Source organism: Cygnus olor, chromosome 4, assembly GCF_009769625.2.
Source record: "Cygnus olor isolate bCygOlo1 chromosome 4, bCygOlo1.pri.v2, whole genome shotgun sequence".
Taxonomy (NCBI): Eukaryota; Metazoa; Chordata; class Aves; order Anseriformes; family Anatidae; genus Cygnus; species Cygnus olor.
Window position 1 is genome coordinate 3,091,125 of NC_049172.1, and position 144,179 is coordinate 3,235,303.

At 41.8% G+C, this 144,179-nt stretch overlaps 4 protein-coding genes across 12 annotated transcripts; 1 reads left to right on the forward strand and 3 right to left on the reverse strand.

Moving 5' to 3' along the window:
* Positions 1–435: 435 nt before the first annotated feature.
* Positions 436–41,913, reverse strand: ALPK1 (alpha kinase 1). 5 transcript variants are annotated; one of them, XM_040557086.1, is made up of 16 exons: positions 41,827–41,913; positions 41,354–41,462; positions 37,355–37,586; positions 28,169–28,379; positions 24,314–24,468; positions 14,723–14,921; positions 13,501–13,560; positions 11,750–11,836; positions 10,984–11,060; positions 9,660–9,755; positions 9,019–9,123; positions 6,735–8,586; positions 5,784–5,937; positions 4,105–4,267; positions 2,058–2,244; positions 436–1,447 (listed from the first exon to the last, which is right to left on the reverse strand). In XM_040557086.1, the coding sequence occupies exons 4-16, from the start codon at positions 28,287–28,289 to the stop codon at positions 1,251–1,253; spliced, it is 3,453 nt and encodes a 1,150-aa protein (XP_040413020.1). In that variant the 5' UTR covers positions 28,290–28,379; positions 37,355–37,586; positions 41,354–41,462; positions 41,827–41,913; the 3' UTR covers positions 436–1,250. The 5 variants fall into 5 exon arrangements, with proteins under 5 accessions (XP_040413020.1, XP_040413021.1, XP_040413023.1 ...); XM_040557087.1 differs by having other exon boundaries at positions 37,043–37,586; XM_040557089.1 differs by lacking the exon at positions 37,355–37,586 and having other exon boundaries at positions 28,169–28,365.
* A 1,190-nt stretch (positions 41,914–43,103) lies between these two features.
* On the forward strand, positions 43,104–47,101 carry TIFA (TRAF interacting protein with forkhead associated domain). Its single transcript, XM_040557094.1, has 2 exons — positions 43,104–43,187; positions 45,830–47,101. The coding sequence occupies exon 2, from the start codon at positions 45,850–45,852 to the stop codon at positions 46,411–46,413; it is 564 nt and encodes a 187-aa protein (XP_040413028.1). The 5' UTR covers positions 43,104–43,187; positions 45,830–45,849; the 3' UTR covers positions 46,414–47,101.
* Positions 47,102–51,561: 4,460 nt separating this feature from the next.
* AP1AR (adaptor related protein complex 1 associated regulatory protein) lies at positions 51,562–69,666 on the reverse strand. Of its 2 annotated transcripts, XM_040557092.1 has the most exons (10): positions 69,280–69,666; positions 64,961–65,009; positions 63,281–63,307; positions 62,427–62,452; positions 61,526–61,622; positions 60,689–60,787; positions 57,436–57,497; positions 56,260–56,333; positions 55,336–55,464; positions 51,562–53,945 (listed from the first exon to the last, which is right to left on the reverse strand). In XM_040557092.1, exons 1-10 carry the CDS (start codon positions 69,354–69,356, stop codon positions 53,680–53,682), a joined length of 906 nt encoding a protein of 301 aa, XP_040413026.1. In that variant the 5' UTR covers positions 69,357–69,666; the 3' UTR covers positions 51,562–53,679. The 2 variants fall into 2 exon arrangements, with proteins under 2 accessions (XP_040413026.1, XP_040413027.1); XM_040557093.1 differs by lacking the exon at positions 60,689–60,787 and having other exon boundaries at positions 69,280–69,648.
* A 16,895-nt stretch (positions 69,667–86,561) lies between these two features.
* On the reverse strand, positions 86,562–120,125 carry FAM241A (family with sequence similarity 241 member A). 4 transcript variants are annotated; one of them, XM_040557095.1, is made up of 3 exons: positions 93,226–93,245; positions 92,546–92,627; positions 86,562–90,366 (listed from the first exon to the last, which is right to left on the reverse strand). In XM_040557095.1, exons 1-3 carry the CDS (start codon positions 93,228–93,230, stop codon positions 90,121–90,123), a joined length of 333 nt encoding a protein of 110 aa, XP_040413029.1. In that variant the 5' UTR covers positions 93,231–93,245; the 3' UTR covers positions 86,562–90,120. The 4 variants fall into 4 exon arrangements, 1 of the variants encoding a protein (XP_040413029.1); XR_005819955.1 differs by lacking the exons at positions 92,546–92,627; positions 93,226–93,245 and adding exons at positions 105,932–106,089; positions 120,013–120,125 and having other exon boundaries at positions 90,241–90,366; XR_005819954.1 differs by lacking the exons at positions 86,562–90,366; positions 93,226–93,245 and adding an exon at positions 92,714–93,216 and having other exon boundaries at positions 92,545–92,627.
* Positions 120,126–144,179: the final 24,054 nt, after the last annotated feature.

Consider the following 144,179-nt stretch of genomic DNA (forward strand, 5'->3'; position numbering starts at 1 on the left):
AGCAACCCCTTAAAGCCCTAGCACCTGCTCTGAATAGCTGATGTGAGCTGTACCTGTGAGTGCCTAGCTCACACAGCAAACAAGCTCACGTAGTCATACAACCAGGGCTGTGCACTGCCCTTGGATGCATTGAACCACAATCTGATGGACCAGCCATGCCAAAACAGGTTTGCAAGCAATAAGCCCTGGATGGAGCTCCTGTGGGTGATGACAACTGGATTTTGTGCTGGAGGATCCTGTAGTTACTGGGAGTCTTTCTGCAGCTTGTACTGCGCTAAGGGTGTACTGAGTAAGCGTGTACAGCTCAGAATGAGGAGGTGCTCTGCCTCTCTAGCAGGAACCCAAACAGGCACTGAGGCTGCTCACCCTGTGCCCGTGCCAGTGCTGATTCGATACTGGCCTCCCCCTGGAAGCACTCCTTTGTACCAGTGTCTGCATTCGTGCCTGGGGAGATTGTTTGTTGGAATTAGTTACAGAATCATTCGCAAAACTTATGGTGTTCACAGTTTCGTTACAGTCAGAAGAGATGTGTTGTTCTTAAGTGAGGACTATTCCACTCTCTCCTGAGAGTTTCTTAAATGTAGCAGGCCTAAATTATTCATGTACAGTTTTTCCTGGCTTGAGACCAGTATTTTTTTCCTTGAAGAACAGCAGATTTTTTTGGCCGTTGCAGTTAAAACCATATTTCCTTCTATTTAAATATTGTGTGGTCACACCTATACGTACATACCCCTCTGAAAGAAATTGTGTTTTTATTTTTTAACAACCCAAAACATCACCATTTGTTCCCTGAAGCATTTATACAACTTTCTGTGAATTTTACAGATGGTTGAAACACAAGTCTCTGCTTCTGTCTCGCTCTGTTTCCTACTCCATTTCCGAAGAGCAGATGGTGCCTGTTGCCCTCACTGGGTCTGCTGATGCACTGGATGTTTATACAGTCTTGTAACACACCTCTAGCTGAATTTTGGAGGCTGCTTTCTTCTTCCTCTTGTGGTCTTCTGCTAAGTCTGACAGATGGCTATACGAACAAGCATTTCAGATGGTACACAAGATGGTAACATGGCAATACCAGCTGGGGTGCACAGACCAGAACTTTCCCAAAATGGTGCAGGTAATGGCTGACCAGACTCACGTGAGTGTCATCTGAGGGCCTCTGTTCTCATGAAGACAACATGCTCCTAGAAGTGTGTAGGATAAAATACTGCCCATCTTATGGGTCATCTTCTGCTTGGGTCTCTTGTGTGAGTCTACATTGGTGGCTCTACTGAGGGTCTCGTTAAAGAAAGGCAACGACAGATTTCATTGCACTCCACGTGTTGGTTATTGAAGAAGTAATAAATTCCTCTCTTCCCAAAGTTAGAGCGTGAAACATCTTTGCTATTAACAGAATGAATCTGTGGGTCTGTGAGGTAGATGAGGCCTTTCCCATTCCCTGTCACCCAGCCTGCGGAAGAAAGGATACATCTTTTTTTATCAAGCACCATGGCCCTTGCGCTATCCCACCCAGTACTTTCTGCTTGGCACAGCCCACACTCTGCTCATGTCAGTTCAGTGATTCCCAGTTTACACCTGTGTCAGCAAAAGCAGAATGAAACCCTAGGAGGTACTGAATGAATATTTCTTGAACATCCCAGAGATACCCCTGTGATGAAGGTTGATTCTGAAAGGTTGTACCCTTGGCTTTTAACCAAAGAGCTCAGTTCTCCATTAACTAAATAGGGAATTATTTTAGGCTTGCCAATTTTGGGAAGGAGGAAGTGTGACAAAACCCGCTGTCTTTTTTAGTGGTTCTCCTTCAGGTGTTTCCACAGGACACATCCTCGCAGCCTGGCTTTAGCCTAATTGGGTGCAGACTGCTCCTGTGGCACTCTGGGGAGCGTGCGGCTTATCTGCTCTTGCTGTGACACAGCACAGAAAAAAAGTACTGCTCACAGCAGAAACACACCTGCACATACCTCCCTCACCTTATGTCGTTTAGAGGGGCTATGTCCTCGTACAGCATATTCTGCTACTTGAGGGGATATGCAATAAATGGAGTTCACCGCAATACAAACCTTGCAGGTCAACAACAACGTCTGTTCCATTGGAGTACTCGTAGGAGAAATGGCCATAGGCCAGACCATACTCTGTGGCTTTGTACTCGTTCTTTACCACCTTTGTGTTATTGGACAGCTTCACAAACTCCCCCAGGATGTAGGGCTCCACGCTCACACATCCTTTTATTTTTCTGTTTTCCAGTATCTGAAAAGAGAGTTTCAGTGACAGTCGTCCGTGCAGAGATGTGAAAGCAAGAATGCTAAAGCTCCTCTAAGGGAATGTTTGTATTTTCCTCTTAGAACTTTCTGTCATAAGATGGATGGAAATATCCTCCATATTAACCCACTGCTGATTCAAAACACAGGCTGCTCAGAGCTCACATTTAACTAGAGCAATGATGGCACCAACACAAAGCCAGCCTGGCAGGCCAAACTGAGCAACAAATTCGACAAATATCTAGTTTGTTCAGCAAATGAGAAACTTCTTTCAGGAGATTCTATCTAAAGAACAAGCTAGAAAAATGAAAAGATTTGAATAAACTTGCACCTGGTCCTTCTTCAATGTGCAAATAACCACTGGGTGATTTTTATTGTTTTTATTGTTGTAGTTTTTTTGTCGTTGTTGCTGTGGTTTTTTTTTTTTTTTTTTTTTAGTAATTTCTGTCTTCAGAGACTAGTAAGTGCTGGTGCCAGGCTCTCATTAGGCCTTATTAGCAAGTGGCATAGAGCCAGATCTACTGCCAGAATGGCTTGCAGAACCAGTAATATACATATCATGCTATCATACTAATATTGTGAATTCATATACATGCTAATAACAGTGAACTCAGCTCTGTAGTAGGCAGGGAGAGACAGTCTACTTAGCTCTCCACATCTGAAACACAAGTCAAACTGAAAGTTAAGCATAAGAACTTGGAAAAGACCTGTAAATTTCCCCTGGAGGGCTGGATGTCTGGTTTAACCTCCGTGCCAGATCACACAGATGTGGCTCCCACCTCTAGCACTCAGATTGGGTGCTGGCACAGCAGGGCCACCTGTTCCGTGGCTTTGCTGCCCTTGAAGACATCTTGCAGAGCAAAGAGGGTAGTAAGAGCAGCAACAGCTGTCCTGGCTACACTTCTGAAACACAGAAGGCCAGTATGATCTGCGAGGTGTGCCCTAAGAGTGTGTTGAACGCAGCCTCCTCAAACTCTGTGTGTTTGAAACCAAGTGGACAAATAGCCATCTTCCCTTATCTAATGTGGCTGTTACTTCAGTTGAGTTGTGGGTATTTTAGTTGCTGTTTGTTGCTGTTTAAAGACTAACCCCAAACTGCTTTTTCTTCAAAACTTCTTGCTTCAGGCTTCTTGTTTTTTCAACCCACTCCAGACACAATAAATTCTCATGACTTTGCTGTGCCTCCCTCCTAGGCTTGCTCAGATAACTCTTCACATCCCAGCCAGCTCTCAGCCACTTGGTTCTTGCCTCTGCCAGCAGGCAATGTCTGAGGCTGAACTGTTGGAATGTAGGGGCAGAATGGTCCTCAGTGAGAGGTGCCTGATGGACCTGTGGTCTTGCTGAAGCTCAAAGCCCTGCCGTTTCCACTAGTCTTCCCTCACCATCAGTGTGAGCTCACCTTCAGGGAGTACATGGGCATTTCCTTCTCCTTACAGAGCACAGACCACACAGAGATGTGGCGGAGCTGGTTCTTTGCTAGGGACAATTGGAAAAGGAGCAGACGGTGTCTCGGAGAGAGGGAGAGCGCTTCTGCTCAGGCAGACCCCAACCCTCTCTCCTCTGAGGTGGGCTGCTTCTTTATATAGTGACCTATTCCTCTCCTAATAAGAACTAATAACTAATAAGAATTGCTATGATAAGGGGTTGTTATTGAGGAAAACAGCTTTTCTGTGATAGCCATTTGAAGGATGTCTTCTGTCCTGAACAATCAAGTACACCTACCAGGTAAGATCACATGAATTACAGCATGTCATCTACAGGTGGCCTAACTACTAGTAATTTAAAGTCAAACTGACTTATGACCCACTTCCCATCAATTCCTTGGTATTGCTTTGAAGACAGCTCTTACCAGAAGTACTGCAGATGGGATATAAAAGATTTGGGTAGGGACCTTTTGCTCATAGAGCCTTTTGTTGAATTCCGTCACGTAGTACTGAGCAGTCATTTGTCGTTCCACGTCACTGAAATGATGAAGAAGCCCCTTTTCTTCTTTATATTCTTTCCCAACATACCTAAACAAGAAAAAACAAAACAAAACAAAACAAACAAAACAAAGCAAAGCAAAACAAAAACAACCTTTGGTGTAGCCAGGTTTGCAGCAGACTGTACTCAGGAAGCCCTACTTGTGGTACACAAACATCATTACCATACACAAACATCAAACCATAAAGTTGTGTGTTTTGTTTTTTTTTCTCCTAAAGCTCTTACTGGAATAAAATGCTGTAAAAATCAACCAAATCCTAGGATGAAGGTTTCATAGCAATGGAATGTTTAAAGTCAACTCTTCTTGACTCTGAAGGGAGACCTGACTCAGAGGTACTTAAAATACTGTTCTTAACCCATAAGAAATCATAAGATACTTCTAATAACAATCCAAAATCTGTGATTAGCAGCCAGCAGAGCTTTCCTGATGTGAAACATACATGTGTTTTTAACTTTGCTTTCAGATCAAAAGGATCCATTGTGTAAACCCATTGTCAAAAGTGACTGAAGAACTTCTCTGCCTATAGGCATTGTTGCTCCTTCACTCTGTGTTAAGAACGAGCTTGTTGCAAAGTGATTCTAGGCTGGAATCTGGGTACTTGGAAGTGTAGCATCGTGCTAGCTAGGGTAGCCTCTCAGGCCCAGCATCACATTAACCTAGCGTTCCTTCTTTCAGACTGCAGCAGCTGTAAGCCTGTCTGTCTTGGCTTATAAACAGAACAATTGCTGGTGTCTCCACAGGAAAATGAAATCAAGCAAAAAGTTTGGTCTGCCTCTGAGGTACTAATACCACTCTGTGCTTCTACCCTCTTCAGCAACATGAAGCGCTGCTCTGCCTACCCATAAGTAGGATTAGATGGGCTTGTTTAATGAAAGGGCCTACTCTGGAATCTCTGTCAGGTTTATTACTGCTCATGTGGGGAAAAACTGTCTTAAAAAAAAAAAAAAGTTAATTTTGAATTACAGATGTTTTGTTTGAGTGTTACGGAAGATCAGAAACAGGAATTCTCTAATGCAAAGCTAGAGGTCATATAAAAAGGAAGTGTCACTTAATCTCCCATCAGATTATCCCAGAACAGATGGAGGTGAGTTCGGGCCTACGGCCTGTCATGAGCAGATAGACACTAACATGGCTGCTGTAAGACAACAGTAAAGTAGCTTTTTCTTCCCAAAAATTCAAAATCAGAGAGCTAAATGGGTGATAAGATTTACCCTACTAAAGATTGACAAAATGCACAAGAGATTTAGAAAAGCAATAAAACAGCCTTGCTACAGAAAACCAGCCAAAATCTAACTAAACATAAACTAGGTTGAAACAGAATAAAGGAACAATCTTCTGCCATTGTGACTGCTGTTTCTGTAGTTGCCCAAATAAAAACTTGTATTACCTTCTGAAAATACCTGATAAAAGCTACTGTCCGATAAGGCACTGGACTAGCTGAATCACAGGTATAAGATTAATCGTACCAGGCAGTTTTCATTCATATTTACACAGAAGTAGAATTGATATACATTTTTTTTTTCAAAAATTGGTTTGGTCAATACCTTCCCAGGCTTTCTTCTTGGTGCAGGAAGTGTATCCAAAATGCATTTCTCTGTTTGCCTTCCTTTGCCACGTTCAGGTAGTCCCCAATGAATACAGCTGTTTCCTGGCCTGTCCAGAGGCCTGATTTCTTTGAGTATTTCAAAAGAAGAGCTGCTACAAAAAGAAGACACAACAGGTAGTCTGGACAATTCCACAGGATTGCTCTAAGCCTGAGCTGAGGGGTGATATACCATCACCTAGGAGCTAAGATATCCAGGCTCCTCTGAAAGCAAAGTACTGTGCAATAAGATATGTGCTAAGTGGCACTGAGGTGCAGAGATGGATGTTTTACATCAAGGACAAAAATATCTAAACAGGCTTGAAACAAGCAAGATGGGATGATCCCCCAGTAGATTGCACTTAATGAGCTCAATGAGGCATCCTATGGAGGTGTTGCTCCTAACTTCTGTATTTCCTAGTATATTGAACAAAGTTCTGCAAATTAAGATTCAGAAAATAAATTGAACTGTTATTTACAATTAACTTTATAATCATTATCTCAAATACATAGTTCAAAGGGATGAAATATTGAACTTAAATGGGCTCAAGTAAAAGGGGTAAAATAGACTTGACAAACCAGCACAGGAACCAAGTAGCCTGAGTTACCTATTGCATGAATGGATAAAGCAGGAGGGACTGAGTGGGCATGGAGATGGAGCCCATCTCCATGAAGCTGTGACTGATGTGCAAATGGGTAGGTAGGAATACAAGAAAATGTTTCAAGGGAGTGTTCTTCTGTTGCTTTTTTTTTTTCTTTCTTTTTTTTTTTGTACAAAAATTCATAAAAGAACAACAAAAAAATCCTAGTAAGTGATGACTAAAACATGATGTTAAAAAGCCTGAGTCAAGGCTGTTTTCTGTGGGAGTAGCTATCACTGCATGAAAACGCTTGTTGCTGTGTGGAAACTTACAGTATGCTTTATGAAGCTGTTTAGGCTTAAAAATTCCAGTAGGCCTCAGTCTCTGGACAAGCCAGTTATGCTCTACTCCTGCCAGAAGCTGCACATAGTCATCATCCCTCAGAATTCGAGCATCAAGGATTTCTTCCTTTGTTCTCCCAGGTGTAAAGGCAAGACCATTTCCCCTTGGATTCAGAAATGGACCTTCAGGGGAACACTTGGGCTTCTGAGTTGAGTTGTGCCATGGACTTAGAGATGAACTGGATGGCCTCTGGCTGCTCACCCTGTCCTGAGGCTTTTCTTCTTCTTCTTCAGTAGTAGCACAGTCAAAGTAGTTGACTTTGGACATCTTTCCCCCTGAGGGTAAAGCTGTTGGTGCACCCGGAGCTGGCTGATGCTCTGGACCAGTCGCTGTGGGATAATTGTTTACCAAGTCTCCAATACTGATGAAATCAAATTCAGTGTCATCTATCGTTTCTGCCTGGGGGTCAACATCAACCATTTTGTGAGACCTGTTCCCGGCCACGGCTGGAGATTTCCCCAACCAGTTACCCACAGGGGCCTCGCTGGCCATTTCTGGCTCAGTGCCTGTAGACTCTGCATCAACCACCCCATTTGTGGCGGGGCTGTGGTCAGACGAGGGACCCTCACTTCTGCCCCTGGTTCCTCCCGCCGGCTGCACCCAGGCCAAGTGGGATTTGGGTGCCTGCCTTGGTATGAGCCTGCTGTCCATGGTACTGCAGCCACCCTGCCTGGGCTTTCTGGCCGGGGGAGCGTGAGGAGACCCCACTGAGCCACGCGGGAGCTCTCGAGGAGAAGGCTGATGGGCTCTTGGAGGCAGTGAGTGCAGGTGAGCTACTTGGTCGTATTCGGCAGATTCTGTTGTGCAACACTGCTCCTCTGCTGAGCCCTTCTGCTGCTGCTGCTGCCCTTCCCTGGGAGGCTCCTGGCTGCTATTACAGCTCAGTTCCTCCCAGCTGGAGGAGTAACTTGACAGCAACAGCTTGCACCATGAGTTCTCTGAAGTGGTGGTTTGACTCCTGTTTTGCCATCTGCCAAAAGCACTGTTTCCATCATTTATTACTATTTCAAATGGTTCAGTCTCTTCTTCAAAGGAAATATTGATCACATCAGAAGTGATGTGTTTGTTTCTTGTTTGGCCACTGAGTCTCTCTGAGCTACTTTCTGCTTTTTGTGTATTGGCCATTTTGCCAGCACCTTTCCTCTGGTACGCTGCTTCTTCAGTGGTGCACACAGTGTCTATGTTTTTGGTTTCTGTTTTTAAGGTTGTGACACAAGCTCCCGTGTGCGTTTCTCCTGGTGTGGTTTTATGAATCCTGCAAGTATTTTTAAACACTTCACACACTGACAGATGATGCTGAGAATGCTTGGCAAGGATCTTCTCAAAGTTGGCCTCCCCTTGCAGGATAGGTTTTTGCACTGCGCTTTTGTAACTGTCTGGAATGTAAGACCTGGCATCAGAATTAGGAAAGCTTTCCACTTGCAAGTGCTTCTTAACGGACGTGATCAGAGACATGATCTCCTTGGCAAGCACTCCTTTCTCTTCCTCTTCTGCAAGCGAAGTGCTGTACGCGTGCAGTTTTCCCATGGCTTCCCTACAGAGCTGACCCACCTCATGGAGCTTCTCACTGTCCCCATAGAGCCATCGATGCACAGTTGTGAGGCAGAAAGCAGCTTTAATAAAGCTATGGAGCTCCTGCTTGCTGGTGACAGGACTGTTTTCGTTCTTGGTGAGGAGGCCGATCTCGAAGGTTTCTTTGGCTTCGGACAAGTAGAACTTTCTCCTTTTGGGCGGACAGTCCTTGGAGTGACTATAGGACAGCAAACATACCCCACGGATGTTCTGGGAGAGGACAAAAGAGGAATCAAGGAATTAAAAAACAGCACCTCTGTCTCAACTAAATGAAAGGAGGAAAAAATGTGTTTCTTTCCCTTTTACAATTGGAAGAAAATGCTGGCTCTAACTGCCTGCTGCTGTATTTCTGTTAGGAAACAATCTTGCTCTTTCTCCTTTGAAATACATCTTTATTTACAGGAAAAGCAACACTCTCAGGTGGGCTCGAAAGCCCATCCTCGCTCTGCAGACAGATACTGCTTTCTTCCCATCTGCTTAGCTTCAGACTGGAGTCCAGAGTAACATGTATCATTATATCCACAACACAGATAGGAGCATATTGTACAGTACGATGCTTGGAAGCTAGATTACAGCCAAATTTAATAGCCTGGACTCTTCTCTTATACACACAGCACTTCCAGAATGAGGACTAATACTTACCACTGCTGTGAGCACAAACAGTGGGGTATACTGGCTGTAGGCTGCCGCCAGTTTGCAGGCTTCAGCAGCTGATAGTAAGCGATGGCTGAACTCCCGGAGAAGGCTCTGATGAAACAAAAAAAAAGCACAAGGGGAAACCTCATTTTAAAGGCTCTCTTTTCAAAGAGAAGTGTCTACCTGGCAGGCAACCCTGTTAGACTGGAGGTAGGCAGCTTGGGATTTGGTCATCAGAGTCCATTGAGATTTGTAGGTTCCATGAGGTTTCTGATGCCTTTGAATCTTGACAGAGTAGGACATCAAATCTTACACAACAACAGCCGACTGTATTTCTGAAAGAGCCTTTTTGCTCAGGTTTACCATAGATATGTCAGTTTGGGGCTCTGTAAATCATCTGTGTATTATACATACACACACATATACCCACACTAAATAAATATTTTTACTGTTTCTTTTTTTCCTGGAGCAAAGCATTTTTCCATTTAGGTGCCAATGAACTTTATCAATGGGAGCAATGGAATATTCTACAGCCCTCTCAGCTTAGGAGAGGAACTGGAGGGCAGACAAAATGTGAGTGAATGTGGGACAATGACATACAATTTTTCTGAAGAATCTGCACACACAAGTACTAAACCAAGTCTTACCAGGTCAATCTCAGCATTGGTTTTAAAACGTATATAATCCTTCTCACTCATGGAAGAAAAGATATCAGCTATAATACCCAAGGAGGTAGCAATTCCCTGAAAAAGAAATGGAAGGTTTTTTCCCACGTGTTTTGATTTTTTTTTCTCACATTTACTTAGTTTCTGTATATGTCAAACCAGAAAACAAACAAACAAACAAACAAACAACACAACCCACACCGAAAATCCAACAAAATGAACCAAAAAGGATCCAAAGAGAAGTACTGCTGAGAAACTCAGGTCATCTTGGTAGGGTTTTATTAACTTGCAGAAAATGCTGCCTTGGTGGACCCTTATGAGTTTCTGTGAGTGGCAGCTATTCTGATAACCGCTAGCTCTTGCCTTCAACAGTAACTTCAATAGCACTGCATTTTCCTTAGATATTTTTCCAGGGTGCTATTTGTGACAATGAAAGCGAAGTCTCTTTCCTGAACTTTTGATTTACACCTGATGGCTAAGGGCCTGCCCAGCTAAATAGTTGAGAAAGCCAGGAAGTATCTGTACACTTTCTGCAAAATTCACTACACATCTTTGGTCTCATAGGGATGTTCTGAGATTAAAGTCAAGCTTTTAAGTACGGGAGAGGAGAGGTGATGAGGTCTGGTTTTTTGGTATGTCCTATTCTGGAATACAATTACAAAAATTATTAAAGAATCACCCCAGGACTTGCAAGACTTAGGTTCACATTCCTGTTTGGCTACGGACACATGGTATGACTGTTGCTTCATTGGCAGAGGGAAAATTAGTGCGACCATACCTCACAAAAGTATTAAAGACAGGTATATTAGCTGCTGCAAGGTGTTCAGATGCTGCAGGGCCAGGGGACATACACCACTCACAACAGATAGTGTAGGGCAGCTTGAGAACATTTCAGCAAACAGAAATGCTAAAAAAACAAACAAGAAAACCAAACCAAGAAACCCAAATCTATGGTTGTGTTCTGGGATTAGTCTGTCCTTGTCAGAGACACCTGTGACATCGTAGGTGATGGCTCACTTCAGACAACTCTGCTTAATGAAAACTATCACTTTGAAATCACTTTATCACTAATGAAAACTATCACTCTGTTTCCCTGCAGGAAAAAGGTGTCTGTAAGTCTGTGCATGCATGCGGAAACAAACAATGTGATACACAGACCAACTGGAATATTTGTTCTTAATGTTAGCCGTGTCTGAGATGCATAATTGAAACTTTATTTCTAAAAGACATGACTGAAATCAACAAAAGCTAATCTGGAATGATTATTAGATTGGCAAGGCTATCCAGAGTGAAAAGGACATCCTACCTTTTTATCTGGTAGAGGAAGTTTGAAATATCCTACAACTGAAGCCCAAATCAACTCTGCTGCCTCATACCACATCCCTGAAATAAACCAGAGAAATAGTCACTAAGCAGATTACTGCTACAGATAGCTTTAAATAGGCTGAGTTTATTTTACATCTTCTTGAGTTGGCAGCCCTGGAAACAGTATAAAACCATATCATGGCATATTTTGCTTTGGTGACAGTGAACATTAGTTTCCTTTAGCTTTTGGCTGTGTATAAACACACATTTTATGCTCATAAAAGACCTCATCTCAACAGTCGCTGAAGATGAAAGGTTATGGCAGAAGCGTAAAACTAAGGCTGCTGGCCCCAAGTACCAAGCCTGGAATACAGCCTACTGAATGCTAGGGATCGTCTTATATTGACAGAAGAAACTGCTGTGATGTACCCATGTTAAGCTACTGCATGCTTTTGGGAACAGTGAATTTGGGAAAAGTGTTAGCAGAAGAATGAAACAATATTGCAGGATGCTCCTTGGCTTCTGGTTAGATTAATAATAAGATGTTAATTCTTAAAATGTGCTTGCTTGGTACATGGCTCTAGGTCCTTGCTTCTTCAAACAGATGTGTGTATAACTCATCTTCTGTGGCTGTGTTATGGATGTCAGGCAGACGTTTCACACAAGCTAAAATTCTGACATATGACAATTGCATCATTACAAATCCTGACTATAAAGGAAAAAATTGGGAGAAACCTTGAATAGATATTTACAGAAAAAAGCCATACCAAGCTTTTGCAGAATCTGTCCTCTGATTTGTAAGCAGACCGACTGAACAAGGATCCTATCACTTTCATTAGCATATTGCCAAGTACCTGAAAAAAGAGTTGAAAATTTCAGTAGAGAATGAAAAAATGCTGCCATCATTTTAAGCCTCTGAGGAGAACCTAAATCCTGTCAAATTGCCTGAAATCTCTCCATTGAGTTCAGCTGGTTTGAGTCAGGCCTTGCAGCCAGAGAGATGATAAGGTGACAGTGCAGCAAGGAATATAAGCAGACAGCTATACGAGCATGTAGCTTGAATGACAGCTATACAAAGCATAAAAACAACATAAAAAGCAAAAGGTTCTTGTCTTCTGTGAAGCAACAAAAAGTCACTGTGTATAAACATTATACAGAGTTGCACTAAAAAGCATTCAAAAGGATTAACATGGTTATCTGCATTATCACTAGTACACGCAGCAGAACAAAATACTTTGAATCATTGGCAAAATATGTTTTCAGATATCAGTGTATCATGAAGATTAAAACAAAAATTTTTCACATTAAAACAGCATGATTATACAAAGTTATACAAAGCGTTTCATTATCAAATCTATATTGACTATCTCATCATAAATAAATATAAATATATAAAATAATAAAAAATGAAACCACTAAGCTTTCCTAATATGACCATTTCACTGCAACTCTTAGCACAAAGTACCTGTTCAACAACACATCTTCAACGTTAACTAAGTATTATCATTGAATATTATGAAAATAATCTGAAAATAATAGCACAATCTCATCAGAGATGAAATGCAGAGCCAGTGCTACTTTAACAGTGATATCTGGTATTTTGTTTAAAGCCCTCTTGAGTGAGGACCCTTCTTGTATAAGAATCTCAGTTTCACATAAAAACAGAACAATAAAAACCAGAACAGACTTCGTATTTTTTTTTTTTTTTTACTTTTTATGGTTGTAGACAAAACATGAATGAGTTGACTATATAAACTCTGAAGGCTAAGCAAATAGTTAACAGGTTTGAAAACCTAAAATATATTTGTGTCAAAACCGTAATTAAATACTAATTTTGAATGTCTGACAAAATTCGTGAATTCTTACCATTTCTACACATCCCTCCAGATCTGAAGCAAGTCACATGGCCAGCGGTATAGTCATTTGACAGGAAGGAAAAAGAAGTAATTTCTAATAGTATCATTGCCCATTAAGGAACGTTCCCATTTTACAGTTTTGCTTGTCTATCCAGTAATTGAAGAAAGTGCTTTAAGATGAAGAATTTGCTCTCTTTTTTTCTCAACTCCAAAATATAGTAAATAAGTGCACTATAATCTGCTGCAGGGCGAGGTTAAAGTTTTAATTTCGTTCACAAGATCAGTGTGAATGTGGAGGATAAGCATTACTCAACCAATTTGGTTTTCTTGGCAACTGGGGGGTTGTCTTTATCTTGTATCACCAATCAGTCAATTGCTTGAAATTGGGCTACGTTTTAAAATTCTCCAGGCAGAGAAATTAGTAGAAAGGCTGTCAGTCCAGAATATTTTTCCTCCCAAGTGAACAGACAAAGATGAATTGTAGAAGTTTCAAAACAAGGTTTCAGCTTCCACATTTTAGCAGAGAATGGTGATGAAGAGAGAAGCATGATGTAAGGAGTCGTTACTGATGTCAGACTGGCTGTATTTGAAATTTGTGTGACTGTTAAAATTAGTACCAAAAAAATAGTAATTCTGAAATTGGAAAATAAATATATATGTACCTGTTGCTCCATTGTCATTAATAAGGCTGCTTAGGATATATTCAGCTTTTAAGAGTTTACCTGATAAAACAAAACAAAGATAGAAAATGAATACAAAAATGTACCTTGTGGTATGAAGTGAACAAAAATATTCAACAGTGAAAGCCCTGGCAAATTTTACTCCTCTTCCCAGTGTTCTTATTGTGTTTGCAATTAGCCTAAACTTCCCAGTTAAGCATGCACTGCTAGATGCTACCTCGTGTGCAGGAATCTCTGTGATACAAGCTATTTTATAGATACAAAAAGTATTGCAAAAAATGCCAATGGGACAAATATTTCTAGCTAGACACCTGCTTCAGAAAGCCATGGTTACCTCTCCTTTAGGAGGGAGGTTAAGGCCGTGCATTGGTTTTAGAGTCAACCCAGCTGCTAACACAAGCTCAGCAGTGTTGGCACATGACTCCAGACACTCTGTTCTCACTCTGCTCATTCCCACTTCTTGGGCTGCTGCGGGACTCAGGGCAGGAGCAGAGGCAATGAGACTGGGGCAGGCACTGAGCTGCTGGCCACTCCATAGGTTGGGAATCCCGGACTATGTTCTGTACTTAAGATATTCCTCAATTGTCTTTTTCAAAGCAGGTTTGTTTGGCTTTGTCTTCTTCTCCCCAGAACAAGTGGGAATACATCCTCCCAGTCGGAAGATGATATATTAAAAATTCTTCGGGTGTTGCCCACATTATAGGAAGGATGGACATTTAAAAAAATAAATATATCAATTTATCCTAGAGGGGTTTGTAAGCTGCATCATCTGCATAGTCAAGTGGTCCCATTGAAAAAAAAAAAAAAAAAAAAGCAGCTGGGACAGTGCAGAGAAAATGCCAGGACTCTCATTTACTTCTTAAAGGCCCTTGGTCAGAAGTATAGCAATTCAGATATCCCTGTTTGAAACCAGCAGGGAAGATTTGTTAAGGAACAAAAGCTCCAATTAGTATTTTCCACACTCTTTCACAATTTTCTCTACTGCTTTTGGCTCTGACACCCTTTATACCAGCCCCTTTGTGCTACTGAGAAGAGCTGGGAGGGCTCAAGGGGGCTGGGAGTGGGCTGCACGTTTGAAAAGATGGCACCAGGGCCGTAAGCATGTCATCCCCAGAAAGGGACACAGTATCTTCTTCAAAGTCAAGTAGCTCCTAATAGGGCCTGAGCTGAGAAAATGGAGCAGTGGCTCCCTGGTAGCCAGCACCTGCATTGACGGCAAGGCGAGCCTGGCGGATGACCACCTGAGGACCGATCGGCGTGGTGGGCTGCAGCTTGTGCAGGCCCTTGGCGATCTTCAGGAGCTTGCTTGAGGCATCAATCCAGTACAGGAACCGGTCGATCAGGAACACAACAGCAGCCGCAGTCACACAGTCCTTGGCCATGATGGAGGCCTTCAAATAAACCTGAAAAGAACACCAGTGCCACCACTTCAAGAAATACAAGTAGTCAACACTTTAAATAAAATACTCAGCTTTAGTAATTCCCTGCCTAACAGGGCTGCCTATATACCATTTGAAAATGAATTGAATTTCCTCAGTCATGTGCTGTAAGGCAACTGCACAGTTTCATAGCAAGTGAAGTTACTAAACGTTACAAGAAGCAAATACTTGCTAGCCAAGTTCTGTCTCAAAGTTTTTACTTGTAACCTCTATCATCCTAGCCATGTATATAAAAGGCTAAGCCCTTATGGCACTGATTGGACTAGACTTATATCCTATAATTTGACTAATTTTGTTTATATTTTCATTCTAACATTGGAAGGTTCCAGCTCTTTGTTCTGTTTGATCTGCAGATATCATTCCTGTTTTTTTTTGTTTGTTTGTTTTTTTGTCTTTCTAATTGGTGTTTAGTATTTGGAACCACATAATTTGGTGGTCTGTTAATGAATTTAAATTATACCCAGCAGATTAACAGCAGTAATAACAATTAGTTCAAAAAGGACACTAGTCTGGAAAGAGATTGGAAATGGTCACTTCAGCAGTTGTCCCAGATGGAGCTCAAGCCGTACATAAGAGATAGGGCTTGAGCACTCTGTCTTGCGTATTAAGCAAACCGAGATGCACACAGCTCAGAAAGCACCTTTTCAAACCATTTCTGGAAAAAGTCAGGCCTCCTTGAATATGCATGAACATGCAAATGTCCACGGGGCCTGATTATTACGGTTGATTAGCTGGTACTCCTGCTACCTTCAGTATGAGTACTACATTTCAGTCCCATCTTTCCTTTTCCTCTTCTTCCTTAGAAGTCCCCCAGGAAATGGGGGATTCCCAGGGGACCTGCGTCTCTCTGTGGGACCAGGCCCCAACTACAAACAACCAGCATCAATGCAGCTTTAAGCCTGGAGGATCAAACGCTCCTTTGTACACCACAAACAAACAAACAGGGCAGGAGTCCAATGCTTTTCCCTTGCAGGTCGTCTTTAATAATTTCTAAGCCTGCATGAACTCTCTTTGTATCCCCGCAGCTGCTGAGCCGTCACACCGACACAAGGAATCACCCAGAGCTCCTCAGGCAGCATGCTGTTAGGTGGACAGGAGGCCAGTGAGACAGCCATGTGGAGGCAACTTGGCCTCACCATGGACATTGAAGTCCACTAGGACCTGGGAACATCTGCCAGGACAGCACCAAACACGCCTTTCCTTGGTGGATAGGGATTGGCACTCCTGTCAGTAAGGAGCAAGTAGGCGCTCCACACCTTGACACCTGGATGATCAATTTTCTACAGGTTTGTCATGCAGGATGGGGAGGATGTTGTTTGATCATTGTTTCACTAGAACAGCTGCCTGATGCAAACATTTTTTTCTGGGCACAAGGAATGACTAGTAACACTGCCTCAAGTCCTTTGTAACCTGTGTGAAAAACTTTCTGTAGGCCAGAAGACAGGATGAACGTGAAGAGTACAAAATGATGCCTCTTAATGAGATTCTTACAAACTCCCTGCAAACTACGAAGTAAACAGGGTGTGGAGGGAAGAAGCATACCACATCTGAAATACGGAAACCAGCTTTAAGGAAGGACTCATCTCTTCAGCTGTGGAGTCTCACTTCAGGTCAGCAGCCCACAGAGCCAGGCCTTCTGGTGCCCAGCTTCACTCCAACACCTGGGAGCTGGCAATGCTCTAGTACTGCCTAGTGGTATGGTAAAATAGGCGAGATAATAAAACAGGAAACACCTTCAACCTTACGAATACTCCTCATAAAAGGATGCATTTCTCATCTCGTTCTTATGAGTCAGTACTTGTGCTGATGGCAGCAAAAGCAACGCAGGAGCAGGAGGTTCAGGCCCCACAGCACCATCAGAGAATGAGACTGTCAAGAAAACTCGGTTCAATTCCCCACTAAAATATCGAGTTAGGCAGCTATCTCCCATTTATGTCTGCAGCAGCAGTTTCCTTGCCTTGCCTTCCTTGTGTAAAGGCCCAGGCCTGAGAGCACCAAGACAGAGACACCAGTGTCCGCTGACCGCTGCAAACACCCTCCAGGCTTCTTGGGCACCCTCCTTGGCTTCTTCCCAGCCTAAATTCTTCACAGCAGCCTGACCAAGAAACATTCACTTGTTTCTAAAGTATGTAGCCCTCCGAGGTGTGGGGCAAAGCCCATTTCAAACCGTTTGGAGGAGAGCCCGCGACCTGCGGCACGAACGCTGGGCTGCAGCACTGGCCTGCTGCAAGCACTTGCTAGCTTGTTTGCAGTTCAGTGAGGCGGGTTTGTGCAAATTTCCTTTTTTTTTTTTTTTTTTTTTTTTTTTTAACCAGAGTTGGATTTTCTAAGAGGATGGCACTTGAAAAGGATTCCTGGAGCTCCCTGCGAGCAGCACCGCTTGTGCTGGTCAACAATGGAGGAATCCCTCTCTCTAAGCACCTGTAAACTGACACTGCAAACTATCCATTGGAAATGCTCATGAACAGGCCATATATTTAAGCACAGAGCATCGCCTAATCTATTTTTTTTTCCTCCTCTTCTTCCTTTAATAGATTGGAGCACAAAAGCCTGAGAGAGGGTGACCTACCAAACAAAAGGGCCTTTGAGTCCCTAGGAAAAGTAGACTTGGAGGAGGATGGAAGGAATCCAAGTGGCCCTATTATTTCCACTTGCACTAATTAGACATTTTTCTGTCAGCTATTGAGCACTGCTGAGAGGCCAAACTCACTGAATTCATTTCTAAAGTGTTTACAGAAGTTTGCATCTGTTTGTGTCTCTTCAGGAGGAAAATAAGCACTTCAATAGCATTGTGGAAAATCTAAACGAAGCATCCTATTCTGAAGGGCTTGGCAGTCTTGCAGCTGCATAATTTAACTCTCCACTCAATGCCGAAACCTCTTGTGTCCCTCTCCAAAACCAAATGGACGTAAAATGTAGAAAAGTCAAGCCAGGGGAAGAAACTCGGCTACTTTTTTGTTGTTGTTGTTGAAAGGCAGGGCTGCATGCTGTGTGGCACACAGGAACACGGTTCGGTGTCAAGCTTTGCAATTACATTCCCGCCTTGCCGGCAGCACACCAAGAAATTCATACCCTCACCTTCCACCCACCGCTCCAAAATTCTTCAGCGACTCCCGAATATGTCCTGCTGGCACATGGTGCGCTCCCCTCACCATGCCAGATGAGATGCCTGAGAGGCAGCAGCCTGGCAGAGCACCACCAGCAGCCCACTGGGCTCATCGCTTTTTGGAGCAAGCCGGGGTAAGGCTAGCAGGTCCACTTGCCTTATTTCTGGCCTCATGTGCATCTGTGTGGACAGGGAGAAAGAGAAAAGACAGAGCGAGGTACGTGCGCACTTTGTTTTCACATCTGTGTCCGCGATGCCCCATGCATATGTCTAATTGAGTTTGGGACACAAAGGGAACCTCACGCCTGGGAAGTGGAATCAGGTGGTGTCCAAATTAAATCTGCACGAGATTTCTATACACGGACGGTGGGGGAAAATGCAAAACAGCCATCAGCGAAGGGCTTGTGCTTAATGGCGCTGAGTGGGAGGGTGTGCTGTGCGCATGGTTCCCTGCATTAGCGGGGTAGCTCCTTCTCGCACCGGGGCTGAAGTTTGGGTCCCAGCACCGGGTTCAAAGCCTTGATGCCTCCTTCGCCTTGACAATGGGGCCCGCTCCCGAGAGAGGGAGCAGCTCAGAGCGGGGGCCATCTGGCACCGGAGCTGGCAGGATCGCGTCAAAGGGAAATTATTGGTGCATAGTAAATGAGGGCGGGGAGGAGGGGTAGGGAGTTGCAGAGATCTTTATGCGGCAGCTGATGTAAGAGGAATTACAAGCCCAAATAAATGAAATATTGATTTAATCCACTCTCTCTGCCCTCTTTATAAACCGAGGGTCCCACACGCAGCCTGCAGGCTCAGGAAGGTCCCCTTTGCAGAAACCTCTGCAAGCAGCGAGGTTCGAGACCATTCTCAGAGTACGGCCACAGTTTTGCCGGCACTCCTGATTCCTGTGTGTTCTTATAGCCATTCGCCTCAGCCTATTTTAGTCTTCATTTGTAATTGAGTCGGAAGTTTCAAATCTTAAAAAAATCAACAACACAAGAGCAGTCAAGAAAGAAACTCAAGCTCTGTGCACGGGGCAGGGTTTCAATGCCATGTATTTACAGGTGCTTTAGTCCTCCCTCAAGATCTACTCCTAGTTAGCACTTCACTGAACCCTAACAAATTGCCCAGCTCTTTCTCCTGCTGCATTCGTCCCCTGTCAGATTAAACACACAGTCAAAACACCAATGGATTTGGCTGAAGTCTCGCCCTTTTACCCCACGCACTGTTAGCAAAGCCTGTATTTCCAAGAGACCAAAGCTGCTGTCACTGCACGGGACTTCTCTATCAATCTCAGCCTTTCAGCTGGCAATCAGAGCACACTCTGCAAATAACAATGAATTAAGCCTCCTACCACCTCTGTGATGGGCAGGAGAAAGCATGTCCGTGATGTGCAGATAGATAAGCCCGAACACAGGACGGGTGAGCCACACAGTAAATAGCTGCGGAGCGAAGAATGAGAGGTTCCTGGACACTTTCCTCTCTGCCCTGAGCAGCAGAGGACCCAATTTAATGGCTTGAGCGTCTGAAGCTGTTAATTAGCTCAAGTTATTCATCCTGAAGGTGATGGAGAGTTGGGTGTTTATTCAATGAGTGCAGCATTAGGTCCATTATTAGCAGCTCAAAACACCACAGAATGGGTCAGTTTTTACAAGCAGCCACATCTTCCTTCATAAAGTGAGAAGCTGCTAGGGCAATAATAACCCCTGCTTTTACCAACAGCCCCCCTTTTTGGCAATTTAACTGGCCAGTGATTTAATTTTACCACCAAGGGCTTGTTCCCCATGCTGTTCCCACTCTCGACTCCTGCACTGCCACTTGCTCCAGCAGAGCGGTGCCAGGAGAGCCTGCTGGCTGCCCCAACTCCAACTGTGTATCCTAAACCCCTGGCAGGAGGGAGAGGACCCCCCATGCCTCATGGGGACGTGGAAGGGGAAGGCATCACCCCTGCCCTAGCTTGCAGGTTGTGCTTTGTGTGCTGCTTGTGTGTAGAGGTGGTGAAGGAGGGCACCAGCCTGTGGGGCCAGTGGGCAAGCCACCAACAGCATGATGAACTTGCATGTTCTCAGGAGGAGCATTTTGGGGGAAAACCCTTTAAAGCACCGAGGAGACTTGTCGAGGGGGGAGCTCCTGTGAGCCTCCTATATCTGACAGGACAGCAGGGATTTGGGGGACCACAGGAGTGCCCCGTTTTTGCTAGCTGCCAAGGATGGGTGCAACAGGAATTTTGTGGCACTGATGTATCCTGCTGTGCTCAATCTTTATTTAAATAAACTATTGTGATGATTCCTTGTGGATCATTAAAACACTGTGTTAAATGGGATATTTTAATATTTAAAAATATCTAAATGCCAGTGGCAGATCCCTCCTGACAGGGCAGCATTAAGTCCATTATAATCAGTTAGAAACCCAAGAGTCTTTCCTAAATCTGTGTCCTCAAAATATAAGTCCATTTGAGAAGCGGCTGGAAGGAAATACAGCTGCCCCCACACCCCAGAGCTGAAGCTGTCCTGCTGAAGCTGCTGCCTTGGCTGGGCATCACGAGTGACACGCGAGATAGCAGCCACCCTCCTGTGCGTGCAGGACCTGATCTCTGATACCTCTCACTCAAAAAGCCCCGAAGTGCCAGAGATGACACTGTGTAAGGGGGGGGGTCAGGATGACACCAAGCCCCTCTTGTGCTGAATTCAGCCTGCAGCCACAGCTCTGGGCTCAGCCGCTCCCTGTTCCACCAGGATCACCCAAGAAGAGCTCTTATGAGGTAGGTAGCAAAAGGTCAGCCTGAACAACCAAGATCCTCGGGGCTTTAATTCTCCTGTTACCACACCAGCAGGTACAGGGAGGAGAAAACTAAATCCTCAGCCCCCTCTTTAGTTCTTTTTCAAAGGCTCCAGCTCTCAAGTGCCACACACCCCCCTAAGGGTAGTGGGGCACTTCCCTCAGAACAGTTCCCCTAATGATAATCCAGCAACACATAATTAGCCAGGGCCCAGGCAAGGGTGGCAGGGACTTATTTTCCATTCTTTTCCACAGTCCCAATAAGACTGTATAAGCAGGGCCAGGATCCACTCTCCCCATCCAGGGCAGGCAGCACAGGATCAGCCTGCGCAGCTCCCTGCAGGCCTTCCCAGAGGGGACCTGCTTTTGGGGAGCCTTGGGAGCACATGCAGCCAGGGGAGACCTGAGGGACACCTTCACTACAAAGGTGATTTAAGGTCATCTCTACAGTGAATTTAAACATTAACTGCAAATGAGTTTCCTTGGTGTCTTTGCACTAGCAAGGCCTTAGGTGGTGAAATCTCTGAAGCTGGGGCTTTGCTTTTTCACTCACACTGTACCTATTGTAGCAGATCCTGGTCTGTGGCTGAATGCCAGAGCCTGGATACAGGAATTACTCACATGTATAATAAAAACAAAGTGGTGCTCCATATCATTGCAAAGTATTTGAGCACGGGATGTGATCTCACAAAAAAAATAAAATAAAAAAATAATTGCCTGAGTAATCCTACAGGAGAACTACGCGTGTGCAGAGATGTCCTTCAGCGAAGCTCACAGTAGGGTTTGTGGGATCAAAGACTACGTGCACATGGGCATGTTGCCCTCTATTGGCTGGTCACTGAGCATAAGGATATTTCCATCACTACAGATACTGGCGATCTGCAAGAAGGGCAACCCCTGCAAGCCTCCCTTTTGGAACTGCAGCCCCAGTCCTAACCCCAGAGCATGTGCATTTTTTAGCTAGAAAAAGTAACCCCTGTGTGCCTGCATTTGTCAGTGAGACTCCCTTTACAATTCTGATTTTGCTTTGGTTTGTTAAAATCAGGAATCCCAGTGCTTCCCAGATTTTTTCACTGGCTACCAGTGTTGGCCATCGCCCTCCCATCTGCAGGGAGCTCTGGCAGGGCTTGCTGGCTGACGGCAGCTGGCAGTGAGGCTCTCTCAAATCCTGCTAGCAGGATGTGGCAAGCGGTACGCTGAGCTTGCTGACGTGGGGTGGCCTTTGTATTGAATGGTGAATCCCCAGCAGGGAAAGAAAAACCGACAACACACACACACACAAACCCTTCTGAGAGATGCAAAGGTTTTGTAAAAACAGCAGTGCTGGTTTGCCTAAAATATTGCGGTAAATCTGTTGCCTTCAAGTCCCTGGGGTGGTTCAGCAATTTCACACAGTGGAGAGAGAAGGAAAGTAGAAAACCAAGCCTGCTTATATTGCCAAAATCTGCAGCAAGCCTAGCTCTAGCAGCTGCACGGCTCCTGTTGCAGTGAGGCTGCAGCCAGAGCACGCCAGGGAGACTGCGGCTTGCTCGCTTCCCCTGCCCCCCAAGCTGTTTCTGCCTTCCTAGGGCTGTGGCCAGCATGCAGAAGTAATGATCCCACAGCAAAGGCGAAGAAGAGCACTTTAAAAGGATGCAGGTGCAGGTGGCTTTGCCTTCTTGATGTGTCAAGCTAGCACACAGCCGCCAGCATCGGGTATCCCACTTTTTAAAGTGTAGCACTAAGGCAAACCCTTGAAGCCAAAGCCCTAATCCGCTTACTCCCTGTGCTGGTTTCAGCCGACTCACCGAGTAAAACATTGTGGTCGGGAGCGCGGGCAGGCAGATCTGCCCCCTGGTAACAACGCCAGTGTGTTATGGTAATGAAGCGCCTTTCATTCATGATCTCAAAGCGCTTTTTAAATGTAATGAATTACGGTTTATGAGCTTATTCTGAGCATGGCAAATTAAAATAAACAGAGATGAAAATTTTTAAAGGTTTTCCTGAACAATAAATTGACAAAGACTTTTTTTTTTTTATCCTTTGGGGTATGACATTGTCCTTCTGTCCCTCATGCCAAAAAAGAGAAGAAAAAAGTAGCTCAGACTTTTATCTTTCCTCATTGCACTGTAATCACCTCTCTTCAGCCTCATTTTTTCCCCCAGCTTTTTATTCAAAGAACTGAAGCAGCCTTTGCTCTGCCTTGAAATTTTATTTAAAAAAAAAGGGCTGGGGGGGGAGGTAGATGAAGGGGGAAAAAAAATCCCTTTTCCTGACTAATACTAATAATACAGGTCAAAATGTCAGTCTATCTACAATTAAATGCAAAACAAAAAAGGTTTTCCCTTTTTCCCATGGTACAATAGCACTGGAATATAAATTACCAATGAAGATGAAATAATACTTCAAAGCACACAGGGAAAGGCAGCACAATGTTTACAAAGTATTTCCAACCACACGACGAACCATTGAAGCCGAGGGTAACCAATGGACTTCAGGGGGTGTCGGTGAATAGCCTAAAACTAGCATGCGGTAGGATTTCAGGTCCCTATGGTCTATGACCCCACGATATGCTTTGTTTAACAAGGGCAGCTGCAGTTATCAACAGATGTTTCAGCAATAAATAATTGGTATCATCTCAGAAAAGATCCATCTACCTGGGGAGAGGGCATAATGCTGGAAACACTGCCCCTCTATTACAGCCGCATTAATCTCCCATCTATCCAGGTCTCTCCGGGAGCTTACTGCAGGTGTTTGTCCGGGGAGAGCGCAGACAAATACTGCGAAGCTGGAGCGCTGCACGGGGATTATAAAGGAGGTCAACCTCTGCCATAAATTTCTGTCCGAGGCCACACACACCAAAGAGAAGAAGAAAATAAATACCCAAGGAGCAGCAACCCCCTCCTACCACCACAAATTCGGGATCCCCGAGGCGTGTGGTGCTGCTGAGGCTGACACCCTGGCTGGCAGCAGCACAGCCCTGCGCTGGGCTTCTTGCGGCTCCTCGTCGCTGTTCAGCGCCATCGTCCTCCTCAAACAAAGCTTGCTGGCCTCGTGTAGAAGTCCCATTACCCTCTTGCCTTTTCTGCTTGGGTTTTGGCCAGCTGAGGCCCCCCAAGGGATCCAGTCAAGGGATTTTTGGAAAACTGGCAGGTGACAAGTTGGGCAAGCCCTACCGCAGCGAGCAGTCCTCCCTGCCTCCCAGCAGTGCACATAATGCTTCCCAAACTCATGTTTTGTGGGACTTCAGGCTAACATTTGGCATTTTAGCATTATTACAACTCCAGATCTTCAGGGAAAAGGCAAACATCCATCTTGCTGGAAACAGAAGTGCACTGTGAACCAGATGAGCGGGCAAAGCGAGTGTGCACACTAAGGTGGGCTTAGCACCAAGCAGCTCTTCACCTGCTGCAGCTACAGGGCAGGGAGAAAACCCTCTGAAATCACAAGTAAGACGGCCTCAAGCACCACAGCAGCACATTGCCCACAACAAGAGTGTTGAACTTCATACCAGCAGATCGGGGAGCCTGGCGCTGATCATATCCTGCAGGTTTGTTTTGTCCTCTGGGCCCACATCTCGTTTATACTGCCACTTCTCCGGCACAAAGGGCCACTTCATTTCCTTCGCCTCCTCCAGAAGGGTCCTCAAGTCATCGGGAAGCAATGCTGAAAAGGTCAAAGCGCAGGTAAGGATACGGCAGGCACAACTGCCACGATGGAGCAGCCGCCCCGTGGACAGCATCCCGCACCCTCACACCTCGCCGGGACCTCCACAAGCACCATCCCAGGCAGGGAGAGCTCGCCAGCCAACCCTCACCGTCATCTGCTCTGCCCTCCAGGTAAATGGGAACCATTGGCCGTTAAAGGAGTTTTTAGCAGGAAGCAACACGGCTGGGTGGCTGGCTGAGCGTGAGGTGCTGCTTTGGGGCAGGCTGGAGGAAACCTGAACCTCTCTGCGAGGCAAGGACTCAGGTGAGCACAGCCAGCCCGGCCTGTGCCCCTTGTCACAGCACAGGTTTTGCTCGTGGCAGTAACAAAAACCAGCCTGAAAAGCCACAGCCAGCCTGGGAGACGAGTCTGGGCCGTAGATAGCAATCACACAAAGATCTAAGGGGATGCAGTGAAAAACAAGTTGTATGTTCTTGAGAATAATTATTTAATAGATCATTTGGGAAAAATAGTTGGTCTGGTGCAGCTAAGTCATTCAGGCGGGCTGAGGACCTGGCCTTTTAGGCTTGCAGGGGTGGAGGATGCCAGCTCCCTTCCTTTCAGCTGCAGCCCACGTTTAATTTTCCCTGAAAGAGCGGCAAATCTGCAGCCCCCATGTGCTGTGCTAACCCTAGGCCAGGCAGGCTCTCTGGCCAATAAAAGTGGATTAACAAGGATTATTGACCAGATGGGGTTAATGGTGATCATCAGCTGCAGATCTAGCCCCTTCTAGCCATTAATCCCCAGAAAAAATGCTGCTTAGAGACCATCATTGCTCTAACGAGGTAATGCAATAAATGTATTACTACATATTTTTTAATCAACCTTCTATGGATGATTTTAGAAAACACACAATATAAGAATTCTGTTTTGTGCCCATATTGCAGTGCATTCACCAGGATGTTTTTCCAGAAAGAGTGGTGAGTCTGATACTCAGGGCCAGCTTTCTACAAAGTCACCTTTACAAACACACCACTTTTTCCAACCTAAGTTTTCTCACTTGTTGCTGCAGCTCTGGATATGTTTCCCGTCACACCATACAGCACAACCATGCTGTCCCGCTGGTCTCAAGTCGCACCCGGAGAGGCTCGGCCTTCCCTGGCATGGAAAGGTGGCGGAGGGGCAAGGCCAGAGGGAGAGGAGGCCGTGCCTCCAGCTCCCATCCTCACAGGTCTCATAGCTCCCTGTATCCCTGTCATGACAGCACCACAAAACCAGTACAGGAGCAACAACACCAAAATGGGAGAAGGCGACAGAGTCAGCAAGTACAAAAACAACCAGTGGGATGATGTGGATGTTGGTATTCTCTCTGAAGCATATAGATGTTGCTGCTACCCTGTTCTCCACGCCATCCTCAGTTAAACCTTAATCCGACTCCTACTAGATGCACCAAAGAACATCTTTAATACTGAACTTTTACTCTTAGAGGCCTCCTAAGCAGCCACTACTGCTGAGCTGGTTAGAGGAGGAAGCCAGAGCGAGGTTTTTGGCAGGATTTGGTGATCTAGGCCCCTTCAGCCATCTTTGGGGCTGGGCATCCGTATAAGCCTAGCTTTGAGCCTCACTCTGACATCTGGTTGTCACCACATGGAAATGAATGCAATTAGTGTGCTAATGATAATTACGTGGTGCTGTAAGGCAGAAACACTGTGAGTAAACAGTATAGTCGGTGAGCTGGCATGAACAATCTTTTAGCTATCAGCTGAAATCCAGTTCCCAGAGCAAGAGTTTACTCCTGCAGCGGATAGCTGTTGTCACTGCAACTCATTAATTACGGGAGGTGGAAAAGGAGATGAACCTGTGCAGGAGTCGATTTTTAATCTGAAATCAAACAGAAATGCTTCACATGTCCCATCACATGAAGTGAGAGCAGGATCTGCTCCCCACCTCACCCCAGTTTATCCACACTTGTCTTTCAGCCCTTCCTGGCTCTGAACAAGCCCCGGCTAACTAACAGAGGCAGCACCTCGGGAGGGAGCAGAAGCAGCGCCTGTGCCAGGAGCATCCTCAGGCTGCTGAGAGCCGTGGTGAGCTCCGGCTGGTGCAAGCAGGTCCCCAGAGGACAGAGCCTCCCTGCAGGCTCTGATCGCCCGTTTCCTCCAGCAGCTCACCTGAAAGGCTGTGGCTAATCGAGCGGTTATGGGGGCGCTGATTTACCTTATCTGGAACTAAACTGATTATTTCTCATATGCTGCGGTATTTAATGGGAGAAAAGAGCTGAGGAGGGTGAAGGGGAAAAGCGCTACTTGATTAGGAGTTCAAGAGCCTATTCTGAAGAGAGATAATAAAGCCTAAAAGAATTTATGATGAGAAAACAAAGTACCCTTTGTCAAGAACAACCAAAAAAAAAAAAAAAAGAAGAGAAAAATCTTCCAGCATCCTTCGCAGAAACCTATACACCACCCTCCAGCACAGACAGGCTTAGGTGCTTCAGAAGAAGGTGGTTGACCTCCCAGCGAGAACAAGGGCGTGTGTAAAAACATATTTGAAGCAGCCCTGCACTCCCAAGCAAACAAAAGGTTTTAAAGATCAAATTGACATTATGGTCAAGCCACTCATGCAAAGCAGCACCAAACATTATTGACACCACACTGGAAAATGGATGGTACTGAAAAAGTGTAATGCAAAGTAGAACCTGCACTTAAATTGAAATTTTGCAGATTTTTGCTGATGCCTTTATTTTTTTCCCCCAGGAATGTCACTTGTATCCTTTACTTTAATTTTCTGTACTTACTGAAGTTATTTTTCTGTGTGGCAGAAAGTAGTACATAACCTCCCTACCCTGTACAAAAAGGTGTAATTCACACAAGCTCAGCAATTCAAACATGGCTTTTATTTGGTGAATAAAAAAAGCTGTGGCAATTAAGTTGTGTAGCCCTCTGAAAGTCTGACTCTGGACAAAACTGAACCAAGTATATTACATCCTTTCATGATCAGTGTGAGCTGGATTTCCACTGGAATTAATAATATTTTTTTTTTAAAACCACTCTCAAGGTATCAGGACAACGCCGAAATAAATGCTGGTTTCTAGTAAGATTGCTAGTGTTGAAACAAATGAAGAGCTCTTCCATTACAGCCCTCACTAAATCCTGCTTCCTTTCCTGGTTATTTATTCCAGCCATTAGCCAGCATGGATTTTCCTTTCAAGAGGGATACTGCACGTTTTTTTTCTTTGGACACCACTTATAGAGGTCACACACATTTTACAAGATAAAGATTCAGGCAATGAGCTCTTTAATATATTAGGAGAAGCTGACAAACAGAAAGGGCCCTCCTCCAGCCCCTATGAAAGGAGAGGAAATATGTGCCCTTATTCAGAAGTTGCATCCTTTTTCTTTTTCTTTTCTTTTCTCTTTTTTTTTTTTTTTTTTTTTTTAATAACTGAAATTTATGTGCATCAGCAAACTTTCGGGCATTGTTCTTCCCCAACCAAACTGTTCCTTACAGCCTCATGTTTACTGAAGCCTAAAATTAGAACTGACAGCAATTCACCGCAACAAAGTGGGCTGCTTTCCCCTGCCTGCCCGCAGCCCACGTCCCATTCATGGCCCCGAAATCCAGTCATCTCTTGACTCTCATCTGCCAGGAGAATTAAAATAGGGTTGGGCCAAGGAGCAACCGCCTGCCCTGGCCCTGCTGCTGCCCTCAGGGACCTCACCTTGGCACTGTTGGTATTGCTGCTCCTCTTCCTTGTGGGCATCAGCCTTGGCCGACAGCAGGGTGTCCAGGGCACGCTTGCAGTCCTGCAGCAGTGCGGCTACCACGCCGTGGTTGTTCATGGTGCTTGGTCCTGCTCTGCTGCCAAATTGGTGTCCCCGGGTGTGTGGTGAGTGGTTGCTGAAGAGAAGATCCCTTCTAGGTTGGGGTACCTGGTGAGAAAAAAAGAGGGGGGAAAATGATTAACAAAAGCATTATCAATTATCTGAACGAGTCAAGCAGGGGGAAATAAGAAGGGGAGTACATGAAAATACACAATGAACTCCAAGCACTGTATTTGGGGAGGGTGCGACAAGCTCTGTGAGGCAAACACCTCTGAGGTGATGGAGAGGAGGACGGAATTTTCAAGGGCACTGCCAAACTGTGGGCAGGCAGGCAACCAGCCTTCTGTGTGCAGCTCATGCCACAGTGCTTCCACAAACACCTTCCACTACGGGGTGAAGCCCCTAGGAGCAGGGGTCTGCTTCTGTCCGAGGTTGGCTTTCCAAACATTCATCTAGATACCTGGCTCACCATGAATTTTTCACTGCAAGCCCTTCGTTTATGACATTGCCAATGGTGGTGCAGGAAAAAAATAAAAAACTTTCCACCCCAGGCATCTGGCTCACTGTCTGCCAGAGCCATTTGGAACAGCTCTCAGAAATGAAATGTGGAGGAAATGCTTTTTTTTTTTTTTTTTTCATAGCAAAACAAATTTGGTGATGGTTTTCCTTCATGAACTACTCCCATGGTTTGAAGCAATGTGGTCAGAAACAGCCACTGAAAACATTCCTAAAATCAGTGAAGCTGTAAGCTTCTGAAGTGGGAAGGGGAGGGCAAATTTACACACAGTGACACGGTTGGCTCTGCTGATCTGCTGATGAAAAAAAAACCACTTGCGTTTCAGCAGCTGAATTTCTGGACAGTGTTTTCCCTTCCGCTGCAGCTCCGGGGCAGCTGGGTCGTGGGGCTGGTGGCAGACAGCCCGTGCCGTCAGTGACACTGAGAAGAGCGAGCCGACAGCCTGAAAAGCAGAGGGCAGAGGAGATGCACTCATGCAAAAGCAGAGCGAAAGCAGGTGGAGCAGGGTGAGGGATAGCATTCATCAGCACGGAGCCCGGAGGCAGGAGCCGGTCAGCAGGGCTGCGGCTGGCACTGCAGATGGAGGTCAGAGAAAGAAGAAATGAGGCGAAGATGGTACAGGGGAGATGGAGGGCAGGAGCACAGGCACGCAGGAGTAACAAGGTCAGGCAGGTGCAGAGCCCTGGGCACAAACCCAGCTCTCATGTCTGCTGTTGGGGTGCTGTCGAGGCACATCGGCTGCACCCCACTTCTCTACGTGGACAGCTAGAAACCTCGGGTGTGGGGAAGGCAGATTTGTTGGTGTTTGTGGGATGCCCGCCCTGTGAGCACATCCACAGCCCAGAGAAAAAGCACTCAGTGGAAGAGCGCTGGTTTCATTGCTGTGTTTGTGGCCCTCAGCTGGCCAGCTCTCTGCTCAGAAAGCTGTTAAAAAGCAACCCACCAGGAAAAATAATCAAATAAAACTTACAGCTCAGGTTAGAGCACTTAGGTTGAAGTCTGCACTCAGGTGCAGTTCCAGCAAAACACTGGGGTGGGATTTTGGCTGTTTGCCCTCCCCTTCAGTGCTCTCCACAAGTTTACATTTCCACCTTGCTTTCCTCCGATCACTTCTGTATTACACATGCCCTCTTGAGAGGGGTTTTCAGAAAACGGGTGCACCTGCAGGCACTGAGGCAGCGCACGAACACGACTCCTAAGCATGGAGTCCCTCCTAGAAGTCCTAGGCCCCCAGAAGTCCTAGGCACAGAAACCGAGCTGGCACTGAGCAATGAAGCAGCCAGAGGCAGGGCTGGAGACACAGCTGCAGCGTGGGTCCTCCAGGAGACTGGCAGCCCTGCAACGTGCAGACATCTACGCATGGCTACAATGCCCCCAGATCATACTTTTGGGACAAGCCAAGCCCTCTCCTCCCAAGCTGCTAGGTCTGGAAAAGCTGGACCGGCTGCTGGTTATCCATCAGGGAAAAGCAAAGCGTCCCCCTCTGCCACAGCCGCAGTCACACACCTATGGTAGCGTTGCTTGCTCTGCTAACCGCAGTGACATCTGCTAATTGATTTATCTGATTACACAGCCCTGCGCGGAGCAGCGCGAGGCCGTCCCACGAGTACCTCCCAGGTTGGGATGGAGCATCCCCGCCATCTGGCCCTGACTCCGCTCCTTTGTGTAATTGATTTCTCAAAAGTCCCCTTTCCTTGGGAGCCCTCTCCAGTAGCTGCCATGCAGGCGTACCTCAGACCCACTGCTTTCTCGCAGTCCTCACAGATACACACTCATAATCAAATTTTCTACAACCATGCGCTAAAGCAAACAAGTGCTGGGCCACTTGCCTTTACCAAAACCCACCACAGCACTAAGAGCATCCAAGGCAGCTCGCAGACGTGCTTCAGCTTATCCACGTTGCAGCCCAAGCCCTAAAGTAGCCTTAAAGCTGGCTTGTGGAAGGCTGCGGGGCCGCAGCCTGGGAGATCACATTGGGGCTCTACTGCAAGCCAGAGCCCCGTGGCTTTGTGAGCCGCACGGCGCGCGAGTCGCACAAAGGGCGGACGGGGCTTAGCAGGGAAGCTTAAATTAGTGTAGAAGTACAGCACGTGGCTTGCCAGGATTGCAGGGATTTAACTCACCGGGAAACCGCCGGATCTGTAACAGGGATATATACAAGTCAGTGAGTGAGATGTTGTTCTTTGAGTACATTTTTTTCCAAAGAACTAAATAAACAGCATGCATGCTCAGCGCAATACATAATGATTTACAGCAGCAGGGACAACAATGTGGTGGAACCACATAGGGCAGCGCAATAAACTGCACGCTAGTGCTCGGAAAGGAGACAGCCTTTTGAGTCCTCTTCACTAGGGGCAATGACTTGCATCATAAAATCAGCTTAAAACGCACTGGAGAACCTTAAATGATAGCAGCATCCTTTACACAGATGCCACTTTGTAAGCTGTGCTTTGTAACAGCTGTAGCGCTGAGTCGCAGCTGGGGGACAAAAACAAGCGGGCAGCTTGCGGGCCAGTGGCAAATCAGGGCCTGAGACCACAGCCAGCAGCAGAACCAGCACAGACTTCTGGGGGCCCTTGGGACCCTGCAATGGTCACTGGTTAGCTTTGTGACAGCACCGATAAATCCCAACACGCAGCACTTTAAGAGGATGTAGTTCTGAGATGATAAAAATTAAAAGCAGGTCCAAAAATTACTTAATATGCTAGAAAGCTGTCTAGACAAAAATGATTTCTAAGGACATGCCAACAAATGCTTTAGCTGGCACTTTCAAAACACATAATAAAAACAATTTTACATCAGACTGAGGACTTGAGCATGTTCTGGTGACAGAAAAGCTCCTTTACACCAGCTTTGTGCACAGATTTTTTTTTTTTTATTTTTAATTTTTTTTTAATGGTTGATGCAGCTGTTATACACTTTAAAACAGAAATGATGAAAAAACACCTGTGCCATTTCTGGTGGAGCCTGGATTAAAGTAACTTCTTGCATCGAATACGATGAATAAAAGCACAAAAGTCTCAGGGAAAGGGAAAGTGTGTTTCTGCAGTGCCTTCTAATCGGAGCTGGGATTCAGAACAAGAGGGAGGGAGAGAGGGAGGAGGGAGGGAGGAATTGGGTGGGCTACAGAGAAATGATCTCTTTAATAAGAAATGGGCCATACTGTGACATTTCAGAGCCCTTGGGCTAGAAGACCAAAAGATCTGTCAAGAGAAAGGAATTTTAAGTTACACTGTGGATAGGAGGGAGCCTGGGAGTCAATCGGGCCAGTTTAAGACTACAATTAGCTTCAGAGGCTTGAGGAAAAAGATGTAATTGATGCATTAAATACAGCAAGCATAACAAGCATTTGTTTCTTAGACAACATCATTTGGGAAATTTTCCATGGCATTATGGTCCTGAAACACAAATTAGAGATCGCCAGACCTTTTCTTGCTGAAAATATATTATCCTAATTTTCATCTTATTCAGGCTACCCTCCAATTCCAGGGAGACTAATGAAGAGGAAGCAAAGACCTGATGAGTTCCATGTGGAGGCTACGTTTATGGATTAATCCCAACAGGGAGCAAATAAACCTTATTCCCAGAGCTCTCAGCTGGGACTCGACACAATCAATTGAGGAACGGGTAGTTATTTATGACTGAGGCTGTTTTGACTTTCAAATAAACATTTTAATTATTTTAAGTGCTATGCTGGAACTTAGAGTTTGAGCGCTGTTTTAATTTTGATGCCAGCTATGCCCTGCTCTCCTCCCTCCTAATCCCAAACCACTCTGGTCATTATACCATGCATGTGATCTCGATTTTCATGCCAGTAACACTTGAAAGCATTGACCAAAGCAAAATGCACCAGCCAGACTGGGGAAGAAGGAAGGCTACGTTCTGCATGTCTGCAGTGAGGAGGTCTGCCTGAGCTTCTTCGTGCTTGTGCTTGCTTTATCAGGGGCACCCCTCAGCGTGGAGCTAGTATATATGAAAAGAGCATCCTCACAGAGATGCCAGCTCTGAAACTCATTTGCACTCCCTGATCCACCTTTGGTGCAATATTTTTCTGTGCTTGCCTTCCCAAGCAACTTTCAATGGCTGTCACTAAAAGAGCAAGAGAACATTTATTTTTCCTTCAGCAGGTAGCAGGGAACACACACATCCAGGGCACCCTTAACTGTTCCCCATCCTGTGGATTTGTGTGGGAGCTCTCTGCAACCCTCCACATTACCTGTGTCCAAAATAATAGGCTCAGCTTCATTGTCAGATTAGGCAATTTGAGGGAAAGGAAAAAAAAAAAGAACGAAAACTTGCTTGAGATGATTTAGTATCACAAGCAAAGGTTTCAGCAATTGAGTTAATATCATCTTCCAGAGAGAGGAAATTCAGTTTCCTATTTCAGTACAACATGCTTGTGCTTTCCTAGAGCATTTACCTTGCTTGCCAGTACATGGAGGCTTTGCAACGTGAGAGAGACAAGACTGTTAAAAACAACAAAATCCATTTGCTAGGGGATCTATCTATTTATTTATTTATTTAACTCCTCCAGCTTAAAGATTAGATGTTTTATTTCGGTAAAGCTGGATATACCAACTGGCATTGGCTGTATTAAAATAAGGAAGAACCTCAATCAAAAAGCCTCTCCTAAGGCAAGCTTTCTTGTTAATATGCACCAACATGAAAGGCTTTCTTTTCATCCTATACAACTACAGTGTGTGTAAATTGCAGGGGGCTCATTGGCATAAATCTTGGCTGTGACCTCTGAGGTAAACTGGATTTACATTACTTTCTGACAAGAATTAAATGAAGGCCTTGTGGATATATGAACAGCCTTCTAGACTGCAACAGATGGGCACGAATGTGCTCCCTAGGCAAACTATCAGTGACATCTGTGTCCTCCAAATTCTGGTGGTCTCAGCCAATTAGCAGGCAAAAGGGGGGAAAAAAAAGGCAGCCTCTTCACAGCTACCCCAGCCAGAGCTGAGCAGAAGTGCTTCTGTTTAGAAATGGGATCAAGAACAGCCTCCAGCAGCACGGGGATGGTTATCTGCCTGGGCACAACACGACAGAAAGCGCTGAGGTAATTAGAACAGATATTAATATGGATACAGAACAAATCCCAGCTTCGGCTAAGCCTGCGTAAGACTAGGGTAATGGGCTACCGTGATGGATTTACCCTGATATAATGACAGGCAGAGCTTTATCCACGCTAAACGCAGAGACGGGTCCAAAGCCCGCCCAGTGCTTACTGCAGCCAAGCTGAGCATTGCAGGAGCCCAGCTTCAGCCTCACAGACCTCCAGCCCCACAGACCTCAATCCCCATAGGCCTCCAGCCCCACAGACCTCCAGCCCCGTCCCCCTGCAGCACTGATGGCTGACCCCAGCCATGAAGCTGGTGCCTGGTGCCCACCAAAAGCACCTGTTGTTTTGCCCCAGCAATGGCTTCCCAGAGAGGCCAGAACGTTTGGGCTCCTTCCCCTCATTGCTGCTATCTCATGCACTGTTAGGGGATGCCAAAAAAAGGGAATAACTGAGGGGAAGATCAATAAATTAAAAAGTTCTAAAAAAAAAAAAAAGACATAATGAATTTGGTACAGCACATATTTTTAGATCAAAGATGCCTTTGAAGTGACAAACCCCTAATCCATAAACCACTGAAGCACTTCCTTTCTCTCCCAAACTACTTGTTGTCAAATAAAATGGAAGTTAAGGAAATTATCTTTATCTGAAAATGGCCAAAAGAAGCCATCACCTAATGACAGCCTTGTCAAAATGACAATTGGGGAAATTGTTAGGCAGGCGAGGCCTAACGACTGGAGGACTAAGCTTGCTGTTTGCTCTAATCTGGTCAGGCAGGCCCCACACAATTCCAGCCAGCTTGCTGTGTGAAACAGCCAAGTCTTTGTCAGCGTGAACAGGGGCTGAGAAGACTTCTCTTTCATGAATATGTATCACCACCCCTCCACGTCTACAGAGAAAAAAGCCTTCAAAATTAAAATATATATTTATATATATTTATGTATATAAAAAATAAAATAGACAACAAGACACTACCACCAAAAAAATCTCCAAACAAGAAAATCCTAAGCTATGGCACTGTGCAGGGTGGAAAACTACTTACTAATAAAAGCTGACATTATGAAAGCGGAGCCAGAAAGATCTTCTTCGCAAAGGCTTTCCTCAGACTCTGATTCCCCAGAACGAGGGGAGGAGGCACTTCAAGACACCACAAAAGCAAAATGTCCTATTGGGGTTTATGAGGCCTACTACTGCGCTCTGCATGGAGAGCATGCCCGAATATGCTGTGTGGGTGTCAAAGCCCAGGCCACGAGCCTGCTGATGCTGCAGGGCCCCATGTGCACTCTGCTGGCTTGTGCCAGGGGACATTGCGCCTAGCAGTCCAAGATCTTCCACTGGCAAAGGCTGCAAGGCCGGGCACTGAGGCAGCGTCATATTGGGGTACCATACGGCCTACATGACATTAAATTACACGGCATACACAACATTAAAAATAAAGATGACTCCTGGTGTAATAAGCACCATAATAAATCACTATGGTGAATTAATGCTATGAGAGTGGTCTCCTCTACGTGCAACAACACAGCTGAGGCTTTTACAGGTGGTCAAGTGCTCACAGGAGGGCAGTTTTCTGAGGGGTGTTCATGACACTCTGCAAACACAATCCTTTACAACATCTCAAGCCATGTAGTTTGTCATCTCAAGACATCTCCCCTTGAAGTCTGGGGCTTTTTAAACATATGTACCATATTAATCTTCAAAAATTCAAAAGACTGACATAAAACTGAAGGAGGAGAGCCACATTGAGCCTGCTGGACTGCCAGTTGAAACTAACAGACAGAAAATGAAAAAAAAAAAAAAAAAAAGACAAAATGGCTCAGAAACACAAGTCAGAAATATTGTATCTCTGCAGGATTCATGCTGAAACTCATATAAGCCCAAACATGCTATTTAGAGCAACAGAATGGCAGGCAGGGTGAGAATGCAGGATTGAACCAAGATCACACTTGTTACAGAAAACCCCAATTAAGATATTTTAAGATGTGGTGAGTTCTGTCTCTGCTGGAGAGATATAACATTATTAAAGTATTCACCAGCATTGGAAAAGTTACTTTTAAGTGTTGTTATCTTCTAAACTTTTCATGTAAGACTTCAAACCAGACCTTAATTTATTATAGCTTGTGGTGATACTACAAACTTCACTTTTTCTTCAAGTAACAAACAGAATATAAAAGTTTGACTTCCAGCAGAGATATCAAGACACAATGCTCAATTTTGAGGGTTTACAATATTATGCAATGTTTGCTGTAGACATTACCATTTCATTAGCATATTCTACTTTACATGAAATCCAGCAATGAATGCTGTCCCTGATCTAAGGCTAATCCTCTTTAAAGAGCTACAGGCTATATTACATGTGGCCACAGCCACAGTTGTGCCATGGCTGAATCACTTTGAAGCCTATTGAACAGTGTTCCCTTGTGAGACTATACACAAACCCGTAAACCAATGCTGCCTGTGCTATGAAATCCTACTGTTTTTCATCACCGAGATTTTTTTTGTAAGGGGCAAAACTACCCTAGTCCCAAGTGAGGGAAGAGATTCAAGGCTGCCTTCGCCACCTCTAAACGACAAGTTACATCTGAAGCATATATGCCTGAGGTAATGCAAATACCTCGCTCCTAAACACCAATAAATGGCTCACAGGGATGCTCTGTCTCACAGACAGGCTTCTGAAATACGGCAGGTTACCATGGCTCACTCTTTGAGGCTGACAGCCAATATAACCTGGAGTGGAAAGGAGATGGAAGCTGTTGAAGTGAGAATATTTACTGAAACGTGGCTCCCTCCTGTCTTCTCTTTCTGCATTTATTCCACCTCAGACCCCTTTCTGTGGAAAGGCTCAGGTTTATTTCAGCAGGCTTTGGTTCAGGTCTATTTTTTGGTCACTTAGTTTTAGGATGCCAGCTAGAAAGCAAGAGTGATATCACAATGACTGACCAGAAACTACAATTAAAGCCTACATCTGAGGAAAACTATATGCCATATATAAATAAAAGTTTATTTTAGGGCTTATTTTAACTCTTCAAAATAACTTTCATTTCACTGGAGTCTAGAACAATTGTCACAGTGTTTATATGCCAATGGATCTGCTTCAGAACACAAGAAAAGAGATTTTTCAATACAGAAAATATACCTTATCATTGTTAGAATCTTATCAATTCCCAATACAGTATTTAAAATACTCACCACTAGACAAACTATGTGTCGTGATGCCTTTGATTAGAGCTGATATGTGGCCACCTTGAGAAACCACAGCTTTGGACAGTTTCCACAGTTCAGGTCTTTACAACAGGAAACAGCAAAGAGCAGAGAACATCAAGCTGAAGTGCAAGGGTTATCATCGAGGGAGAACATACTTTCCTCAGCTGTAGTCACTGCAGGAAACCTGAACCATTGTTTTAGTTCTTGCAAGGAGCACTCTCAGGTCTCTTAACGGCCAGAGCTGGTCAGTAGGATTATAAAGGTTAATAATTCCATCATGTAATAGTTGTAACTCACCAAGTCTTCTAATGTTTAGATCGTCAGTGTGAGATTTGATATAAAAGATGGGCTTCCACATGCATTCCACAGAGCTAAGCCGGGGTGTCACACTGCATGCTGTGCTAACTACAGCAACACAGACTTCTCTTCAGCAAGCCTGTTTAAGGTCCAACCACATGTAGCTTGTGAATCTGATAAGGTCAACAACTGAGATATCAGGGAGACTCTCCAGGTGAGGTTCAGAGGTTATCTGCAGGCAGAAAAATGTCAGAACAATACATGGATTGCATACTTCTTGTAAGCAATTACAGAAGGAAAATCTTTATCCGTATGCCAAGTATTTTCTCTTTCTGGTTTGAGTGAAGTTCCAGAAAATAACAAACGCGAGATGTCTATGCCAGCTGTAAGTGTAGTGGCCTACAACCAGGGATCAGAACTTCAACCAGTAAATCACCTCTAGGTAACAAAAGAAGGGAGATGACCACCAAATAACTGAAAGCTGCACTCCCAATTATTGGTAAACAAAGAGAACTCCAGTCAGCTCACTAACAAAAACCCCACAGCTTTCTAAATATTTTTAGAAAACACAGGGGACTCTTTTATTCAACAGCTAGGAGGAATGAGCACAGCTACAATCAGCAGCTGTGCACAGAACACTCATCCCCAACATGTTCCTAAGTTACACAAAAGATTTTTCGTTTCCAGCTCTACTGAAATTCATTAAGACACTCCTCTCTGAGAAACGTGATGCTCCATCATGCCTAAGTCTGCAGTCTTTGTTCTAACTTAAAAAATAACAATAACAACAAAACAACAACAAAAACAAGCAAACAAACAAACAAAAACCAACAGGGAAGGGCTGACAGTTTTTCTTTTGTATTAGGGCTAAAAGATGATTTGCTTTTAATTTTGAGCAAGAAGCAAGCACCTGCTCTATGGCATCAAACCTCCCTTACTTTCCTTTTTCCACTCTTTATCCCATGAAAGCTGGAGTTACAGGAGCTCTTTCCCACAGAGCTGCATGAACCGTCCTCCAAAGCCACAGCTGTCAATAAGAAGGGACTCCAAGGCACACGGAACATCTCCACCTCTTTTCACAGCATCCCCACTATATTTTATCTCTCTAGCCCTCAGTTACTTCTGCCAGTTATTCGTAAAGAGGGCAGCCATCCCTTAGCCAGAGTAAGGAGGGAAATGCTGAGGCCCTACTACTGGGTCAGTTCTCAAGGGTCTTGCAGTGTGACGCCAACAGAGAGAAGTCTGTTCCACTTCCCAGCTTCTTCCTGGTATCTACCATACTTCCTTGCTGCCCTGTGACTGCGTGATTCCATTTCACAGGTGTCTGGGCTTGAGCAGCAAGGGCAGACTGGAGAAGAAGTAGAAATAAAGACAGCAGGGAACAGGAAAGCACCCAGACAGAGGGAGAAAAGCCCCACTGACAAAACAAAGGGTGGAGGGAACAACAGAGTAGTAAGAAAAAATATCAGGAGGATGGTGAGACAGAAGGACCACAGACAGCAAGAGAGGAAGGAGATGGAGAAGAAATTGGGGTAGCAGAGAGGCACAATAGAAATGAAGGGGAGAAGCTAGAGGGGGGAAAACCAGGACATGCTTGGAAGAAGGACAAAGGGCAGACGATGTGGAAAGAAAGAACACGAGAACTGGGACAGTGGTGTAAGTAAAGTCCACCTTGTAAGAAAGAGTGCTGTTTGCTAGTCAGAATGAACTCCCTCAAACTGACTTTGTTCAGGTTGGATGAGAGGGAAATGGAAAAGTTCTTTTGTCCTGAGTAAAGAAGGCACAAAGAAGTAAATAAAACAAGGGGGGAACTGCACTCCTTTTTCCTCTGGAATTTCTCTTCACTGCTTTGTGGTTCCTGCAAGTGCAACGTGAAATTTCAGTGAAAGCAACGCCTTCTTGTGCTTATCTCCTCCTCTCACACTGAGATCCAGCTGAATATCCTGTTTTATACTCGGACTGCGTGTCTTTGAGGAGGGACTGTTTCTTTTCCCATTGAACAGGAGGCACTTGGCTGCTCTAAGGTCACAACAACTAATTGCAGAACCTAGCTATAGGTTGCTGCTTGCTCTGTTACGCTTTTCCCAAATGAACTCTTGGAAGTTACCACTGAAATGACTACCATTAACTTGAAGTGTCAGAAGAGCTCTTGCAATACAAAATGCCATTTCCCGCTGCCTGATCAAACATTGCCACCTACCGGTCCCCCCATGCAAGTCTGTGCTGGACACTACGGGGATATTATTATTTCCCAGCACCGCGGATGTGCAAACAAATGCATCCACCCGACAGCATTTCGTAGCCCAGGGCTGTGACTGTTCCTCCTGCTGCCTGGCCCTGCACATCCCCAAAGGGCTAAGGATGACCCAGGTCACCCCTGTGCTGCACAGGGGGACCAGTGCAGTGCAGTGGCTGTGTGCACCCCAACACAGAGCTTGTCAGGGCCCATGAGGCACATGTCCAACACCTCAAGGTGAGGTGCTCAGTGCTGGGGAGCAAGCAGACCGTGAGGGTGTTCAGAGACGTGCTGGGGGATGAGCAAATGGGGAGACCTGGGGAGACATGGGGTGGTAACTCAGCTATTGCACTCTTCATGGGCTGCCTGCTAAGCTTGCCATGCAAGGATGCATTTCGGATATGGTGTTTGAAGCAGGAGCACGCTGCTCATGTCACCTCTTGGCGAGAGTTCAACCCTACAGAACGATGGCATCTCTGCCTATTTGCCTTAAAAGCAAAAAGTCATGTGTTCACATCCACTGCAAGCGTTTTCTAAGGCAAAGTTTGACATAGAAGGTCTCACTTCAGCATTCACACAACACCACTAAGAAAGTTACAGTACAAGGGAGTGAGAAATCCAGCTGCCAAAAGAGGGTCATCAGCAAAGCACAGAAATTGTACTCAGCATTTACAAGCTAGTTACCCGTCACACCTAAATCTCTCCTGTTGCATGGTGGCAAACCCAGTCTGAAGCTGTGACACCCACACCTTTAAGTCCAGCTATGGCAGGGCTGGGCAGAGCTGCAGTAAAATCTCAGCACCACTGAAATCAGGCCAGACCTGCTGTTGATCCAACAGGATAAGGACGCTTCCATGACGTTAAGGTAAATAGCAGAGAAAAATAGCAGGTGTCAGACTGGTCCAGGCTGTTTCTAGTCTCAGGTCTTGCCCTGCACATGGGTCCACAGAACAGCTGTTAGGCAGCAAAAGAAACACAACGATGAAGAGTGGGATTTCTAAATATCCACACACCATTATCAATGAGTTCCCAGCTTTTGAATAGGCTAGGCAGATCACTAACCACTGTGCCACTTGCTCAATGGGCCAGAGCAACCAAAAAAGACCAACAACCAATCCCGAAAGACCAAAACCTCACATTGGGATGCTTTACTGAATGTTCCTAAAACTTGTTAAAGCACTGGGAGGAAGTTTGGAGAACAGGTTTTCATGTTTAGTCACTTAGAAAGAATTAGCTGGAACACAGATATCCAAAGGGAGTGCTTTCACTCACCAACCCGGAATACACTTTCTATGATTCTTATGACCTAACATGAACTGCCCCAAAACAGGAAGAAACCGACTTCCCTTCAGTGACTCTCAGCTTCTCAAAAAGTGATCCTGACTGAAAGCAACTTAAGAGTTCCTAGTATTTTTCCATTTTCCAGATTTGCCTGTTTGGGATCTAGACTTACCTGAAACCTTAGAAATCAGACCAAAGCTGTTAGAAAAACAGCACAACAACCAATCCTAACCACCTCAGTCTTTCAGCCTACCATAGTTACTCATTACAAATACATAATTAGCCCAAGCAGATAGCCTTGCTAACATGCCACTGATAAACACGCAGACACACTGGATGCAGGAAACCATTAATTTAAAGTTACAAGCAGGCCTTTTTCAGGAACTTCCCTCTCCCTTATTACTGGCAAGGCAATGAACATGGGTGTCTGACACACAGCCAGACAGAAGGCACCCCGAGAGGAAAGCACGGCTCCAACCCACTTCTATTTCCATGTCCAGCACTGTTGTTGCAATCCAGTCCCAGTGCCTCGCCCACTACACCACGCTGGCCAGCTCCGCAGGCTTTGCACATATATTTGCAGTTTCACTTCTAAAGGAAATTCAATAATTAAAAAAAAAAAAGAAGTTAATGCAACATAGGAATGGACTCTAGTACACCAAGTAACTATTTTTGTAGGAAGTGATTGCGGCTACACCCAAAAAGCCCCAGAAGGACCGAGTGCTGGGGATTTTCTGTTTCAGGGGGAAGGCTGGGGTCATTTTGCTGAAGCTGGCAGCATTTCAGCCAGTGTGAGACTTAGGGACGGAAGGAGCAATAAATCCAGTCCCAGACATCTCCTGCATGAAGTCATACAGCGCTGTATCAAATTAAGAAACTAATAGTAAAGACGTAGTTGGTGCGAGGCTAGCTAATGCCGGAAAAAGTGAAATAAACAGGAAGAGCACTGACATACCTTGGCAGCTACAATTGAAATAACCTCACCGGGAAAGCTCACTCCCAGCACCGAGGCCTTGTAAATCGGCTGTATCCGGAAACAAAGGTCTGACAGGAATTACAACAGGCAGCACATGCTGCGCATTGCACAACGCTGTGCTTTCCAGAAGGCGGCCGAGCCCTGGTGCACCAGCACACGCGCCCAGCCCGCCTGCTGCAGCCCCGGCGTGCTGGTAAGTGAGCGAGCGGCTTCAGGGAATCGCTTCTCCTGCTCTGCTTCTCAGCAGGCTCCCTGCAAAACCGGGTCTGAGCCCTTCTGGTGGGCACAGAGGGAGCCAGGCATATGTAGCAGATCTATCGGGACTGATAAAAGCTATTACAGGAGTACGGTAATGAAAGAACTTCGCAAACTATAGGTGATTTACCTGTTTATTGAACAAGTAAAAGGAGCCTGTAAATGAAATACAGCTCATATGAACTAGCACAGGTATTTAACTGCATAGGCTCCATCTTACAGTACTTATCAAGGCACACCACCTTTCAGTCACAGCACTACATGTACACAGTGTAGTGAAGGACTGAGACCGAGACAAATCCTTTTTCTCTGTGCTCTGCCTTTCGTTCCGTGTGTGGGAGTAATCTTGCTTAATAAGTAAAATGGAGCAGCTGAAGGGGAGGGAATGGCTCATTTTTCCTACTGGGTGGCAGGGTTGCATCAGGATTTCTAGTGCAATGAATTTTCAGCTCAGCTTGGTTTAGCAGCAAGGGGAGGAGGCAGTGCAATGAAGCTGAACCACCGCTGCTTAGAGCACAGGAAAATAACTGAACACTTCTTAATATCTTTAAAACATTATCAGTGAACTATTACTTTGAAAGCATGCCTTGTAATTACTACATCTTGTTTGTGTTCAAAGTGTTAATTTGGGAGGTGGGGAGTGAAACTGAAACTACTTGAATTCTTCTGAAAGCTTAACCTGCCACCTCTGTGGCATATACTTCTTGCCAGCAGTGTTACTACTGATTTGAGAAAAGTCCTTGATGAATGTGAGATTTTCAGATGTCCACACAAGACCCCAGATGAAGCTGTGCAGAGCAGAGCCTGGCTGTTCTCAAGGCGTGAACCACCTGCGGCCACTGCCACCCCTGGGACCGGAGCTCCCCACCACATCCCGGCCCTCGGATCCCCAGCTCCTTCCAGCTGCTCCCTCACGGCCCTGTGCCGCCATTTCAGTCCTACAGGGCCCACAGCCGCAGGTGAGGAGGGGTCCGGGCCCCTGTGGCGGCCTCGGGTGGTGGGGGAAAGTGAAAGGGCCTCTGTGGGCTGACAAAGGCCGGCATGGTTCCTGCTGCCACACAGCTTTGTGGATTGTTTGAACACAGGTGAGCAGTTCGGCTTGAGTGGCAGCTGGTTGGGTTGTCTTCTTCAGTATCTTCTGGCTTAGGTGGCTGTGCTGGCATCTGAACTTTCCTTGCAATAGCTGCGGTCAGTGTCGTGAGCAGATGGCTGCATTTCATGGGTGAAAGGCTGCAGGGTGGCACGGGTCCCCGCTCAGACACCCCGCTTTGTGCCTGTGGAACCGCGAGCGAGCTGCAGTTTGAGCACACTCTCTTGTAACTACAGCACAGGTTGTTTTAACATGACTAAGGCTGCAGGCACTGAGCACTCCAAAGTTAGGAGCTGTCAGGACATTTGCCTAGGGAACGTTTGCTTTCTGTGTACACTTGTGTGGTGTACATTGGTGAGGTGGTGCAGGAGGATCGTCTGCATTAGACACCCAACACTCAGAACAAACCTGGCTGTAGACAAACAGGTTGTAAAGTAAGCTGCTGGCTGTCAGCCTCCCATGCTCTCCCTTGCCAGTGGTGGAAGATAGGCTGGCAGCCTGGTGTTTCTGGAGTATGGGAAGGAGAGCTGTGCGTAGGCAGCCTTCTTGAAAACCTCATTCTGTACCACCCCTGCCCTAGGGTTCGTGGTCACTTAAAATAAAAGATAAATAACAAAATGGATGTTACTCTTTTTCTTGGTATGCATGCTGAAGCCTTATGTTCTACTCTGCAGAAGCAGATTGGTCTGAACTCTGACCTGAAGGTAGAGAGCTAGGGCTCTTGCCTGTGTTGCTAAACACCCACCTCGGCGCCCCATAGTTCTCAAGTTAGGTAACTGTGTTTGCAATTCTCAGTGTCGCTCCTCTGCGTCTAAAAATAGGGATACTTATGCACACTGAAAGAAATGATGTTGAGAGAAGGGAAAACGGTAAAATCATGACTGTTTGACCCAAGTGAAAGTACAGACAACCACACCACAGTGGGCTACCTTACAGTTGCAGGAGAAATCTTGATTTTCAGTATGGAAAGTTTCCTTCTCCAGAGAGTATTCTCCAAAACCTTTTTGCTGCTCCATACAACCTAGCAATGAAAAACTCTTTCAGTACTAATTTGGCATCAAACTCAGCCCAAGACTTGAGACAGAAAACTGTTTCTACAGACTGATTTGTGAACTAAATGAAATGATGTGGTTTTTCCCGTTAGCCAAAGCTAACCTCATGTAGCATCTTGCAACCTCTTACTGGAGCGAAACAGTCAAGAGCAGAAGGAAGCGCAGGAGAAGACAGCCCATCCTCCTGCTCACATAGCTCACCCAGCTACCTGGGGCTGGGCCATACGCCTGGAATGAGGGATGGACACTGATGCCACTGAAGCATGCCTTTTACATATGACAAAGGAGTAACCTGCCACCGGGGTGTCTGTTTATACCTCTGTCAAATGTATGGATTATATGTTCTACTTGGTTTTAAAGTGAACTCTGAGATCTACTTGAAATTTTATATTCCTCTAATTATCTGAGCTTGGTAGAAGCACTGTGGTAGTCCCCTTCAGTATGCAAGCTGTGGTAGCTACACTTCTGTATGAGACCTGCTGCTGTTATTGCGCCAAAGGTCTACGAAGACGTTTCTGGGTTTCCCATAGAGAGCAGCACGCTGATACACAATGCATTGTGCTTGGGGCTTATTTACAGTGGTATAACTAAGCCTTGAAAAGAAGAAGTCAGAATTCTTTGCTGCACTGATGTCTCAGATACCCATAAAACAACAGGTTAAATTGTAAGCTTTATTCAGCATGATTCAATGAATAGAGCTGGTAAAGATAGCTCAGAACTGGTGTGACATGTTGGGAACTTAGTGAGGTAAGAGAAACATTGCAAACATATTCACTATTTGATTCCAATAGCTGCTCACAAATAATGCATTTTAATAATGCACTTCTCTGACCAGCAACTGAGAACTCATTCTCAGGTTACATAGCCTTTTCTTTCTTCAGACTAAGTTTATGTGCAGGAAAATACAAGCCTTCCACGTACAGAGGACTAGATTACAATGTTTCCTGAGGTGTGTAGTAGATTTATATTTGGATGCACTGTGGTAACTCAGACATCGGAACAGAATTTAGTTCCTAAGCAAGTAGCTCTGTGCTGCATTTCAAAAGGTACCCCCCCCCCCAAAACAAACAAACAAAAAAAAACCCTTATTTGTTAGTTCTAATGCCTAATTAGGTACTTTTGCACTAGAGAGCTGGGATTTTCCAGTAGGCAACAGGGAAATTCCTAGAACTGGAGACAATTCTTCTTTTGTGTCTCTGATCTTCTAGCTTTTGCAAGAATTTTACATACTGCCACATCAGTCATTTCTACATATTCCATTTAGTTTCATACATGAAGTAAACCGACTAAAGAGCCAAAATGCCACTTTTTACCCATTTGAAATATTACTGACTATACTCATTTTGCATTTGTTAAAGTTATTTGTCCCCTACTGAGTCTTTGGCAGAGGGGTAGGAAATGATGGTTTTCATGGACTGGGTGTGCTCAACTCCCACTTCTTTGTTCCAGTGTTTACTGCTAGACAATTTGCTATGATGTACATAGGATCACTATGCAATAGCATATTAAGTACTTTAGTACCAAAAAAATAGTCTTGTATGGCATTGCAGTGACTTCATGCTGTGATTTTACTTTTTTCTCGTAGCTTTGAGAATTCATTTCATCATGACCTCTTATGAAGAAGCTGAAACTGAGGAAACAGCAGCATGCCTCCACATGACTTTTTATCATCCTTGCCAAGACGACAAGATGATGTTTCGCTGCCTGAATTTCTGTAAGCGAGAACAGGTCAGGGCAGATGAAACGGCCAAGTTTGGCCGCGACTCTAACATCTGCCATTATAACTTGGTGGATACTCGTGTTTCTCGGATTCAGTTTTCACTGCAGTTCTACAGAAAGCCTAACAGCTCAGAATTGTGTTTTGAGATAAAGAACATGAGCAAGAAAACAAAGCTGTTCGTGGACCACACAGAACTGGGTTACTTAAACAAAATCGACCTGCCATGGAAGTGCATTGTTTGTTTTGGGGACTACCAGATTTTAATGGAGATTCAAGAAGGGGAGTCCTTGGATTATTTTGAGACTCACTTACACTTGGCAAAAGCACCAATTTTACAAGAAAAATGCATTCCATTGCTACAACCCATACCCGAGAACAGCTTTATCCCATCATTGTTTCCTTCCCAAGGCAAAAGCCCTATAGAGATTGATGAAAATGAGTCATGCTAGCAGAGAGAAGGAGGCTGGATGAGATTTTGAACCTGTGAAACCTGCATGATTTAGGAGCAGAAGGCCATTATCTCAGCCTACCTCTTCATGGTTCTCACTGCTGTACATCAGTCCTCTTACTGTTTTCAATACCACGACATACTTTGTTGAACAGAAACAAATTCCTGCCACTGTCTTTACCAGGGCATACATTCTCTCTCATCTCCACTGTTTTCCACATAAACATATGAGAGACACTTAGAGCCACTCCAGTCCATGGTAGCAGATTCAGTTCAAGAACTGCGACCACATGCCTCGAAGATGTATTTAACAGCTTTTAATGTAGAGCATTCGGAACAATATTTTAGCCACGATGTTGGTTAGCTAAGGAGGGATGTAATGTCTTGCTGCATTTCTTACACTTTTTTTTTTTTTTTTTTTTACTTTGACATTAAGCTCTGAACAGTATTTTCAAGCCTAGGTTGTAACTTCCCAGATTTTGCAGCTTAGAAGTACTTTGTCAGCATAGCATTTTTAAGTTAATGCTTATACTAACTTTGCACAGAAATCTTCTTTCTATTTGGGATTAAAATATATGTTCTTTGCCAGTAAAGTGTTTTTGCTTGTGAATGTAAATAAACATGCAATATTTGTGATCGTGTTATGTAAAGACCCAGCTAAATTTTGTAGTAAAGCATTTGGTTGTCCAGTAAGGATTTGTCTTTTTGTACAAGTATGGTCTAAAAACACTTGTGTGATTAAAGTCACTTCTGGGACAGTCCAGAGAAGGAACTTTCACTGCCAGTATTCTGGGCTTGCCGAAAGTAGTGCTGCTCCAAGACAAGAGTCGACTAAAAGCTTTCAGCAAGCCTTCTCCCTATTCTGCCCCCTCACTTCCCACCCACCTTGCACTCTTACAGTTTTATTTTCAGGTAGGTTTTTCTCACTTTTTTTTAAATTTATTTTTTATTTTTTTTAAGGGGCTCAGCATTTCATTAGCACTTCCTTTTTGTCAGGTGATTTGGATTGTTTGAAAGACACTGGAAAGGCATAGAATAGGCACACATTTTAGCCTCTAGCATTAGCATCTGCTCCATAACCTATCCTAAACATTCAGTAGATCAATCTCCTGCCCTATACACATCCATCCTTACCACTATACAGCACTGAAGAACTTAGTGTACCTTTGCATCATACTGCTATTGACTCCAAACCCATCTGTCTGAGGAATTCTGGGATAAGGTTTACATTTAAGGTGTTTCCTTTTAACTTCTAAACATTGAGAATGCCTTTCAACTTTATTCATTACAATACAAGAAAACCAGGATTATAATGGAGGGTAGAATCGTTGAATTACGCAACATACTCTAAGATTAAGAGAAACAAGCGAGAGAAAGGAGAGAGTCTCATCCTTGCCAAAAATACCTTGTTCCCATGTTTTCTACCCTTTGAAGTAGCCTCTGATACCTGCTGCAGTCTTTGGGATAGACGTGCAATGCAAGACTCAGCTGCCACCTCAGCACCAATGCCTCTACCACACGCCCAGCACCTCAGCCTAACCAAAGCAGCCGAACGAGAATCACAACACTACCAGCCACCGCGCTACCGGCTGCAGGCTTCTAAAGCCATTGGCTGGTTGGCTTCTTATGTTTTTGATCTGAGTCTTCCTACTCTATAGTTAGACAGTGGCAAATAGCCTGCAAGTGCAAGCTGTCTGGAAAAAGAGCATGATGAAAACAGTCTGAAAGAAGCGCTTACATATAAAAGCTTTTATGTGAAGTCAACCTCTTATCTAAAATGCATGGGATTTCTTAAGTTCACAAATTTGGCTTATGTCTGAGGGAAGAGGGAGTGTTTTACATTTCCAGTAAACAGCACTCTTCCTATTACTGCTCTTAAATGATTTCAGATGACATGCAAGTTCTTGTTTCATATCGCTTGGACTTCAAAAACCAGCACTGTTACCACCACTAGGCAGTATTGTTACACAACTTCTATTCACTGGCCCTGTCACACAGGACATTTGCATGTGTCTCCGATCATATTCATTGCTTACATTTTCTGTGCTGTTATCTACAGGGAAAAAATAACCTGTCACAACTTTTCAAGTGCAGTATATAAACAGAAACATCTGCAACCTACTTACCATCTTCTGGCTGTTCTGCAGAGGTCACAGTACTGCATCTCAGTACGTTTTGTACACGCTGTAGGGAGAGAGGGGCTCCATGGCTAGCCATAGATCCAGAGCGGTGCATTCTGTAGGCACGTCTCCAGGAGCCAGGAGAAAATACTGACCCGAGGAATGGGAAACAAACAGAGGTTTCCAAACCTCACGTCATTTCTACAACTATGTTTACCTGGGGTAAGAATCAACCCCAAAATATGCATTAAAAATGAATTTTTCTTGAGCTATGCTATCAAAAACTAGCACAGCCTCTCACGGCACTGAAGATCACAGAAAAAATAACAAAACGGCTTAGTTCTGATTCCCTTCCAAAGCTGGAATATTGTCACCTTCCTTAAAAACATATACACAACCCCCAAACAGTACTGTAGAAAGAAATTAAAAATAATCAATTCTATAATAATGTCAACCAACAAGATATTGAAAGGGATGTATTGTGTTCCAGACATGCACACATCTGATGAATGTCTCTACTGTACACTAGTTATTAACATGTGTCTGGTAACAGAAGAAAGTATCAGTGGCATGTCCTCAATAAATCTGCACAGATTGCAAGAATTTTCAAGACCTTAGGAGCACTGTTCCATAAAGCCATTATTAAATGTAATTTCACATCTAAAATAAAAATGACTTACATCAAAAAACAAAACAAAAAGAAAGCCAGGCAGGCATAATGAGAATGGATTTTGACAGAATGATTTTTTTTTCATCTTAGATAGATGTTTCTATCACAATTTCCACTCTCAATATTATACAGCAAAATAGTTTTGTGCTGTTTCAATGAACTTTCAAGCCTCAACGTCATTAAACATAGTCAAACTCTTTCAGATAAAATACTCAGTGAAGGAGAATCAGCTGCACAGATTACAAAATATCTGGATTACTTTCAATGATTGTATATGATGTAGAAGTAAATTTAATCGTCATTTTAAAATCAAGGATTATTGCACATGCTTTAGTAACATGCCAAAGTCAACATCTTCAAGTCTATTAAAGTGATTGCAAAAAACCATAGAGCATTTTGCATGAATCATACTCTTGGAACAGAGAATAGCAACACACATGATGAAAAAACGTTAACTAGGAAACAATCAGCCACTCTTTGATAAATTAGCAGTAGTTTCCATAGAGGTGCCAGTATTAAAAAAAGTAGTAATCTAGAAACGTCATAGGAAAACAACTCATTAGCAAACCAAAAAGCACTGTATAAAAAATAAACATTTTGAAAATGAGCACGTTTGGAAAATGATACACAGCCAGACGACTCTTATTGAGAAGCTAGTTGACCAAGATTTTTTGAATTAATGGATGAAAATAAAAAATATTTAAGATCCATTTTCATAATATGCAGGCTCTATAGCATCATCTATAAGATCATCTATAACAGCTTTCATTGTAATGTAGCCAAGGGTCTATTTCATTTTAGAAGTTGGTGTAAAGTAAAACAACAATAATATAAAAACCCATTTTCATTTAGGAAAGGCAGCTAGAAAACTTGTTCTTTAGTAAATACTCTCTCCAGAGTCTGATCCTTCAATTCATGATGATTCTTCCAACATTCTTTACAAACAATTTATTTGGGCATCACTTAATCCTCACATTTTGGGCAAAAAGACCTGACCTAGCCTTCCATTAAATTGACTGCACAAGTGCCAGTTTTATCCTATTGACTTGAATCAAAGTTATAGTTGACATGCTGTCAATTAATAAGACAACCTCTAGATAAAACATCTCAGACATACCTTGATTACGAATAAAATTTACTTACAGTTCAGATTAAGTGGATTCCAAGTAGAAGACCTCATATTCTGAATATTAATAGAGTTACTCAGCTGTTTACAAAAATATGAAGGGGGTGGGGAACATATCTGGCAAGGGTTTTTTAATTAAAAAACACAGTATGATGTTTAGTTTTACTACTACTACTACTTTTAGGTTATATGCTCAAGTCTCTTGTTCCAGTTTGGTCCAGAAGGAAAAAGAAGTTATGCACCTACAATAGGATGCCAACATCAAAGTGTCTAGGAGGCTACATAAAGCTGCCAACTGAAGTCACACAGCAACAATATAACTTCCCCTTTACAGAATTCAGCTGATACCCTGAAGACACTTATTTTGTCTTCCAGATGATCAGTGTGAATTCTCCTGTCTACCTCCTTGATTGCCACACACACACCCCCCTGCCTAGAAGTTGCCATTGGTCATATATTGCTAACTTAACTGGAAGAATTACATGCACTTAGGCAGCTAGCATTTTTTTGTAGTTTTCTGTAATTTTTCACTTGGATCAGCTATCCCAGCATTCACAATTGTAGAATACTAGAAGACCGCTCTGAAACACTAACTTTATGCTTAATCAAGCAACTCTGAACAGACTGCCCAGATAATCATGTCAAATGATTTCACATTTGGTAATGGCACATTAGCATAGAAACATGCATAAGCAGGTGAACAACTTAATAAAAAAACCTCTTCCATGGCAGTAAATATTATAATTAAAAACAAACAAAAAACCAAACCAACAACACTATTACCCATATACAGACACAACCAGCAAAGACAATTAAAATGGTGTACTAAATAAGACAGAAACGAGAACAGGGAAGCTGCTTGCATTACTACACAAGCACGTTTATCTTTCTTTCCTTTGAAGCATCATGGTGCAGCTACTTCTTTCTCATAGCAGGGTTCCACACTCCAGGTTTCTCAAGTCCTCTATTACTGCAACTTGTCAGAGTTTCCTTTCCAAAGCAGCAGGTCTCAATAAAGGGCTGTTAAGGAATTCAGTGGTTAAAGACACAGCTAATTATTTGTTAAACCTTCTGTTGTTACCTGACACATAGATAATTTTAAACGTGAAACAGGATCCTTCCTGGTGCAGAAATAATTTTGGGTAACACTTAGCAATTCACATTCATATACTGCTCTTACTGTGTATGACGCAGTGGTCACAAAAACAGCAGAGGAAACATTGCAAAATATAAGACTGACTGAAAATTTTAATTAGTTTTAAGTTTGTACAGAGATATGTATTTTACAGTACTGTTGTGTTGTTTCACATAAGCTGTTTACATCATTTTCAATTTCTTAAATTTCCACAAATATTGACCATAATTTCTTAAATCACTCAGTGGAATTCACTTAACTCTGAAAAGCAGAATGCTATTAACCATGGCTACAGAACATGCACAGAACAGACCTTCGGTTGGAATTACAGCTTTTTCCCCTCCCCCCCAAATGCTTGCTCATTCTACAAGCAAGACAGTCAGCTATAGTATACTTCCGTGAAGCATGGTCAGGACAGGTCAATCTGTTGTTCATTGATCAGGAAAATCAGTGATCACTGCAGGATAAGGTACAGTTTCAGTAGGATAAAAAATGTGTTATTTACACATCAAGAGAGTTGCCTTCATTTCAGTAGGAATATAATATATGAGTAAACATCAGAAGTTACACAGTAGTAGCATATGCCAAACCAAAAATATACATTTGATGTGTACAAATTTTTAAAACATATTACAGGCATTGCAAATGTAGATAATTACATTAAAATATTTTCAATGACATAGCTACAGTTTAAATTAAGAATGGAATGTTATTAACAAAAGATTTATCTGTTCGTTAGTGTTGATATATACATATTTAACCCAAGTGTGTAATATTTTAATTAATTGTCAAGAAGAGGACCACGTTGTAGCAATTCTAACATTATATATGATCTCATCAGATAATCTAAAACCATTACACAACTCCTACCAACAAATCCAGTTCTTCTAACGATGCAGCTGTTACTACTTAACACAGTATTCTGCTTTTATTCCACAACAGTGAAATAACACCCCCATCCCCGTTTTTTCAGGGAAAAAAACAAGATAGCTAGACAAAATAACACTAGTAGAGTATGGCTATACTGAAACCTTGGGGAAAGCTTGAGATTTACAACTGTTTTGCACATTCTCTTCAGTGAGCTTTTTTTTTTTTTTAAAGTATAACTTACATAAAAACAAGGGGGAGACCACACAATACATTACACCAGATCTGCAGTAACTGAACACCTGCTTAAATTTCAGCCTCACGTTATCAGTATTAACCATCCAGTTTTGAGGCACAGGAGAGCTAGAGCACTTAAATATACTACTTTGTAACTTGAAGGAAGATGTATTTTTTTAAATGCAGTATAGAAGTTCAGACTCCCAGTTTGGTCTGAGAACGTTACTTTTCAACAGTTGTTCTTATCAAGTTGAATTACAAGTTGTCTACAACGTAAAGAATTTTTAAAAACATGTAGTAACATTCTAATCTGCTGGGGAGAGGGGTGGGTGGGAAATCAAAGCTTTGGTCCTCACAGTTCTCCACTAGATAATGGTTAAAGTTTCTGATTTAAAACACAGGATTTTGATGTTTTTTTTTTCCTCTAGGCGCACACTGACTATGCCTGGCATATTATACAAGACAATAGCTTACCTAACCTAAGGATTTATACTATGTTTGTTGAGGTTCATTGTGCTTAGCATGAAATAATAATAAAAATATAAAAGAAATGGAAAGACAACACAAGGCTAGAGAGAATAAGACAGAAAACTGCAATCTACCATGTGAGAAATTTGTTTTTACATCTGGCTAATTACACCCTCTAAATAGCTGAAGAACAAGTCAAAGAGCACATATTGGAAAAAAGGTATTTTAAAAATTATCTCTATATTCAAGTATTAGATAAATTATATAAGACTATTTCACAGATAAATGTTAGGCCAATGATGAATTTTAAAAACAAATCAGTACAAACATCATCCAGGAAAAAAAGGCTAGTTAAAATATAGATATGTCAAGCTATGAAACTTAAATTAGTGCAGATAATTTTATATTAAATCCAGATATCCTGAAATATGCACAATGGAATCATCCCAGTTTTCACAAAAGTTTAGAAGGTAGATGATAAAATTGCACTTAATTCTGAATTAATTCAGATAGCAAGTCATTCCCATTCCTTGCTGATCCATTTATAAGAAAGAGAAGGGAACAGTTTTATAAAAGAGCAATATGTTTTTGTACATTCTATTTCACTTTTAAACATTTGGTCATAAATGAGAGCCACAGTTTCACTATCTGTCCTGCTGATCGGAATCAGATACCCTTATATCTGATGCAGACAAATCTAATACAGGATTTACAAATCCAGCATATTCTGAATTGCCATTATCATCCATTTCAGCACTAACAAAGTCATTCTCCCACTCCAATCCATTCGAATCATCAGAGGCTGAAGCTGGATTACTTCCTGTCTTCTTGCTATTAAATTTTAGTGCTGCCCGGAGTATATCTTCTTCTGTTTTTGAGCGTTCTCTCACTGGAATCATTCTATTCATGCCTGCAATTTAAGACATGTTTATGAGAAGGTCATAATTGAGGAGCATATCTTAAAGTTTGTGTTAACACATCATAGGAAACATTTAGAGATCCAGACTCAGTTAATTTCATTCCTGAGTATCACCTTTTTTCTTCATTCCTAAGTATCATATTCTTTTTTCTCCCCTGCTGTTATTCACATTAAGTCAATAGTTTGCAATCAGCTTTGGCCCAAATAAATACAACAGCTACTGACACTGCTTTACAGAGTTGTGAGGAAGCCAGAAAACACTGTGAAACTACTTGATAGCAGTATTTACTTCTCCTATATATGAAGCAGCCTGCTGCCCTCCATTATGTGCGCATGAATACTACTATGAATACTACTACTATTACTACTATTTATACTAGTATTACTACTATTACTACTATTACATATTACTACTGTGCTCAAACAACTTCAATCCACAATCCTATTACAGTACTACCATTAGAAGTGTAAAATGATTATACACTACCACTAGCAGTATGTAATCATGCCTAGTTCAGGATCCAGGCATTTCCTGTTAAGAACCCTCTTATTTGGGCAACAAGAGCTAATAGCTCTTGCCCACACTAGATGAAAAAAGCCAGGTATTCCTAGGAAAATTTGTGAAAGTTAAATCATTCTAGTTCAGAAGCCTGTTTTGACATTTTAGTGCTCTTGACAGTGCCAAATATTTGAATCATACACAAACTGTCAGAAAAACACAGCATATTAAAGCCAAAAAAAAGTTACGTGTTGGTTAAAAGAAAGCCTAGCTTATTTTTGGTGAGCTTTTCTAAGTCAGTGTCCCAGAATTTGGATAACTTTGTTTCAAAGACAGGGGCTTTCACAGATTTACTAAAAAGAACAGGAAAGATCTACAACAATCAGCTGCAAGGATATTTGGGATACTCACCTAGAGTGCAGACTTAAGAAAGTTTCCAGTAGAAGTTACAATAAAAGTAAGTTCTCTTAAACAAGCAAACGAAAAACCCAACCAACCAAAAAACACCGCAGGAAACATCTGTAATGTTTTCTGAAATACTTCAAAGATGAGTGACCAAGTTCTGTACTTTGAAACAATGAAGAATGAACTGTTCCTGTTGCTACTAGCTCACAAGAGGGCAGCATTTCTTTACAGTTAGTTTTGTTGTGGGCTTACTCTACAAGCCAGTTGAATTTAATGGAAGAGAAAAAAGTTCACTGAAGGACCCAAAGAAAATAATTATTAGACAGATAACCACATTTATCAAAATAAGCAGTTTTCTAGCTAAAAATCATTTAAATTTTAAACCACCTTCCCTTTGTAAAATGGCAAATTTACAATCAAAATATTGGCAACTGTCAGCATTTCTGACTTGTAAATTGAGAATGACAGAACATATACCTTCTTCATCTTCCCACTCTAAATCTAATGAAGTGCTGTCATCATTTCCACTCATCGATTTTGTTTTGGTCATTAAGTCACAACTGCTCTCTGTGTTTGGCGTCAGCACGGTAGCATCAGATGAAAGTCCTATATGGAGGAAAAAAAGTTCATAAACATATTTGAATTTGAGATTTAACATGCAACACTAAACTTCCAAAGGAAGTTTTCATTGTACTTTATCTCCTTTAAACTTCATTTGAAAAAAGACTTCATTCATCACTTCAAGGAGCACACAGCAGCTTTTTAATAGTCATGAAGATATTACATGAAGACATTTAGTCACATTGCCTAATTAGAACCATAGAGGAATTCCATATGCAGTATGCCTGACTTGCGTAAAGACTTACAGACCATCAAACTTACAAATACAACAGTTAACAAAATTATTTTCCTATTAACTGCTAGTGGAACTTTCAAATCTAGGCAGCTAAACCTTCTGTCACACTTCATTAGAAAAAAGTTAACCATTAGTTTGATTCTAATTATTTTGCTAAGAAACAGTTAAAGAAAGCCACACACATACATTTGCATCTTTCAAAAACACTTGGGCTTTTACAAGAAAAGTTCACTGCATGGATGTTGCCTCCACAGAGAGAGTTGGAAAGCCTTAGTAACACAAAATCCATGCATGGAACTTGTTCGCTTGCAGAATTTGCCTTTGAGAACTGGAATGGTTGTAGTCGTATTTGCTGTGTGTTTTGAGCCCTTGACACACGTGGGATTAAAGAGGAAAATAAGTTGCTGATTTTTTTTTTAATGTGTGTGTGTGTGTATATATATATAATACATATAAAAACAATGTTTATCGGGGGGGGGGGGAATGATGGTGTTCCTCCTAGTCACTTAATATTTAAAGACATACACAAGAAAGGGAAGACTTACTGCTACTTCGAAAAGCTTCATACTGGAATTTTGAATTTCTTAAGAAAGAATCAAAATCTTCCTCTGCCACAGAGCTGTAAGAACAGTGCAAGTTTTGCTTTTAGATTTATAAATCTCTAAAAACACCATAAAAGAGATATTAATCCACATGTCCTGTTTGCACACCTTTAAAGAAACTTTTCATAGCCCAGTCCCTTCTATGCTACAAAGTGCACACGCCTTTTTTTTTTTTTTTTTTTAAACAAAATGATCCACAGGATGGCTTTCCATTTTTACCGATCACGTGCACCTGAGTTTGAACTTCTCCTCAATTTTCGGTAGTAATTTCAGCTAAAAATGAATTATCTTGATATCTGTCATAAAACAACTCTTCCCTTCTCATTCTGTCATTAGGAATAATGCCTCATTAACTTTCCTATATTTTTTTTAAAAATCTCTGTATTCATTTCTAAAATCCAGCTAGTTCCCACCCATTCATAAACCATTTTGACAGCTCCTTTCCTTACTGTACTTCCCTCCTCTAACTAAAAATCCCTTTTATTCCCCTTTCTCTTCCATTAAAAAGCAACTGTTTGACTACAGCTTCTTCTAAACTCAAACACCGTATCACAGTAAACATTTTTGTACTTTGTAAAGAGAACTAAAAGAATAATATTCATGAAGAAACAGGCAGAATACATAAGTCATTCCATTCCTGATTTGGTTAGTGTATACATATACTGAGCATTTCAAACAGGGTTCTGAACAATAAAAATATTTTGAAATTAACTGAGATCTTACATTTAAATATATTTTTAATATAAATACTAGATTTTATGTATGCACATATATATCCACATGTGTATATACACACATATCCCTGTGATTCTGAGAGATATGATGTATAAATAGACGTGTGTTACTAGCTGGGAATAGGTTTGATTTTGTATGAATCAGCTGAATAACTACAGCGAAAGCCAGGGTGAATGCAATCAAACGTAAATATTTGCAGATTAATGGTAACCAACTTGCATTCAGTAATTACTTGGTGTGAACAAAACTGCAACAAATCAAAACAATTCTGACTTAGAAATGTTGTGTATGTAAGTTCTGAAAAACTTTTTTGTGAATGGGAGGTGAGAAACAGGAATAAAAACAGTCACAGGTCACAGTTATTATTAACATTCTATATCTTACCTTTGATAGTCTCCATTATTAACAGCATGTGCTCTCTGTGTTATCCTTTGCTGTCTACGTTGCTATTGAAAAAAGTAAATTGTTGAAAATGCTGAATGCAGTCACTCATGTGAATACACTCAGTAGCCATTCTCTTAACTGCAGCATTAGAAAGAGCATTGTCCTGGTCTTTGGAGAAGTCCAAGTATAACTAAAGACTGACTTTTATTCAAATAAAGATCATATTTTAAGATACTGAAGAGACTGTTATATGCAAGCAGTATTGCTTTTAATCTCTGAAATCTCTGCATTTAAAAGAAGGTAGTTTTGTGCATAAAACTATTTTGTTTTGTGCACAAATGATCAATAAGCATCAATTTGTCTAGAAACACATGAATACTGCTTCATTCACAATTGAATCTGTCCTCTTCTGTACCTTCTTCTCAAGCCACGTGTATTTTCAACACCCAACTAACACCTGGGTTATGTTTGATTTGTTTTGCTCTGTGTAGAAGAACGACAGCCTACCATTTTAAAGAGATCTTCCTAGAGGTCCTTTTATCCCTACATGAAGCAATACTGCCATCTCCTCTGGGTGTCTGTACCAGCTTCATTTATATTACTTAAAACTTTATTGCCTTGCTGGGCCAAAAGTATTAATTCCTCTACACTCTTAGTGCTTTCATGGTATCACTAGGGAGAAACAGTTAGAAAAATGCAAGATGCAAGCCAAAAAATGCATTCATTTTGTAGTCATAAGAGGAAGAATAGATGTCATGGAAGTAGGGTTCTACTGCTTCTCAAGTCTTTGGGTTTTAACAACTTAAGTTTCTTTTCCCTGCCTTGAAAAAAAATAAGAGTGTAGAAACCGGGTACATCAACTATGAGGAAAGGTAAATCAGTTATGAAGTGGTACTTGCTCACCCTGACTACTGCAAAGACTAGGATAAAAATCAACAAGCTAGTTTTATAGAAAAACCTGACATAACTAGCTACCATGTTTTATGAAAAATCTGTTCTCAGCCTTAATGGATCTGTCCCTGCAAAAGAAAGACGGGGTGTAAGTAAACCAGATTTTTTAGTGTCAGCTTTAAACTTCAACCAACAGTTGCTCTTAGCTGGGTAAACAGTCTTTTGAGATATTTGATCAGCTACTATTCTAAATTCCAGGACAACGATGGCTTTTTTTATTGGCACTTTCCCTCGCAGGTATTAAAAAAAAAGTATCAGAATAAGCAGATTGAAACCAGTAAGGAAATGGGAAGCATAGAAGGATCAGAAATATCATGTAGCATTGGTGGTTACAGGTAGGAATACTTAGACAAGCAGGGAGAAAGGGCCAGGAATTTGGCACCAACATAATTAGCAAGTCTGGAAATAAATCAATTACTGATATATGCCTTCTAAAATTCGTACACCCATATATCTTCCCACAAATTATCTACCCATTTTGCTGGATCACATACAAATACCTAGTGCTGTAATTTCCAGGACACATTATATATATATATATATATATATATATATATATATATATAAAAAATTGCTGCTGTTACATTACTTGACAGTTAGTATGGCAACATCAGCAAGCCAAAATAGTTTTTACAGGGATGCCATATTTCCAATGAAAAACCCATTTTTTCATTTAATAGATTTTTGCCCACAAATAGAGAAGACACCAGTTATATATTCAAAATGGATTCTTGCTGATCTAGAAAGGGGTTAAGTGTTTATATATACACATATCTATATACCTATATAAAAGCTTCCTTAGAAATCCTTATAACCCTTATGGGGTTTTGCAGGGGATTATCTGTGAAGGGGGTAAGTGGTATTAATTTTACAAGAGATGAAAATTAAAGTCTCCATAAACACTTTCTGTTGTAGGTTCTGCCTAAAAGAGGTGCATATTAAAAAATACCAAGACAAGGAAAATAACATTTCTCACGCAGAATTTCTGCAGAGAAATTAAAGCCACAAGCATAAATCAAGCTACTTCTCCTGACTTTATATACACCAAAAGTGTTAGAAAAAGATAGAAACATGGGAAAGAGTCAGAAAGAATTAACCTCCCCACCCCAAATGGCAAGAGGATAGAAAGAGAAATCTAAAGTGAGACCTGAGCCATACTTAGTAATATCAATATTAGATGAAAACTGAGTCATCACTACCAGTCTGCAAATAGCAACTTTCAATTCATTCACTTCTGAATAGAGACAAAACACTCGAGTGAAAGATCTTGCCTGTATCTACTATAGATTTCAGTTTTTTTTTCCATAAGTTTAATTCTGAAAATTTAAAAGATTACTTTTAATTGAACAAAAATCCCATGTCTAGCAGACAGTTACCTTGAACATGCTACATTTTCAACCATACATGTTAAAACATGAACAGATAGTGAAGCTTTGAAAATGTTCTTTTTAACGTACACAGATTTCAGGTTGCCAGAAATGTGTGAGAACACATTTAATAGCTTATTAAGATGCTGAAATATTAAATGTACTGTTATGTAATTCTTTGAACTGCAACATGAAAACACTGTAATAAGTGCTGTAAGGAAACAGAACAATAACTGTTTTCAGAAAATAGAATGTCAAAATATGGCTTTTGTTTTGCTTGACTAAGCTCCAAAAGCATAGATACCAGACATCTAAAGGTAGGCACAGTTATATACTCAATAAAGACTACTTATGACTGGACTTTGGCTACTACACATACAATCACAAACTGATAGAACAATTTAAGGGTGGAAGGGACCTCAGGAGGTCATCTAAGTCCAACCTCCTGCTGAAAGCAGGGCTAACAGTGAATTCAGATGACAAATGCTTATATTCACGTTAGCACAAACCACAGAGACAGGGAACAATTAAGTGTAAATAAATATGTGCGTTCATTTTATAAACCTAAATGATGTCATGATGTGTGCTTAATTTCAGGATTTTTTGTTAGGAATCACCACAGATCTCTTTACATTAAAGATAAGTAATTTTTATATAATGTTAAGGAATCTGTTAAGCTAATTCTAGATTAAAAATCACAGATTTCATTCAAAAATTTATATTCGTTGTCATAAGCTGTTTCAAACAATTCTAATGATTTTCAGCTATCCCAATCAGATGTACTTTCAAATAACGTATTTCTTTCCTTACTGGAACTTACAAGCCACAGCAATTTCCTCATTACATTTCCTGAGATGTAAAGGATATTAGGAAAGTCTGCATACATAAAAACAGAAGAGAAGCTCTGATATATATTGGGGTCTTTTTCCCCTCACCTCCAAGAGCTTTTTCTGCTTTGCTGCCCTGGCTGCTTCACGTTGTGCAGCATATAAAGCCTCTTCTTCTATTCTTAACTTCTCCTCTTGTAAGGCTAACTGTATATAAACAAAATAGTAATGGTTAACAAAAGCAGAACCTATCTATCTTCCTATGAACAAAATTGTAAGTTTGATAAATCAAAAAGAAGAACTACTAGAAAAGAAAAATAAAATAAAATTGATTCTAGTTAAAACATTTTTCTTTATTAACTGAATCTAACAGCTTCCCCCCACCAAACAACCCAAGAAATTTAGATAAAACATTATCCTATTGAATAATCATTACTAGTGAATTGCTGTAAATGCATGATTGCCTCTTATTATGAACTGCCCAGTGAAAGACTTCAAACTTCAGCTGCATATTTCATTGCTATTTTATTCAAAATATTCTCATTTTCTGTTGCATTCCCCATCATATTCCATTAATTACAAGAAATTGTGTCTTTTCCTTAAGAAAAGCTCTGAAAAAATCTGAGCGCAAGAAAAGCTGAATGAAATATACTTCGCATTTTGCCTTTCATACAAAGAAAAGATGGTTCAAATTTAACAGATCTCAATAAGAGAGCCAGACTATTCATTTCATTCTTTAGCTGTGAAGTTATTAAAAAGAAGCAAAACTGTGATGCAAACTTGGTTGCACAGCAATCTCTCTGGGTATCTTGTTGACTAAAAAATGCCAAATGATAAACAAAAACCACATTATTCATGTGAATGAAATCTTGTGCTCATGGTTGATCTTAATTACTTAAAAAAAGAAAAACTACCCACACCATACTAGCTACCATAGCTGCTTACCTCTGACTGAAGTTTCATATCAACAGCTCTTTGTTTTTCAGCAATGGAGTCATAATGCCTCTCTTTCAAGTCAGCAATTTCTTCATCAGTCAACGGTCTAAAAAGCATGACAGAAAAACAAAAAGACTAACCATTATTTACACATGACAACCATAAGTTGCAAAAGTAATTTAAACGTATCGAGTCTTTCTTGACTTGCCCTTTAAAGCAAAGTCAACAAGCTGTGCATTTGGCCTGCTACTCCTGAGCACAGAGTTCCAAAGTTCCAGTTTATTTAAGATAATGCTGTCCTGCCTTCCCCTTATAAGGCTTTTTTTTTTTTTTTTGCATTTTATAAACAAAATACCCTCAAAACATCTTTTGCTAACAGAACTACCAGAATAGAATGGTTAAACTGTCATGGCTGTGTAAATCTCACTTTTTCCTTATTTGTTCAGGTCCCCTAATTGTAATTTGTTCCCCTTTATCTTGTTGCCTAATTTTATGTATGTAACAAACAACATTAGAAGAGCATTATAGTAATATTATAATGTTTGCTATATTATTTTTCTGTGACAGCTGACAGGGAACAACATTTTGAGAATCAAAATTAAGTAATACAAAACATCTGGAATTAGGCAACCAAAGTATATAATTCAGTGCTTTCATACATTTCCTATACAGCAGGCCTCTAAGTTTCTACTGCTTACATAAATATTACCATGATCACAAAAAAATAAATAAAAAAATCACTGAAGTTGCAGCCCAAATGCCTGTGTAATTTTAAAGGCAGCCCCAGGGAACAAGAATAAAGACTCTTTACAATGCACTCAAGAATGGATTTTGACAGGAAGTCTCAACAAATTTAATAATTTATTAGGAGAGCAGAGGGAAAGAGAGACCCTGAATCTCAATGTCTTACCTGTGACTGCTTCCTGGACTTTCCCCCTGTATATTTAAAAAAAGAAAAAACAAAACACTGAACTTTTGAGAATCTCATTAGTCAATCAATTTTAAGAGAGGAAAAAGTGCACAATATGAAATGAGTTTCTCCCATATACTGGTTTTTAAAACTGGGGAGAAAAAATCCCTCCCTTACACACTGTTTTAATTTGGAATTTCAAAAGATCTTTATCATGCAATCAACCAAAGTGGCTGACTAAGTAAAACAAGTAAGTGCTTCCAACTGAAAATAAATATTCCAGTTGTGTATTTCAGGAATCATACTACTAGCCTTCATGTTCTTAAATACAGAGCAGGGTATTGAAAATATGTTTCCCCCTACCATTATCAATCTATATTCAATTCATAGTGAAGTTTTAAGGCCAACTGGTATTATTCTGAAGCAATCTTCAGCCAGTTTACCCATAACTGTCAAGACAGTACTACTAAAACATTCCTTAGCAAAGCAACTCATGCCCATTTACATACTCAGAAAGCAATTGCTGAGTCATTTACAAGAGCTATACCAGAAGAAAATTCTCCTTCAAGGTTTTTTTTTTTTGCTTATCTTTCTCTCTTGCTAATACCTTTAGTGCTCTCTTCCAAAAAGTGTTACCTCCTATTCTCCCCCCAGACAGATTTCTCTCAGCTTTTCATCTCTCCCAAAGCATTGAATATTCATTCCTAGAGCAAGCAAAACCCAAAGTAAAAAACTCCAGCAACTTAAATCTAAACAAGTGTACACAGCATGAAGTAGGAGGAAGATACGGATCTTGCAACCACAAGCCGACTATACTGTACTAGCAGGTTTCACCTTACGATCCACGTACCTACCTCATCACTTTCCACAAGGTTCTCAAACTGCAGAAAAGAAAGTAAACAATCTTTACAATCCAATATAATTAGTCACGAAACACCAGAGGTAAATATCATCCTTGACGTGATCGCAAAAATACTACTCCAAGGGTAATACAGGGACTGTAATGCTATTTGAAACCTCCTCCTTTCTGAGGAACTACTACTACATTTAGAGTAGGCCTTATCTTCTTATGAATATTTCTTTTCTCAAACTTTACATTCTCCTAAAACGAAGAGTCAAAAATTCACTACAATTTATGTGAGGGCCCTGATCAGAATGAAATTTGTTTGGCTTATACGATTGTTAATAATTCCACGTATCTGAAGCATTATAATACCAGCAGTGAAAGGAATGGTATGAGTATTAAATATACCACAGTACACATTCAATTTAAAAAGTACACTATGTGAAAGGTATGATGCAAGTAACTTCCCCCTTGCATGGCAACCGTGATGATCAGAAAGTATTTGAAGAAGTTTTTAATTTACAGAAAACATAAGGTTACCTTCTACACAGAATTCTAAAAACAAACAAAACACACACCCCAGCTTTGTTTTATTGACCTTTAGTATCTTATGTGCAATGTAATGTTTTATGGTAGGAAGACAAAAAAAACCAAACAGGTCTAGAACACCTTGCAGCATTCAAGCTGCATGAACTCATACAGCAGAAGTTGAACTATCACGTAACACAAAACAAAGCAAGTGAAAGTTCTCCATACTGTTTTTATGATAGTAATCATAAACACAGTCAATATATCAAACACGGACAGTACCTACAGCAAGACTCCTTACTGACCTCTGTATTGACTAACTGCTGTAAGCAGAGTATGAGGAAGAACTTGAGGGGAAGACAGAACCTTCTTTTCCCTATCATATCACTGCTGCAGGAACACTCTCACAACTGGAAGCTGTGTGCTAAAAGCAGATTTCCCCCACTCTGTATTTGTCCCCTTTCTTGAAAACCAAAGCAGCAATTAATTACTGTTATTCTCAGTAACAGGGACATCTGAAAGGTCTGGGACTTTCAGACTGTAAGAAACACTAATGAAAGTAAACCAGGTTATTCTGAGAATCTCACATTATACAAATTAACCTTACATTACCCTTGGCAAAAAGGGGTGATATTCAGTAGCCAAGAAAGGAGCTATGTAGCGAACAAGATGGACTAGAGTGTATCTAATTATACAGTAACCTCAGCAGATTCTAGCTTTTTGTAGAATCAGAATCATGATCTCACAGTCAAGAACTAAATACCCTGCAGTTACCAGCATAAAAGGAAAATTACTCCTAGCACAGCAGGGATGAAGGACACAATTGACAGACTTTGGAATGCTCTGGCCGTGAGTATCAGGTGGGTACAGATTCTTTATGTCAGATCACAACAGACGGCTTTTCTTTACAAATGATAGATTTAAGCGAGATGATGTATTAACGTTCTGAGGTACCACAAGAACTACAAACTTGCCACCTAGTACAGCATCAATTCAATCTGGAATAACCTAGAATGTTTCAGTGTACCTAAACTGCAAATAAGCATTAAAGGCATTGCTAGAATTCAACTTCCACTTTTTCTTCCCCTAAAACAAACAAAAAACCCACCCAATCTCCTCCCCCCCCCCAAAAAAAAAGAGGGATGGAAGTGTAAGTACTCACCTCTATAGTGAAGTGTTCTCCTGTTGCACATGTTCTGAAATACTTTGATCTGTAAAAAAGAAGCCTAGAGTTACTCTACAAAATAGTCGTCATTTCAATTCACAACAGAAGAAAAACAAATTTGATACTTAATTTTAAATAGCTTGTGCAATACTTTAAATATAAAAAGAATATAGAATCTTCACTTACTAAACATGTTTAGTTGTCAACCTGTGCTCTACATTGCTATGAGAGCACAGGGGCAAAACATTTAAACTTCTTGTACAGAACTGGAGAAAACACAGACTCAAATGAGAGAAATCACTTATCAGCATGATGGACTTGACATTGACAGGCACTGAGGATGTCTGCAATACCTTTAATAACACTTGTCTTGAAAAAAATTATTACGGACAAATTTTGAAAGCCCTTCTGTCCATCATGGCACTTAAAAGTCTTCACGAGCATAGCATCTTGTACAATGTCAATGTTAAACAACGCATCCTATTTTGACAGCCTGATGCAGCTGGAAGGTTGACCTTCTACTTCCCCCATATCCATAGAAGCATGATCAACCATCTAAAGAACAACCAACAATCTCTGAGAAACGTGTCTACAAGGAGGTAAAGACAATACTTCCCAGCTAGAAAACCAGTTATTGAGAGTCTAGAATTTTATACAGGGAATCAGTCTCCTTCTTAATCCTTAATCTATCTCAATGTTATCCTTTGTAAAAATAAATAAAGGCCAATCCAGTATTGAGTTACCCGAATCTATTTTACCCAGTGAAAGAGGTTTGGCTGTCATCCAACAGTAAATTCAAAGTGGTACTTCAGTAAAACATCCATTTCATCTAACTTTTGTAAAACCAGAGTTACCTGGTGCAATTCCTCACCGACACAAGGAATAAATCCAGGGCCTCAGGCATTTCTATACTTGTAGAATAGGTTGTTCTGCACTTGCAATCAACACCTACTGCCACTTTACTGAAAGCAACACACTGGCCAAAGCCCGAACTACTTTAATCACATCATATTTCATCCCCATCCCATTTTCCTTTGGAGGTCAGTCAGAACATGCCTCTCCTAGCAAACTGCAACCTGCTTCAGCGTGGACTCCCGGTCAACCTTTCCTTATATATAGGCCTGTACCTTGCAATGCAGACTTGGCCCTAAAGAACCACTTCCAGTTGATGCATTGCTATGAAACCTGCACTGAATGGCCACTTTAATTCATGCACTACATCTTCATTGTAACTGGGACAGGTGGCATGAACACTTGAAATAATTTCACTTTTATTTCTATGTGTAACATTTTGGTGTGCAGGAGCCAGTACCATTAGGAATCTAATTTAGTAAGACTGTTACACAAAATTGTTTTAGGATCATGTATCTTCCAACAAAACTACACCTCCAGTTTACAGCATCAGGGCTAATGAAAACATGCTTGCTTATTTCAGACAGATGAGCTGCAGTCAGATTAGTTGCAAGAATTGCACAGTAAACTGATGGAAAACTAAGACAATGCAGCGTGAGCTTACTAAACACAGCTACAAATATACCAACAGTGGTGACACTTCAGGGAAGACCTAGGGTTCCTGCTACCTGCTGAACAGGGACTCAGTAACAGACATAATTCTACACAAGAGTTGGAGCCCTGAAATCCCAGAGTGACTGAGGACAGAAGTGGAGACATCAACTTTATCCCTACACACTCCAACTTCAACTGGAATAAAATATTAAAATGCTTACAGCTTTTGTTAGTCTCATTTAAGCTCCACTGTCTCTTTATTTTCTAGAACAGACTTTAGAAACACACAGGTTTTAAAAGGCACTAGGGAAAGCAATTCAGCTGGTAGGCCATGGGACCTACAGAGACTATCAGGTCAACCTTCAAGTTTTAAAGCAACTAGACACTGACTCTAAACCACTCCGTTTATATGCGCCTTATTCTCCTTTTATGCATAAAAACGTCACCAAAAAATAGCATTTCATGCATTAAAATCATGACATAAGCTAAAATTGTTTTTTTTTCACACTAGTGGTGAAAGGGGTTGTTTTGATTTTGCTACATTTTGCTTTGTGATAACCCCCCCCCCCCCCCCCCCCCCAATCTAAGCAAACAAATATACATGGTGTCTATATTATTTATTCTTTTATTTACTTATTTTAGCTGTCTATTTGTAAGAATCCTTACGGTCGAACATTGGGACAAAGCGGCAATGACCTACTTTCTAATTATGGCTGCAGCTTGTAGTATTTTAAGCAAAACTATTTCAGCAGAAGCATAAGGACAGTCCCTAAAAATAAGAAAAAGCTACCAACAGAAAGTTTGTTTTTACAGAAAGGTGAACTTGAAAGTTGTCTTCGGTATAGTTTATGTTTTATTTCTCTCTACATGTGCTCAACATGAACTCTAAAATCACTGCAACAACTAATACACAAATCCCCAAGTATTTGAACACAATTTAGAATCTTGCAGGTCTTGGAAACACTTGTTAAAACTATATTGTTAATTACTTAACTCAGAATTTACTTCTTATAGTTAAATCTTTGAGCATCGAAGAACAATGAATTTCCAGTTTCAGAGAAAAAGTAAATCCGAGTGACTAAAATAATCGCAATTAACTTGACAAGCTACATTATGCTGTTCAAGACGTAGCCAGATCTGCAGAATTTGGTAGCAGTCTAGCTTTTAAACTTAGGAAACTTACTATAACAAACATGTCACAGTATTGTTTTTAATGCAATTCCCCGTCTCTCCCTCCACGCCCTTAAGGAGAACACCTGAATTGCTCAACACTCCAACACCATTCCATAAACTACCAGCCCAGGCAGAAAACAATGGTCTATTGAGACATACTCTGCTTGACTGCAAGAGATAGCACTGATGATCTTTTTCTCATAAGCTGATTACAAGCGTATGATATTCCAGTTTCAGAGTTTAAAAGAAAATCCAAACAGGAGGCCCTCCATTAGAAAAGTCTGTTTTCTGCACTACCGTTTCATTTTGCTGACACTTCTTAAAACCCTTCACTACAGGCAACACCTGAAGGAACATACGTAGTAGTTTAACATTATAGCAGCAGACAATAGTTTATTTCACTGCTAAGGAGAGTCTGATGTTGAACTAACAGAAGGAATATATGCAGACCTGAGTAGCTAAGCCATCATGGCAAACCACCTTTTCTGTTGAGGGAATGCTCTTATGAATCCCCTGTGAATCCTTATGAATCCTTCATGAATCCCCCACAGCTTAAGACAATGTCATTTCTCTTAATTCTGTGCATCCGCATTCATATTTGTCACCGAGAAAGCCAAGCGGGCAGTAACCTGGTAGCCACGTGAAAGGCACCAAAACACACAGTCTGGTGAGAAAGTTGGCAACCTCAGTAAGAGTTTGTTGAAAACCAGCTGGAGAATACAAGGAAGTTGAGCGTGGCAGGAAGCTAACCAGTGATACTTCATGAATCAGATATGCACCCAAGCCAAACGCTAGAGATGCTGCTGCAAGAAATGATGAACATACAAGAACAGCAAGCCAACAAGAAAATATCCCACCCCAAACTAATAGTATCATAAACATACAGAAAAAAATAAGGAAAAAAAGTATAGGCAATAATCACTTTAGAGCAGAGTGTAAGATACAAGATTGCAGCATATCTAGAAATTGCTGTTAAGCAAAGCCAATCCTGTGCCTTTGTGGACACTGTCTCCTACCCAGTGCCTGGAAGTCAGCTGAAGGTAGCAGGGCAGGAAAACCAAACAGAACAAACAGAAAACAAATACAAACCCACCAAACCTCACAAACAAACCCATCAATTCCAAGGGTAAGCATGCTTTGCAATCACTACCCCTGAACGCTAGAGAAAGACTATTAGCCTATAACCATAGGATCACCAAAAAACCACGTGCAAAGCAAGAACCTATCAAGCACTATCTTTTCCTCAGGTTACAGGGCAAGAAACGGGTGGCTAAGCGACAATGCACAGGCACTTGAAACACCCTCGGTTATACCCAAGCAGGCATCCCCTCCACACACGCACCCGTCCAGGAACAGCCCTGGCTTTGCCCCCTTCCCCTGAGGGGCGACCCCAGGGGTTCCTGCAACAAAATGGGCGCCGGACTCGCGGGAGCTGCTCGGCAATAGCCGGCCTCCCGCTCGCCCCTCACCTCTCCCGGCCCCCCCGGCTGTGCCCCAGGCCAGAGCGCGGCTGCGGGAACCGCAGCTGCCGGGGGAGGAAGAGGAGGAGGAGGAGGAAGAGGAGGAGGAGGAGCAGGGCGGAGCCGGCGCATCCCCGCCCCGGGGAGGGGAGAGGGGGAGCGGCGCTGCCCGCTTACCCTCCGCCTCGCTGGAGCCGGCCCGCTTCCCTCCGCAGGAGCGGCCCGCAGCACCACCGCGCCCAGCAGTTCCCCATCGCATCCTGGGATCTTCCTCTTTCTCCTCCTCCTCCTTTTCCTCCTCCTCCTCCTCCTCCTCCCTGCGGGCCACCGGCGCCCCGCGCCGATTCAAACGGCCCCAGCGGCCGCGCTGGCAGGGCGGCGGGGAAGAAACAAAGGGGCGGGCTGGGGACGGCGAGGAGGAGGAGGTGGAGGAAGAGGAGGAGGAGGAGGAGGAAGGGGAGGAAGAAGAAGAAGAGGAGGAGGAGGAGGAGGAGGAGGCGGGCGGAAGCGCCGCGCGGGCTGCGCAGAGGCCTACACCGCCCGCCCCACGTTGGCACCGCCCTCGGCGGCACCGTCCCGCCCCTCGGCGGGCCCCGAAAAGTGCTTGTTTTGCACCAAAAAGGGAGGGGGTGAGGCGCTGTTACCTGTGGAAGCAGGCGGCTCGTCCCCAAAAGGTGTTCCCCTGCCTCGGAGGGGAGGAGGTAACGCCTCACGACCAGCTGCACCGTCACACACCACAAGTGCGACCCTTCTTTTTCCTTTCCTCCTATTTTCATTTTGTCGTGAAGAGAAATATAACAAGCTGTGAAATCCTGCACCTTGGCACATGGTCACTACAGTGTGTACATAGTATGTCAATAAAAACTCCTGCATTAAAAACAAAAATGCAACCAAACAACAGCAAAAACTAACACCCCCCCCCCCCCCCCCCCAAAAAAAAAACACAAAACACCCACCCACTTCTGTAATTTCAATCTTGGAAAGATCACCAACCTGCCTCATCCCTAACTTCTCCCAGTTGGGTATGTCATTACGAAAAAAAATGTTAATTGACCATGTAAAAACCAGTATCTAACACAGGCTACCTTTATTTGTCTCACTGAGGTTTAGCTACAAGAACTGTGATGGATGTCTCTGGCAGAGACCACGGTGCCTGAACATTTCTGGCAAATGTAGAAAAAATCAGAACTGACACTGCATCAACATGCTCTAGGTGAACGTTTCTGAGAACTACAGTGAGACAAACAACATGTGGAGGGCACACTGCACATCCACGCGTTACTTGGTATAACAAGGTAAACGATATGTAAAAGAAATGCTATTGCCCCACACTGAAAGGGTCCAAAATCAACACTGACAGAAATCATATCAGTTGCACTCTGCTGCAAATACCATAAATGTCTACCTTACACAGTAGATATTTGAAAAATGAAACCTATCCAGTTATTTATTGGTTTAGATACAGGACTGTGCTCACTGTAAGATTGCCAGTTTAATTTCCAGGAAAAGCTCTTCTAGCCAGTGACTTTAAAACTCTTCTACACTTTTCTTATTAACCCAGTGGATGTCGTTTCCTGTGGTCATGGAAGACCAGAAGAGCTGATGGCAGTATGGATTTAAAAGAAAAATATTACAGATCTCCAAAGGTTGGTATGAAAATGCATTGCCAGCAATCACACTTCTGAGGAGAGGAATTCATCTCAAGGCTCCTGTTGGCTATGGGCATCACAATACAAAAGAGAAAAAGGTTTCCCTCGAATTACTAAGAGTGAACTCAGTAAATGTCATTCAGATACCAACTGAGTGGCTGTCAAACATATCTGAAGCACTGGTACCATCCGATTTAGCAAGATACCTCACTTTCTCTTCACCACCTTCAGTTTGTCTGGCTCCACATTGTAGCACCACAGCAAAACACATCATGATAAGTGAACGCTGAAGTTATATATACAAAAATTATGATCACCCAAAACAAACAAACAAAACCCAACAAAAAAAAGTGACCTGTAACCACAAGAAATTGTTGCCCTCTTTTAAGTTAGTTGCTGATGAGAAAAGGCAAACTACTGCGTACACTCCCACAGCAGTGAGGAGGTTGGAATCGATGATTACTAAAGATCCCATTGACACTGGACATTGTCCATAAGTGAGAAGAGCTGGATTCCCGTCTCGTCTGGTCCACCAGCCCAGCCCACCGGCATCTGTCCCAGCTCAGACCAGATGGGCTCTTGCTCGGTCAGCTGGGTAAGACAAACGTGCCAACGTACCAGGGACGCATAGTGCCAAACCCTGCATCATCTCATTGATCTTCCATAAACTTATTAAACCCAAGGGGTGCCAGACTGATACCCAGAGCACTGCATTCTTGAAAAGCCTTTGGTTTCTTCTTCTCAATTTAAACCTCAAGACAGCAAATACAGCCAGGGACCTCTCTTCTGCTTCTTCCTTGGTCTCTAAGGTAGGCTGTTCAAGTGCCATTCAGTTACCTTTCTCATAAGTTGCTGTACTCCTCTTACTACTGATGAAGATACAACCAAAAAGAGAGTTTCTGCCTGCAATATTGCCCTGCAACACCTACCTTCCCTGTAACAGGCAAAGGGGTATTTAATGTATAGTCAATACAAGCTAACCTTGCCTATGTGATCACTGCAGCTCTTCATGAGGGAAGGCATACACTGTAAAAAGGTACCATATGGATACTACCAAAGGAGGCAAATCCTTTTCGAGTAAACACTTTCTGTACAGAAGCTGTCCGGGTGAACTTACAGCTAAGGATGAAGGTAGATGGGTCCAGCAGAGAAATAGCACTCTGCTATTGTTTGCTGTGATTTGAAAAACATAATTAAGGGGCCATCTGTGCTGACAAAGGGAGTTTTTGAGGTCTGTCTTGTGCCTCCGGTTGTGGTTTGTACCTTTAATTTAATGAAGCCACAAGTGGTATATTAGCAGTGAAAGAGTTAATTAGTTGCCAAGTTAGCTATCTATCAGCAATGCTGAACAGATGCTGGGACCAAGAGGAGGCAATTGCTACAACAGCAATGAGCAGTGGAAGGTGGGAGGAATATAATAAATTAATGCCAACCGAGCTCTGATTTTTTTTTCCTGGAAATGTGAGGTCAGCCTTGAAAGGTGCATTACAGTGATTGCATAGAGGATGTGAGAATGAGTGTGAAGGAGAAATAAAGCCAATCAGAAATGAATTACAGAAGGTGACGCATATCAAAGTGACTCAAGAGAAATATGATACAGGTTTCAGAAAGGATTATTGGAATATATGATGCTTCATGATGCTGTTTTTCACAGAATTAGTGTTTTGGTGAGGCCTATGCTGCTCCTATCCCAAAGAAAAATGTTGCAGTAGTCAAACCTGACAGGCGATCATAAATTTCTTCATAGCAATTGGAGACCTTTTCTAATAGAGTCCCCTGGACTGTGAAATATGAGCCACCAAACTGGGAAGAGAAATGTCTAGGAATTGGTTGGAAAAAATAGAAAAGGAAAAATGGCCAAGCCAAGGTGTGGTGTCAGTGGGTATGATGTTTTCCTAGTGACCTGGTGGGGTAGGAGTTATGCAACTTTGTAGTCTTTGGAACAGACCAGTGTCTCTGACTATACCTTCCTGTTGCTTTTCTCTCTCTCTCTTTTTTTTTCTCCCACAACTCATTTTAAGCACAGCACCTTTGTTTCTGGAATATCCACATACAATTTCTTTGTTTCTGTGCTTATAATTCTGCACTTTATTGGCTTGTTTTCTCCTGCATTAATTCTGCTGTGACACTGATGTCCAGAGCAAGACGAGTCAATGTTAGCAGTGGACAAGCCAAAAATAAAAAGAGAGTTGCTTACCTTCGTGGGCTGCTACATCAGTTGCCATCTCCTTCACTGGAGTAGAGTGGAAGGAGCAAGAGTGCACTGGATTAAGTCTCATTTGGTAAACACACACACGCTATAGGAAGCACTTCTTGAAGTAAGCAGGTTCCTTCCATGCCTAACATTAAGTTGCACGTGGTATGTTAAGAAGCTGCCATGCTTTTAAAATACAATGCACAGTAAGGACGCTAGTACGGACATCCATTTTACAGCAAATTATATGGCGCCTTTATCATGGCCATATTCTTAGCAACATAAGCTGCCTTGCCACAGTGCACAGCTGCTCAGATACAGAATATTCATTAAATGAATTCATACTGATTTTTTTTTATCTTGGCACTCTGCCCACTGCACATTTTCATGCCAAGATAAGATTCCTTAGTCATTTGTTCTTTCTATGTCTTAATGGCTTTAAGAAAAACCACGGTTTTAAAGAATCTCAAGGGAGAATGCTTTATAAGGCCCTTTAACTCACAACAGCCAAGTAGATTTCCAGTACATCTCGGGCACTCTCTTAGGCTGGCTTTGTTGAGAAGGAGTCAGGCATCACTTAAGCCATCAACTCACAATTTGTTTTGTGGCTATTCCTGTCTTCCCGATACCTTGGCAACTGTTCTGGAAGGCAAATGAAAAACAGAGGAAGTTTTAGGGACCAGGAAGAAAGAAAAAAGAGGTCACATTCAATCAGCATTTCAGGTACCAAAGTGAAGTAAGCCTGTTCATTTTTAGGAAGGAATTTTAGCAGGATTTGACCCTATTTTTAGAAATACCCATTTCAAATCAAATTCCTCTTGCACTTCTGCATCAGGCTTTATTTATTGTTGCAATTGTATCCCTTATTACAAATAGTTCTTTACCACTGTATCTTTTATGTTTAATTTTTGTAAAGGGTATAAAAGGCCAACCCACCAGTGTTAAGGTCTTTGGAATTTCCTCAGGACATTCAAATACAGCCACAATTTTGCGAGCCGATCAGAAATATGAGAGCACAGCCAGTCAAACCATTCTAGCTGTCATAAATCTGTGTTAAATTGTTGTCATCTCCAGCTGCTCATTAATCCGAAACCTTTCAGAGAACCAGCACAAAACCCAGCCATGTGTGCTTTAGCAAGAAGGGGCAGTAACTGAGCAGACCAGGGAGAGAGAGGAGCAAGCACTGTCCCCACTTACCTGCAATCTGCTTCTGTCAAACCAGCTTGCTTTCCTGTGCTCTAAATATGAACTCTAATTTTATTCTGTTCTTCACTTTGGTTTTATCTGTGGGAAGGTGTATTGAAACTCTTTTGGTTACAGGGTGAACTTGAAAGACCTCGACAGTGTCCTTGATTAAAATAGGAACACTTCTCCAGCTCTTACTTGGATGCAGTTAGGAACCGGCATTAAAGGTTTTAAAGAAAATAAGTTTCAAGGGTGGAGAGCATCCTCAGTGGAATGGGATTGCCCCGTATTTAAACTGTTCTGAGAATAACAAAGGCAATAGTTTATTATATTTGGGAGTTCAAAAACAAAGAGCAGAGCCAAAACTTACAAAACACACGACGATCGGCTTGGTGTACTGGGGACACTAGCATCTTAAATTTACCCTGGCATGTAAAATGAGATCTCCAGGGGAAGTGACTGGTTTGACACTGAAATGATGCTTTTATAATAGATGGTCTGGGAAGAAATGAATGTAGAAGAATGCTAAATATTACATCTTTGACAATACGAGTTTTCAGGCTTCACATATTAGACCCCAGGATAGTTATTCATTCTGCTAATTCCCCAAGGTAAAAATGGGAAGTGTAGTGTCACTTACAATTCATCACCTCCCTAATTAAGAGCAAGAAAACATCCTTTGAGTATAACTGATGCCTTTCTGAACCTGCCATTTCCTTTTAAGCGTGAGGCAATGATCCCAGGGTACTTTTCCTACTAACGCTATTGATGACAACAACTTTGCAGAACTTCAGGTCACACAACACACTGGCAACTATTCCAGTTCCACCTCGGTGCTTACAGCTGAAGTGTTATAGCACTCAAGCTTTCGAAATTACATCCACACTAAGCACATCACATCTTTAAAGAGCAAGCAAGCAGTGCAAAGGTCTCTGTTCTTTCAGGGGCTGCGCTAGCTCATAAAACAGCCTCTTCGGAGGTGCACAGAGGTGAAGCCAAAGCAGCCTCTGTTGGACCGGGGCACAGCAGTTTAATGCAGTGGCAATTCTGTAGTCTCCTACATGACATTTTAAAGCATTGTTAGGGGGCAAACAAAGCAAAACAGCTACATCTGAGGTCAGGCCTGCCTTTTGGTTATGTCTGGATAGTGCAATAGGATCCTGGTCCAGTAGAGGGGCTCCTACACACTTGAATAGTGAAAGAGAAAGAACAGTATGACAGGTGAGACAGGTTGTCTGCTCTTTGCTACATTTTCTTAAAAACACCATTGTGGTGGTAATAGAACATATATGCATTTGGATATAGTGTGTTTTAAATTGTATGCCTCCATCCACAGTCCTTATTTCAAATTGCAGCTCTGTTAACTCTGCATAGTTAGCTTCAGTCTCCTGTTATGAGGTACCTAGGGACAGACATGGCACTCTTCCTAAAAGATGTGATGAAGTGGCATAAATATATATATATATATTTTGAAGTTTTCTCCTCTGGCTTACAGTGGTTACTTCAGGGTTTCTGGTGGGCTTGGTGTCAGCCCAGAACTTCTGCCGCAGCCACTGGCACGAACTGGTTTGGTTTCCTTCTCAGTCTAGAGCATGTTGCTTAAGGCAGATCCTATGAGAGGAGGCAACACGAGGCTTCTCCTGATGTCTTGCACTGTGCACCTTTCTAGCCCTTCTACAGAAAGCGAGCAACACCCAGGATCCAGAATGGAAAAAGGATTGTTCTTCAAATATTTTTATATAAGTAGACTGCAGACTTGCAGCACTGAGGTTAGATTAGCTGGAGAACTTACTGAAAGGTGGTCATGCAGGGACACCCATGCACCTCTGGGAATCCTTTTTGAGTTTTAGGAGGTGTGGAGGGGAATCCTTGTGTGTATCTGTGTCAGACTGAAGCGGTCGTGGGGCTCTTTGCTTTTTGTCTTCCTCCTTCACCTGCAGAATTATAAAGATGGGCGGTTAGGCACTAATGGCAGTGGGTGACTGACACAAGTGCTCCATCACCAAAATGCTGTGGCTTTAAACAATACAGTGCCTCCCTCCCAGCAGCACTGATTTATCTCGGGGCAGATCACCTAGCAACAAAGTCTCTGTGGAAAAGGGTCTGGTGTATTTCAGGGAAAACACACCCTTGTAGAAGTGGGGCTAGGGCAAACATAGTGTTAGTTATGCCTAGGATTTTTATGAGTAGCTTTTCAGGAGCTAAAGGTTTTCCAATGGAGCAAGAATTACTTTTTATAACACCTTTTCCAGTTAGTAAATAGGTAACACTAAGAAAATAAGTAATCTGTTAGAAAGGTGACATTTTTCAGAGTGAAAAAGTGTTATTGGTACATATGTACCAACCTACACAGTCAAAGCAAGATTGTGTATCTCATTTCAAAACAGCCATAAAAATGCAAATTAGGGAATGTGTTTGATTTTTTCATATCTGATTCATTTTGAAGACAAAAAGAAATCCTTCCAGCCATACTCAGTAGGCTGCCTCGCTCATACCATTCACGTGGAGGCAGTGGTGACAGCAGGTATGTTAGATTCACAAAGAGGATGTCGACCAGTTTTGTGTTTACATGATCAAATGGTGAAGCGAGGTGAGGACCCCCAGCTCCTGGGACACTATCTGGGCCATTTCCATCACAGCCCCTGCACTCCCCTGAGAAGATGACACAGAACAGCTCACAGTGCTGCTGCCACTGTTGTGATGACTTTTTAACGAAGCACCAAGCTGTGGCCAATGAACCCCTGCTGTATTTCATCAGGTAGAAAAGATGACTAGGTTTGTCAGTCAACTGGCAGGTTTCTTCTTACTTTCTACCACATCACCCTCAGGTGCCATTTCTTCAGTTATTTCAGTCAAATCTCACTTCCTGATACTTTGAGTGTTTATAACTTTGCCCAATAACAGATCTTGAAATCCCAGCCTGTTTCCTGAGCAAGAGCTGTATCTCTGAATTAGGCTCTCATGCACAGGATAACCAATTTTCATTAGTGCACTAAAAGTCTTCAATATCATTTCATGCCAGTAGGAATGTTTATTCTTCTTACTGGAACTAGGACCTATAATTTGTTACTGGGCTGAGTTCAGGCTGGTTAACTACATTTTCACAGATTCTGAAATGAGTTCCTGAAGTGTGGCCTTCCAGCAAAAATACAAGAGTGGGAAACTAGCATGCTGAGGGTTCACAGAACATTGAGCTGAAAGAGTAAATTTGGACTCGGAGAACCATGCTCCATTCCTAGCTCTCCTGTAGACTTCTCTGAGATCTCAGACAAGTCTCAGCTCCCACCAATTGCCCTTCTACATCTCCACAAGAAAAATATTTTTTTCAACCCTTTGTCTGTTTTCATTTCCTTAGCCATCAGCCTTTAGACACAGATATGACTTCTTACAACTGGCTTTTACAGCACCAAATGCATAGAGGTTTGTAGGTACTAAGGGAAAGTAAATAATATATGCTGCCTTCATGATCAGGGCTCAGGGACGGTGGACTCAGTGCCATGTAGAAGATAACTAATGACCTTGCAGTAACATTGCCCATGTTGACACAGTATCATGTCTAACAAGTTATTTGGAAGAGAGTTTCTTAAATTACATCTTTTCTGTGTGTTCTCTTCAGCCACAAACAAGGTACATATGTGTTTTTAAAGTGAGCATACATAAATGTTTTAACCTTGCCTACCAACAAGCTCGGAGTACCATCCTGCACTGTGATTGCCTGTTTTCTGGAGGACCCTGTGCTCTGAAAGGCATGTCACAGAGATGGAAAGCTTTTACATGCAGGTTGAAGCAGTATAAACTCACTGGTCTCAGAATGCCATCCCATTTAACTTTGAGATTTCCTTAAATGATCCATCTTACTTCTGCCCCTCTTCCTTCCACCTTTACAAAAGGGGAGGTAGAGTCAAGCCTTCCTCTTTCAGCAAAGGTAAGGAGGAATTAATTAGTGTTATTTGATGCACTACCCAAAAGTAAAAAAGGCTTTACCTCTAGTCTTTGGGCTATCCTTCCTTTTAAAGCTGAATTCAGACTCCATGTTTTCCTAATCCTGCATTTCTTTGCTCACTAGGCGATGAATTACATCAGCTAACGCCACCTGCAACAGTTGCTTTGCAGATTACACTTTTACTGATGAGGAACTGCATTTGAGTTACTTGGTCCAATTGCAGAAGCCCCAAGGCGGTAACAGTTGTGGTTTTCCTGGTGAGTGGGATTAGATTGGAATTGTTAACAAGCGCTGGAAAGGTTTCCCTCGTACCATGGCTCTTGTGAAAGGCTGCTTCTGCCCAGACGTCTGTGGGCTGCTGGGCTGCGGGTGAAAGGGGAGGAAGGTGCTGTAATTGTTGAGCAATTTCGGTTAACTGAAGTGGGAAGTGTTGCTTGCATCATTGACCAGGAGATTACCAGCTTTTATGGCCACAAGTAATTGAATGTCCAAGCTAGGATGCTGGGGGCACGTTGCTACGATTTACAGTTTATTGAGCAAAGCAGAAGCAAGCAAGCAGAATTTAGCAATAACTTGACTTAAGAGCCTAATTGTTTAACTCCTTTCTTTCTTCCAATCTAACGATGCAAACACAGTTCATATCAGTTTGGTTGTTTTATAGGAAATAATATCACCCTTTCTTTCCCTGCCTCCAAGCTAGTAGGTAAATATCTTTGTACTAAGAAAACAGAGGAACAGAAAGGAAACAGAGATCGGTATTAAGCAAATTATAAACTGTGTTACCTTGAAAATGTATTGTTTAGTAAAACAAGCCAGTCAGAGCAAAGATGAGGTTAGATAAGCTCTTTGCGTGACACACAGCGCTGCAAAGTGTTGACAACCAGAACAGAGAAAACATTGAAAACAGGATCTTTGAAGACCACTTAATGTGCCCACCATGTGCTGACGTCTCTGGAAGGGCAGGTGCTAAACTCAGCTCAGCTTTTCATTGTGGCTGTGCCAGGGAGCCGGGTGAGACCTGCTCCCCATCTTGCAGGTAACCATCCCATAGCATCTCTTCTGGAAACAATCAAGCTTTATCCTAAAGCTATTTACAGTGCTCGTTGTCATTGATTCTACTGCATCAGAATCTTACTCAAATCAGTGTCTAAAAACTGTTACTAATATCCAGGTTAATGCTACTATCAGACAGTTTTAACCTATTTACCCTTGTGCTTTACCCTATGACTTCATTCTACCTTGATAAGCCAGCTTCCATAAAAGCTTCATTTCCATGAAGTCTGTTCTGTACCAGATTGAGTTTGTTATTAATTTGATATTAAAAAAAAATCAGTGTGATGTTATGAGTTGTTACATGACTCTAGTAAAAATATACTGACCAAAATATCCAGGAATACATTTTCTGACAGCTGTATCTTATTCTTGGCTCTTCCTCATCCTGTGTTCAGGCAAAACTCCTGCTATCCCTCCTTTGTCACTTTCAACAGAGGAGCTTTTAGAGTGCCTTCTTAACCATATGCTCTTCCACATCACACTATGAAATTACCCACCTCCCCTTTTTAAAAAAACTTCAGACCTTAGCCAGGGTGTTCTTGTGTAACCTTCTGATACTATTGCTTCTGTAAATTTATTATATGCCTAATTCTCGTGCTACCATCACTACTGCAAATATAAACAAGATAGGTGCACCAACCTCACTATGAGGAATTCGCCTATAAAACTTCCACTCTGACAGCTTTTCTTTGTTTCCCTTGTCTCAGTCTGAGTTATTACCTTGTTTTCCCAACTGTGTCCATACTTCACTGATTTACAGGTAGGTCAGATCTGCCACATTTCTCCTGGCTGTAAAATCAGTTATCAAAAATACATGCCTGTAAGAAATAAATTCTCATGATTAAGAGAAAGTTTTCTGTTTTGGAAATAAAGCATAGAGCACATGCATGGGAAGTCTCAAGTAAGCAATTTTAGAAAAGCACAGCAACTTCCTGCTAACTCCAAGGAGTCTGGGCTTCAGGCAATCATTTCAACAATTTCACTGTTAAAAAGGCAAAATAGGAAATGCAAGCAATAGATACAAATGTGCTAAGCTTCCTGGAAAAGCCAAATACAGGAAAATGTTTAAAGCTATTTCTATCTTGTTAAAGGAGAAGACACGTATGAAAGTATCAAAGCCCCATTATGATAGCATCGGGCTCAAATAAGCTGAGCTTGCTGAAGATAAACTCAAAGGCCAGCCAGGAGGCACATACATAATTTAAATGCCTTTTATGGCACTCAGCATCCAGCACAAGCTAATGCTACTGCAGAGCTTGTTTCCTGCTCTGCACTTACCACAAACAAGCAGGGAGCCCCTCTGAGACAAACAGAGATGGCTTTTCTGAGGCCAAGCTGGAACATGCTTTAGTATGTTAAGAGTCCTAAAGTATCTGAAAATGCTCTGAAGTTCTTCATTCTGCGGAGAAAATACTGGCTGGCCTGATGCTGAGAGGCACTATAGAAGACTTCTCAAGGTAACAGGACAAATTCACAGGTTTGCTCACGCATATCCAAGCTGTACACCGCTGAGAAGAGCTGGAGATCATTTGAGGGACTGTACACAGCACAGCTTGTATACACAAACTAAATAAAAGCCAAATTGAGTTATGCATTGGCTGGCTCTTCAGGCCATCCAGAATTCAGTCACCATTCCCAGTCCTATTTTACATCATCTACAGCTGGTTTTGTTCTGAGCTGACAAACAGCACGCTCGTATGAGTTGCTGTTGGCTTTCTGATATCACTGCCTTTCATTGCTGAGCATCTTATTCTGTGGTCCTTACAGACATTCAACAATTAATTTCCATCTTCACCTGAGCTTTTGTTGTATATTTGCAAGATGCTTCCCAAGAACAGTTCCATGTGCCGGTGGTAAGGAAAGAAGTGCACAGCACCGTGCTTACAGCTGGGCAGGTCAGGGAAGGAGGAGTTTCTTTCCAGGTACCTAAGATGAAGGAGCTGTGTTTCAAGAAATTAGATCCTACAAAAACTAAGGTAGTGCATGCAGTATCTTTTAAAAAAAGCCTTTATAAAAAGTCATTTCAAACTGGGTTTTACACTGCCAATCTTCTAAACCATACAGTAGTTGCCGTTCATCTGTATATTATTACTAGCAGCATAGGAAGAGGATTATCCTAAAAGCAACAAATCCAAGGTCCAGTAATTTTTTTTTCACTTGTGACAGCTCATTGTCCAGACAGGAAGGTAACAGATATTACACATCTGTGAACTGCAATGCTAGAATGGTTTTGCAAATTCTTGCTGTTAATAAAATCATTGGAGCAGGAAGACATGAACAAAGATAATAATCACAACGTATGGCACCATTAACTACTGAGTTTTTTATTGGAGTGCTTCAGCACTTTTTACAGTAATAATGCCATAGGATCTGTGCCTGCCTACACCTCTGATACAGTAAGCTCCATTTCTCCTCCTCAAGAGAAGATGCTTTTCAGCATTGAAACTCCTTTGATTCAGACACCCACGCACATTCAGCTGGCATCGTGTGCTAGCTGCTGAGACACAGCCACCACTGTGAAGCAGGCAGTAGCACGGCTCTTCAGGCAACTGTAAGACATATGGAAACCCCAGGAGGTCACGGGAGGTGGAACAAGAAGTGTTATTTAAGGGCTCATTGTGTTTTCCTTTTATACAATAATAGTAAAATGCTATTTCTTCATGTGAGAAACTGTTCTACATATTCCTTATAAAAAGCCTGAAAGGAGGAAGGCAGAAGCCTACCTGCAATTTATTTAGGTTCAAGGTCTGTTCTGTTGCACTGCATGTAACTATGCACTTGGCAAAGGATTCCTCCTAAACCACCAGTCAGAAATCTAGGCAAAGGCTTGACACTCCTGTACAGAGCCAAAATTATCCTTGCCCCAGCACTGGCACTGAGACAGAAGAGAGGCAGCGTGTGACACCTCCTTAAGGTCACTGGAGACATGGGTGACCTCTGTCACAAAACACGCCAGCCTTCAAAGCAGCTCTCACGAAGCAGGCCTGCTATTCCCCACGCCCCCCCCCCCCCCCCCAGAGGACAGAAAAGCCAGGGTGCAGTTTTGCCTCAAACCCATCACTGCATAAGCACATCTTGAAATGCACCTTGGATCCCAGACTGACACGGAGGCAACACAAAGACCTGGGCAGGACTGCTGCCCTCCATCCCCTGCCAGCAGCAGCACCTGAAGAGCTTTCACCAGGAGTGGCAACGGGATTAGAATGAACGCTGATTTGAATAAAAACATAACACAAAAATGTTGAGATAGAAGACGTCATACTCAACATTATTCAGGAAATAAAAATTAATTCTAATGTTCATTGAATACATATATGAAAAATGCATACACCAAATAAATCATTAACAGTGCTGGAAGTAGAAAAAATGAAAGATTTCCCTACCAAATGATCGATGTTTTACAGACACTTCAAAAAACCTTTGCTACGTATCAGATCCCATGACAGAGTTATTTTTTTTCCTAATACCCAGCCTATACCTCCCTGGGTGCAACTCGAGGCCATTTCCTCTTGTCCTCTCGCTTGTTGCTTGGGAGAAGAGGCCAAGCAGAGATGATCCCGAGTTAAATGGGTTTTGAGTTTCCCCAGGAGACATCGGAAGCACTAAGAAAGGAGAAAGTCTGTGCTGCCACTGTAGGGGTAGTGACTGCCTTCTCTCTGGGATATCTGGAAATTGTTATACTTTTTTTCCCCTCTACTATCTGTATTGCACTGGGATTTGAAGGGGAAAAAATAGGGAAGCTTTCAGAAAAGATGGGAGATGGGTAGCATCAGAAAAGATCTGTGTTACCAATCTTGAAATTTAAGTGGAGGATTAAAAAAAAGCATTGAATTATATATATTTTTTAAAGTGTAACAAATGAAAAAAAACCCCAAGCTAGTAAAGCCCAGCTGGAGAGACAGGCAGGTGTCAGCAATGATGCAACCCATGCCAGGTGCAGGGTCAAAACTAAATTGTCTAGAAGTCCTGTCTCCACTGAGGCATCCACACAGCAAGGAGCAGACTCCCCAAAACATTTTACAACAGAAAGCTAGGTCCCAAGATTGCATCCCAATGCATTAGAACAACAACAGCAAAACAAAAATAAAGAGAGATTCTGAAGGAAAGCTAAAAAATGAAGTTGTTACCTGCAATTTACCTGCTGAAGACCTTGGGATAAGAACTTGTCAACTGAGAAAAGCCAAGTTAGCTCCCTTGCTTACAGATCTTAGCCAAATAGTTTCTTATCTCTCTTATCACAGATGGAATGAAGAAACTATGAAACAAAATGTAAAAAAAAAAAAAATTCAAATATTTGCATGCATTGGGTTCTCTTATCTGACTAAGCATCACAAATGGGCAGTAGACTCAAGACCATTTTTATCTTTTTTCCTCTCTGCAACAGCAAGATTCACAGAGAGACTTAAGGAAATAAGCTTAAAGGCCGAGAAATATTTGTTCTCTCAGGAAAACTGCATCCTCATGCTTTTCCTAATCTTGTTAGGGTGAGGACACGAACGCTGACTGCTGGAATACATTTCCACTCTAACGAGAAGCAAAGGACAGTTATCCAGTGCTCAGCTGCCTGGAGAGAGGCTGAGCATCTTTAGCAGCAGAAAGTCTGAGCTCAGAGAGCTGCAGTGCCTGAGGAAATTCTGTATCAGCTGGAGTCAGCTCTTGCTGAGCACCTAATGAGGTGCATCAGTGCAGAAAGTGACAGCAAGGGGAACGCTGCAGACCTGCTGCTAGGCTTTGTGACACTGGCCAGGTTGCATTAAAGCCCTGCCAGCCTCTGCCTGTGACTGCCGTCCTGCACGCACCGGCAAGTGTCACCCCACTGGTAACAGCTACCGAGGGAGGAGCAGCTTTCAAAACAGCTTTGAGAAAGAACAGGAATGAAAAAATGATTTAAAGGATAACCAGCTAAAATTTTTGAAATAAGCAATTTACAAGGCAAAGTGCTGAAAAACTCAAGTCTCATTCAAGTCAAGGAGACTTCTTAACCTCTGTCACTTTACAGAATGGGATCTTGGTTGCCAAAAGATTTTCTTTACCTAATAATTCATCTCCTTGCTACAGACTTATTGTACCTGGGATGCACTGCTAGCTTGAGAATATCACTACATTAGAAAATAGATAATTTGTTTGTGAATTAAGACACAGAAATGGTTGCTTTCCACCATCTGTTCTGGACAGCATGCAAACCCACTTCTCTTGTACCTTCATCGTCCACACTTCAGTGGCAGCATTTTCCTCTGTGAGGAAGCCCTCAACAGTTTGCCAGTGACTAATTTGGCTCCTTCCTCACATATATTAAACCCTCATCCAAATGAGGACAAGAAGATGAGCCCTTTCCTCCTGCAAGGCTTTAAAATGCAATCAGCAGTGAATGGTGCATCTAAAATAGGCCTGGGGAGACCCAGGCAGGTTCCAGAAGCAGAAACATTTGCTACAAGCAATGTTCACTCCAGGCGTAAGGTGATGGCAGGACAAGCCAAGAAACAATTTGGCTTAATTAATTTACATCTAATGGCCATAAAACCAAGACACCATACTCCATAACAGCTCTGTCTCAAGTATCATCTTTTCAAATCCTTTGGACTGTGGTGCAGCAGTCTTTCTCCTTCTTTGCCACTTAACTCCTGCTGCTTCAGTGATGCTTGGGGCCTGCTAAGATGTTTTCTCCTGGCACTGTGGTAAACTTCCCTACCCTGGGAAGAAGCTGATTCCTCTGAGGCTGCATCAAGAGCAGCTCCTGTCATCAGATGGGCATTATCCAGTCACACCCCCATCCCATGTGAGGGTGGAAGGGGAGTTTTCTTTGGGGAAAAAGGACATACGATCTCAGCTGCTTCACTTCCATAATTCTGGGAAAAAATATATAGGCTAGGGAAAATCATCAAACTACATGTAACATAAGAACATTACCTGGATGGTACAAGACTGAAATTTTGAACCACTGCAAGCTTACACACAAGTGAGAACACTGTTCTAAGTCCAATTCCCCTTTTGGTTCTCTGTGTAAAGCAGAGCTGATGAAAGCTCAGTTTCTTCACAGCAAGTGCAGACGGAATATTGATAGTTGTGTATGCAATGGGAGCAGTATCTGAAGAAAGAAGAAACTGAGCTGCTGGCAGGTGTTAAGGGAAGTTTGCGTTCTCCCTGCCTGTGCCAGCTTGAAACATCCCTACATGCTGCTTGACCCGTCTGTTCTCAAATTCCATGAGTCGACGTGCCAACAGCTCTTTGCCCTGTGAATTTGCAACACTCCTTTGAACCTTTGGCAACAGCAAGCCAGAGTTTGGAAACCATTGTCTAAAATGACAGATAAGCACAGCTCAGAAAAAGAAAAAAAGAAAAAAAGATTACCTGAGGCATGCATATTTTTAAAATCCTTTCTTCAATTTCCTGTTAAGCAGGTGCCTGGTAAAACAAACAAAATATCCAACTGAAAATAAAATTACTGTCTAGGTAACTTTGAAGGAGACTGAGTGATGGAAAAAAGCCCAAAACCTTGGCACACAGAGGGGCGGTTCTTGTGAATAACCCTACTACAGAGTGAAATAAGAAAAGTAGAAAGGGGATGAAAGTGTCAGTTCTGGCAGGGTGGAGAGGCTCAGAAATAAGCTCCCAAGGCCCAGCCTAAAGCTCAGGATGAAAAGAATCAAACAGAATACTGAAATCCCCTCTCTGCCACTTCTACAGAACGTAGACAGACAGCACATCGGCAGCCAGTCAAAGCCAGGTTGGTGAAGTTGCGTACGCCCAATAATAGGGCTGGCCAAGATAATTCTTTGGAAATAAAAAAGCTGAAGGCCTGAATTTATTCCAGCAATGAATCTAACTTATTTTATGCATGACCGCTAATATGAGTTTGAAGGACTAAAATTAAACTTTGCTACTTTTAGAAAACTTCTAGTACTTAACTCGCTGTGCATCTTGAGCAACACAAACACACTTAAGTGCCTGTTGGACTTGGCAGAACAAGCATCCTTCTGAGCTGCAGAAAAAGGAAGAAAAGAATGAAGTTAAAAGTGGATTTCTTTTGGACCATATGTTGTTCTTTAAGTATTTAAAAAATAATTGAAAACTCCCAAACTTTCTTGTGGCACAGCAATTGTCACTACTTTTTACACCGCTGACCACATTTGGTTCCTCCAAGGGATGCACTGGGTGCAAAATTAAGAGATATGCCAAGAAATAAGAACTACTTTGCACCACAACGTTGCCATTATTTGTTAACATCTAGTTCTATTTTTGCTTTCCAGCATAACTTGCTGTACACTCATCCATACAGACATGATAGTTTATTCAGCTCTTGTCCTGCAGCTCTTTCTCCAGCAGCTGCAAGTGAACTATTTCAGCATGTATTTGAATGCTGCCCTGCTTCATCTGGGCCTACCATGAGATTTGAAAGGAGTCAGCCTTGAACAAAGAACCACAAAGAATTTGGTTCTCGTTGACAAGACTTTTTATTACAAAGAATAACAAAGTGCTTTCCATAGGATTCATTTAGTACAGAGCTTTCAAGAAACGTGAGTTTTGCTTTTTAGATGACAGTTTCAATGGGATGAGTTTTCAGTGCAAACAGGGTCCTCCAAGATTCTCCTTCGTGCAGTTTCTTCTCTGTACACAGTAGTTCAGACATTTATGCATTTGGCAGGTGTGAAACAGTACGAAAGAGTCCATCCTTTAAAAAACAGAGGTTATATAAAAAGCTTTTCATACGTTACATTGACCAACAGAAATTATATCATTTGTTGTTTAATGCAGATTTAGGGGACAAAATTCCTTCATACAGTCCCTACACCCAGGTGCATCCAGGTACTTTCAGTTCCGATAATCATATATACCAATATAAACATACAAAAGTGACTTTTTTAAAATGAACCTTCTGCTTTTTAGCTAGGGACATTCTTGGAATGCCTGGTGCTCCCACTGCCTTCAACTACATTTGGATGGAAGGAAGAACACAATTCACCCATTTCCTCCTCACTTTTGGCACAGGTTTACAATCAGATTTCTTATAATCCATATAAGCATCACTTCACTGCATTCCATTTTCCACTATTTGCGTCTGACTGTATCTCAGTCCCCTTTATTCCTTATGTCTCTTTCCCTGCAACTGGCAGGGAGATAGTATAGCAATAGCTTTAAAAATAATAATAGTAAAAAAGACTATGCAAGTTCTTATATACAATGGAATGTATGAAACCAAAAAGGCAGACAATGGAAGGTGAAGGATATCTTCCATGCAAGGCTTGTTTTCTTCATTTTCTGTCAATCTAACTCCATTAAGAGAACTATTCTTTCGGGTTTTAAAAAGTTTAAAAACTTCTACGAAAGACAACATTATTACCCACAAGAGAAACAATGTCAAGTATTCACTGTACACAACTTTAGTCCAAAAGCTACCTTTCCGTACATCACAGGTATAGAGACACAAACATGAAAAGAGTAACTGAAATGACTCCATGAGCAAAACAGCCACAGTGATGAATGTAACAGAAGGTTACATGCATATAAACAATCTCCTCAGCTCAACACTCACACCCTTGGTTCATTGCTCCCCATTCCTTACGTACAGTGCAAAGTCACCACTTCAAGAAAATACTACATGCCGTGTCACAATACAGCGTCTTCACACAAGTGCTACTGCAACGAGGGTATCACATCGACACTTTCCCACAGGACAAAAGCAATTGGATGAGCTTCTCTGAACAGTAATTTGATTATGGGAAGAAAGGAAGGATTTTATTTTAAATGACAAGATGCTTTTGTAGAATAGCCCTTATACAGGAGAAGAATACACAAAAAACCACCATTGTAGCTATACAAATATGCAAAGGTATAAACACATGTTCTGCTTTCTAAAGGATTTGAAGCAAAAACCAGAGTTTACCCATAGGCACTTGAGTACAGAGCTTCCTGCCGTTGAGTTCAGTGTGTACTTGCTGACTTGCTGTTTGCTTTTGGACTTGCAGCTGCGAATAACAACCCCCTGCATCTAGGAGCACCTTGTGCTGCCAAACACTTCCCTGCCATCAGCGTGACTGTTTAACCAGGTGCCATCCAAGCATGCCCCAGGCCTCTTCCCACAGCCATGCAGTCACACCAGTTCACCAGAGCCTCCCGATCCACAGTCAAGGTCATCAGAGCCGGACAGGAGACACGACTCCTCACAACACAGCTACTCATTAGACCAGCTGAGACATTTCTACAGGTGGCATTCAGGCACGTAAAGACTTCAAAGGAGCCAAGTGCCGTAAAGTTCAGAGCACTAAACAGCAGTTAGTACACCAACAGGAAAGTCTGTAAGGACTGGGGCCAAAGGCCCTGGAACTTGAGCCCAGCAACCAACGCGATCCATACTGGCATAAAATCTGCCTTGTGAATCCAGTTGCAGGGCTGGGACCATAAGGGAGCTACCCTTAACTTCAAAAGTCTTCGGAAAAGACTTAGCATTTTGAACTAAAAACTATCTGTTGTTGATCACTGCTAATATAAAAATGTTTAGGGGAAAAAAAAATCAAAACAAAACACTGCAAAAGCTTAAGTAGTTTTCTGTAAATTTCACAGCTGATATTATATCACTAAATAATGTATAATTTCATTCTGCCATAGATGAAGTCAACTTTGTAATTAAGTTAAAAAGCAATGTACAACAACTAAAAGCAACGTACAACAAATGTTAAACTTGTAGCCTATTTAGTAACGATTCTGTCTCATTTTACTATTTTCCTTTAAATGAGCACATTCAACTCACTCTGAAATACTCAATACATCCTTGGTGTGGCTCCTAGGGAGCCAGGGAGAATTTTGCACCTACTTTTGAATATATACATATATCTATATCTCCTATTCTCATATTTGTGTTGCCCATGACACCCACCTATAGATACGCATTTTACAGATACGCATTTTATTGCCTATTTTTGAAATAAATCAATTAAGACTGCTAAATAAAATGACCACTTGATTTCAACTACATTCTTGTCCTGCATGAGGAAACAAGCCTGATTTACTTATGCACACAAATCTTCTCGCCCATGTTGGGAGCACAGTGCAGCAGATGAGGGAAGTGTTAACAGCGCCTGTCGATTCCCTGGCTAGTTGTTCAGACACGTCACGCAGGACCCCAGAGGAAGCAGACAATATTCTAATTGCTGTCTGGAATGGCAAATTCCCAACACTGCAGTTATAACTACCTGCAAAGTCCATGAATTAGCCAAATATTTGTCTTCAGAAGGAGGTGTGAGGGGAAAAGCAAGATTAAAAAAAAAAAAAAGCAGCAGGAGCTGAGTACATTTCCAAAACCAAGGCAGAGCTGCATTAGACCATTTGGCTAAATGGGATTATGATTCCTCCCTAGCCCTAAACAACAGCTGAAGTCTCGTGTGAAGTCACCAGCATTAGTATAAAAGCATTTTTCTGGCATAGCTTGCTTCCTGGAGGAAAACTTGGTATAAACTGTACTGAAGCAGAGGTGCTTTCATGTCAGGAAGCTGTGTCCATCTTCTGACCGTTTGTCATTGGAGGTTTCTTAGCAAGCCTCCCTCGTGTGTATCTACTTTTTCAGCAACAAACTAGCAAATTATGCAGATTCAGAGAACAAACAGCACACAGCCCTCCCGGCAATGAAGCAGACACTCACATCCAGTGCCCTCTTCAAACCAGACAGGAAGTTTTCACTATGCAAAACAAGAGCATTGCAGGGTGGGGGATAAAAAGCCAGTACTCGGACTAAGGCCCCAAGGGTGTAGAAAAGGGTACATTACTCTGGACACCATTATATGAAGAACGGCTCATTTTTTGCCCTTCAAAGCTGTAGTAGAACTACTGACTTTGCTTTGAATTGATAATTTTAGTTCCCCTCATCCCAAACCTCAGAAGTTCAGCAAAATACAATTCAAAGCTTTGCAACTTTTGATGTGCCACCCATTTACTTAAACATACAAATCCACCGAGATAGTGACAGTGTTTAAATACATAATCCAACAGGCATCTGCAAAACCTTATTGTTGTACATAAATAATGACAAGGCACAGAACAGCAACTAGTCCAAGAGCCTGTAAGCCAACAAACCAGAGCATGACCCAGAAGAACATAATAATTACGGGTTCTACTATCCGTTCTCCAAAATACATCCTTGTGAAGCCTATTCTGATAAGGCTTTTGTTTAGTTCGCCGAAGAGAGTCCCCATCTTTTTATAATCATCTATTACGGGTTCTGCGGTGTGGTTTCTTTGTTCTTGTTGGACCTGTGGACAGAATACAAAATTAAGGAATATATTGTACAATCAGTTCATATTACGATGATTCATGTGAGCAAGGCTCAGCAGTTTATATTTTAATGCATAAACATAGGATATACACACTATAATTTACTTCTTAGATCAAGAAGCTGAAAAGGCTTTGCAGCTTGTGACTTGGGTACAGCGTGAAGGATGAGACTGCCTGGTCTGAACTCAGGACACATAAAATAGTGCAGAGAAAATAGTGCAAGGCGGGCGTGGGAAGACAGACCGAAGTGGTGGTACCAGGAAACACAGCAGAGAGAGAGAAAGCTCTGCAGCATTCCCAAAATGAAAAATGATGGGGCAAATTCACAGCACGGCAGAACATCTTTAGATGAAGATAGCACGGTTCACGGCAAAAACCATGCGTCAAAGGCACTGTTTCAACATGTGTATTGTAACTAGATTAGAGAGCTTGAAATCCCCTCTGTAATTCCCCAACGTCCAGAGATGCTTTGCACAAAACCTTACCGCCTTGTGTTTGGGTATGACGGGGTGAGCACACTTTCAAGATGATGAACATGAGTTTGTTAATCCTTCCATTAGGCAGCAATGAAAACACAAACAGCAGCTACTCATCAATATTTCAGTCAGCTGATCAATAAGTCCAACAAATTGCCTGTAAACCCTACGTGCAATTAGTCCACTCCTGGATTCAAAGCACATGTGCATCTTCAATTACATCTCCAAGGATGAAAGCCACTCTGCGTCCCTGGTTACACGGCACAGTCTCGGTAAGAAACAGAAACCCTACTCCACAGCAGCACCGGGCTCTCTGTTAGACAGCAAGACATAAAGTGAATTCCCATTCCCGCAGCAAACAAACCAGTGCCTTTTTTTTCTAAGCCAAACTTCAGGCCATAATGTGTAACCCTCTGACCAATTGAACGTTGGGCCACCACAAATTCTACTGGGAAAAAAAACACAAACAAACAAAACAAAAGCCTGCAGTCCCTCAGCTGTGTGTGCTTGGGTAGTTTCTTATTTGCATATTCATAAAGATTTTGGTTTAAGCTTTGGCACTGAATCCCAGAAAGGGAGGGGTGCAGGAAGCCTGAACAGTAAGGAGTGTTGTATTCAATTTCTGTGTGTTTCTACAGAAGAGTCTAACCTTGGAGAATCGCAGCACTTGACATTACACACCAACAGCCACCCTCCTTTCCTCTTTTCAGCCTGCTTCTCAAGCACAGGTCATTTTTTCCCCACCTCAGTGGATATGAAACCTCCATTTTTCAGCATTTTGCCTTTAATAGTGCTAATAATTCAAGCAGCTATTAATTTCTCTTTAATTCCAGCGTTTCAACATCAGTCTCTCCAGGAAAGGTAGAGCCTCTTTGGTAAGTAAGCCCAGGCCTGCAGGAGCAGGCTCCGAGTGGCAGGGTGCTTGCTGCCCTAGGAATGAGGCATTTTCATAGCAGCTCTCATTCCTCTCCTCAAAGAGCGCAGGGAGACAGAGCAGAAACGCCGTACTATTAGCCTAAGTGGTGAATTGATCGCAACAAGTAGGGAAAAGAGAAGGTATGTGTTGGGAAGGAAACATCCATCCTCTGGGACGGCAAAGGAGAGCAGAGAACAGCTCTCGTCAAGTGGTACAGAGACCACGCCTGAGAGAAACATCTCATGCACGCAGAGAAACCACTACATGTGCCTGAGAAGTAGCTTAAGCGTCAAGCTAGCAGCCACTGCAACCAGGAGAGGAAAACCAAATTAATAAGCAAATCCCTTCTGTGGCTCTGGGTTACTGACAGCACTCCTCACCGTGCTGGAAGCCTCGCCCAGAGCGACTCGGGGGAGCTCCAGCTCCACTTCACCTGGACAACCTTTCCTTCTCAAACCAGGGTGGATTCGTGAATCCCTAGAGCAATTACATGAAGCATGCTTCTAGGCAAGGAGACTGAAGAGGACGTGCTGAGGTACAAAACAAGTGTCAAGCCATTTTTCCAAATATTTTACATAGCTTACAAAAACTTTCAGAAGGATTATGGGAATTTGCAAAATTTCAAAGCCTACTACAGCTGATCCATGCTGAGTATGTCTTGCTTCAGGCAACTCAGCAAAAAACAAGTGCAACTGAAAACAGATGATCCATTGTAAAACACAGACGGCATATTTTTCTTCATTACTGCATATTCATTTTACATACTGGACATGTAGGTTTCTTCAGAGGTGGAACTAAAAGAAGACTATCCGGGCAAGCATCAGTAATGTCACAATACTCCAAATTGCTACAAGAAAAAGCATTAGAAAAGCTTTTACCACTGCAGCTAGTTCTTCTCTTATTAATTTTCAGTGAGACAGCAAAACTGCGTACAGTTATACAGGTGTGCCCGTATCTCTGACCACATCCTCAGAACCAAATATCTCCTTTTTTTCCTAAAGTACTTTTCCAAACATTTTTAGATGGTGGCTGCCTTCAGTAGGTACACAGCTCCCTGTTGTCTCAACTCCCGCTGGACTAAGTCTTGCTGAATCAGCCTGCAGCTAGAAAGACATTGCCACAGAAGAAAAACATAGGAAGAGAGATGTACTGACCAGATCCCTCTCCAACAAAACAACACAAAGCTTTCCCATTAGAAAGCAAAAAAAGTTTCTGTTTCAATGTCGCTGTTTTAAAAACCAACAACCCAGACTTGGTTTCCTAACTTCATTTTTAAGGATTTTTTTGCGTATAAAGAGGGAGCAGAGGGCATTTCTTTACCTGCAACAGCTACAGAGAAAGCAAGCATTCAAGGCTTTACAGCAGCTCTTCCCCCGGTAGCTAACAAGTGGGGTCACCACCAGACTTTATTTGCCAAACTGCAGGAGGTAAGGTAAGAGATCTACCTCATCTTCAGTGATCTGCTTGCCTTTCCTCACTGTTTGAAATACAGTAGCAATGGAGAATTTCGGAGGGGATGTGGGAACAGAAGCGCAACCAGAGATACAAATGGATGCACACCCAAAATACCTGCTAACAGAGAACAGCAGCACTGTCTTCCCAACGTCTCTCCCCTCCTCACTAAATACAAAGGATTATTCCTGAAGGATAGAACAGAATGGCACTCTACTGCTTGAATGGAGCTAAAAGCAAACTATTAGAAATGCCAATTGAATTTGTTTCCTAACCTAATGTTCCTTATCCAATTGCTGTAATGAATTACTGTTTACTGTAATTTAAATAAATTTTAAACGTAAGTGATGCTATTTTAGGCTTAATGAGACCATCAACGCCATTAAGCAAATTACGTTAGTATATTTCTTTATACAAAGGTACAGCTGCTGCATATGGCTTCACTGCCTCAGTTTCCTTTTCATTTTATATTCCTTAAACGCCTTCAAATGAATACTGTGATAATTCTGTTTTCTCCTTTTCAAATATTTAGTGCTTGGTTTCTACCTTGACCTGAAGTTATTTACACTTAAACACAGAGTTCTCACGTGGAACGAAAGGGGAAGTGCTGGTCACGAGCCCACGGCACTATCTACAACGATCCGCTTTCTGTTGTCTCTTCAGATTTTTGGTGTTATAAAGTAAACCTCTGTACTCAAAATGAGGTATTTTCAGCTGTAAAGCTGTAGTTGACTGCCTCTCGCAATTTACTGGCAAGAAGGCAGGACTTGAAGATCCAAACCTGACAAATCTTACTACAGGAATGCTGTAACCAAATTTTACCCAGATGCTAAAGCCAAATGGCTCAGGGCTTTAGATGTTCTAAGGAGAACCTGTTGAACCCCTCCCTGAGGCAGGATGCCAGAAAATGACCTTTTTATTTTTTTCAGAATAAAAGTCTCTGAAGAGCCCGCAGAGCATATACTGAGCACGAGCTCTGTCAGCCTCCAGCGCAGTGTGTGCTCCCAATTCCCTCAAACACTGCTGAAGAACCCTCCCATGTAACGGGACGTTTTTCTGACCTAGCTTTAAAACAGCAGAAAAGGTAAAGTCAGCTCAGCCTACTGAATCCAGTGAACATCTGGCGGTGGCTTTACCAGTCACGTTTGTCATCAACATAACCCACGAAATTATACGTATGCTGACCACTACCTCAGCTTACGGCAGACTTCCATCATGTTCACTCAAATCCAAGCTACCGAAGTTCAGGAAAGCCCATGGGACGTCTGCGTTTTCCAGATGACGAGCAGGGGCCGTTCGCTATCAGTCTGGCAGCAGCACCTTTCCTGAGCTTACCTCATGCAGAGAAACACGAGGTCCTGTAAGAACATAACCCTCCCCAAAGAAACCACCTTTGAAAAGCTTCACCTGCATTCACTAGGAGAGAAGGATAAATTTAGCACTGAACTTTTCACAATCCTTTAAGGCACCTCTTAAGTGTAACATGCTCAGTTCAGGGTCTTTTTTTCCTCAAACTGCTGGGAGCACTCAGTGCCTACCACTGATGACTTGCAGACTGTATTTCATTGCTTCCTGAGCCCTCGGAGGATGCAGGTCAGGAACAGGTCTGGAGGGGACATGCACCTGCCCAACATACCTGGTTTGTTTTGTGTGGGGCGCGCACACATGTAAAAAATCCCGAATAACTGACTTGAGTCAAATAAATAGATGAAGCTGAGCAGCCTCTGTCCTGTAGCAGGATGGAGTGGATGAACGTAAGGAATCTATTCCACCTGAAGAATCAGTTTTTTTTTTTTTAATTCAACTACTCTGAAGGTACAACATTCAAAACAAACCAAGTAACATCCTTCTTCCTATTTCTCATGATTAATGAACTGAAGAAGTCCTAAGAGCCTTCTGTTGCTCAGACACCTTGAAAAATTCCCACCTGCACTCGACTAAGCAACACCACCAGGCTGAGTTCAACTCTATCAGCTCCTCGTTGTTTGCACCAGCTGCCCAAAAGAGCATTACACAAATGTGGGCTCCTACAATGGAAGGGAAAGAAGCCTCATGGACCGGGCACATAATTGCCCTCCATGTGCTGTGGATGTAAATGGTTGTGAAATAGCTTGTACAGTTTGGAAAAATGCTGTTGGGCTGGTGGGGAAGAAGAAAAAGAGAGGGAAGTAGGAAAAAGGTATCCATCGAGTTCACCTCAAACACAAAAGCAGCAGTGTCTCCAAACCGTTTCCAACACGCCTCAGATCATAACCGGTCACATTTACTGTTATAAAAGAAAAAGAGATGGCATGTTTAAGACAATTATTTCCATGTTAGATAGGAAAGAACCCCCTTTGGAATTTAGTAACAAATGTGTTTAACAACATCTAAATGAAACATTAAAAATTTGTAATCAAGAAATTCGCTATCATATATACACCTGCATTTTTTTTAAACATAAAAAGTTTCTTCTGCAGTATTTAAGTTCTCACGATCTATTTTCCTCCACTCCTGTCTATTTTTACTGCAGGGAACAGGTGGTGTGTCTGACAGCTGAAGCCCACTCATACTTCAATGTCAAAAAAGCCACTAAGACATGGCTTTGGCAACATGCGTACCTCCCGAAAAATACTCCTGTAGTTTTGAAATCTAGACACTAAAGCACAGAAAAGACATCTTCACAAAGTCATCTCCTTTCAGAGATTGCAAACTAAAACTGAAAATACTTTGAGCTCAATCTTACTCAAAAATACGAGAAGCAAGCAAGCAGATGACAGAGGCTATGCCAGAAGAAACCACAAGCTCCCTTTCCCTCCAAAATAAGAGACCAGCTTCTGTGCAGTGCAACCATGGCACACAGCTGCTGCTATCTGATGGTTGCCAGCCACGTAAGTCGAGGAGGAATGAAATACCCAATTTTCCTTATATTCAGGCAGCTGACTGCCCAGTGTATTGCCATGGACAGACTTTTAAAAATGAAATTTGCCCAAGAATGGCAAATAACTTTACTGGAAAGTTTCTTTTTTTTCCTTCCTTCCTCTTGTATTGTAGCGGGAAGCAAACTGCATCCCTGCGTGATATTCACTCGCACGTAACTAATGTTTAGCGTGTGACCTTGTAACTAAGTGGTAAAAACATCTTGACACTCAGCCAGCAGACTATTAAGAAAACACACTTCATTTAAACTGTCTGGAGAACATCAACCCAGGCTCATTTCTCCAGGTTAACTTTAATCTGATATGTAAATATTAAATATTAATAGATTAGAAAATGAAGGGGAAAAAAAAAGTCATAAATCACTCCCAAACGAAAAACAAGGCAGTGGAAAAACTAAGTTCAATTTGTTCCTAGGGTGGAGGGATGGGGGAATGCAACAAACATAGAGGAAATCTTAATACTAGAGCTACTTTACAATAGCTATCAATAACAGTACCATCCTGTAACAGGGAGTTTCAATGAAAACTTGCAGAATGAAGATTGGGTTAATGTTTGTTTCACAGCAAGAACCTAGACACCATTTACGAAGTAGAAACAAGATGTTTCTATAGAAACAAGCAACAACATAAGAGAAGCAAGAGCGATGTATTAGCTCCCCCACTATTTCGGCAGCAAACGTGAGAGTGGTGCACCCAAACACGTGTACGGGAGGTCAGAGGAGAGGGTGCCTCCCCTGGCACGGAATGCTGCCGCCTGCCCATGCCCTTCCCTTGGCTGCAGAAGGCACTCCTCCTGCTGTCCCCGTGACCCCATCCCAGCCGTGCCCTGATTTCTCTCAGGGACCAGACCAAAAGTCATTTCCAACCATCTTTGCCTTGCACCTAGCCACAATGTCCACAGGATTTTGTTTTATCAAGGTTTCCCTGCTCAAAGCGGTCTGCTTGAGCCAGCAGAAGGTTGCAGTCAGCTGTACGGTCAGCCTGGTATTAATCCTCTGGCTTGTGAAATGCAGCAATGGTTAGTATTTCCTCCTAGGGAGGAGACATTTCAGTTTGCTTCTTTCTCCAGAATACTTTTGTTTTTAACAAAGTAGGATCTTCATATTATTAAAGCAGAGCATGCTATGCTACCTAGTGCAGGTGCTACAAGTACATCTGAAGGCTTGTTTTTTCTTAAAACACTACCAACGCTCAGAAAACCCAATAATGATTTTTAGAAAGCTATTACTGTGTAGTTATGAACCTCTGCAATAGAGTTAAGTCTCTAGGAGATCCAGAACAAATTTTGGAATAAGCCCTTCCTGCCAGATATTGCTATTTTCAGTTTGGAAACAAATCCCAACAAGGGCAAGCAGGAAAAGCCTACAATTTTCAGCTTTTTCATCTTGGTGCAGAATAAATTAGAAGTTTCTAGCCTTTGGCACCACAGTTGCCACGTGCTGACTTGTAACTGAAACTAAGTAGTTCCAGGCAATATAGTATAGATCTGTGGTGCAGTCAGTGTGCTACAGGACAATGAAACGTTTCTATGAGAGAGACCATGATGCTGTTGAAAGCACCCTCTAATTTTGTCTCAGCTGATTCTTTCCATCCTGGAGAAATACTAGTGATACAGTATACTGGAAACTTACTCAAAAAGTTCAGGACTTGAAAACCTTCAGCTAAGATATCCATACATATTCAACATAATTCTCGATGGGCAACACCAATTTTTTTTTTATATAATAGTTCTTCTAAAGCTGAATCCATCTATTAAAAGGTAAAATACTCCATTTACAGAGATAAAATGCTGTTCAAAATAATAAAGCAACCCAAAAAGTCAAAAACACAGGTTAATAAAAGGGTGACCGTAAGCTAATTTACCTACGTGTGAATACACACATCGCATATTAGCTCCGCATTTAGATACCATCTAGGAGGATGGTTTTGCTTAGCTGTCTGACAACACTTGGGATTCTGTTTATCTTCAACCAGCTCAAGGTGGAAATCTTAGCTTCAGCGAAGCAAACCTGGAATTTTGCCATTGCCCTCAACTTAAACAGATTATAAGAGGGTAAACCCATTACAGCCTAGACAGAACATTCTCAGCACAGGTTTATCTATGAGGAAAAAAAAAATAAAAATATATATATATATATATATATATATGTATATATATTTTCATGGAATTTCTTTCTCCTGCAAAACAGTTTGATGACAGACGACTACTGAAAACAAAACTGGTCTGGTGTGAGCTGAGCAGAGATTTCATGCTTGCCCCGGAAGTCTCCTGAGCCCTGCCTTTACCAGCATCAGTTACAGCTGACAGTTCACAGAGTCATAGCAAGTCAGCCACCCTCATTCACCCTGCTTTTAAAGCACGAGAATTTACCTGCACTGAAAGCCAACACAGGTTGGCTTCCAAGTCCCTATAAACACTTCAGGCACTGTGACTGCTGCTAACGCTACCTCATGTCCTACCGTAATGCGGGACTTTTGCCTCACCTTTTGTTATCACACACCACCGTATATTTCACCCTTCTACTCCCATTTCGTGGCTTACCCTGATAACATTTACAATATTGTCACACCAGCAGTGTAATAAAAGAACGGTGGAAGAAAACAACCCTGGTTCCGCAGTGCTTCAAAGTTTAATCATTCTCATCTTTGCATGCAAACCTACAAAGAATATTAATCACATTATCATCTGGTTCAGCTTTTAATCTAATTGCTGAAGCAGGTAACTCTACAGCCTATTGCAGTAATGAATTCCACAGGCCATGTATGACATCTAGTAACACACCCTTTTAGTCTTTTAAAAATGTACCTCTCACTAACTTCATTAGGCAGGTTCTTGCTGTCCTTACTGTAATAAGCTTCAATACAATATTACAGCCAGAGGGTTTAGCATTTCATAAATAGATTTCCTAGAGACTATTCTCAAAAAAAAAAAAAAGTGTATATAGTATTATTTATGTCCTGCTAATCAAGAAGGTATTATTTTAGAATTATACCAGTAGGTAGGGTCTTACACAAAGTGAGTACATTTGGGAGGAAATGGGGAAAAAATAAAATAACCCCCAGGGTACCAGCCCCAGGTCATCACTTAAAAAAAACCCCTCGTAAAAGGCCAAAGGATTTGCTCTCGTCTACTTCTTTACTTCAAGATAACCTTGGCCTTTCTGCTTTTTCTGCTTTTCTTGAAGCCCAAGTTTGCAACAGATCTTGCTACTGCTAACTCCAGATTCTCCTTCCCCATATACACATAAAAATAAAACACTCATATTTACAAGTTATGATTACTTTTACTATTACATAGTATATTTCCATGGTTATATGTTTTCATATAGTTCATTATATATTTTTAAGTGAAGGCAATTGATATTCCTAATTTCTAAATCAAGTTTATTATTTGTCCCAGTGCAGGCACCCCAGTATGCAGAAAAAAAACCCCACCACACACTAACAACAGTGGCACATTTCCAGTAAATGGAAAGCATTTCCTCCCTTTTTCTCACAGCCTATTTAAAATCTCTGCCTGGCTATCCAAATGCGACGCCTCAACTTATGGGAAAGTTGGCCGCTCGAGCGGTACCTTCGCCAAGTTCATTTCAAAACACTTAGCAGCAGGGCAAGTGGTTCTCCAGCCTGAATGGCCTCCTGCTACACTGCTCCTGCAGCCGCACCAATGCACCTGGAGACTCCCCTGCTTCATGAGGGGCCAAGGCCTGGAGTAGTGACAGCCGAGACCAACCTGACGGTGGCTTTGGTGACAGGAGACAGCACCAGAGCCGGTCAGTGTTTCCAACTCACCTCCCACAGCATCCCGCTCAAGGGCTGGCACTGCTACACCTCTCAGCATGTCCTGCCCAACCCCATGTCCAGGTGCCCTCCTGCTCTGCCCACCTTTGCCAGGGGAAGGGACCAGAAAGGCGCACAGGCTTATGTGAATGGCCACTGAGAAAAACCTCTTGTGTCCATCAGAAGTGGAGTGCTTCTGGCCATCAGTGCCACTAGACGCTTTCAAACGCTAAGCTATTTCTAGCTGTGAAAAGGCTCATTTCTGGTTCAATGCAGACAGGGCTAGCCTATACAGACTTTCAACAGAAGTAACTATCAAATTAAAGAAATCTGTCTGAAAGTTAGTTCAGGATGTACTCCAGCAGCTCTGCTTGCTCCGGTGTAATTACCTGCGATAATGCATTTCTCTTCCTTGACTATTCTCAAGGGGTTTAGAGCAGCTCATTACAATTAAGTATTAAAAATAGAAGTTAAAAAAGAAAACACAAACATCAATAAAGGTGCATTAAGAACAGTGATTTCGAGCCAGGGGCCGAGCCCTGCTCTAGGGGGCAGCAGGGGCTCCATGCACGGGGACGGGCCCCCCCCCAGAACGAGCCCAGCGGTGGCCCCGGGGCAGGGTGGGTGTGTCGAGGGGTGGCTATCTGTCGAGGGGTGGGTGTCGGGGTGTGGGTCTCGGCCCTAACCCCCCGCAGCCCCAGCCCCGCCACCACCGACCTGCTCCGCTGGGCACCGCCGGTGCCGGGCGGGCTCCGCCGACTCCCGCTCGCACTCCCCGGGCGGCGGCAGCAGCTCGGCCGCGGAGCCCATGGCTCCTCGGGGCGGCGGTGGCCGAACAGCAGCAGCAGCAGCAGCAGCAGCAGTAGCAGGAGGAGGAGTAGGAGGAGAAAGGCGCTTCCTCCCACAGCGCCGAGCGGAGCCGTCCGCTCCCGGCTCCTCCTCGCCGCGGGGCGGGGCCGGGGCCGGGGCCGGGGCCGGGGCCGGGCCTGGGCTCCCCACGGGAAGGAGCTGTGTGGCCGCGGTCCCAACCCAGACCCCAGCCCGAATCCCGGTCCCTGCCCCAGTCCCAGTCCCAGCCCCGGTCCTGGCCCCGTCCCGCCTGAGACGAGCGGGATTCCCGCCCCCCAGCCCGGCCCCGTTGGGTTTCCACAGGCAGTCAGTTAGCTGAGTGCTAACACGACCAGTGATTATGTGGAAATCGGGCGTTCATCCGAATTTTGTGTGGCTTTCCGGCCCTTGGGTGTGGAGCCTGCTGCTGCTTGTGAAGAATCCCACCTGCTTTTTGCTTTTCCTGCCGTTACTATTGGGCAACGAACAGCGGCAGCTGTGGTCAACCCAAAACCACCACAGAGAACCGCTCGGCCTGTTGTGGTGTAGTCACACCTTCAGGCCACCGCCAAGTGTGTTTTTTACAGACATGGACCTGTATGCACACCGAGTCAATTGCCAGCGCCCTGGGTTGGGCTGGTGGCCTCTGGCCACCACAAACCTCTGCAGGTTTGTGCATGGTGAAGCGTGCGTTTAGAAGAAGCTGAAGCCACAGCTGTTCTTTGCTGCACAGCCTCTGATCCCTGCTGCCTCGCAGGGTCTGGCGAGCGGTGTGCCAGGAGTGCTCTAACTGCTGGCTGGCTTTGTGCTATGGTTCCCTCCTCAACTCTCCAAAGCCCTACCGGCTTCATGTTGACCTCAGCAGAAGAAAATTCTCCCGTAACTTATGCAGCGAAGCAAAGCTAACTGTATTTCACAAAAGCCACGCTGTTCCTAACCACAGCTGTTGGCCTTTGGTGGCCTCTTCGCGATGCTCAGCGCGTGGGTGCTCCCCATGCACCTCTGGGGGCAGAGGCTCCAGTGCCCACGGGAAGAACAGGGCCTTTGAAGCCCTCACGGGGTTTTCTTTGGATGCAGACACTGTTACGGCCTGCGCAACTTTAATAACCTCAAAGAAACCTGTTCCCCTTCATAGTAAATAGTCTTAGAAAAGGCAATGCCACGAGCATGTTATGTTTTCTGGCTCTTATAAAGTTAAAGGGTAGATTCCGGAAAAGAATGCCTTACTCTACATGTCAAACAGACAACATATCTCTTAAGGGAAAAAGAGAGATCCTCTTGAATGAGCCTTTGTCATTTGGGGTCAGTAAGGCAAGTCAGAACCTCATGACAGAGTCTGTAATTAATGGGGTTTCTGGAGAAATGGGTGCTTGCTGTAGGAGGAAGACAATGCTGTGGCTTTGCTCAGAGCTGGGACAGGCCGGTCACAGCAGCCTGTCGGAAACACCGCTCTACACCACAAAATGTGGGAACAGCTGGAGCGAGTCAGACTAAAACTCCCTCTAGCCAGGTGTGTGCTCTCTAACTGTATCCAACAGTAGGTGCTTGGGCAAGAGCAGCAGACACTGCAGTGATACCTCAGGAGAGTTTTCTGTTGGGTTCCAGTGATAGGGGATTTGGGGCTGCCTGAGCCCAGGCACTGCGCTGGGAGCGAGGGCAGTATTTCAGTGGAGGGATCAAAGGCCACTGAGAACCAGTTTTAGCCCTCTTAATACCAGATTGAAAGGCCATAGCTGTGTAATACAGACGTGAGATACCTTGCTGCTTCAAACAGGTCAAAATTTGTCACAGATCTTATGGCAGAGCACGTACTGTGTGTCATCTGTCTCAGCTGGCATAAAGCTAGCACGAACACCTAAAGCCAGCCTCAAACTGGGCCTCGTGCACTAGCTCATTCAACAGCTACACAACTCTTGTGTGCCTGCATCTGCTCCAGACCCAGCTGGGCCTTTGGGGTTATTTTTAACAGAAAATAACCCCAGGAAGGGGCCTCAGAAAGGACTGGGGGATATGCTGAGCTCTTACCTGCCTGCAACCTGACATTTCTTACCAGCAACAACTCAGCTAGCTTCCCCTAATAAGTATGTGGTTAAGGACTCCTGAAAGAAAAAGACTATTTTTTCTCTTTATATGCATCTAACAGATAAAACTGACTTCAGTATGTGATTCACTCAGATAGCTGAGTGCACAGTTTAATCCTGAATCTTTCCATACTCCAGAGTTTATCTAAATACTAAAAGGCTTGGAAAAAACAGAGGTTCTTTAAACCTCTGGTAATGGAAACTTTTGTCATAACTGCGAAGGGGTCAATGTGGTTTAGTACAGCATAATGGATTTACTGATGAATGAAACATTTCAAACTCTCTGATGGGTTTTATCTACTTTATATTCCAGATGTTAATATAAGTAAATTCTCTAAACTCTCAGACAATTTGTCCAGTATGACCGTGCAGCTTATGGTGGTCATTGTAGCTCTTATATGGATTTTTGAAGTAAAGCTGTTAAAATCTGTAATTTCCCTAGATCCTTCAAGCAAATTAAGAAATACAAGAAATGCCTTTTCCAATACTGGCTACTAAGTGAACTGGGAGAAATTGTAATTCAAAACATGAAAATATATTAGAGTATACTGAATAAAAATGAAATGAAACAATTAATTTGGTTCCTTTTTCTTCCACGTGTAATGACAAAATGACATTGAAGATCAGCCCCCATTAGCAATCCCTATTCTCCGATAGTTGATATATATCATGCAATCTTATCTGAGGGCCAAAGCAAAACACATATAGGCTCATATATGGGGGCTCAGAAAGGGAAAAACAAAGCAGTAATGGAGAAGATCTATTACAAAAGGTCACCTGGAGCATTCCCAGGTGCTGGAGGGTGGTTTTCTGCAGTATCTTTGCAAATGCATTCAGCAGTCTAATTTTTTTTTATGTCCCAAGTGAATTCTGCCATTTCCCTTGAATATTATTTCACAGTATAAAAAAAAATCTAACAAATGTCTCCTCTCTTGGTATCAAATCTAAATTTTCCCTTTTTTATTTAATTCTGTTAACTTAGGTTCATTTAGCATCCTTGATGATGAGCCTGATTTTCTGCACAGTCTGCTTGCATGAACCATACTTACCTCCACTAACCCTACTGATCTAAGCAAAATCAGGGCTCCATTTTGCATACCCACAGGGTTACTGGGTAACTGGGTAACCATAACTAACTGACCTTAATTTTGCTTACTTCAGTCATGTTGCTCTTTCTCAATTTATAACCTTTCTTCTTGGTTACCATTTGAAAAGAGGGATTTGATTTTTTTCCTGCCATGAACCTTCTCTAAGCATTCACTACTCTACTAAAGCTCAAAGCAGGCCAAACAGTGCTTTGAAAATGTATAGGCCGTCCAAATTTATAGCAGCGTATTTATTCATGTATATACCACAGGGCACTTGAAGCACGAATCCAATTTTGTACTTGCTGCCACTCACAAAGCTCTTGTGCTTCCAGCAGTTCTCCCTTGTCACACAACCCTTTTCTTTTTGCATCCCTTTTTGCTGTGTTCAACAGCAATAAATTTATTCTCTCAATTCATCTGTAAGTTGAAATAAGCCTGACGGGTTGCTAATGCGATGCTTCATGTTTACAGCACAAACCCATTTGTATGCCACCCCACTTTCACAAGTCCCTCCCTGCCGCTCCCTTCCTTGTCCACTCTGGTGGCCCGCCACCCTTCCACACCTCTTCCTACTGTGGAGCAGACACTTCTCTGGGTGGAAATGTATGGGCTGAGTGTTATACAGGGCTTGTGATCATTCCTGGCCTAGTCCCATGAACAGTGCTGTTGAAACTAAACCTGGTTTAGTTAAACTAAGGCTGGTGCTTTGAGTCACGGGCACAGAAACAAATGGCTCGAGACATTTGGCATGAAAGAGGGGAGAGGGAAGCTCTGGTGCTGAGCACTTCACAGTATGGATCTGTGACCTTGTCCCCAACCTTTAATTACGCTTCCCCTCCTCCACGGGGAATCTCTTTGTGCTTACATGAAACGTGATTATTATTTTGAGGGCAGGCATGTTTAGGCTATGGGCACTTCCTATGGGCTTGTAATATAAAACTTGTTAGGCTAAAATGAAGACCTACGCTTTCCTCAATGTTACACCTTGTGTGTTTTTTGGAGTGCAAGCAAGGGCAGGCCAGAATATTAGGGTACTGTACCGTGTGTGTGCATGTGTTAAATCTCATGTGTGCAAATTAATTATGGTTTTAAGTGTTTTTGAGTCTATAAAACAGCAACAGAAAGAACAAGGCGATGCTAGGCATGTAGTGGCAGGAAAGGTCTTTTTGTTAAAACTGGGGAAGATTGTTAATGCCTGATGAAAATTCGTAGTATCTAAGCAAGCAGAAGGAACTGTGGCAACCAGATATTCTTAAAGAAATAGCAATTAATTTATATAAGCACTAGGTAGACAAGATAAAATGAAGAGGAATGGCCTGATGACTAACCGAGGAGGCTTCCACGCACCCCAGAGCGGGTAGATCAACAGACACCAGGAGAAAGGCTGACCAGAAAAACACACAATTTGTGTTTTGTTTTTACTTGGCTGGGCCTTTTTTTTTTTTCTTCCTTTGCCTGCAGTAGATGGTATTTTATTTTCTGACAATAGCAGCCTGTGAGAAAGCTCTGTGTGCATGTGTGTAAGACTCGAGCTATGCCTGATGAGTCAGGGCTATGCTTGGTGATGACTTCAGTTTACATGGCCCCAACTTCATTTTCTGTAACTATTTTAACATAACTAATAATCAGATAAAGTTCATCCAAGTGAGTTGTAAAAGACTTAAAAAGGCCTATGTGATGTGCTTTAAAATAAAAAGAAAATAAATCTTTTTTTTTGACAAAGCCTAGTTATTTGAAGCTCTCACATACTCTTATGCTTCAGGGAAGGGAGCAATAAATTAGGATCTTTATCTTACACTAATTTAAAGTTTCCAGTAGAATTACGTGAATAATTCATAATGGAAAATTATCTGATGAATTTTACCTCTCTTCTTTGTTAATTGTCCCCAAGCATAACAAGTTTTCCTCAAAAGTTTTTTTTTTTTTTTTAATTATTTGTTCAGTCATTCATTTAAATAAAGTTCTGGGTCTGCAGCTCATCCATGAACAAATCCCTGTGAATACCTGATAGTTATCTTGTGAGATAGGAAGGTCGAGCAGGATACGTTCATCTGACTGGGGTGGCTTGTGTAGTGCATATCCAAGTCCCCCACGAGGGACAGGCCTCAGCGCTGTGGGGTCCTTCCTGCCTTGGATGCTGGCGTTTCCTTCCCAGGGGAATCCTGAGGGTGCAAAAAGGTGAATTGATAAGAAGCTCCTCTGGTCAGCCTGAGAATGGACCTGGGAAGTGATCTGCATCCCAGTTGCACCACTGACTACTGGAATAAGATTTCTGTTATGAAAGGTACAGATTGTGAATTCAGTGGCTGTTTGTTGGGTGTATGCCAAAATAGCTGCCTAACATTTGTCTGGCACAATGCTGCAGTACCCCTGGAAAGACATGGTCAAAGAATGTTTAGACATCACAGGATGCAAATAATCTCACACCAGGATTTTAAAAAATAGCCAGAGATGTTTGTTAAAATTCCTGGGAATGCCTATTCATATATTTGGGCACATAAGTAACCTTTGAGTCTGGTTTTGGGGCACCTAAATAAACTTTGAATCTGGTTAAAAGTAGTACGAACCATCAGCCCTTGAAATTCTCCTGCTGTTTCTAAGCCCTAGCTATATTTCAATATGACCGAACCAGACACTTCCTAAGGCTCAAGTTATAACACTTAACTCAAGGGCAAGAAGAAATGATTACAGATCAAGCCTTTAATAATTCAAACTACAGAGAGAACCAAAAATTCAGATTTCTCTACTGGAATGAAAAGACAATGCAGAACAATGCTGCAGAGACCTGTTGTGATGGGAGGCTATACTTTAACTAAATGGCATGACTGAATTAACGCTGCCCCAGCCTGGGTTCAGAGTAAACCAAAGCCCACTGTATGATTAACTCCTTTGTACTTTAGTATGGGTAAGGGATGTTGCAAATGTAAGCATCTGGTGCTTTCCAGAATTTAATTAAAGAAATGCAAAGAAGATACTATTGCCACTACAGTTTCTCCTCAGGGCAACAAAAGACAAACACAGTAAGTGGGAAAGGAGAAATATAAAGGAAAAAGAAACAACAACAACAAAATAACAACAAAGAAATCCCAAATAATTGAGTTTTTCATGGCTGTCAAGCCTTCTGTTCCTCATCTCCTGAGCAAACTGGCTTAAATATTACCTATTCCGACACTGAGAATACTGCATGAATTCTGCTTTGAAATGCTTACTATTTTTTTACTTTGTTTTTCCTTCCACATTGGTGTCGGGGAGCTAGTATAAAAGTTTACCATGGACTTACAATAGAGAAATGGCTATTAAGTATTTAAGAGCAACTCAGAGATCACGATTCAGCTTCATATTCAGCTTTATATGCAATGAAAAAATTACCATACCCAGATAACTTATCTTCTAATTATCAATAGCTGGTGTAGTTCATGAAAAAATTAACTGAGCCCTTCTAGCCTGTAAAATACCCCAGGATTTTTTGCCTTCTTAATTTTTTTTTTTTGTACTTCATATTCAGGGGAGACATTCAAACAGAATGGTGCACATTTATTGCTACCAAAGAACTGTATGTCTGCTCCAGCACTGCATGACTGTTTTGCTTATTTAAAAAAAAAAGAAAAAAAAAAGAAAAAAAAAGAAAAAAAAAAGAAAAAAAAGAGAGGAGAGCAAGATGAAAGAAAATTAATAATTCCAAAGGGAAAATCAGCGGAAAAAGAAGTTATTGAATAGCTTTTCTAACAACTAAGTTTAATTTTCTTTTTGATGTCCTCATTCATCCCTTTTTAATGACTAAAACTGCATAGCTTTTAATGCTAGAAAATAACAGAATATAATAGTACTGGAGTAAAGCTAATTCACATATTTTTAAGATTTTGTTTTCCCCTCTGGGCAGCTATCCTGAAACATTCTTTGTAGGACAGCTTACTGCAGGCGTCTCTCATGGAGACCAGCCTGTCAGACCAGCCTTGCTGACCCACCAGATGCTGAAATAGCCATGTGATTTAGACTAACTCAGGGCAGCCATTTTAAGAGATGAAAACTCATTAAGTTAAGGCATCTAGTCAAGAAGGAGGCAAGCTGGCAAACCCATGCCCTGAGTTTTAGTTCAGCATTCTGTTTAAACTCTGTGATGACCTTCCTGGTTCGGAGGAGTAGTCAGCACCACCACTGTATTTTGAGGCTTGAAGGAAATGTTTGATGCATGATTGTTACAGAGGAGAACTGGTGCTGGAAGCTGTAGATGTGACACAAGCCTGATGTGAAATTGCAGTGTCTTTTACACTGCAGGTGATTACTTGAAACTTGCTGTATTGATTTTGTATTTGCTGTATTTGCTGTATTGTACTTGATACTTGCTGTATTACCTGCACTGCTATGTATGGAACCTCAGCCTGACTTTAATGACTACAGACATTCCCAGTCAGTTTCATCACTGCCATATGAATGAAGGCATGACCAAGCAAAATAATGAGAAATTGGGTTGTTCCAAAGCAACAGAACCTGACTGTAAAGCAAAAAATCTTTTATTTTTTAAAGTATTTTCAAAAGGAGAAAAAGTCAGAAATTTTAAGAAATGGTTATACTGAAATGTTTCTAAATATACCATATCTAATAAAGCTTTTGATCTTTACATTTGGAAAGGGAAAAGCTGTGAAATTACAGTAAACCCCATTTAAATTCAAGTTAGTTGCCCAAATCGATTTCATTGCAGTTTCTTTTCTTCATTTTGAATTTGTTATCAAGTTATATGATCCTTAGTTTTTCAATTAGAATTCAGTGTTCCTCCTGTCTGATTGTCTTTTTCCCTTGCTATTAGCTGAAAAATTTCATAACTAACTTTATACAGAGAGGCACTCTGCAGACTACAATATAAAATCATGAGGTTGCATGCTAAAAAGCTTTTACTAGGAGCTTTTACTACGGTTTTCATTGAGTTTACAAATGCACCTATAGTCTTGTAAGAAATGCATGTAGGCTTCAACTTCGTTTTTAGTTCTTGCCTTGGGGTGAAGAACGTGAAAAAAGACATTGTAATTTACAGCTCCAGGACTGAAGGGACCTGTAAGTGTTCAGCTGTAAGTGTCCAAGTGTTCACCTATCTCCTTGCTTTGAGCTGGAGTCTGGAAAGGAATATAACGTATCTGGAACCATATATCAGGGAAATTGGTCTGTGACTTTGTAGTAGTGTTGTTCCTTTGTGATCCTGGGTCAAGAGTCTGGCAGCAGGTGGCATTAGGAGGAGTCCCTAAACATTAAGAAGACCACCTGCTTCTTGTCACCTTAAAATGTTGTTTCTAAATGTCTGTGTTAACCTCATCCTTACTCTCTTCTGTCACCTCTCCCTCCTTTCTCAGTAAGAGCACTTTCTCATCCCTGCCTATTTTTTTTTTCCTCCTAGGGGAAACAATCATAAAACTCTCAAACATTTAATTTCTTTTCTTTTTCATGGCTTAGAAATTCGGTGCTCTGCAGTTAGTCAGACTCCTGTCCAGAGACCAAGTTCTTCGGCATATGAGAAGCACAAGGAGAGAGGAAGCTAAAATAATTAAAAAAAAAAGTTACTGTCCTAGTTTTGGTCACCATGGCAACGATGATGAAATAGTCTTATTCTCAGTTTTAGAATACCACTCCTGTAGTATATTTTGGAGTGAATTTGGTAAAGATAAGAAATTTTCTCCTTTAATTCCTTTAATAACTAATTACAGTAATAATTCTGGGTTGAGGGCAGAGAAGAAATAGGGTGGAACTAGCAGGATGGGACTGGAGATGACAGCAAAGAGAATGTTAGAAATTGTTCCTCTGCAGTCACATTTTCCATCAGGAGATGTTCCTCTGATGTGTACAGTGGAGAGCCGTGCAGGGACCCTTGAGCACTTTCGTTGTGGCCAGACAGAACAATACAACTACATCTCGAGGACCTAAGGTATAGGGGACAGAGGACATTTTAAAGGAAGCAGCCTCTCTGTAGGCAGGACCTGGGTATCAGTTTTCATTTCAGTGTGTGTTTTTAACAACTCAGCTAAAACTCATCATGAGACCACTAGCAAAGTGCTTGAGATCTGAAACAGCATCAGTGTGATTTGAGTATGCTGCTCTGTTTCTGGGAATCACTTATCACTTGAGTTGCTTATTTCTACAACTGGACACTGATTGCACATATGATCTCCAGATCAGCATCTGCTCCCAATGACAGTGCAGGGTCAGGCAAATTCCTGCTGTGCAGTGTAAATTAGCACAATTGCGCTTCGTTATAGAAAAGCTAATTTAAGCAAATGCCTTGGAAACACTTCTCATTAACAGCAAGAAATTGGTCAGAGTAAATGGGACTTTTATGCCAGCTTTGTGCAAGATTAAGCCTTTTATTGTTTCTAAGAAAGAGAACTAGATACCATAGATAGCATTTTCTTGTGTTTGTTCTTACAATCATTATTCACTTGCTCACCTACGGCCTTTTTCCAGCTCACTTACAAGTGATTGATATGAAAACCTGCTTTTTCAGCAGAACAACAGTTTCCAGGGTTCAGGAAACATTCAATAATTGTACATGCATGAAGGAGACAGAAACTTTCCCTCTTTTTAATGAGAAGTAATGTATACAGAGGTGCTTTCAGCAGCCTCTGAGAAGCCTGGAAAAGCAAGCAGAGCAGGACAGCACCAGACGGTTCTAAAATACCCTTGATGCAAATGAACAGAAAAATAAGGCCAAAATGTGGACTGGCTGGACTGGAAATTAAACCTCTTCTCCAATTCCATGTCATCAGCATGTTGTTCCCTAACCACCAGCTGGGACAGTGTCAGAGATCTGTCTGAGCGCAAAGGGCTTGGCAGAGCTTCTCTGTGATCTCAGCGTCTGGCTTCTGGGAAAGCCATTACTGTCAGAGAGCTGCTGCAAGCGAGAGGAAAGGATCGAAAGTCTCTACCAGTGAGACCTGCACTTGTATTTCCAGGAGTGTACTGACTGGGGATACTGGTGTGGGCTCACTGCTGCCAAACGAGGTGGATCTGTTCTACTGGGTTCCAGCTGCCATCAGTGTATTGCACATCACCTGGACCTTACATTGCTACCTTTACCTAAACATACACATAATCATGCAAACTGGGCAGAATCAAGCGTTTTAAACAACACTAAACTCCAGTTTTTGCACAGATGACTGTTAAAATGGCTGTTTCCAAGCTCAAACTGTGCTGCCCCCACCCCATATATATTTTTTTCTCATTTACAGTCTACTGTTGTTTTTACACTTATACTAATGTCTGCAGCCTAACTTCTACCTGTTATATTGGAAAAGGAACATCAGACAACATGTGTGCTGGACTAAAACTGCATCAAAATAACAGTTTATGAGCTCTCTACTAGCACGTTTTCCATAAGTGCAGGAAGCTCTTCCAGAATGAATTTTATCACCTGTCTGGCTTGCCCGTTGTCCAAATTCTGAGTTTGCACCATTCTTACATTTCCCTTTTTCTGCTGCATTAGATATAAGTCACTGGCACTCATATCTTCTAACAAACCAAATAGAGGGAAAATGTCGTCTGTCCTACACACTGCAAATAGATTTTATTTCCCTAAAGCTTTCACCTAATTGAGGCCAAGCTGTTTTTATTTTAAGTCAATGAAAAAAAAGTCCCATTCCCTTCATTAAGATCAAAATCACTTCCCTAGAAGAAATCTGAGTAGACTGCATTTCCGGAAACACACTAATCCTTGCTCAATAAGAGTTTACACCTCATGTAATCATATATATACTTTTCCAGGTGCTTTCAAACAGAGGCCCGATGACAAAGTGCCACCTGGTGGACAAAATTAATTTTTTTGTTGTTCCACAACTACTTTCACATACTAAAATACCTCCTTCCTTCCAGCAATACCTGAGGTACAGAAGCTCCTAAGAAGAAGACCTAAATAAATTATATATATATATATATATATATATATATATATTTTAGAAGTAGTCAAGGCACACATCTACTTTTTCTACCATAACTCCTGCAGTCGTGAAGAATGTTGACAGCTGCAGTAGGAGCTGCTTCTGTGGCAGGCATGCAAAATGGCAGGCATGCAAAATGCCAAGAATTGGCATTCTTGAAAGGGCATATAGTGTGAGTGGCTGGAAACTCATCTTCCTGAAGAGGAAGCCTTTCCTCCCACTGGCTGTTATCACTGTAGCTACAGAACTGTTTTTTACTTCTGGTGTTTTCTTCTAAGCTTCTGTAAGAGCCTGATTTTTTGCTAAGTCATATATTGCTGCTAGAATGGGGCTTGGAGGAAACTGGGGAACCTGGAACTCCTGAATGATTTACACTCGTTCAAGCTCAATATACACTCGGTTTCATTTTGTGAACTTAGCCAGGTACAGGAACTGCGGCAGTGAACGGGATATAGATGTCTGAGGGCTTAGTGTATCTGGATCTGTTACACTGAAGAAGTTAAACTCTATTAATCACCATCCCTATGAATGCTTGAACCTCAAAAGCTCTGGAGGAAGATGCACGAAACTACTCACTGAGCATTTATAACACAATCTACCCCAGAGATGTTTCTTTCTAACAATGAGAACCAATAGGTCATAGAATCATAGAATATCCCGAGTTGGAAGGGACCCATAAGGATCATCAAGTCCAACTCCTGGCACCGCACAGGTCTGCCCAAAAGTTTAGGCCATGTGACTAAGTGCACAGTCCAATCTCTTCTTAAATTCAGATAGGCTTGGTGCAGTGACAACTTCACTGGGGAGCCTGTTCAGTGTGCAACCACCCTCTTGGTGAAGAACCTCTTCCTGATGTCTAGCCTAAACTTCCCCTGCCTCAGCTTGACACCGTTCCCACGGGTCCTGTCACTGGTGATAACGGAGAATAGGTCACCTGCCTCTCCACTCCCCCTCGCAAAGAAGTTGTAGACTGCGATGAGGTCCCCCCTCAGCCTCCTCTTCTCCAGGCTGAACAGGCCAAGTGACCTCAGCCGCTCCTCATATGTCTTCCCCTCTAGGCCCTTCACCATCTTCGTCGCCCTCCTCTGGACACTCTCCAACAGTTTAATGTCCTTTTTGTACTGTGGTGCCCAGAACTGCACACAGTACTCGAGGTGAGGCCGCACCAGCGCAGAGTAGAGCGGGACAATCACTTCCCTCGACCGACTAGCAATGCTGTGCTTGATGCACCCCAGGATACGGTTGGCCCTCCTGGCTGCCAGGGCACACTGCTGGCTCATATTCAACTTGCTGTCAACCACAACCCCCAGATCCCTCTCTGCAGGGCTGCTCTCCAGCGTCTCATCACCCAGTCTGTACGTATAGCCAGGGTTGCCCCGTCCCAGGTGCAGGACCCGGCACTTGCTTTTGTTAAACTTCATGTGGTTGGTGATCACCCAGTTCTCCAATCTGTCCAGATCTCTCTGCAAGGCCTTTCCACCCTCATCCGAGTCCACAACTCCAAGTTTGGTGTCATTGGCAAATTTGCTCAAAACACCTTCTAGTCCTACATCCAAATCATTTATAAAAACATTGAAGAGGACTGGCCCTAAAATGGAGCCTTGAGGGACCCCACTAGTGACCATCCGCCAGCCAGATGTGGCCCCATTTACCACAACCCTTTGAGCCCTGCCCATCAGCCAATTGCTCACCCATCGTATGATGTTTTTGTTTAGCTGTATGCTAGACATTTTGTCCAGTAGGATCCTATGGGAAACCGTGTCAAAAGCCTTGCTGAAGTCCAAACAGATCACATCAGCTGGTTTCCCTTGATCGACTAGATGGGTGATCTTATCATAAAAAGAAATCAAATTTGTTAGGCAGGACCTACCCCTCATGAACCCATGTTGGCTGGGACCAATGACTGCATTGTCCCCCAGGTGCGCTTCAGTAACTTCAAGGATCATCCTCTCCATAATTTTACCAGGCACTGACGTGAGACTGACAGGCCTGTAATTGCTAGGGTCTTCTTTCTTACCCTTCTTGAAAATTGGCACAACATTTGCCAGCTTCCAGTCTACCGGGACCTCTCCAGATTCCCAAGATCGTTGAAAAATAATTGAGAGAGGTCCCGCGATGACATCAGCCAGTTCTTTAAGCACCCTGGGATGAATCCCATCTGGACCCATGGACTTGTATGGATCCAGGTGGAGCAGCAATTCCCGTACACGTTCAGGGTCGGTTGGGAGTTTGTCATTCCCACTGTCATGGTCCTCCAGCTCAGGGTACCCTGAGCCCCGAAGCCCATCATCAATGTTGAAGACAGAGGCAAAGAAGGCGTTAAACGTCTCTGCTTTGCCTATGTCATTGTCTGTGAGGAGGCCCTCCCCATCTAGTAGCGGACCTATGTTTTCTTTGGTTCTCCTTTTTCTGTTCACATATCTAAAAAAACTTTTTTTATTGTCTCCCACAGACATGGCCAGCTTCAACTCTAGTTGGGCTTTGGCCACACGAATTTTCTCCCTACAAACACAAACAGCATCCCTGTATTCCTTCATCATTGCCCGACCCTCCTTCCAGCAGCCGTACACTTTCTTTTTTCGCCTTAGCTCCAGTAGAAGTTCCCTGGTCAGCCAGGCCGGCCTTCTGCCCCACCTACCTGACTTCCGATATTTTGGAATTGCCTGATCTTGTGCTTTTAGGAGGCAGTGCTTAAAGATGGACCAGCACTGATGGACACCAATGCCTTCAAAAGTAGTTTCCCAGGGGACCTTGCCGACTAGTTCCCTGAGCAGCCTGAAGTCTGCTTTCCCCATATCCAGGGCTGAAGTTTTGGTGACAGTTTTCCTTCTGTCACCATAAATTCTAAACTCAACCACTTCATGGTCACTATGACCGAGATGGCCGCCAATTGCCATGTCTCCCACAAGACCCTCTCTGTTCTCCAGCAACAGATCTAGGAGGGCACCTTTCCTAGTTGGCTCTCTTAGCACCTGCATCAAGAAGTTATCATCTAGGTGCTTTATGAACCTCCTGGACTTGCTCGTGTCAGCTGTGTGGTGATCCCAGTTGACGTCTGGCAAGTTGAAATCCCCCATTAGGACAAGGGGATTTGATCTCGAGGCATCTTTTAGTTCTGCAAAGAATAATTCATCAGCGTTGTCGTCCTGGCCAGGTGGTCTGTAATAGACTCCCACAACGACATCCCCTTTATTTGTTTGTCCCTTAATCCTTACCCAGAGGCTCTCAACTTTGCCATCACCAACTTGAAGTTCCACACAGTCCAGCCCATGCTTCACATACATTGCCACCCCACCACCTCGCCTACCCTGCCTATCCCTCCCAAAGAGCCTGTAACCATCTATTGCAACACACCAGCCACAGGACTCATCCCACCAGGCTTCGCTTATGCTGATGATGTCGTAGCTGTGGGACTGGGCCAAGACTTTTAGCTCATCCATTTTATTCCTCATACTGCGTGCGTTTGTGTAGAAGCACTTCAAATGCGCCTCCCTACACGCAGCACCCTGCTGTGTAGCCGACCGAAGGGCCTCACTAGCACACAGTCCCTCTGATTCTAGCGCACCATCTCTTAGCTCATCACCAGCGTGCCTGGTTTTATCCCCTTCCCCCTTCGACTCTAGTTTAAAGCCCTATCTATCAGCCCTATCTATCTATCTATATCTATCTATAGATATATAGATATATCTATCTATATAGAGAGATATCTATCTATAGATATCTCTGACATGATGGCTGAAGTCCTTCTCTACACCTAATTTTTGAAATAATTCTATCTCAAACTATAACCATGCTACAATGTAGATCCTGATAACATTAAAGACTGCACTCAATCACTAGTAGAGCTCAATATGAATATTAGTGTCCTTCATCATTGAAATTTCTCTGGTCTTCGCTATATTGGGCAACTGTGTGGACATATACATAATACGATTACTAAAAATGAATGCCAATAATACTATAGCATACGTAACTACTATATTTCTGTATCTATATATCAAGTGTAGTGAAGTTGTACAATCTTATTTAGATCTTAGCCACTAGGCGGCAGTATAAGATTAAGTCATGTAAAAATAACTGGTAGTTTTATATTCATTTTGTAGCAAGCTTCAAAACATACCTGCTCCATAAGAAATTTTGTAAAATATTTCATGCTTTTTTATCAAATCAACAATACACTTCAAACAACAATACTTCTCACAAAATTCTACAGTGGGTTAAAAGTGCAATATTTAAGGCCAATTTACCACAAGGACATGGGTACATGAAGACCCCATCTTTTCCCTCACCTTATCTGTTTGTGATTAGTAAGGTTCAAGGGAGCACCACTGAGAAGAGCCTGGCTCCTTCTTTATTCCCTCCCACCAGGTATTTATACACATTGGTAAGATTCCCCTGGTCCTTCTGCAGGCTGAACAGTCCCAGCTCTTCTTGTACGAGAGAGGATCCAGTCCCTTAATCATCCTTATGGTCCTTTGCAGGACTCCCTCCAGTAAATCCGTGTCTTTATTGTCCTGGGGAGCCCAGAACTGGGCCTGGCACTCTGGGTACATCTCACCAGTGCTGAGCAGAGAGGAAGGATCACCTCCCTTGGCCTGCTGGCAGCGCTGCTCCTGATGCAGCCCAGGAAACTGTTGGCCTTTCTTGCTGTAAGGGCGCATTACTGGGCCCAGTGTGGAGCCCTGGGGTACACCCTTAGTGACTTGCACCAACTGGACTTTGGGTCACTCTTCACATGCTTCTGGTCCCACCTGTTCAGCCAGTTCTCAATCCACCTCACTGTCCATTATTTAACCTGTACTTTGTCAGCTTGTCTGATAGGATGCTACGGGAGACGGTGTGAAAAGCCTTATAGAGGTAGAGGTAAACAACATCCGCTGCTCTCCTTGTCCACCAAGCTGCTCACTTCATTGTAAAAGGCTATCATGTTGGTTAAGCATGATTTCCTCTTCATAAATCTATGCAGATTTCATTGATGTTTTCTATGACTTGTGATAAGGCCGATTATAAATTCCCAAAATGCAGATTGTCACCATCTTTTTTCCCAGGTTCAGGACTGACATTACACTCATTTCACAGCAGCTAACGGGAATTTTCAATCACATGGAGTTATGCTGAATGTAAAATAACAGTCTACACGTGTTACTATCAGTGGCCTCTTCTGGAATCAAAGACACAGTGCTGTCTTTGCAGCTGATTGACCTTTGCTCCTTAAAATAATAATAAAAAATACATCAACATTGTGAAACAGCCTCACATGATAGTGGATTGTTTGAGAGTAAAAAGGACCAACTGCAACATAAGATCTCAGAGTCTCTTACTTTCATTCTGGCTGGTGTTTAAGATGAAAATGGAAATTTTGATTTGGGTTTAATATGACAAATTAGTTTGATGAGATTAGAAGCACAAAAAAGAAAATTATAAGTCTACAGGATGATTTAATAGCAGAATACAATACATAATGCATTTTGGGAAGCTTTCAGCTGTAATAGAGTAGATCAGCCTGATTGACTTCCTGTACTGTGTTTGACTTCTGCATGCTTGTGTGATAATGTGGTTGATTGGACTCATTGCCTGCTAAAAAGGTTATGCCAAGGCAAATTTGGGTAAATACCAAAAAAGGCCAGGTATGCAGCATTTTGGATCTTTTTCATGCAAATGAAAATAACAGATCTTTCTGCAGCACTGCCTCCCTAGCCTAAAACAATTTCAAACGTGCATTTACTAAAAAGATGTTACACATGCAGCTATGATTTTGATGTTATTTTACCAGCAGATCCACATCAGAACTTGAATGGATGCCATAATCATTGAGAAATCTAGGTAATCGAAAAAGAATATGACAGATAAGGCTCCATGTATTTTGTTTAGCTCTTTTTTTTTTTTTTTTAACCATTCCCTGTTACTGCTCTTGACAGCCTGTGCTGACACTGTCAAAATTAGCATCAGAGAAACTGAAAACTTTTCAAGTATTTTAATTAATTTACATAAAAAGGTAAAGGATAAACATACACTTTGTATAGGCTTCTTTGTATAGACTGTTTATGTAACAGACTATTTTATGCACAGATATCTTAATAAAGATGTTGCAAAAGTCTTGAAGCTTAGGGATAAATTCTATTACCCAGGAGACCTGTATTCATGTTTCTTTTGAGATCCTCATCTAATGTTTTTTCTGCTCTACCAGGTATGCGTAGTTCCTTCTAAAATACATGGGGCTATTGTTTATTTTAGCATTATACTGCGGCATCTCCCTTGGATTTATTTTTTATTGATGTGGGAATGCAGTGTCTTTTTTTAGATTTCTGTGATTTAAAAATATTTTCTCTGGTGGGAATAGGAATATAGTACATTATTAAGAAGATTAAAAAGTTTTCTTCAGTTTGTACTTCTTTTGCTAAGAAAAGACCAGCTTTCTTTTGCAGAACATTTTTTTTTTTTAATTCTGCACAGTTGCCAACATCCTTATCAATGTGCATTTTGCAGAGTGCTGTGTGGTTTCAGAGTATTGTAAAATAAATTTTAAACTGAGACTGGACATAAGCCATAAAGTCCAAAATGAAATAGTAAGGTGTTTGAATCTCGGGGTTTGTTTCAGCCTGTTACACAGATAGGAGCCAAATGCTACATGAATAGAATGTGGGGTCACTCTTTTTGAAGAATCAATTCTATAAGTGCTCTCATTTGACTGGATGACTGGATATGCCCTTCAAATGCAAACAAATTCATGAAAGCCCACACTCTTTAATTCTGAAGTCTATATATTGGTATGCACAGCCTAGCAAGCATGAAGAGCATTGTTATAATTCAACTAAAACTACCTCAGACTTGCAAAACCTTTCACACAGATACTCATTTCTACTAGCATATTTTGACCTAAATTGGAACCATCCTTGATGAATGTTTGCAAAACCAATCAGACTTCTGTTCATTTTTATTTTAGTGCAGTATTTTTGAATTGTGGGACCTGATCCCTCAAGGAAAATGGAAAGACTCCCAGCACCTCTAATAGTGCAGAATGAGATCATACTGGCTAATATGGAAAAGACTTTTTTCCGTCTCCTTTCATACATTTTAAGTCTGATGCAAGTCATGAATTCTCAGGACCCATTTCCTTTTTCTTTTCTATTATTTCTGGAGGCATTTCATCCTATCTATTCCACTTTCCCTGTTGAAATGTAACATGAAGATAGATATTGTGGTAAGTACTGAGGGCAGAGGGGAATTCTCAAAAAATATGCTATAGTGTGCTTTTTGCTTTTTCTCACAAATAAATTTCAATTAGCATAGTTCATAATGTGAACAATGAATATGTGATACTGCAGTTCCTTTTGCCATATGATAGTATAACTATTTCCTGTTTTTGTAGGTATTGATATATTACAAAAAAAAAAAAAAAAAGGCTTGAGGTTCTTTCCATAAAATAATAACATGAAATCCTTGCATCTTAATATATTACCTTGAAAACTCAAAGAGTCAATAGTTATTTTAGGAGGCTATCCAAAGGTTAACCAGATAAATCTAAAATTATGGTCATAAATAATCCAAACAATGACCAGCCATAGAAACAGATGGTGCTTCTGGAAGGGCCCAAAAACATTTCCACCCATAATTCAATGTAAACCTCCTGTTTGGAGCTCTGCAGTTGTGGTCTTTGTGCCTGCCTTTAAATGCATTGTTCCTTCAAAGGTGATATTTGTGACGTTTTTGTGAATCTGCTTTAACCAAAAACAAAGCTAAGCCCCTGCACACACGATTAGCAAAAGAACTTGAATAGTTCTCCTGAAATCAGAGGCACTATTTATGCAACCATAATTACAAAAATTGCAACTGAAAATAACAAGCCCAGTCGGCCTTAGTTTCTCCTGCTGTTTGCTTATCATTTGTACCACCTATCAGTACCAGCTAATGACACTGAATTGTCTTAGTTTATTACAGATTACTCCATGTTTGAAAACAATAAATGTTGATATCCAGTTTTTAACTTTCCCTAGTTTTATTCTACTACAGCTTCATTTACATTGGTTACCAGATTTGTCAGAATCAGATCCTTTGTGCTTGAAAGATACCAAATTACTTAGTTCAGTGCTCCAAAGTATTCATCTGAGTCAAATAACTTAAATAATACAACCCTACAGGATCTGGTTTCTGAGACAGCATACATGTTACCTGAATGAGGATGAACCCAATAAAGAAGTATGCAGATCAGCCAGTGGTGGTGTCCTCCAGCAGACCTCCTCCCAGTTATAGTTTTTTTTTTTTTTTTTTGACAAGTTACTGACAGGAAAAAAAAAAAGTGGGTTTAGGCTTAATGGTAGGATGTATTCATGGGGCAAGTTCTTGCCAAAAGCCCTCTTTATAGGGAAAAAAAATCATTACATCACAAGAAATTTAAGGAATTATGTAAAATAAATGCAGGATATGCTTGCTCCATATAATTTATTAGTTCCTGTGCTTCATCAATCTTTCAGTCTCCTCTGTATCAGGGTACTTTTTACTTCCATGGTACTGAGGTCTACCATTTCAAAAGGAGGTAAAGTTAACCAAAGTGGGAAAAAAATATCTGGGAATTTATGAACTAGATACATGAAGACATAAAAAAAAATCATACAAAGGTTAAATCCAAAGTGGCACAATAATTGCAACTCCGAGGCAGCATAAGGTAGAAATTAAAAACACTTCCTCCCCTTTTAAAATTATATTGGAAGAAAAATTTAAGAGTCGGGTGCTTAAACTCTTGTTCTAGAACAGTTGATTATGGTTGTCTTAGATCTCATTCAGTAGACAGGAATCAGCTACATATATTTATTCGATTGGGTTGTACCCATTCAGGATATTTACAACTACTGACAAAATACACAAGTAAGCAGATGGAGGTATTTCATACAGAATATTGCCTAATAAGTCATGGAAAAGGAAGAAAAAACCTTTTTTTGTAACCCCTTTTATAGTCAAGGTAACATAGCCACATTTGCAGCACCAAAGACTAGATAATGTTTAATTCATGTAGCTATGGAGTTTCAGGACCATGTCTTGAATAAGTTAAAAGTAAATACCTTCCAGGACAAAGAAGTTAATATGTTTTACAGGACATCGGCAGGAGGAGGAACAGAGAGAGAGAGAAAGAAAGAAAGCATATGTGGAGGGAATAAATCTGTCTAGACCCCCGGAGTACTCCAGGGGAGATAAGTTTTAAAAGATAGCATAAGAATAGCTTCCAAATATTTGTGTAAAAGGCCTCTGTCACTAAGACATCTGAACTTTAAAACAATACTAAATAAATATACCTTCACAATATTTTAAAAGAGGGGGAACTGAGCTACAGGGACAGTTAAAGCCTGATTCCTCTTTACCTTCAAGTGGTTTTATACCATTACAGACCCATGCATGTGAGAAAAAGCACTTCATGCTTGCACCACGATGAGTGGGAGATGCCCTAGTTCTCCTGGGGGGCAGGTGAGAGGGCCAGAAATGGGACCCAGCATTGTGGTTTCCATCTGGAAAACAGTGTGTCCCTCCACGTCTGAGCTGCTAAGCAATGTGTCGTCATTCTCCCCATACTTATCAGCTTGTATTGGCCACAAATTTAGGTGCCACAGTGCAAGAAGGGTGTAAAACTACTAGAATGTGTCCAAAGGAAGGCTACAAAGATGGTGAAGGCTCTAGAGGGGAAGATGTGTGAGGAGAAGCTGAGGTCCGTTGGTTTGTAGAGGAGCAGAGGAGGCTGAGGAGAGGCCTCATGGCGGCCTGCAGCTCCCTCACGAGGGGAGTGGAGGGGCAGGCACTGAGCTCTGCTCTCTGGGGACAGCGACAGGACCCGAGGGAACGGCATGGAGCTGGGACAGGGGAGGGTCAGGCTGGGTGTTAGGGAAAGGTTCTGCACCTAGGGTGTGGTCGGACACTGGGACAGGCTCCCAAGGGCAGTGGGCATGGCACTAAGCCTGATGGAGTTCAAGAAGTGTTTGGATAGCACTGTCAGACATGTAGTCTGACTCCTGCATGGAGTCAGGAGTTGGACTTGACAATCCTTGTGGGTCACCCCTTCTAACTCAGGATATTCTATGATTCTAAGTATTATTCATCGCTGTTGTAGCTCTTGTCACTTATATCACTGTTTGATAGTATTTATTTATGAGTTAGCAATGCAACTCCAGCATACAGCATGAAACACTTGACCCCTTGAAGCAACATCTCTAGATGAAAGCTAGACAGATCTGGAAGCTATGTGGAAAAGGAGTTCCTCTGAGAATTGAACAAGGTGTATTTTCTTTACAGGAATGTTTAACACACAAACTCTTCAGGGCAAAATGTTATTACCATGTCTTACTGCACGTCCCAGAGCTTAACGAGGCATTTGGTCCTTGGAGGATAAGTAATTTCTGCTATAGAAATGACTGCTGAGGGCCCTCTAAATTGACGTGAGCTTTCCTAGGCAGTCAGTATGCCATTACTGAGTTCACTGTAGAGCCTTGCACGGTTGTGCCTTATCTTGACTCATGCTCCTGTGCAAGACTGTAATATAAATGTTTCATAATGATATAGTGGTAAGACAGAATGATTCAGAGCATTGGAGGCGATCAGAGACAGGCCCAGGCACATCAGCATGTTCCCTGCTGGTATCATGGGAGCTGGCTTGAGTGAGAACATGGCCTGGTTTGCCTGGGTTGCCCCCAAGGAGTCTGTTAATTCCCCTGTGCTTCAGGGTTCTCATTCCCTATGGTTACTCAGTACAGCTGACCCAGAGAAGTCAATTTTAGCTACTGGTGATTGTTTTCTTTTGCTCAGTTACGTATATAGATAGATTTGTAGATAAATACAAACATATATAATGCATTTATAAAACGTGTAAATGTACACATATATATACATATACACATATGCACATATATACTTCTCCAATGGCAAAAGGAACAGAAGAAGTAATAGAAAAAATGGAATAAACATAAAAATGTCAAAGAATGAATAAAGATTGGTTTCCGGTTTACCAAAGGTCAACTTTATCTTAATAATAATGAAGACTTTACAGTAGCAGGAAACATCAGGCTTTTGTTTAATTGAACAAGTGACTATAGTTAAAAGATTTTGAATGGTATATTTTCCTAGATAGTCTTCCAACATTCAGGTAAGCTCAACAAACTGGACAGTAAGATGAGTATTAGACTTTCTATGCAGGAAGAGAATTCTGTGCTGCTTTCAGCATCGTCTTTCCACCAGCATGTCCAAGCAGGAGCCTATCAGCATACCACTCCTGCATCTCCAAAGCTGTTAGAGTTAGTTAAAGTACTTAATTGCTATTGCTACCTCTGGAAAAAATGCCAAAATAACTGTTATTTCACTAAAATGAAAAAAAAAAAAAAAAGAAAAGATAAAGCGTGGAGAGTTTCTGCCACAAAGTTAAGCACACTTGTTTGCAAAAAATATTCCAGAATGAATTCTGAACTAGTTTCAGTGATGTTTTTCGCAAAGGGCTATGTCAGCAATCTCACAAACAATCTTATGTGTCAATCCTATGTCTTGACAAAACAATGACCACAGGATGATCTCAAAGTTCTTTTGAGTTTTCCTCCTGCTTATAAATATTTCTATCATATAAACGAGGAGAGAAAAATACAGTAGAGGTGTCAAGTTAGCATGAGCATTTACAGATGCAACCAGAATATTTATCTTGCAATTATCTTTGGTTAAAAAATAAAAAGAAAGACCCAGTTGAAAATTAGACCAAAAAAGATTTTTCTTCTAGTGTAGCTTCATAAATTCAATTGAATTATATTGAAATTAATAATTTCAGTCCAATTGACTTGTAGCTGGAAATCACACTTCCCACACCCACTTAGATTGTTCTGTGCCTGCCAGTGTCAACGAGTTACAGATGAAACAATTACTGCATGAGCTGATTTTTAACTTCCATGAAAGCTGTACTTACTGATTCAGCACTAAATTTTAAGTTTACAAATCCAGTGTCAGAAATCAATGGCATAACGTTCTTATGGTAATCTAGGGAAAAGCCTTTTCTAAACCTAATGTACATTGTATTTATTCCTAAAATCTCATCAGCTAATCCCTTAGAAATAAACTGTTGTGCTATAAATGTCATGTATTTTCCTGTCTGTGTTTTCAATTCAAATGAATGCTTCCTTTTGTGAACTTCCCCCACTGAGTATCTTATACCTCTCTGGAGCCAAACAAAAAAGTGTTAATCTTGCAGGAAGATGGAACACTTTTAAAACACTTTTATTTAGAGTTCATGATGAAAAGTATGTATGCATGTATAACATAGCTTCAGCTGTGTGCACATCTTCAGCTGCGCACACATGTAGTACACAGGTCATGCAAGATGTCATCAGAGACTTATGAGACAAGATACTTATGCTGGGAACCCTGCCTGCCATAGAAAGTCTAGTTGTGTGTGATGTTTGCAAGCAACCCTAGACTATGCAAAATCAAATCTGGCATGGATTCTATTCCTATAATTCAAAGGAGTTTGTATTCGTTTATACAAGATTCAACAGGAAGCCCCAGTTAAAAATGGATGAATCTTCTTCTGAGAAGAGAATGGGTAAGCAAGTTTTGGTTTGGGCACAACTCTAAGCAGAAATGTTAGTCAAATAGCTAGTATTCCTCTGAAGAGTCACCAGTGCAATAACTGTGTTGAGTAATGGTGGTTCACAGAGCTGCTCCAAGGTCTGCCAATGGCTGTGAGAGCCTGCCTTTAAATATGACTGCATCACTGATATAGAACCTTGCAGGAGCCAATGGGAACTGAAAATTTACTGCAAGAGATCTTGTTCTTTGTTTGACAGAAAAAGGGCACTTGGCTCTAATAATTTTCCTAGTGGCTTAACTTGCCAATTGTATGTAGTGTGCGTTGCAAAACTAAGCTAACCAGAGAGAGATTGCCAAAATTAACAAACTGTGAGATCACTCACTTTTTAAAGAGAGAATTGAAACTCTGCTTGCAGTAGATGTTCAGACGATTAAAATGTTAATTCCAGATAGAACAGCAACATTAGCATCACTTCTTTGTGCTAGCTTAGAAGCATATCTTTTAAAATAAATTATGTATCCATCAGAGGAGTCAGTTCTGAACCTTGTTCCATTTTTAAATTCCCCTCTATCAGGCAGCTCATTTCAGATTTGGTGAAAAATAATGAAAATACAACAGATAAAATAAAGCTTATGGGTATATTTGAATATAAAGTGGCCTCATATAAAATGAGGTCAGTTTGGCTTATGTTATACTCAGAGCATAAGTTAACATGCTGAACTTTTTTAGTTGTTCTTTTTGCATGCTGTTCTTTATATAGTATGAAAGGCATTTATGAAATATATTGTCATTTCAAGAATTCTTGCCAAGCGGTTTCTTAGTCTTTTCATAAATTTAAAGGAACTATATAACAGTTCAGCACATTTAATAAACATACTTTATATGGAAATAACTTTTTGGATAGTAGCAAGATACAGTTTATCTTAGAAAGTTCTGCTTTAGTTTTGCAAATGCAAGCTAATCATAATCTGATTTAAGACCTTATGCTAATGATAACTTGAATGCAAATGCAAGCATAAATTATCTGTACTGATAGTCCTTTACTGCGCTTTAAAGACTGCAGATAAATCTGGAATGTGCTCAGAGACGATGTTTCAGCGAGAACTGAGAAATATATTTTTCTAAAAAAAACTTAAGTTTTTAACAGTGATGGGCTAAAAGTGTATTATGCTGCCATGCGATATGGAATGTAAGGAGATTTAGACAAAGAAGTGAAATATGGTGTGCAGTATAGCAGGGGAAAAAGAATTAAGTGCAGTCACCTTAATTCCCAGCTTGCAACAGATCTCTTGTGCACGCTTTGGTGACAAGAAATTTAAGGGTCGATTTGCCACAGATTTTCACAGGAATGAGGGGTTGTGTGATCTAGGCCCATATTCTCAAATGTTTCTGGTACTCTGGGTTTCAACACTGCAGCCCTGATTTGAAAATACCCAAATGCATTTTCACAAAGTGCCAATGAAGAAACTGATGAAGCTCGATCACATCATTAGTTAAGTGTTCTGCTTAAGAATTTTTCCGTACTAAAATGTAATTGCAAGCATGTGCCACATGTTGCACGTTAGGTTTAATTTTCGGAGCTTCTGAGTAGCTACAAACTAGGTGAAAGCAGTGGGAATTCTGGACAGTCTTCAAATATTTGGAAGAAATCTTCAGGTTAAGCAGGCAAAATGCACCTCTCCTTTGTACACTTTACAGTTATCTTTTAATTCCTCTCAATAGGGACTCTTCCTTTCCTTCCTGCTTTTCCTCCTTTCTCTCAGACTCAAAAATAATTTTGAGATCATTTCTCACAACTGTCTGATGTGGTCATTGCAAAGTACGAATAAGAGTCCTTCTGCTGGAAAGGCACACCATCATTCTGAATGCTTGTGATTTACAACAGCAACGGTGACTACGCATGCACTCACGTGAAAATAACATTTTTACACTTTACTGATTAAAGCAAGTATTTTCATATCTTTGACATTGTAGGTTATGCTTTTGTGTGATTCCCTTTCAAGTATCTACACAACGTCAATTTAGTCAGCCACTTGCTTGATGTAGCTGGTTCTGCTGTCAGACACGTTCAGGATGCTTGCTGTGCTGTGAATCAATGGAAACCAGTTTTCATTACCTTGCGATGAAAACATTATTCTTTCCATTAATGGGCTTAATGGCTGTCTTCTGGTGTTTAACTGTGTTTTCCACAGACTGCTTTTCAAATGGCTAGTTTTTTCTTAGACAACTGGTCGGCAGGTCTGTCTTTGAGAACCTGCCAACATCCAGCTCTCTCCTTGTGGCCAAGAAAGGGTGACCAAGAACAAGTGAGACTGAGAAAATACAAAAAGAATATTGAATTGTCTTCTCCTTGTGAATTAGTTAAAAATTTAAAAAAATAAATCATCCAGGACTTTTTATCTTCTTAGCTAATCTGAACTTCCCTGCTCAGAGGGGAATGTGAGGGTTTCCCTGTTGCGCACTTCTCTGGAGCTGCTGGGGGTTTGTGATGGGAGCAGCACTGTGCAGCCCTGGGGCACGAAGGACCCCATCATCACTTGCAGGCTTGGTGGTTGCTGGTACTGTGCTCACCTCCTCCACAGCCCTTCCCAGCAGTGGTCTCAGGAGTGCTGCAATGTATGGGAACAGAGAGGATGCCTGCACACTGCTACAGAAGAGGGCACAGAGCACAGAAGGAGAGGAGCAGACACTTGCCAGAAGTTTGCAGTGGGTGGGAAAGCTCAGCTGCAATGCAATAAAGTCTGACAGAGAGGGCAGAAGGAGCAAGGTCTCACATTGTGCTGGCTGTCTTCTCCTCAAAGCTCCACGCAGCAATGTTTGTGCAGAAAATGGCTTTGCTACTCCCACAGCAAGACTGAAGATCTCATACTGTGACTGCTGGGATTCTCGAGCTGCCTCCTCTTAGGATGCTTTCCAAAGGGGATCATTCACAAAAGGGGACAGAAATTATGAAAATGCCAGCAAAATGAACAAAGCTGCATATTCCAGACTGATTGTTGGTAGGAAATTATCAGAGAAAGATGGAAACAACAAAGACTTGTAGCTCTCCTCTTCATCAATAACTATTACATATTATTTACACAGTGAGCCAAGGTATACTGGGCATTGTACCCAGGATGAAGTGCATTCTCATGTTTTCTTATTTTAATTTGCTGCAATTTATTTTGATGTGTCATGCTTCAGTACTACTGTGTGTTTTGCCTCCTGCCTCCTTCCATTTCCAAGGCTTGATGAAACAGGTTATAATCCTTTAGAAGATGTCTACTCAAGGCTTAGTGAATGCCACAACATCTTGCTTTCTTATGTACTCATGAAATACTTGTGGATTTCTAATGATTATTTTCTATCCCCCAGCAAAATGTATTAAGTACTTTTTCTCAGTCAGTCTTCCTCTCATCCCTTTGCTCCCAGACCTTTTGCAAAAATCTCTTCACAAGAAGGTAGTGGGCATTCAGCCAGACTTAGCTATACTTCTGTGTGAACTTGATAAAAGGGAAGTTAGGACTTTACAGCATGCATAACTGCAAGACATTCTGCTGTGTGATTTTGATACAACTTCGTTAATCAACACCCTTGGTTAGAAATAAAGCAGAATCTAACAGTTACTCAGAACATGCCACTTCCACAGGGATTTGTATCCTACTACTTCAAGTAGGAAACTGCCTCGTTAGATTTTTACAAAGACCCCCCACCAGATGTCCCCCTTTCCCCATCAAAATGATGAGAAAAGACTATTTAACTGGCAATTTAAACCCCTCTGTCATAATTCAGTTCGTCATTACACTATATATCCTGTACCATAGCAGCTGCTTTTATGCATGATGCAGTAATAGCCTCAGCCTATAGAAGAGTACGTGATCTCAGAGCTGTGCTTTACATTTAGCGAGCTTGAGCCAGGCAGAGCAGCTATCTCCCTGTGTATCTCACAGTGCCTGGGAAATTATGGGATACTTCAGAAGCCTGTCCTCCAGCACTGGAAGTTACACACAAACTGACTGGGATTGAGTTCGGTCACATATTTTTGGGAAGCGAAGGAAAGACAAAGACTACATTGAAGTCTTTTAGCCTACTCATTAGAAAGTTTTGATTTCCACATAGAAAAGCACAAAAAGTGGACTGAGCTTGTACATTTTATGTGTTGTTAAAAAGCTAAATAAGAAATAAGAAATGAAATCTTTGGGGCAGAATTAGTTTCTTCAATACTTCACAGGAGTACTACTTGGAATATTTATTCTGATTCGTCATTGCCATTTGTTAGGATGCCATTTAATCAAAGGGCATGTTTTAGCATTTATTGTACCACTGAATACGACAAACTATTTACTATTCCCACTTTTCCCTTTGCTAGTATAAAATGGGCTTCCTGATCTTCAGAAAATGCTTTCTGACCATTAAGAGAGCAATGCAGAAATGAGAAAATGTAGACTGAGGACAGAGCTGTAAAGCTGGAGAGAACAAAAACCAAAATATTTCAGATAATCATAAGGAAGTGATAATGTACCACTGAAATGGGCATTGCCATGTGGGGAAGTTTTTTGAAGTGCTCTTTTACTAGCATGCTTGCTGTTGCCTATGTCACTAGGAAGGATGGTGCAGAAATGAGCCTGAAAATTTTTGCTTGCACTTTTCAGCCAGATTTAATTTCACCCATGGCTGCAGCAATCCAAATCAAACTCTTACAGATATATCTATCTTTCTTTCTCTGCATACACCTGTTTCCACTCACCCTGACAGTTTTGTACTTAATGTGGAAAGGGCAGCAGGGCCTGACCATAAGATCATGCTTACATTCCACAGAGTCCGAGATGAACAGGAGAAATGAGTCCCTGACACCTATTTCATAGTACACACAGAATAATGGGCTATTTCTGGTGCTTGAATTCTAGACATTGACAATTAAAAGTGATCACTCACAAAAAGAAGCGTTTTTATTTGATATCTTGCCAACTAAACTGAGAAGCAAGAGGCAGTGAATTTATTTTTCTGGCACTGCTAGTCAGTATGTGAGCCAGCCGCAGAACCTCAGTATTGCATGGGGCAAGGTGCTTTATAGGAGTTAAGAGCCAATGATGAACCTAGCCACTTTTTAGACGTGGATGGGAATAGAATAGAAGGTGCAAGCCACAGATTCAGCCATTTTTTCCAATTTTCCTGTAAACTGAAACCACTGTGTTCCAGGTGGGATCAGCACTGCAAATACAATAACCAACCCAACCAACCAACCGAAAAACCAACCCACCAAAATCCAAGAGACCAAGACAGTGTTTTTTTCCTTTCCTTTCCTTTTTTTTTTTTTTTCCCCTCTGTATCTCAGCTGCTTATGTGTATAGCAGGATTAAGGATATTTCTTTCATCCCACTTTTTGTCAGACTAGTCTATAGGGATGGTCAGTTCTCAGGGCAGGGATGGTCCTTTACACTATGCTTGTACATCCTCTAGCACAGAGGAGGTCTCCATCTGATAAACACAAAGGATGATGCAAGTGATAGTAATAACAAACAACGGGGACAGCTTGACTGACAGAATCTATTTACAGACTCAAGGTGTAAGGAACAATATTGCAGGGTGCTTTTGCCAGATCAATGGCCAACAGTACTGGGCGTAGATAGTGTTTTACAGACTTAACCTCCTAGTTCCCTTCTCACTTCTTCATGCAGAATTCTGAGGTGTAAAATCTGACTAAACTCAAAAGGCTACATGAGGAATAAAAAAGGGAAATCTGGCTAACAAAAGGATTTACTTCAGCTATTAAAAATAAATAAATTCCCAAACTTGTACTGCAGTTGAAACAGACATTTCAAATATTCTAAGATAGACAACTACTCAGTTGTAGCTCTAATGATTACAAGATGAGCTTATGATTCATATAAAAAGTGGTATAATTACTGTGAATATCCTCCTGGATTTTGAAATAAGGAAAGAAGGAATTTTCATGCTTTCTAGGTTAAGGATAAACATAATTGATTTATGATTAACATGAAGGTCTAGGCTTATCTTCCAAATATATTGCATTTCACAGAGAAATGAGGATAAAGGCATTTTACCCATTTCGATTGAAATAGGGTATTTGCAAGACTGCGCAGCTAGGAGGAATATTGGTGAGAGCTACTGCTAGATGAAGACTTGACATCATTCATGCTAGATTCAAGTCCATCTGTTGTATGGCAGAAGGAAGATGAATGAGAGGTCAAAAGTCTAAAGAATAACATGAGCAAGGTTTTTAAAGGACATATTTATAAAGTAACACAATTAGGAGAAAACAGATCCACATCTTCCTGTCAGATCAGTACAAATTAATTAAGCAACACTGATCACCAGGCATTTCTTGGGAACTAGTGGGAGTCAGAGGTTAATAGTCCAAGCTTGTGCCCTAGACCACCAGTTCTTGCCAACTTCTTATGCCATGCAATTGCCCCAGGTCAAGGCTTTCATTGTAATTTAGATTAAAAAAAAAAAAAAAAAGAAAAAGAAAAAAGAAAAAGCAAAAAGGAAAAGAAAAAAGACACTAAGATATTCTAATTTGGGGAAAGTTGTATTACTAACTGGGCAATAGTCATTCCTAGAGGGGCATAGGTCTGATCCTGAAAAGCACTGAGATCCACCAACTCCCATCAATTCCTCTGACCTTGCAGAGCTGAGAGAGGCTCTGGCAAGCCTCACTGAATCACACCCTCAATGCCATGACTTTGGTAGTCCAATTCAGATAATAACACAGAAGACGACTACATCTTGAAGCACTTCAGGCATCCTCAGCCATCATGAATACTGCAATCAAATCACAGCAGTAGGTCTAATGCTCTGCACTCATCTCCAGAAACTCATGTGTTAAATGCAACCCTTTCCAAAAGGTCTCTTCCAAAGAGCCTGGAGGGCCATGCAAAAGCAGACTGCTTCACAGAAAGTAAGGAAAAAGGCTGAGAGACAAGATGAGTGCTGGAAAACTCCTCATTATACCTGGTGGTTTACATTTTAAACATTTCTCTGGAGTACTGAATAATTTTACAGCATTCTGGCTTGCTCATCAGCAAGGATGACTCAATGCAGGTGTAAACTGGTTTAAAAAATGTGTGAATCCACTGTCAGAGAAAGATAAATATGATTCTGACCATCCCATGTGACAGGATGGAAAAAGCAACTCGTTGTCACCTCTGTGTACATGCAATCCCTACTCTCTCCAAAGGTCAGATGTCATCCCTGGCAGGACAGCTACTCCATGTCTGTATGGCTGGCTGAAGTGCCAGTCAACTACAGAGCTCCTTGGCAGTAAGTTTGCGTTCAGGAGTGGTCAGCTTCCAGATACTAGATTAGTGCTGACTCAGCTGCCAGCCTAACTCCCACTGATGTTGGTGGAGGCATTGGCTACAGCTCACTCCTGTAAAGCTTCTGCTAGGCTAATATGTACCAAGTCGTTACTCTGCAGGCTGTCCCACAGCATTACTGTACTCAAGGTGTAAGAATATTGCATAACAATATTCGTGCCCATGAGGAGTAAATATAGACAGCATAACTGTGCAAATTCTGCTTTTGAAGTAGGCAGGGATATAACCCTGTTTCTGTAAGGCCCACTACTGCCAGACAGAGGCCCTCAGCTGGGCTAGGAAAGAGACTTTTCTGGCTCTTGCCACAAATTTAACTTAAGAACTGGCCAGCTTTGCAATCCCCATAGGAATATGGCTGCTGACCAGGGGTGTATCCCCCTCCCCATATCTGCAGTAGACCACACCTGGCAAAAATTCAGGGAAGCAGCAGTGTGTGTGCTCTGGTGAGCAGACTCCTAAAGCTTCACCGTGATATCACAGCCCTGCTCCCCCCTTGTCCCAGGATGATTCCTGGCAACGTATAGAAACCAGCAATTTCATGAGGTCATTCTAAACACTGCTCCTTATATCTAAAATCTCTGTCTCATTAGCTTTGCTAAAACACATGGCACTCAAGTCCTAGGTGCCTTCTAAATGGCTATCAATAGTCTCTGCACTTAAAGGGAAATGTGAAAAGAACAAACCGAACACATATATCATATACCTTTTAGGACTTAGACATTAAAAAGCAGAAGCCTAATCTTTGGAATTTTTCAGTATAAATAACTGAGTCTGTTTATTCAACTCCTGCAAATGTCTTCCACACTCTTACATGAAATCTTTTCTAGCTAGTGCTTTGAGAAAAAAAACTTCTCAACTTTCCATACTATCGTTTTCACTGTGTTCCATTTATCAAAAGCAAATGTAGCCTATTAAGAAAAGTTATTCCCATGTATTGCACGGTTTTAAAACACGAGAGGAAATACAAGACAGTGAGAGAACGTTCTGTTTTCTTGAAAAAGGAATTCTTTGATATGATTCATTTTGTCCATAATGGTTGCTTTTATTAACAATGACCTTCCTGACTTCTCCAGTTTGACATAAAAAATCAAGATGGTAGCCACAGAATACCACAGAGATGGTGGCAGACTGCTCTCCCTGTTCCGTATCTCAAGAAGAACAGAAATTATAGTCACTGAATAAGGGTAAAAAGCCACTTTACTGAACATTGATCTCTGCATATTTTTCATATGTCACTAAACAACGCTTGTGCAGTGTTTTAAGAGTGCAAAGCATAGTTTGAAAAGTTGATAATATTTATGAAGTGCTAAGACCTCCTCTAAGCTAGTATACAGTGAAATGGAGAAAACTCCTTCTTCAGAACAGTTGTGCATATGTTTGTTTTTAAAAGCAGAGGAGACACACTAAAATATAAGTGATTATTTAAACATTTCTAGTTAACCACGTTGCCCTACAGAATAACAGGAAAGGGGACTTTATACACTGCAAACTACAGCCAATCAACTGCAGGTACCCTGCAGGTTACAGCCCCTCTCTTTATTGATTAATAAGATACATAGGCCTTAACCTACATTCTCACTCAAGCCAAGCTCCATGGGATTTTGCTTGAATAAACACTGCAAGGTTGCATCCCAAACACCGAGAACACTTGTCCTTGGGCATTGCTCCTACTACTGCATGTGGGCCTTGCTGAGCATCAGCAGAGCGACTCAGCCAGGTAGAGTCTGAGTCTGAGCTTGCAGAACACTTCCAATATGTGTCTGAAGATAAACTTTTTCTTTAACAGTGCAGATGTCAGGGAATTTTCTGAGGAGATGTGTCCCTTCAGTTGTGTCCTGTTCATACATGGCCATGACCACAGCTGCTCCAAACACGAGTAACAGGCAACTTAAATGAGCATGGAGAGAGTCAAGGGAACCAGCTTTTGTGAACACCTCTCACATCACAAGGTGCAAAGAACGACAGATACTCCCAGCCAAAGAGAGTTTCAGAGTTTCCCACAACTGCCAGTGAGGATACTTCCATGTGATTTCTGAAGTATTGGATGTTTCATCATGAAGTATACATTTATTAATAAAACTTGCAGAAAGAATAAAAACTCTTACAATATACAAATGGAAGTATTCAGAATTGGGTTTCCTTTCTACCTTCATGGTTAGTGCAAGCTAAACACTAATATTATGGGTTTTAACTTAATAAATGCATTGACATACAAAGACTGCATAAGATAAATGTGTTATGCATTCTCATATATAGCAGGGTGAATATTCTCTAAAGCTGCCGGCATGTCTGTGATTTTCCTCTGGGAAAGACAATGTGAATTAGTAAGAGAAATAAGGGATGACTTAGGGGATGTAATAATTCTGTAAATTCAAACACCGGTGGGTGTTACACTTTTTTTTTCTACCAATAATTTTGAAAAAACTCTTTGTTGTTCAAAATATTGTGCTATGTCTTAGTATGAATCATAGATCTATTGCTCATTCTGCCTTTTTTTTTTTTGGATGAAATTTCCCTTCTTCCCTTAATATTAGAAAGTATGGCCAGCAATGTGAACGAGGACTGGTGCCCAGGAGCAGAATTAGAATTATGATTCTATGCCTATAACTTCTTTCTTCTTCTGTCTGTGCCTTCAGGGAAATCTCTACTTTATTTTCCCTGTGCATAAAAGCCTACATATCCACAAAGTTTAATTAGATGGAGTAAAACACCTTCAGGATTGCGAATGCCAAGAATTATTATAATGTATGACCTTCAGGTAGTGAAGGAGTGCCCTGCTTTCACATAAGGCACGTCAGGTATTAGATCACGGTGGTGTTTGAGAGCGCTGTCCTTCTGGCACAAGCTATGCATGACCTGGTATGTCAGTAAATCCTTGCTTACACACATAACGCATCACCATTGAATTTTGTCAAGATACAGCATTTGCTGAGTCAAGGGTGTGCATGTTGTAATGTTTATATTCAGCTTATGCAAAATCAAAGCCTTTTGCAAGAAGCCCTGTGACAGATTTCAGAGTAAAGGAATATGATAACCTCTAATTTAACATAACTTAAATCACAAGATCAAATGCAGATTTGAACATGCTGGAAGAGAAGTTCTGCATTGCTGATGAAAGCTAAAAGAATTTAAATAATGTGTTCTAATATGGCCTTGGGAACCCTTATGATTTCCATGGAGAGTAACTAATTTTTCTTTTTTTCTGTCACTTTTTCATAGTAAAAAGATTTTTTCCTTTTCCCCTAAAGCTCATAATGTGGTAAAGAAACTGTCAGGAACAGTTAAATCAGTTTATAAATCCCCATGAGAAAGAGTCCATCACACATTTTGCATATCTCAGGGGTTCAAGGACAGTGGACAGGAATCTGATCTGTGTCAGAATAATATAAAACCAGACTAATTTCAGTGAACTCACTGGCACTCCTCCAGATGTCAGTTAGAATAACAGAGAGCAGAGTGTGGTTCAGGAAGTGAAAACTAAAACAGAAGACCTGTGTCTTTCACCATTGATGCTGTAACTTGTGACAGAAACCTTCTCTGAAGCTGCAATGTGCTGTTGTTCCAACCATGCTGAATTCATTTACTTTGGCAGTTTCCTGATTGCTCCACTGTCTATTTATTTGAAATGGAAAGTAAGTCGTGTTGCCTGCTCCTTCTCCCGGCATATGATTACACAATACATCTTCCATTTTTCTGCAGCCAACCACTCCCTGTGCTATTTCCTCATTGTGTACCACTGTACATGGCTTTTGGAGAGGTTTCCATTTGAACACGAGTATAAAGGAAAATCTTAAATATAAGAAAAATTGTCTATGAGTTTGAAATGTGTGAAGAATGTCTAAGTTATTCCATGCACTTGGTTGGTCTCTTAATGACAGCTGATTTGAAACATATGCTTCTCAGACTTTCAGTGTGCTTCTCAATTTTGGGCATTAGAGCCAGAGATTTTAGTGTCAGATAAGCAAACCTTGTTTTTTCAGAAAGAGTCACATCTCCTAGTTGGTGAGGCAAAACCCATGCGATGCGGCTGTTCAGTATCAGAGACAGATGAACCAAATGGTTGGGATTCTCTGGATTTTATTCAAATTGTTCTGCAGTCAAATAAAGTAAAAACTAAAACAAGGTAGATAAGAGACAAGTCACATCTAATGAATTCTGTGCAGCACTTCTTAAAATGCATTTCAAATGGAAAGGAATTGCATTAGAAGATGTTTTTGAGTTTTAAAAAGTTATATATTTCTTTCCCTTCTAAACTCAGAGCTCCCACATATTGGTTGACAGAGCAACCTTCAACAAGTTATTTTACCCTTATTTTACAGATGTGGAAACTCAGGTATGTAGATAAAAAAGATTTCCAAATATGAACCAGCACGCCAGTGGAAGGACAAGGAATAGTTTGCAACAGGAATAAAACTGAATAAAAGCTATATTTGAAGACAAAAAAAGGTCTTAGACTTTGAAAGTATGTGAATTGTGTAGTCACTGGCTTCATCGAAATGCTGTCAAAGATCCCTTCACTGTAGAAACACAGGTATGTCTGCAAACATCTAAGAAAGGGCAAAGTTGCTGTCAGCAGTTGATTTACCATGGGCTAGTTCTTCATCTGTCTGTACAAAAGCTGCAGTAAAGCTACCTAATTGATGAACTAATCTCTCAGGAAAAGTGCTTCTGTCACCAAGAGCCTGTTGCTCTCAAACTGCTGGGACTTCCTCCCTTATTCCACTAAAACTCTTCTCTGTCTCTGGGATGGCTGGAGCTTCTCCATACTGGCCATGCTGACCTTTTGGTCCTCTCCTGGCACAGTACCTGCCAGTGCCCCTTCCCCGTCACCCTCTCCTCATCCTCTTTGTTGTCTGAACTCCTACTACTGACTCTAGCTGCTGCTGTTGCTGTTTCCTCTTTCTTGACCTGTTTCATTCAGCAGCACAGACCCTGACCTGGTGCCTAGCAGTATTTCTTTGTTCTCTGCATTTTGCTTAGCCTCTGTTCCTCCACTCATTGTGCCGATTGAGAAATGATGCTTTAAGGGAGGAATGCTGCCTGATTTCAAAGATCCTGGGGACTGCCATAGTACAGAAGCACTGTTCAATGCCTCAGACTAGGACTTCTTGCATTATTCACCTCTATGCATAGTGGCCACAACCTTGTCTCTGGCTGCAGTAAAACCTTCATATGTGCTGCAGTTAGAAATTACTGAAGTGCCAAATTCTCCTGAGGTGGGCCCGCATCCAACAGCTCTCTTTGACAGTTACAGTTGCAGGGATTGCACATATACATGTAGTCCAGCCCTGGGCATAAAAGGCACCACAGACAGAAAGACTGAGATAATTTTTCTGGAGGAGACCATAGATCCTACAGACTTGAATGAAGCAACCCAGCAGACACCTGCACATGCGCAGGGATCATCGATCTTTGAAGAAAAGACAGGCAGTTTTGTTGTCCGACTTTCTGAGAATGAAGGGACCGAGCTTGGGCAAATGTAACATGGGACAGTGCTGCAGTGGTGGGAGCTACATTATCATGCTTCCCAGAGGAGCTAGCTTTATGCCTTCAGTGCAGTGTTAAACCAGGTGAGCAAGCCAAGTGAATCAAGTGAGAATTTTAAAAGGAAAACCAACCAACCAAGAGCAGAAATCATTTCACAACGTGTTTGTGGATAATCCCTTTTATGCTATTAGCAGGGAAGACTGCCACAGCTGCAGGGTGTGTACACCTCAACCCACTGATGTGTTTAACTGCAAGTCAAAAAGCAAGGGGTGAAACCCCCACTGAAGTGGCATCTAAATTACACCTCATTAAATAGAAAGGTGACATGCAGAGTGTATGAGTTGGGGCTTGCTTTTTTCAGCATCTGAACATTCATTTGTAAAACTGGTTCTCTCGTTATTGTGTCAAAATGAGAGATTCCCAGCAGGGTGGTTGACAGGTAGACAAAGAGCCCTGTTCAGTAATAAAACAGTTATGCAGGTGTTCTCCAGTTTTCCCTGAAGCATTTGCACAGCGCATATGAACTGTGCTTGGGCCTGATACACTCTCACTCTATCTAGGATTTGATAATTATTGCTATGGAAGTTGAGGAGATGTTTGGACTAGCGCTAGAATATGTGAAAGAAAATAGGAGGGTCAATAATATTTTGCTTCTCAGGAAGGCTGATGACATATTCTCTGTAGCCATATGTTACATTGAACACTGGTAATGTTTTTGGCATTAAGAACTGACTTCAGAGATTCAGTCTATTAGAAAGATCATCATTTATCTTGAGAGATATATGACCATCATGCAGCTTGGGTACAGGTCTAAACTAAACTAGGGAGGGCATGGAGGCAAGCGCAGATCATCCACAGCCGAAGCTGTTCCCCCTCTTTTGTCTCTTCTTCCTGATTGACAGGTGTTGCTTGTACCTTTATTTTCTTTGACATGATTACAAGACACATCTAGCACAGATAAGAATTTGGCTTACTTAAGGCAGTCAAAGCTGCAGACTCCCTCAGATGGGCTTGGGAAATAACTGTTGCTTGGAATACATTCAGCTGAAGTCATAAAGACAATTAAAAGTTTCCTGACGTGAGTTTCATCTAGTCATGGGTTCTTTCAGAATACCGTGCAATGTTACAGCAAATTATTCAAAATTATTCAAAATGATTTTCTTCTCAAAGCAACGTGGAAGAGGTATAACTTGACTGACATGAATGGAGCTATCCAAGAGCAAAACAGATATATAAGAAGCAGACCAGCTGGTGTAACATAGAACAGGTTTGAAAAGAAACCTCAACTGGAACAAAATACTGGACAATGTCCTGAGTAACCTGAGCTACTCTGCTTTGCTTTGAACAGTGGGTCAGATAAGGTGACTCTAGGGGTCCCTGCAAACTAAGTTATTCTATGATTTTGTGAAAAGGATATTATCTGTTTGAGACAGATGATGACGTTGCTGTTCTCCCCTGATACAATATAAAGCTCTGTTATCACCCTGCTTCAAAAACACCTTTGGAAAGGTTAACAACTTTAGATTTGTTTTTCATCAGTAATATCAGGAGTTTATTAGCCATTTATTCTGTAAACAATAGTTTTTCAGTCCAGTTGGTCTGTGCATATATGCAGCCAAAACACTAAGCCTTTCCAGCAATCAAATCCCTCATAACGTGTTGCCCACACTGGTGTCTAGCAGTGCGGTGCAGCCCACGTATGGGTTCACACTCAGTCGTTGCTTTACATAGTAAACGGTGCTTATCTCAACCCACGAGTTCTTGCACTTTTGCCATTCTAATTCTCTCCCCCATCCTCTGAGGGAAAGTGAGCAAGTGGCTGTGTGGTACTTGTCTGCCTACTGGGTTTAAACCACAAGAGTCAATCAGTAGAGAGGGAAAGCACACCCTTTGTGTGGTCTCATGGAAATGCTTTGTGGAGGGGAAAACCTTCCTACCCTTTTGTTTCCATCTAAACGTTTCTTTTCAGGTATTACCAAATATTTCATTCATTTCTCCTCTTCTTGTTTTTGACTATACACCTCTACAGGCTTAGGATGATTCTTCCTTTCCTCTCTCTTAATGTCTCTTATCACCAGCTCTTCAGTTGCCCTAACATTTAGCCATTAATACTAAGCTGAGTAAAACCTACACTAACTACAAAGACCATTGCAAAAACAACCAGAGAAAATAACCGCAATGCAGTAACCAGAAATAAAACACTGCAAGATTTTTAACTTCTGCAGTGGTTTGTCCTCAAACTTAGTTACCGCCAGTAATACAGTAGATACTGCAAAGTGACATTCTAATTATGCCACATTCTTCTGAGAAATGCCAAATATGTTTTTGTAGGCACTCTTAGATTATGACACCACCCAATGCTATTTCTTATCTGATACCATTCCCTAATAGAGATACAATCAAATGATATATCGTTTCTGCCTGAAAAATACCCGGTGTTCTTTCCTATGTAAAAGCTACCTGTAATGGAACAGACATTCTCACATACAATTTGAAAGGGAAAAGGGAAGAAATTGCTCATTCTTGCTTTAAAAACCTTAAATTATATTAAATTTCTATTTGCAAACCTATCAGCTCAGGTAGCGAGGAACATAACTCTCCCTATATATCTGCAGGGGAATATTTATCTGTATTTGATGATCGCTGGACTGAGAATGCCAACACTTACTTTTTCAAATGCCAAGAACCTTTAACTGTCAATAAAGCAAATAAAATAAAACATACATGTGTTGGAGGAATGGTATGTAATGGGGAAATGGATATAATGATTATAGTTCATACTGAAAACAATGGTAAATCCAGGTGCATGAGTGACAGAATTTGCGGAAACATTTCTAAAGTAACCCTCTTCGTTATGCTTCTCTTCCAGCATACAAGGCCAACTAGCCAAGAGGATAAATGGGGACGCAATATGTGGTGTAAAAGAGACAGGAAGGTATCATGATATAATGCAGGAGAACTTTCGGTGCTCCATCTAACTGAAGTAAAACCAGGCCTGCATATGAGATAATTGGCAAAGATTGGGAACTATATAACTATTAGCCAGGAGAGAGGACTAACATATAGTGACAACTCCAGGAAAAAAAAGACATTTGTTAGGCATTAATAGGATTGCTGTAATTTAACAGGGAGTAATAAAAGTTCAGACAGAAGGTACAAATGCCCAGGAGGAGGAGCAGTTGATCAAGTATTACAGTGAAGTAGCTAGCAACGTCTCACGCATATCCACGTCACAGTTTACAAAGGACAAGATGAAATAATTAGGAGGAAAGAGCCCAAATTCCTTTTAAGAATTTAATGAAGTCCTAGATGGTCACAAAGCAAAAAGTTATAAACGCAAATGGTGATGAATGAAAGAATAATCTAAGACAGAAATAAAACAATGGTAAATTTTCCATATTGAAAGATACCAAGCAATGGGATGAATCAAGGGTTAAAAATAAGACCTACACATTTGATGAATTTGTAAGGATTACTTTCCTTACTGTGAACACACAGAATCACAGGGCCACTAATACGGCTTAGAGGCCGAGTTAAATATCAGGCTAGAAAACGTAATCGTACAGATATCTGGAGACAATTTTTTAAGCACTCAGTAATGGTTTAAACCCTCTGTAACCATTGCCAATCTTTGACTAAAATGAAAAAAAAAAAAGCCAGCTCTGAAGACTTTTAAACTGGAATCAGTCACACCCACAATTACTGAAAAAAAAGAAAAGAAAACAAACAAAACCCACAACAATCCTCCATAAAACTGTTGGTACAAAATTGGAGACTAGTTACAACCAAGCTGAAGAATCAGAACCTAGCTATATGCTTTCATAACTTCCAGCTATGAAAATGTATAATTACCCCACATACCCATTCACTGATGTTAGTCATTAAAAATATCTAAATCACTTCTCAAGATAACAGCTACCTAAAGGTAAATAACGTCATCACTGACAAGATATCGTATACCTTTTTCAATGACATTTATTGCATATTTAAGGAATTAAATGTTTCCCTGTTTCTAAATATTCTTTCCACATTGGGCAATAACATGAAACTCTATATTGGCATAAACCATAGCTTTGACGGAAATTTAATTAATTCATAAAATTCAGGTACAGTTTATTATTGCAGCTGAAGTGTCTGCCTAAAGGAAAATTAATATATTAAATATTTTTCCACAGAACAGTCTTTATAAACTAGAATTGTTTGAAATAAGCCTGATCCTAAGAAGATGTGAAGGAGGTGCTATTTTTAACATGAGAGGCAAATCATAGCGTCTAGTGTTTGACATCCCAAATCCCTTTTAAGTTTTTCATTGAATTTTGGATTAATCTGTTTACTGGATATTTTTCTCTAGCAAACCTGTCTTTCTGGGAGTTCCATAAAATAATAGTATTTTGTATATTTGGCATGCTTGTGGCAAAACTTTCTGATCTTTTTTAATTCTAGTCCAAACCAATGAGGCATTCTGGCAACTTAAAAATGAAATTAAACGATCCTTGTCTTCATTTATATGAATATTTTAAATAAATAGTTATGCCTTGATAAGACAAGACTTAACTATGCACTTCATTTTAATCACATCCCTATTTCCTGAAATATAAACTCTGAACCCCATGGAAAAGATCTGAGGCTGTTTTGCCAAGTAGCTCTTACCTGTTTTTTTTTTTTTGTTTGACATTTTTGCATGCACTGGAAAATGTTCACAAAAAAGTTCAACAGATGGACTATATGGGGTGATTCGCAAAGTGACAGCATAGTGCTATTATGGACGCCTCAAGGACAGAAGTCTAGTGCATTTGCACAGCTCTGAACAGCCGCGAGGGGAGATTATTGCAGATAATAGCACATCTCCAGTCTGAAGAGTAGTAACCAAGCCCTGGGCCTGAATTTAGCTGAATATACCAGTACTTGAATTTCTCTCCACTGCTTGACTACTGTCAATTTTGAGTTACAACCCGCTTCCGCTCCACAGTATCAATTCATGGATTTCCTTTTATGTTTGTGCTGACTTGCTAGGGAGCACCTGTCTGTGTTGCTTTCCTCATTTCCTTTAAAATGAGACTAATAGATACCAGCCTGCCTCTGAGGTGCACTGCAGGGAATTCCTCTTTGTACAATTCTTAGATCTTGTAAAAGCCTGATTTAATGCCGTCAGCCCCAGCAGAACCCATTCCCATTAACATTTGTAGTGTCTTGGAACATATGACAGAATAAATCCTATTCTCAGCACCACCAGTGCTAATTTCTCTGCCTACAGTAGTGCAAACGCTCTGGATTTAGACCCACTAGTTAAGAGCAGGAAACAAGAGTATTTGTTTGTTGTCTGAGCCACCGCTGTTTCTATTTCCAAAACTCACAGGAGAGTGTGACCTGGCCAAACCTATCTTTTAAGTAAAAGCTGTCACACCAGGATTCTGAAATTTAACAAAAAAGTTGATAACTTTCATTGCCATAAAGAGCTCAGACCTCCAACAGTAGTTTAGTCATGCCCAGTTTTTGTTACCTTCCAACAGAGATGCATTAAGAGGTCTGCATCTGATCTAATACAGTATTTGGAGAATATGATATGTTGGCAAAGAAGCAGTTTTCTGCTAAGATTGATGTTAGACTATCAAACATTTGGATTATTCATCATTTTCGAAGTGTACAACAGTACATATGCATCTGATGTCAGAACTAAAGCATAAGCTATGCAAAGCACAATAGCTTTGAAAATATATTGCCTAGTATTAAGAAAAAGAATAACCCTACACAATTTCAGAGACCCTTTTTCTACAAACCTTAAAAAAAAATTCTGGACAAATTGCCAAGCTTACAAATATGCACACACATTCCACATATGGATATGCTTTAGTAATCATCTTTACAAACCTTTTAGGCTACACATGGCTCTAATAAATAACCCATTCACAAACAATATATTATCATCTAAAAAAAGGGAAAAAAAACAAGCCCTTTTCATATACAGCCCAACAGTTCTAGCCTTCACTTTCAACCCCCAGCTTCATGATCAATCATTACGTCAGTGTCCATTTTTCATGGTTTGGTGTTGAACAATAAATGGAAAAGCAAATGACTGAAATAATTAATATTGTCTCTGACAATGAGCAAAGCTCAAGAAAGAGCTTGTGAGCGACAGCTGAGGACAGTCTGCCCTCTGTAAGTTGCAAATGTAATAAAATCTGAACTTTTTTTCTGTTTTCTTTTTGAACAAGGTTCTCATGGGCAAAACTGCATGATAGGAAAGCTCACATGCCAGTCCCTTTGTGTAAATAGTAAACAGCTGCAGTTAAATGTTTTACCCCTTGAAGGACAATACTTATTAGCTCAAGGTTAAGAGCCTTGCAGAAGGTCAGCCTAGCTACTGGAGAGCTGTGAAATATCATCCTCTGGCTATCTGCTGACACGCAGTCAAGGGCTGAGTTACGCAATATGGACAACACAAGCTTCATTGCTTAGAAGAGGACATCAAATTAATAGAAGTTGTGTTCCAAATTACTGGGGCAGTAACTGTTTCTGACTGATAAGACCATTTTTTTCAGTCTTGATTTCACAAGTTTTCTTCACTCCCAAGTCTCACTAGATTAGAATCACAGAATCATTAGGGTTGGAAAAGACCTCCAAGATCATCTGGTCCAACCATCCCCCTACCACCAATGTCATCCACTAAACCGTGTCCCTAAGCACCACGTCCAACCTTTCCTTGAACTCCCCCAGGGACGGTGACACCACCACCTCCCTGGGTAACCTGTTCCAATGCCTGACTGCTCTTTCTGAGAAGAAATGTCTCCTAATTTCCAACCTAAACCTCCCCTGGTGCAACTTGAGGCCATTCCGTCTAGTCCTGTTACTGGTTATCTGTGAGAAGAGGTCAACCCTCAGCTCTCCACAAGTTCCTTTCAGGTAGATGTAGAGAGCAATAAGGTCTCCCCCGAGTCTCCTCTTCTCCAGACTAAAAGATTTGTGGTAGAGATTGTTATCTCTACCAC

Bases quoted from the DNA above. Each gene is read 5' to 3' on its own strand.
- ALPK1 (XM_040557089.1), bottom strand. From the start codon at position 28,289: ATGAACAACCACGGCGTGGTAGCCGCACTGCTGCAGGACTGCAAGCGT. The intron at 11,061-11,749 runs GTATGGCTTTTT...GGTTTATTTCAG, and splicing joins ACAGATTCTGCAAAAGCTTG to GGATGTGGTATGAGGCAGCA. The intron at 9,124-9,659 runs GTAAGACTTGGT...TTGTTTCATCAG, and splicing joins CCAATGCTGAGATTGACCTG to AGCCTTCTCCGGGAGTTCAG.
- TIFA (XM_040557094.1), top strand. From the start codon at position 45,850: ATGACCTCTTATGAAGAAGCTGAAACTGAGGAAACAGCAGCATGCCTC.
- AP1AR (XM_040557092.1), bottom strand. From the start codon at position 69,356: ATGGGGAACTGCTGGGCGCGGTGGTGCTGCGGGCCGCTCCTGCGGAGG. The intron at 65,010-69,279 runs GTAAGCGGGCAG...TCTTTTTTACAG, and splicing joins CGGCTCCAGCGAGGCGGAGG to ATCAAAGTATTTCAGAACAT. The intron at 57,498-60,688 runs GTGAGGGGAAAA...TTTTTTCAATAG, and splicing joins AGCAGAAAAAGCTCTTGGAG to CAACGTAGACAGCAAAGGAT.
- FAM241A (XM_040557095.1), bottom strand. The intron at 90,367-92,545 runs GTATGTAAAATG...TTCTGTCCACAG, and splicing joins TGAAGAAACCTACATGTCCA to GTCCAACAAGAACAAAGAAA.